The 144,179-nt window shown below is 39.6% G+C and overlaps 2 protein-coding genes across 2 annotated transcripts; both read left to right on the forward strand.

The window, feature by feature from the left end:
* Positions 1 to 7,397: 7,397 nt before the first annotated feature.
* On the forward strand, positions 7,398 to 23,099 carry FBXO30 (F-box protein 30). Its single transcript, XM_054393045.1, has 4 exons — positions 7,398 to 7,436; positions 11,979 to 12,083; positions 19,038 to 21,111; positions 21,959 to 23,099. Exons 3-4 carry the CDS (start codon positions 19,054 to 19,056, stop codon positions 22,160 to 22,162), a joined length of 2,262 nt encoding a protein of 753 aa, XP_054249020.1. The 5' UTR covers positions 7,398 to 7,436; positions 11,979 to 12,083; positions 19,038 to 19,053; the 3' UTR covers positions 22,163 to 23,099.
* A 17,888-nt stretch (positions 23,100 to 40,987) lies between these two features.
* EPM2A (EPM2A glucan phosphatase, laforin) lies at positions 40,988 to 70,741 on the forward strand. Its single transcript, XM_054399108.1, has 4 exons — positions 40,988 to 41,249; positions 50,422 to 50,596; positions 68,225 to 68,466; positions 70,461 to 70,741. Exons 1-4 carry the CDS (start codon positions 40,988 to 40,990, stop codon positions 70,739 to 70,741), a joined length of 960 nt encoding a protein of 319 aa, XP_054255083.1.
* Positions 70,742 to 144,179: the final 73,438 nt, after the last annotated feature.

Here is a 144,179-nt window from a genome sequence, read left to right on the forward strand (position 1 = left end):
AGCCCTAGTAACTTCCCCGCACAGCTGTGACTGGAAGGAATTATGGGCTGGGAGCCCAATCAGTGAAGCAAGCTTTTATTTTTGTCTCTGCAGCTGACCTGGATGTTTAGTTCTGGGTATGTTGCAAGGGTGTGAAAGGGGTAGAATTTCTGAATCCTGATCTGTTTTATTATGGATGATGAAAGTTCTTCCTTAATACTCAGTCTTGTTTTTGAAATTGACTCTTTTTGGAAAGCAGGACCAGGACAATGCTATGCGTATCAAGATGACTGAGCACTCTGGGATTTCTCTTCCCTGTTCCAATGAAGATGCTGAGTAATTCACTAGCATTGCTCAGTGGAGTTCCCCAACATCACTTGCTAGACCTTAATGACTACAAGGGCTTGGAGATAAGGAAGGCTTTGTCCTCAGAAAAGGGAGTGTGCAGGATGTGAGACTTGTCCTGTAATTGCAGGCAGAAGCAGTTAGTGTGAAGGAGGGGCCCTATCTTCCCTTTGCAGAGAGTCTTGGTTGAATTAGCCTGCTTGGAAAGAAAGAACGGAACCAGAGAAATTACAATAAAAGGCCAAATTTACAAATAGCTTAAAAATACACTGTCACGTACTCATTTTGCCCATTTCTAAATCTGAGCATTCATAGTAATGTTGCTCTTCTGGTTGCACCCTTTCTATCAGAATTGTTCTCTTCAGGATCACATTGACAGCCTGGTGTCTTTCATTGCCATCCCACAACTGCCTCTGTTTTACCTGCTTATGATATATCTATCAATTTGCCATGAAAAGCCAACAATGTACTATCCATTCTTCAAAATAGCCACAATAGTTGTCCTTGCATCTGCCAGTCATCAAAACTTAATCTGTAACTCAGAGTTTTTTAATGTGCAAATTTGCTCCATATGAGAGTAAGCTCTCAGAGTATTTCTGTATACTATATAGAAATTCTACATCATTCTATATATAATATTATATAAACAGAAATGTAAGTCAAAATAGATATAATTTTTCTTGTGATACCTGCAAATACTAGGGACCAAGAAAAAAAAAATCTTTCAAGGTCACAAAGTAAGAGGGTATGTTTCAAGCCTGAGCTCAATTGCTCCAATGTTTTCTAGGATAGCTTTAATCATCCTAATGTTTTGCATTATTATGTACAAATAAACTCTCTCATGTTGGATGTTGCTGGTAACAGCTCTGAGACAAGTACAGCTGGAGAAGTCAGTAAAATCCCCACATTGTAGGAAGTTCAAACCCCATTAACTTACTTTCATTGTTTTTGTCGCTGGCTGTATCCCCTATATAGCTAAAAGCACATGTGATGCAGAATTAATTCTCAAACTCCTAGTACCTACTTGTGAAAGATACTCCTTAAAAAGCCCACACCTTTTGTGAGAACTGTATTGAAATGCAGTGGCAGAAAGCGAACCCTGGCATAGCTATAGTTGTTCAAGCTGCCCTGTGCTGTCTATAGCTCCAGGTCTTTGTCTGCAGGTTCAGGCCACTCTTGACCTCAGATGACTTTGAACAAACTTGTCTACAAAAAAAGCTAGTGTTCCACTACAGGTCTGTTGAGTAGCAGATACTCCTACTTTGGCTACAGGATAAGCTGTGTCTGATGGTTTGAAACTGTCTTTTTAATTTTTCTTTGCAAAGTTCAAGCAGAAAAAGTGAAAGAGTGTAAATAAGTCACTATTGGGTGTAAGAAAGCAAAACAATGATTGTTCTAAACACTTCCATTGGATAGATAGAAATGTTTAAGAACTACTACTCAAAACAAAGTGAGGAGTCTGCAGTCGGGGCAGCTTGCTGGGCTGTCTGGCTGCTGTTTCTTCTTCTCTTCTGGCTGAAGATAGCACACTGACCTTGGAGAGCTAAGTTAACAATTTTTCTGCTTTAGCTAACACTGCTCGCTGCCAGGGGGGTCTGGGGGGGAGGCCCCTGGGAGAGAGGCCCCTTGAGAAAGGTCCCCTTTGGGGGGAAGCAAAGGGAGCTTGGTTGTGCTTTTCTGTTGATTTTATATATTTGTAAATGTTGTGAATTTTGTATATTTGTATATATTCATTGCATTTCATCATAGATTGTAGATTTGCTTGTAAATACAGCTTTCATTTGCTTCCAGACTGAGCTAGCCTGGTTATTGTCGGTGGGGGGGGGGGAATTTCAGCTCACACTGACACAGCTGTGTCTTGTGTCTCTAGAGTACATGATGTATTGGTTTGTATACATAGGTGTCAGAGCCCTCTCAAGAAAGAATATAGATTCTACGTGGGGCCTCACAGAGCTGGTCAACTTACTCCTTCCTCTGAGTCTGTCTCTAAGCAATCAGTTTTGGAAATGGATTAATTGACAATTTTTAGAGCAGCATATACAGGCCTGACAATTTGCCATTTCTTTTATCAGAACTATGCCTCCTATGGTGGAATGACCAGAAATAAACAGGACTCCATTACCTACTCAAGTGGTCTCTTATACAGTCCCATTAATCAAAAGGTAATGGGCAAAAGACAATGGGAAGCAACTCCAACTAAGTGATTCATAAAGTGGTTCATTAGAATCAAAGGTTTACATAGCCTGGTGCAAATCACTGCTATACTTTTACCATAAAAAATGTGACACTGCTTTACACTGAGGAGATTAAAAATGTAATACTGCAATACAAAAAAACCGTAAATGTACTCATGCATACATGTCGTGAAGGGGCTAAATTCACTTGCCAGCACACATTTTTGGATCAGCACATAGGAGCACTGCCCAAACAGATGTTCCTGGATAATTAATAAATACACTGCTTCTTGATCAGTCCCAATGACTGGCAGCTATTGTGATAAAAACTAGATAAAAGCTAGAAGTTTTGAGGCACATATAGTTGATAGTTTACTGCAGGACTAACTAGCTCTAATTGCATTCTGGTTAGTCCTGACTCTCCTTGCCCTTTGTCATGATGCTGCCAAAGTCAGAAATAAGCTATGGGGTTGCACAGCATGCGGTAATGTGTACATGATACTTTGACCCTTGCTTCCCCTTGCAGCCCTCCATGGCACTCCCAAGTTCAATCATCTGATGCAGTCCTATTACTTGACCTTCAGCTCCTTTCCCCCTCAGATAAAACACTGAGGTTGCATTTATCATATTACCAACTCAGTTTCATAAGGGAAAAATGAACAGAAAAGCACCAGTGGCTGACTGAATGTTGCTAAATCTTTTGAATCAATCACCTGAGTCACAACTAGGTAGGATTTTACTTTTAAAACACAATAGCTCTCAAAAAGCACCTTTATTTCTTAAAAAATGATGCAGCTTGAAATCACTGAAAACTGAAATGTCACAGTATGGCAAGGCTGCCTAATAAGAATTTCCCCAAATATATGGAATAAAATAAAAATATTGATAAAAATTGCTGAAGTGTAGCTATATACAAAGAACTTGATCCAGAAAGAACAAAACGAAATAAAGATGTTATATCATCATTTTTATTTTAATGTGCAACTTCATCTCAATCACTTTTGTGCTATTAAGCCCAAGAGCTACAATGATCCTCCAGAGTCCTGCAGCTTCCAAGCCAAACTTGCCATGAGATCAGATGCTGCCATGTAAAACCCAGGTATTCACACAGATCCTTGCAAATGTAGAGTCAGAGGGCCCTCACTATTCCAAATCAGATGCAGCACCATCAAATTCCCTATGATTACACTGCTATAAAACTTAGGCCATTTAAGGAAGAATTAATTTCTCAAAGGCCTTCAAGAAACCATTTTAGCACCAATTCACACTCTGTCCTATATTAACTGCTTCCTCCGAGTTTCAGGTGCAGAACCCCTTCTCCAGGTTGAATAAACTGGTACATATTGTTCACTGGTACACAGTTCTCACTTTTGTCTCAAAAAGGGGTGTTTTTGTGTGAAGCCAATGAATGACTTCTGGAAGTCCCAGGACAGCAATTCAAATCATTAACAGGATAAACTTTCAAAGATTATAATGATATATTGAAGAATTCATTCATATATGCATTCCTGAGATCTATGGACAAGTTTTCATGAAAAAGCACTTTTTTTTTCTTCCACTCTGAAAGAGAACACTAATCCTTACTATCTTGCTACTTCATAGGCGTATAACCAATCAAGGGAGTCCAGTTTGGCAGGATTAAAACTTTACTGACTTGAAGGCATTTATAGCCCAGTATCTGTGTCAGAGCACCAAGTAAACAAAAGAAGTCTGGCATCCAACCACCATGGCTTGCATGGCTTGTAAATAGGTAGGCAGGTAATTATGCTGGCATTGAGACATTGAACCTGATGTTAAGGTAGGTTTTCCTACCAAAAACTTCTTATCACATTAAAGATGCAATATGACAAACACCACCAAAACAGCAAATTTACATGAACTTCTCTAGCAGTTTATTTTCTAATCCATGATCCAGATGTTCTAAAAGATCAAATGTTGCTGTCAAAAAGCTTTATGAAAGACAATCTGATTACTATGCCACTTCAAGTCTCTATGTTATTTACAGGCTTTTTTAATGACAGAAGAGGTACCTTGTAACAGAGGAAAGGCCTTGCTTGGACGGGTCTAAGTGTAAAGGCTTTTAAGTATCAGATCTCTTGTTGGGCCTACACTGACAAAAAACCCAGGAGGTGGAAAAAACTCTTTTGAGGCCTCTGTTGCATGGAAACATCCTGCTCTCATAGCTGTATAGTGCAAATTGCATATGTAGCCTTGTGGAGAGATCTAGGCTCTTTTATTTTTTACACACAGTTAAATATGAATGCTCCACTTGCAAATGCATTTTGAAAGCATCTATAGTTTCTTCCCTCTATCTCCATGTAGAAAGAATTTCCAGACAAATACCTTCCAGTGAAAAACTAGTTTGAAACTAGGAATTACTTAATTCACATTTATTACAAAGTGACAGCAAACATGTTGCAAATTCTACAACCTTAGGATCAAATGTGGTTTATTTCACATATAGTTACTGCCTTACAGGAGACTGTCCACACATCTCAGTGACTGCCTTGGCATTTGATTCAGACAAGGGGAAAGACCCAAATTACACTGCCTCAAGAATCAACTTAGACTTCACTTCTGTTGACTTCAGGGACAGGGTCATGTGCAGAACAATACTGGAACAGACATGGATACTCATTTTCCATTTATGAGAAACCAGAATGAAGTTTCATTTATTTTGGATTTAAGCCAGCAGAAAATAGCCTCTCCAGTTGTTCACCCACTGAATCCTCAAAGACTGGCTTGTAGGTCAATGATGCTAAACCAAATTACATGATTACAACTTGTCTGATTATGTTAAATAGCAGTTTGTGAGAATGGTGATGACTGTGAGGTGGGGTAGAAGGGAACAGCTCAGGAACTGTGAGCAAATATATGCATCAGAGAAGCAGCAGACTCTTCCGTGAACAACCAAATGACCAGAGGAGTCTCATCTAAGGCATGTGAAAAGAAGTCCAAGCCACAGAAATTCATTCTCCTTATTTAAAAGAAGCAATTAAAATAAAAAGCCTCACCTCTGCCATAGCAGTCCAGTTAGAGCAGGCAGTCAGAAACAAAAGCACTGTTAACATTCTCTGTAATACCTTTGCAGCACATTGATCTCAGTCAGCCAGAGTGTATTCCACTCTTGTGAGAATAAGCAGAAGAAAAAAACCTTCACCTATCCAACAGAAGACATTGCCAATGAGAGACAGCTGCAAAACCCAGTAACTGTCTACATGGATTTCACCCAGCAATTTGTATAATTGCCTGCTGAGCAGATGAAATTATTTTATTTGCCTTCTCCGAGTCATGAAGTCAATCTCTGCCATCTTATGGAGCTAACTTGGCTAGATGAGTATGTCCTAATCCTATAATCAGCTCTATGAAGGACCAAGAATGATCAAAGCTAGTGTAAGGGTGGAGCAAACATGAGAGTGTTTATTACAGGAAGAGCTGGCAACAATGCCTCATATTAAGGTCATCTTATGCTTTGTCTTGCACACCTAACATGAAAATAATAGCTTACATCTTTCTTTCATGGTTTTATTTTCAGAGTAAGAAAAGTCAAGAACCTTCTAGAGATGCTAAACATCCAAACTTGCAACAATCATGTTTTTTGTTTCCCACCAAACTTGGGTTAAGAGCCAAGAGATTTAATTTCGCTTGCCCTTAAACATCTACAATCTCAAACAGGACTCTACACAAGTAGTAGGAAATTAAGGTCTTTGGGTGCAAAGTTTTCAACTAGAAGTTTAAAGAAAGAATACTGTTTCTTGTGAATTGTTAAACTCATCTGCCCATTCTGTATATTCTGTGGCAATAGAAGGTTTACATTCGTATGTTCCGTGAGTATAGTTTATTAAATAAAGTTGCTTTTCTCTCAGGACCACATCATCCCTTTAAGACTGTAAACACTGACAAATTCCTACTTAGCTACAGCCTCCTAAACAGCTAGCTTCCAGAGTCTGACCAGGACAACCTGCAAAGGCAGGCCCAACATCCTAGAACTCCAGGCGCAAGTTCAAGTTTCTGGGGAAAAAAAAAAAAACGCACGTTGTGCTCCGTGTTCTAGAGACCCTCAGGGAGACCATAAGCCGAACACGCCCAAAGAAAAGTTAGACAGGCACTGCCAGCAACACGAAAAGGTGTATTTTTGAAGTGCTGATGTGATAGCTGTAGCAAGGCCCAGTGTCCCGGTGTCTGTCAGTGCGCTAGATGAGCCAAAAGGGTTAGGATGCAAAGCAGTAGCAGTGCTCGCTAGCTCCTCCACTCAGGCCTTGCCCTGTACACTACACTGCACGCAGCGCCGGCCTACCCGGGCCCAGGAAAGCTTCACATAAGGTAACCCACTGCCAAGAGATGCCGGTTCCCAGCCAGTTGGGCAAGGTAGGACAGGGCAGAAAGGACGCAAGCCTCAGCGCCCCCAGACGGCACATCTCCCCATGGGGTGGGCTAAACCGAGCAGCAGGCTCCCTCGACCGACAGCAACTGTCCAGCCCAACAACCACCAGGTCAGGAGCGCGGGCGATAACGCGCACTGGCAGCCTCCTGCGTACGTACTCCTCCCCCACCACCGCGCATGCGCGGAAACAAAAGCGGGGCGAAGGAAACATCCGGGCACTCCGCCCGTCCCGGGGAAGAAGTGCCGCGCTATCCGCCTGCTGCCCGCCCCTTCGGTAGCGCTGGGAAGGCCGCGCCCGCCGCCCCGCCCCGCGCGCCCGCCGCCTTGGTGCGCGCGTCCGTTGGGGGCGCGGTTGGCGGCGGGGCCGCGCGGGAGCCCGGCGGGTGGCGAGGCGAGGCGAGGCGAGGGGAGGCGAGGCCAGGCCAGGCCAGGCCGGGAGAGGCGAGGCTGAGCGGGCGCCGCGGTGGCGAGAGCCCAGCGGGGGAAAGGGCGAGGCGCAGTGCAGTCTCCCGCACCTCCTCCGCGCCCTCCTGCCTGCCGAGCGACTGGGACGGGTGAGCCGCTGCTGTCTGCGACTGGCGGGGCGAGCTGAGGCCTGCGCGCCCGGTGGGACTGCGTCCCGCTCCTGGCCAGCGGTGGCTGCCTGGCAGCCGGGTGGTAAACAAACGGCGGCCCCGGCGGGGGCGAGCGCCTGGGGTTGTGGCGGGACGGGGGCGGCTAGGGCCCAGCGCCGGCTCAGTCGCGATCTGCCTGCCGGCTCTGACAGGTCCCGGCCGGGAGGTCGGGGCAGCACTAATCGCAGTCCCCGGAGGAGGCCGCGGGGGGTTTGGTGTGCGTGCTTCGCCGGTATCCCATTCTCCCTGTCTCTCCCCCCCCCCTCCTCCCCCGCTCCCGCCCCGACTCCCGCAGGGCACAAAGTGCTGAGTGTGTGCCGGTAGTAACGTGTAGTGTGTGGTAGCCGTCCTGCCCCCGCGCCTGGCCCCCCTGCAGGTCCGCGAGTGGCGGTGGCGGCGGAGCGAACGCAGCCGCTGCCGCTTCCCCTTACCCCACAGCGCTGCCAGCACGTGGGGAGGGGTAGGGCCCTGGGGTCTGGTTGTCGAGACTGCAGTCGGAGAGTCTCCTTTCTGCATGGAAGGAGAGGGAAAGGGAGCACGTAATCCAGAGGTATTGCTGCAATCCTTCTCTAATCCCTTGTGTTCGTGTATTTCGAGTAGCTGTGCTCAGATAGTGTAAGAGGTGGTGTTTTATCTCCTCTCAGTTCCTTATTTTGATGGCTATTACTGACGTTCAGTGAAACCTTTTTCTGCATTATGAAGGTAGAGAAGGTTTGCTAAACCGTCCCTCCTGTAACCCCATAGACTGGCCATGAGAAAGAAGCGTGTAGTGAGATGACAGCATCACGCTGAAGCAGTGCTGTGGCCTCACTTCCAAAAGTTCCAGCGCCACCGTTGTTTGCATCAGGTCTTCTGAATTCTCTGGGGAAAAAAAACCCATAGGGTGGAGAAACGGCTTTCTTTTGGCTGAGGAGCTTTTTTATAATCCGTGTTTCCCTTTGGCTGATTGTGTCGTTAATGTGCCAAAATAAGTGTGTTACCATACTTATCCAAAACAGGGCCTGTGCTGCTGTAGCAACAACATCACCTTGTTGCTAGCACTAGATCTCCTTCTGTTTTCTCTAGAACCGATGTGTAGTGTTTGATGGTTAAGTCCTTTCCCTGGACAGCTGCTGCCTTCTGCTGCTGCATGTTAATGTCATACACCTTAACTCGTGCTGTGATGTATAGGGTTAAGGTTCATATGTCATTTCTGATGGTGCCGTTAGTGATGCTTATTTATGATCTTTCCCTCTCCCAAAAGCACAAAAATACAATTATAAGAACTTTGGTTGTTAACCAAGTTAAATGTCTGGAAGACTAAAAAGACACTGTCATCTGTAATCCATCTTCTGCTCTATACTCATGTAAACATCTGTGAGTAATTTTTCCACAGTAGTCAGGTGTCATCCAGAGAAGAAATAGATTCAGAGGGTGAATTTGAGTTATATTGCAAGCTGAGACTTTTTTGCGGGGTCTGTGTCTTACTCTTTTCCAAGGTTAGAAGATGTTAAGAGATCAGGATAATCCATCAAAATGCGCAAAGGTTCTGCAAGGGCAGTGTTTTTATTTTAATTCTTGAATGTGTTTATTTTTGATGGTGGCAGTTTTGTTTTTTTTTTTTTTTCCACTAAATTCTTTTCCTCATTTAATGTCTTAATTTTGGTTTATATATCCCTTGCCTTCTACTTCAGTGGTAGAAGTATAATGAGCAAAATAAATGTTGAGTTTAACTAGTAATATCTGGTTGTAAACTTCCTGGACAAAATTTCAACACATTTTTGGACAATTACCTTTGGTGCTAAAGAGTGTCTTGTAGTACCTTTGTGAAGAAGAAGACATACGGCTATTAGTCTTCAAGTGGGCTCCTGTAGCTGCTGTGTATTTCAGCTTCATAACAAACCTATGCTTTGTATTCAGTCCAGGTGAACTAAAAATAACAGATTTTCCTTCATGTTGATAGATCTGTTTCTTTGCCTCAAATGCTGTTTGCCTCTGGCAATGAGACCCAATGGAATAGAGATAGGAGCAGAAAATCGTACTAGTGTCAGTTTGTTTTCAGTTTCCCTATCTGCAAAATAAGGATAAAGATAACGAGAGTATTTGTTGGTGAGATGGTTAGATTGTATAAGGAATAAGTATTCCTGAAGAGACACTGGATAAAGAAGTAGCTACATTATTGAGGGCTACAGAGAAATCCTGTGTAAGCTGACCTAAATGTCTGGGCACAATATCAAATGAAAGAAAAAGACTGAAAAATCTTGTATTGTATGCTGGTCTAGAACAGGCCAAGAGAGTTAATGCAGGGAAGTTCTAGATTCTGACTTCCTTTGCAAGCTACTTTTATCAGGTTACACTTTATGTCTTGTTTTAATTTTATTGTAATCTGTTGATGACAGTTGAAGCTACAATTCCCTGCAAACCCTTACAGTCTGTGGACTGTCTAATTCAGTAGACTGTGCTGTTGCTTACCAAAGGCTCTTCATGTGAAATCATGATGAAGACCTCATAAAAGTTTGAACTTAAGGCATGAGAACGAGGGGCACAGTGAAATAAAATTCCAGTGGGTGTAGTTAAAGCTCTTCATATAAAGCTTAAGGTAGTTTCAGGCTGGTTTTTGATTAGTGGTACCTGGTTCAGACATGATTACATAGATACTGGAAAATGTTGAAGTTTGTTGAAGTTTGAAAATTTGCAGTTGCCTATAGAGAAGCATCTCTAGTAGAAACTAGTTTTTCAAAGGTCCTGTGCAACAGAGAAATCTGTTGGAGTGACAGGTTAATTGCAAATAGGGTTTTTTTAGGGGTGTGCTTTATTGACATAGCTGTGATGCTCTTACTAAACTTTGTTTTAGCTGAGTCACTATTGTCATTGGCTATGGAATGTGTTTGGATGGGAATGTTCAGCTGGAGTCTTCGGGGAAAATGTTATAGCATTAAGCCCACTGACATTTGGAAAAAGCAGTCTAAATTATATTAGATATCAGAAATTGATGACTCATTGTACATCCTAAAACCCTGCACAAACTTGAAGCAGAATTCTTTGTGTTTTCCAGTTCTTCATTCAAGTCAAAAAAACATTGAAAGAACTGGTATAGAATGCTCATTATGAAACATATTCCCAGCTTTTTATCATGAACTATTTGAGATAGGAATGTTTTTACATAGAAAATAGGGGGTTTAACACTTGATATTTTTTGCTATTTCTATTGGTTGTAAAACCAAGCAGCTTGGGAGGGACAAAAAGCCTAATAGGTGCTGCAAAAAGTTACTTTGATTTGATAAGAAAGTGAAGTACCTAAAAATAGAATAAGTTGTTAATACTGTCTCTGTTCTTCTTCTCCTATTCTTTTTATTTTACTTCTAAGTTTTCAAAACATTTTAAGACACGCTCCGTCTTTGCTACTTTAGAATTATATGGTGCACTATGGGAAGAGGGGATCTGTTAACTTTTTGTGTGTACTATCTCCTTTTGCTGTGCAGTGGTCAGGTGATTGTCTACTAACGATGGCATGCTTTTAACAGAAAAGATAACCTTTTATGTACAGAGTAGATGTCACCCGCATTTCAATCTGAGATCTTAGAAAGAAATTGTGTTCACATTCCTCTTACTTTAAAGTTGTTTTCTTATTTTGCTATGGGAATTGGTTAAACTTGTGTAGTAAGACCTGAAAAAAGTATATTAACAAGACTTTTGGCCTGATATCTGTAAATATGCAGAGGTCAGGAATTCTGTGGCAACATGTGTGAATTAAAATATGTAGGGAAAATTACTTATTTTACATTTCTTTTGGGTGGCTAAAGCTATCTGCTGTATAGAGAAACCATCATTTTTTCCCAGTAGTTCTTTTTCTGATTTCTAAGAAATGGCTTATTTTATTTTCTGTTTTTCTGAAGGATTTGTGAGATGATATCTGGGATTAAGGTTATCATTATTCCTTTGGGTATATCTACTTCTGTTAAGTTTTAGTGATAATCCATGGATATGAACACATGGAAGAAGCAGCTTGTTAAAGAGCTTTTTAATACTAAGTAACTGCTTGTTGCTCAGTTCCCTTGTGTGAACGTATAGGCTAAACAAATGATAATGACTAAAATGCAGTTTGTGAAATAATAATATTTTTTTAAAATTTCTCCAACTGTTGCAATCTTTAATTCAAGTTTGGGTTGTTTTTTTTTTTCTTGAGTGCTTACTGGTAAGCCAAACCAAAGAATGAAGTGAAGTAGGTCAGAATAATAACTTTTAATAATCTCTTCTAGCCTTAACTATAAATAGGTAACCATCTAGTGTGACTAATAGCTAGCAATAAGCTATAATGACAGAACTTAGTTGCACTTGTAAAGTCTGTGAAGAACTTGTTTATTTTTTCCATAAAACCTGCAAAATATTTCAACATTCGTAATTCAGGTAGTGTAAGCAGATGACCTTTACAGAGGGTTGTACTTACGGAAAGCAATCTGTGCACCTGAAATGAAACCTTACTTCTGCTCTCATTTCTTGCAGAGCCTGCAGCATGCAAGGAGTTGTGCTGAGTTCAAGTGCAGAAGTGCTTTACACATGAAATCTACTGGCTCTCTAGCTGATTCTGCCCTGTCACCATCTCAACAGGTAGTGTGCTTTTCTGCCTGAGCCATGAATCAAGTGTAGCAGTTCCTGGTGTGGTTGTCCTGTGTCAGTGTGTGGCCAAAGGCACATTGAGGCCTTTGGGTTTCTTCTTTGGGGGATGTGTCACTGAGACAAGGGTGCATGGTATATCTGTCACAAAGGTACTCTAAGGAAAAACTTGGTGGTTTTGGTTTTGATTTTTAACACTCATAGAATTCAATAGTGATAGTAGAAAGTGTTCTATCATTCCATCAGAGCTTCTGTTCTGAAATGGAAGAAAGCCAGGTACATTGGCAGAGGGTCCACTTCAGTTAAAGCAATGTTTTGCTTTGGGTCGTTTTCCCCTAGAATTCTAATTTTATTTTTTGGTTGCAGTGAATTGAGAGGAAGTATCTCACTGAATTCTCTGAATGGGAGGAAGATAGTTTGCCACTAGGTAGAAAGATGCTCCTAAAGTGCTGCTGAAAAGAATGCGAAATACAGGTTCTCTTGTAATAGGATGTTTGAGGCAGGGAGTAGACATGGGAAAGCTTTTCTTTATAAGGTTGACATAAAAAAGTTGCGCTTCATTATAATTGTAATGCTCACCAGTTTTACTGTAGTTAGAAGTTTCTTTGTGCTTTGTTCTGGTTTGTTTTTGAGGTACATCGATAAATTTAATTTATGCTTCAATATACTCTTTCAGTTCTAGATCACTTCTAAAACTAGAATATTTCTAAAAGTATGTGTCACACCCTGAAGCTTTTTCTTGCAATAAGAAGCTGGATTTTGAGCCTGACCTTTTTCTGCCTCTTTTGTGTAATGCATATAAACTGCTGTAGACTAGTAACAGTGCTAGAAGTAGCATACTATTTATGTAGTAGTTTGGGCTTCAATAACTGAAGCTCCTTCTCTTGTGTTCAGTGATTAACAAAAAAACCCCCTAACAAACTAGGTTCATTCCAATATGTGCGGGCAGGGAAGATGTTCTCTTCTTTGTTGTGGTGAATATGTGCTTGAGAATGTAGTGAAAACTCATCTGAGTGTTTCAAATACAGTTTTAATTTCTCCAATCTGCCTAGTTATAAAAGAATCCAGGGTTGTCCTGATGAACTTGGGGATGAGGAGTGCTAATTTGTGTCTCACAGGGCTAAGATTTTAAATGTGGCATCTGAAAGCATTCTGCTTCCTAAAAGTATCTCTGATGTGAACTAGTTTGAAGTAATAGAAAGCTTCACAAAGTTCCTGTCAGGAGGTTCTCTTTCAAATCAGAAAAATCATATAGAAAAAGAATGGTTGCTTAGTATATAAAGATATTAAAATATGGCTACATGCACTACATTATTACCTGTGGAAACGAAGCATATGCTATTAGATTTGTCACCTCTTAGTCATGTTATTTTATGGTAATAATTAGCCATTTTTAATGTTGTTTGTTCTTTCGAATTTACCATTTTAAAGAGTAGTTGGAACATTAAATTAACTTTGCTGTGCGTCCTTGTTTCCTGAATTTGCAATGCTACAGAAAGACGCTTAGGCAGGATATGAAGTGCCTGGCTCCCTAATATTAGGATTCAGTTGCTTTCAAGAAGCTTCAGGATGGAGCTGTTTAACCTTAGACTTCAGAGTCTTGAGGAGGAGTAGAGTTAGAGCATCCTCAAACAGGGATGGCAGCTAGTGGTGGCATTGCTATTCTCCAGTTGAAATGGTGTCAAAGACATCTTGCTGAACCTCCAGTTCATGTTTTTCATTGGTTATTTGAAAACTGATGAATCAAAAAAGATCTCAGACCAACCAACCCAAACACTGCCACCCTCAACCTTAAAAAGGGAAGCATAACATGCGTAGCATAAGAAGTTAATGTGGCTGTGCTATTGTAGTAATAGACTGAGGTGCTGGGGTTTAGGTAGAAAATTGTTCTACTTTTTGTGCAGGATAGGGGTAACAAGACAAGCATTTAACGCATTTGATAATTAGACCTGTTAGTCAATGTGAATGATAGTTATTGACCTGTACATGGTAGGATATAGAAAAATAGCTTGTAATAGTAATTATCAGTAGTACTGCCAATTCTATTTTTGAAGAATATACTAAAGCCCTTTTAAAAAGTTATTTTTATAATGCTGCTTTCTAACTCTTGCCCTGTTTTTCCTTACTTTTTTTTTTAAACAATCTATCACTCAAATACCTCACTTGTCCATTTCTTCTGTGGAAGTTTCTGCGTCTTACCAGACGCCTGTTAGCTGCTCTTGTGGCCAAACCTGGGTAAAAGATGGACAATTCAGAAATATGGCAGTCTCTTCTACAATCCCTAAAACAAAAGGGAGTTTTTTAGAATGATTTACGTTTATTTGCCTGCTTGTGGGTGGATTTGGATGCTCCTGTGAGTTTAAACCTGTAGTGCTTCTTTGTGTCTCTATCCTTCTACTTCCTTGAACCAGTAATTTAAGAACTCGTTGGCCTATTTAGTCACATTTGATAGAAGAAAGAGTCTCGATTATGGCTGAGCTGTATAGTTTTGGTGAATAAAAGGTGGCTGACTAATGGAGGGTTCCAATAGCTGTAATAGTTGCTGTACTTTCCTGTCTTACTGGTACCAAAGAATTCATGGGAACAGTAAGCAGCCTTTGGGTTTGATAATACTAGGTACAGCTCCTTGTACTTTGTGATGTGAAAGAAAGTGTGAGCTGTTACTTGCAGCTGAAGTATTGTGTGGTGACTGAAACTCTTATTATTCTATTTTAATGTTTGTATTACAACAGCAACCGAAAATCATGTGGCTGTACCAGCTGGAATTTTAATCCTTTTAATTATGACAGATTTTCAAAGCATGTTCTGGCTGATTTGCTCAGCTGACTGCATAGTATGTACAATAACAGCAAGTGATTGCACAGATTCTGAGAGCAGTGGTCACCTCGCTGGAACGGGATGTATTTTTAGGTTTCTCTGCTAGTAACAGTCAAATGTGTGTACTTATGCATCTCGTATGAACTGAAGCTAGCTGCTGACACTACACTCTAAGGAAAAGACAGCTGTTCATTCTTGCTATAGTTATTGATCTGATGCTCTTCTCACTAAATTGTGGCAAGAAACGCAACCGGTTATAAACACTATAAATATTATTGGCATGTGCGTTAATGACAGGTCAGCAGTGATGCTCTTTGCTAGCCATTTCAGTTTTCTGTATCAGAGGAAATGAAAGCACTTTGATACAGTCAGCAATAATTGATTTTTTTTTTTTTTTTTTTTTAATCTCTCCTTTACTCAACAATGTTTTCTTTACAAGGCACTGTTTGGGAAGAGGATGGTTCTTGTTCCCTGTGTAATGCCAGTGATATATTGTTATGGTTCTTCAAAGGAAAATGATTCGTATGTGGATGCTCTTAATCAGTGAATCAGAGGTGCTAAGTTCTGTGGTTCACAAAGTTACCTTGCTAAATAGACTGAGCCATGACCATTTCTTTGATAACGAATGTGCTAATTCTTGCGGTCTTACCAATTTATTTCACCAGTTTCACCAGTCATTTGTTTTTTTGCCTTAGGATTTAATTTGCAATTTGATAGCTGAATTAAACTAGTTAAGGCTTTTGATAGAAGTAGTCCAGGAACTCATGACTTCCTGAAACAGCTGTTGAGCCCAGGTATTAAAAATGGAAAAAAGGGTATTTTTATATATATGTGTGTATGTATGTACATATACATAAATAAAAAGACTTTATAGTATACTATAAGCAAAATATGACATTCTGACTAAATTGAAGTTCTGTAGCAGGTACTGTGAAATCAAGGCTTGTAAGCAGGACACAGAATTTCAGTGACTGTCCTGCTGATGATCTGTTGATGTCCAAAGAGATTTTAAATTATATATTTAGTTGAGGAGATAAATTACTTGAATTTTTAAGAGAAATTGCAATTTATATCAATACATTTCTTACTTACAGAAACAGCAGTTTACTTAAGCTGTTTAAATGATTGTATAAAAACAGTTGCAAGCATCTGTTATAGACCTTAATTGTCATCTACCTCTTTGTAAAACATGGTATTTTCGTGTCTGCTTCGGTTTTCATATAATGTCTGCTAGTAATATTTGATGTTTTCACTGGGTTTCATCTCCTTACGCACTTTTTGTTTGTATGAAATCACTAACTTTTGATTAATACTAGCTTATGTGTGAAAGGTGTCCAGGAGCCTGAAAAAAACCCCAGTATCAATCATACCACTCTGGTTTCACAATCTGACTTGTAAAGACCAAGATAGCAGGCTAGGGAGCAGGACATTTTACTGTCTTAATAGAATGTTCTTCTGTGTAAGCTCAGATAGGCTGCTTAAAGGTAGTTTTTAATAATGGTTGACTAATTTAGGGTATGTCTACACAAATGGAGCAGGCAAACACAAGCTCAGTTTGACTGCAGTCTGAGCTGTCTGCATGTGGACCAGCTTTGGCCTAGAAGCAGCAGAACAGTGCTAGCTAACACAGCAGCATGTGCCAGCTCACACACCTGCCTTCTGCTCTAGAAGTGTCTCACTTCTGGCCATCTGAAAGTGAGCCAGGTACATAGCATTTTGCAAAGTAGGTAAATATTTTTTATATTATTTATTATTTTTTAATTTTAAAACATAATTGCAGGAAACTTATTTTAGCCTTACTGCTACCAGACTTCTTGTTTTATGGGTGCAGGATTGTGTTTAGATACATGAAGCAAGAGCTGGGCTCCGTGAAGGCCCTTGCATTATAAACTAGCAATTGCCTTTTCCAAGGCTGTTTCCATTTTGTGTTAAACGCTTTAAAATGCACACAACCTGAGAGCTTCCTTTTGATCTCTGTCCACCTGTTGACTTGAGGAAAACTAGAATTTGGTGTCAGTATTGGTGGAAAAACTCGGAAATTTTCATTGGTCTAGCAACAGGCAGGCTGCTGTATTTGACAGGAATTAGAGAGGAGTTTGCTGGAGGAGATAAAAATAGAGAAATCAAATAATTTTATTCTTTTTATTCTTCACTGAATATGTTTCAGCTCTAAGTCAGATAGCATCTACTACAAAATGTGCAAGCTGAAAGCAGGTTTTCTGCCAGAAAGGTCTGCTAAAATGTTTAGCAAGTCAGTCAGTCACTGAGTTCAATATTGGACTGATGCACTTGACAATTTATTCAAAACTTACTTGCTACTCAGTGTATAAATACTAAGGTATGGTGGGAAAAATTCAGCTGTGTTTTGCCTGTTAAGTGTAGTACATATGCTTCTTTGTTAGAAGTGTTCAGCAGAGTGGGTGGCTGAAATATTTGAGTTATCCAAATAACGACAGATGGGCGATTGAGGACTGATTGCTACTTAAAGTTGGCATGAATTTCAAAGCATTAAAAGATTGCAGTGAGTGAAGCATCCCATAGATTTCTATTTAAATGCTTTAAATTATTTAAAGTTGAGTGTCTAAATGGCAATTTTGTTTCCTTTTGCATTCGGTTTGAAAAAACTATGCTGTTTTATTTTTACTGTTCAGAGTATTTTTAATTTGAGAAATTTTGGTTCATTGAACCAGATGATCCTTGGGGTCCTTTCCAATCTGGCATTCTATGATCCTGTGAAAGTGTTTAGTCTGAAGACGATGCAGGAAGCATTTAGCTAGTAGAATAAGATAAGGAACCACTTCTATTATTCTCAAATTCTATAAGCATATTTATTTTTCATGAAAATTGCTGGAAGCCATGGAGTTTTTGACACAGTATTTTGAGATTTGGCTCTGTGCAAGTCATTCTCTTTTATCTCTGAGCTGCAAGGCCTAGTGGGCTCATTTCTGAGAGGGAGTTTGTTACAGTGTCGGGGAGAATATGGTCACTTGCCTGGGCCTGCAGTTCAGGTAGTGAGTAGTTCTAGAGTTTCTCAAAGTATGGTAGAGAGCTACAAAGTTTACTCTCTTCTTTTTTTTTTTTCCTCTTTTTTTTTTTCTTCTTTTTTTTTTTTCTTTTTTCTTTTTTTTCTTTTTTTTTTTCCCCTATACCACAAGAGAGAATTGTGGTTTTTTGTTTGTGTCAGTGTTTCATAATAGATTATGTGATTAATTTTATTTGGACTTCTATTGCTGTTTGACTTTGTTATGTGAAGTTGATGTGTTATGCTTACACTTGGAAATGTTAGTATTTTCATCAGGCAGGCCATATGATAGATTAAAAAAATTACCTTTTTTCAGTTGAACTGGAAGTGTAGATATGACCATGTTGGGTAGTAAAGTTTTCAATGAAATTAAAGGACTTACTTGTGTGTAGCAATTTAATTAAGTTGCTAACTTAGCTCAAAAACTTCTATGAAGGTAAGGGAGGAGCTATAGGCTAGAGGTGAAATAAAAAAGAAGAGTGACAAGCTATTGTAAAGGACTGCTGTTTGTCAGAAATATGGAGAGTGGGAGAATGGGACATGACAAGGGATAGAGACACTCTGATGGCTGCAGATTGCCGTAAGTGGAACTGCATGCGAAGGATGTCAGAAGCTTAGGTAGTAGTGAGCAGCCCAGGGAAAGAATTGACTTTGTTTAATTTAGAAAACTTGAGATGAACATGAATCTGGTTTCCTTTATTTCATCTCCCTGTTTTGTAGCGTTGTATGCTTAATGATAGGTAGCAGGCCACGGTCAATGATCATGCTTTCTTTTTCATTGAGTCACTGATTTGCAATTGGCAGAGGAAAAGAGCTGTTCCAGAGAGAAAGATTATACAACATTTTTAACCTAAGTTGCGTATGTTATACTTTGTGAATAAATGCATGGATGGACTTGAACTCTGATACAAATGTGTATCTTAACTTTTCAACTGAACTTTTAAACACCATTTCTTTGAGATAAAATGTCACATACTTGTTCTCTTAAAATGACTACTGATCAGTTCACAGTGTGTTAACATATGTCTCTCTGTATACATAAAAGATGAAAAAATGCAAGTAATAGTAAATATTAACAATATGCTTTTGTCTCCTTTCTCTTCATTCAGAATTGGATTTTCAGTCATGGAGGAACATCAACAACATTTACATTGTGTGAATTGTGTCAGCCGTCGTTGTATGACCAGACCAGAGCCTGGCATTTCCTGTGATTTGATTGGCTGCCCATTAGTTTGTGGAGCAGTTTTTCACTTGTGTAAAGCTGAGGAACATCGCATGTTATGTCCACTTGAAAGAGTGCCTTGTTTGAATAGTGGCTTTGGATGTCCCTTCATAGTAGCCCGAAATAAAATTGCTGATCACCTAGAAGTTTGTCCTGCAAGTGTGGTATGTTGTACCATGGAGTGGAATAGATGGCCAGTCAGTTATGCAGACCGAAAATCATATGAAAATCTGAGTAAAGATGTTGACGAAGTGGAGCAGCTAGATATGGCTTTAGCCCTTCAAGACCAGCGCATGTTATTAGAATCACTTAAAGTAGCAACTATGATATCAAAGGCAGGTGATCAAATACCAGAATCCAGAGAACAAACCTCTGTCAACTCAAGTGCCCCAGATACAGTGCATTCAAATGGTTTGATGCCTGTGGATGAAGAGTCCTATGGTGCACTTTATCAAGCTACTGTAGAAACAACACGAAGTTTGGCTGCTGCCCTGGATATCCTGAACTCTGCTACAAGGGACATTAATATGCTAAGTTCAACGCTTTGCATTTCACCACATGAAGTGAAAGAAGATACTGAGATTAAAGAACAAGTTTCTAATGGCATTATTCAGGATAACAAGTCTGACCATGAGTATCCAGATGAAGATAACAGGGGAGCAGCTGGGGGTATTAACTTTGACAGCCTGAATCAAAATTCACAAATGGAACAAAATGGTTCTAGTGATATTTGTCATGATGACTTAAATCTAAACCTTGGTAACTCCTCAACTTTGTGTAATGGCTTTCATGTTGAAAATGAAAGTTCAAAGGTGTTGGACCCGAATGAAGATCTTCCTGTAAGTAATTCAAAGCCGTCCAGTGTAGCAAATGGTGAATGTACAGCAACTCACAATGATGAGGCATTACAGTCTTGCAGCTCCTTCCCTGTAACAGCACAACTTAAAGAAGTGGTATCAGCTGATCACCTAGTTAATGGCAATGTTAACCATGTGCTACTTCCCCATAATGCTAATGAAGAGGAAATGTTAGAGAGACAAGTAGAGCAAGAAAGATTGAGAAACATAGCTGCGCTTTTACGATATCGATCATACAGATTCCTTGTTGATGACTATTGGTCTACACCAAAAGAAGACAAAGCTGTTGATACATCAGATCTGGAGATAACAGAAGATCCTATGGGTCTTCAGGGGATTGATTTAATCACTGCAGCTCTGTTGTTTTGCCTAGGAGACTCTCCGGGAGGTAGGGGTATATCGGAAAGTCGCGCTGTTGATGTGTATCACGTTGACATTGGGACCCAAACATTTTCTCTTCCATCTGCTATATTGGCCACAAATACAATGGTGGGGGAAATAGCTTCAGCATCTGCGTGTGATCATGCCAACCCCCAGCTCTCAAATCCAAGTCCATTCCAGACCCTTGGACTGGATTTGGTATTGGAATATGTGGCTAGATACCAAACAAAACAACGTTCAATGTTTACATTTGTTTGTGGACAGTTGTTTAGGAGAAACGAATTTTCATCACATTTTAAGAATGTGCATGGTGATATTCATGCTGGCCTTAATGGCTGGATGGAGCAGAGGTGTCCTTTAGCATATTATGGGTGCACATATTCTCAACGAAGATTTTGTCCTTCAACACAAGGGGCAAAAATTATTCATGACCGCCACTTACGGTCATTTGGAGTTCAGCCTTCTATATCCACAGTATTAGTAGAACCAGCAAAAAGCTGTTTAATTGGACTACACAATGACCATCTGAGTAGTCTGCCTTTTGAGGTTCTACAGCACATTGCTAGTTTCCTAGATGGCTTTAGTTTATGTCAGCTTTCAAGAGTGTCACGTTTAATGAGAGATGTGTGTGGAAGCTTGCTTCAAGCACGTGGAATGGTGATACTGCTTTGGGAGAAGAGAAGGTACTCAGATGGAAGTTCTTCTTGGCAGATAAAAGAAAAGGTAAGTTATTTTTTTGTTTTAAATGGGAAGGTACAAGTATTAAGCTGGACATGTCCCTGCTTTTTCCATTCAAGTTTTCCATGATCACTGTTGTTATTATTACTGCTTTTTGAGGCAATATCACTTCAAGAAACAAATTGCTCTGTAAAACAATTAGTGAAAACTGCTAGCAGGTCATCTCAGTCTTACCCACTGTTGAAGTAGAAATTGAAGTAGTTTTTGCTTAATGTAAATAAATTAATCTATGATTTTCCCATGATTTCAAGATACAAAATGATTACTTAACGATTTTCTTCAATATTGTGTGAAAACGCAAGTGGAAAAGTTGTCTTGAAATTTGCTTTTTTGGCCTTTATGTTGTTCACAGCAATTGTAATTTTTGCTAGCCTGTTGAAAGCCTATGTATTGCCATGATACTGAGTGCCTTTCAGGTGACCTTGGTATAATACGGTTTTCATCATTTCCCATGCATCCCAGAAATGCAGAGTATCTGCAGCAATGATTTGAAATTGCCAAAGTTGAGCATTGTAGAAATGGATTGTTGTGACTGGTCATGCAATACTTTATCATTTAACTTCTGATTGCATTTACTTTGTAGATGCAAAAAAATATTGCCCATTTTTCTTCCCAGACTTAAGAGTTGACTTGGAGTCTGAATCAGCCTGGGGCTGACTATAGAAAATTTATTACTGTATGTTTTTGTCAGGTTTATTTTTAGTATGATTTGTATCATATGGTATATGCAAAACATTGCCTTCAAGTATTGTAAACCAAACATTTAATATCCTGTTCTGAGCTCAGGTATCTCTTTAGAACATTTTGAGCCTAAGTGCAACTTGTTTTCCAGGTTTGGCGCTTCAGTACGGCCTTCTGTACTGTGAACGAGTGGAAGTTTGCTGACATCGTAAGCATGGCTGACCACTTGAAGAAATGTAGCTACAATGCTGTTGAGAGAAGAGAGGAGGCTGTTCCGCTGCCATGTATGTGTGTAACACGAGAACTCACTAAAGAAGGACGTTCACTGCGCTCTGTTTTGAAACCAGTTCTTTAAATATTGCAACCACTCCAATTGCACATACACTCAAGCACCTGATATAACCTTGGTAATATTACGTGACACTTTATTAATGTACTAAAGATACTTTCTAGCTAAATCTGCTCTGTCACTGTGTATATAAGGTTTGAAGTGACATTTATTTTTTATAATACTGTTTAGCTGGAAAGTAATGAAAGTTGCCTTAACGTTTGAAAAATTCAGAACTTGCTGGACAGGGTAGTTTTATCTAACTTATATAATTTAAGAACAAAATCCTAGGAGGTGTGTTTTTCTGATTCACTGGTGCCCATGTTGCTGTTGACTGATAACATTTAAAAAATGGTCTCTAAATGGTATGCCCATTTAGATAGGAAATGATGATAGCGAGATAAAATCCTGACCAAATGTACTTTCTGTCTTTTTCTCTTTTTTTTATTTTCACCAAATTATAACCCCAAGTATTTGAACAGTAAGGAAGAACTAGAAACTTTATAGTGGATGTCTCAAACACAGCTTTTAAGCACATCCTGTCTCATGAAATCAGTGTTCTAGTGCTGTTCCTAGTTAACAGATCATCTATGGTCAGCTTAGTTTTTTTCTTTTCCTTTATTTTAGGAATTATCTATGTGAACTTGAATTTACAGCAGCTAGTTTTAAGTACAGTTTCCTTTTGACATGTCAACAATGATTATTTTTCTTCTGAACTATTAAGTTATTTCACTTTTGGGAGCAAAAGTTTTAGAGCTAAAAACATGGAATGCTAGTTTTTACTCACACCTACAGTAACATCAATATAAAACTTCTAAAATGTTTTTCCTTGTCCCGCAGTTGGTTGAGGGTTAAATTGCTTGAGCAGTCAGAAATTCAAAGTATGTGATGAACAGTTGTGAATTTATAATGCAGCTAATGAAAGGGCTTTACTTGTTCTATGGTATTGTGAGATGTATTGTCTCCTGTTAACTTGTCTATAAAAATGCTACTTTTTTGAGGAGCATTTTAAATTACTGGTATGTAGAACAAATGTATCGTCTTCATAAGATGAGACATGATTTGTTAATTGCATAAGGCATATCAGAAATGTATGTTCAACCACATCTGTTTAAGAACAGCTCCAATTTGCTTCTAGTCTTCCATAACAAAAGATCATACAAAGCATTTGTGAACAGAGAACACATGCTATGAAAAATGGCCTGGTATATAAACTGTAATAACTTGAACTGACTTTCCAACTTGTTTGTATTAATGTTGGTGTCTCTAGCCTGTTGCACTTAGCAACTGTGCCACTAAGCTAAAACAGAAACAGACCAGACCTTGGAACAAAGAAATACAATACTTATTTCCTTTACGGGAAAAAAATAAGAGATTATTAGGAAGGAGATGTTTTCGAAAATGGCTAAATTTATTACTTGTAATTTCTGTACTGGACACTTGTTTATGGCTGCAGTTCACAGTTTTGGTGTCTGTGCATTTCCTGTTCTGGGTCCAGTCCAGCTAAACACTCACTGCCTTTTTCTGTCCAGATTGCTACAGGTGCCCAGAAAATAATTAAATCTAGTTCTTCAGTGCCATGAGTTGAAATTACAAGATCTTAAACAGAACTTTTGCCTGGATTTTCAAACTAGATATTCCCTTTCCACACTTTCTCTTTTGTTTTGTTTTGTTTTTGTTTTGAGAGAAGATATAAACCCTCAGCAAAAGTTAGCAATGTTTGCAGTAATTCTTAGCTGTTACTGCAGTTATCTGGAAAGGAGAATATGGATTCATGCACAATCTGACTGTACCAACTGGGTTTAGGGAGGTATTTTAACCCTTCCCAGCCTGTTCTCTGAAGGCATTGAAATGCTCATTACCCACAAGTTCTTCAGTACAAAGCAGGAGACAGACTTTCATCAGTTTTTGTCTTTTAGCTCTAATGGCTCCTTGCTGCTGCTGTCCAGTGTTTAAAAGTAGCTGTGTGATTGGAATGATCCTAAAAGCTGAGGAGGTTGTAGCGAAATCTACTTTAAAACATTTGTCTTGGGTTACTGGTATTTTCAAGACAGCAATGTGGTGGGTTTGGTACTCAGCATTCATTGTAAGATACCCAGAACCCTGATAAACATGGTAGGCAGGCATGTTTCTCAGTTGCCTAGGAGAAGAGGGTGCTCAGTTCGAGGAGCTGGTGTTGGTAGAATCTTGCTTCTAGCACAGTGCAGATCTACATCTAAAGTATCATTAGTTGTTGATCTATTAAAATGAACTTTTTTAAAACTCAGTGTTCTTTTTAAGAGATAACACTATTTCTCAAAACATGCACTTTTATGTTCAAATGTAGATACAGGCTTTTTTGTTAAATTAGTTTATTTTTTATGAAAATCCAGAGCTATTAAAATATCAATGTTGTTGTAAACAAAATCTCTGCCTTGTAAACTGCTCCAAATGCAGGAATACAAAATAGTTAGGGTAAAACTCTTTTTTTTTTTTTTTTTTTACACTGCTATGCAGTTTGTAAAACATCTATGGTGTATAGTCAGTCTGTCAAAGTGTGACTTGCTCACATTTGCCCTTGAATTTTGAAAACGTTGTATCCCATTCCCGGTACATTTTCCTTACAGCATATATAGACAGCTGTTCCAGTCTTTCTTTTACTTGATACCACATTGCTACTTTGTTTAACAAAATACTATGTTTTCAATCATTATGCAATATTTTTTTGCAATGTCTGTTGAAATCCTAATAAAACTTTGAGTTTCATTTTAGTATGAGTGTACTTTCTTTTTTAAGTTAATCACTAGCCTTCTAGTGTTCAAACATAGTGCTCAATGTATGCCTACACCCATTTCTATTGCTTTGATCTATTATACAGCATAGACTTCCTTCCACAATAAAAGATGTAACTGCGTAACGCTGAAGGTTCATATTGCACCTTGTAGGTTTGCTGTAATTGCTTTTTCTGAATAGTATACTGGAAAGATGATCTGATCAATATGATACATGCGCTACTGGTTTGCTAAAAACATTTTCAGTATGCTGTCTCATAAGTAAAGTTTCCTGTAGAAAGTTGTTGCTTAAAATGGTACTGAAGCAAAACTTTAGGGTAGTGTTTAGATAATGGTTGTAGTTCAGACTACTATGTGAGATGGCAAAATAGAAACCTCATAAAAACAGAAGACTGCCTAGAAATTCAGTTTTTGCCTTGGTATTTGCTAATATGCTAAGTCTTTAGAAATAAAAAGGTACCTATGCTACATAAATCCGATAATAAATTAAACTGTGTTGAGTAAGGTGGTGTGATTTATGGTTTAATTTCAGCCATGAGTAACTTGTGGCTATTTAACTTTTTAAATAGACTGCATTAACCTTTTGGTTTTGACTCTCCATAAATGGATTAGATACTCTGATGTGTAAGGAAGTATTTTTTGTCTCACTTTAAATTTCTTAATGCCTTAACTATTCTAGAGGATTTGTCTGTATTTTGTTTTAGTTTCTTTGAATACTGCTGTAAAACTTTCTTCATAGGCTCTTATCTGCTGAATGTACTTTGCTAAAATTAGATTTAAGTTTAGTGGAGAATTTGATGCTTGCTGTAATATCAGAAAGCTGATTTAAATTCAGTGAGACTGTGCAGGCATTTTTAATCATCTTCAGATATGCAAAATATAGTGGTTGTTTACTTCACAAATGAAAAAATAGCATTCAGATAGTGTTTATAAAAAGTTACAGCATGTAAAGCAGAAACAGTTTGAAGAATGAGATTCTCATGTAGTGAATATTGTAGTAGTAATCCAAACTGGAGAGGATAACTCAATGGAGAGGTAGGCTTAAAATAACAAAGGCTTCCAGTCCCAGCACAGAGACTCAGCAGAGGGACTGTGTACAGGGAGTTTCTGACTTGTGCATGCTGCAGCTGTGTTTTACTAATGATTTATCAGCCTTTATATGATACTAGGAGTTACCCTGCTGCTGCTTCACCTCTAATGTACTTTAATTGTAAACTGTCTCTGAGTGTTGCCTGCATTTCTGAATCAAGTATTGGTTAAGTTGAATGCAGTGTTTTCTGTTGAATGCAGGGTATGTGTTCGGTGTAGGTTCTACATGCTGATGGTGTCTGAGGCAGTATTTGGTAAGAATAATAGAAAAATAAGGTCCTTTAGATATGGAGAACTCACCTATTTGATCTCCATCAGTATTTGTCAGAAAAGGGGAACAAAAATGTGTAGGGAATGCAAGGAACAAAATAAGACTGATAGTGTTTATCATGGCTTGCTAATGGCCTTGTAGTTGACAAAGCATTATTAATGATCTTTAGGTACACTATGTGACAACAAAGTCCCCACCTTTGATGTTTTTGGCAAACCAAATTCTGCAACTTGTGCAGTAGTAGGTATGTAGATTGGTTATAGTCTCAGGAAGAAGCAAAATGCACATAAAATAAGCATGTATGATTTTAACAGCAAAATATAGGAAATAAAAGCTAGAATTTCATGAAGTGTGAATTCACGTAGAGCTAGATTAGTAGAACCAACCAGAAAAATGTGTTTAGTGTCATCCTAAACTCTGCCAACATTTATTTATTTAAAATAATAATTTGAGTGATCTACAGAAAATCGTTGGTAGGGAAAGTTGTAGTGACCTCAAAAATGTCATAATGTAGTATCAAACCGAGAACTTTACAATACAAAAAAATAGAATACAAGAAATAGATTGTAATACATGCTTTGCATTTGAGATTTGCTTTTGTTCCCCTAAGGGAAAGGTGTGTTTTCAAGCATGTAACAAAAGAGCTATCTTCAAGCTTATTGTAATTTAAATGCAGAGAATTCTGCTGGCAAGATGAAAGTTGGGTTGCATTAGTATTTTCATGTGAATGTGCCAATGAAGGGGTAGGCTGCAGAACTAAACTAATCTGATTATGTGACTGGTTGGCACATGAACAATCAGCAATCTGGCATGAATATATGTTGGACTTTGTTCAGTAGCGTTAATGTTTGATTGTTATGTGTTGTGTAATCTGAATATTGTGTACTCTTTAGTGTTGTGATTACATACTTGTGTTCCACATGCAATTCTGGAAGCCTTTGCAGCAAACAGGAAACGTGCCACCTAATGAGATTTGAACCTTGGTTAAGGTAAAATATAACTGTTATGAACTTTGGCAGCTGTTCATGAGCAACAGCTGTATGGAGTTTCATGTCATTGTGTGTTTCAAGAGTAAGGGATGAGTGGATGCCTTGTTGCATAAGCAAAGTGGCTTTACTTGTATGCAAGAAGAGTTTCATACGGAACATGTGCACGTGGTTTTTGATACGCAGATGAATAGGATGTTCTTGAATTAACAGTGTACTAAGACTGTTCTCAGCAGGTGCAACTGCACACAACACAAAATTGCTTTCATATTTTGTGGTGAAGCAGGTTTGATCTAAGTGACCCGTGACATGGACTTGGGTTAACTAGAGTTGCAACTTATATTTTTCAGTTGAAGCCATTCTGGATGAACACAAGCATTTATGTTAAAGTTCAAAAAGCAAAACAAATGAAAAAAAAAGCCCACACCACCAAACCAAACAAAACCAAACAAAAACTTCAACCAACCCAACGCAACCCCACCAAAAACCCCAACCCCATCAAAAAACCTCACCCCAATAACTAGAAAAAAAAATCTCAGTGATGGATTTCTGCCCTGTTTCTCTGTATAAATGGTGTTCATTAGTGTTTACTGCAAGTAAATAGAAAACTCAGTTTCTGTATTTCATTCAAATGACATCACACATGGATAGGAAATTGCATCGTTTTAATGAAAATCAAAACCAACCCAAAACACCTTTCCAAAAGCTGTGAGATTGACAGTGTCACCTTTTTACTGTCCTTTCCAATTGCAGTCTAAGTTATACCAAATTTGCTGATTTTATCATCCAGATTTTTTTTTTATTCTTTTTCACTAGTTCAAGTATGAAAGTAACAAAAAAACCCAACTTTTTTATAGGTGATTAACGGGCTGAGGCAGTTTAAAGTACAATATTCTATCATTGACCTTTGTCATGAAGGCAGGAGGTCTTTGTTAAGAGTCTGGTGATTATTGTATAACTCAGATGCAATGAGATGATCTTTTCAACCCTGTATTGAAGATCAGGGAGAAAGCAATTCTCATATATAGCTATGATCCTCCATGCCATCTTGAAACTCCTGCTTTGTAGGAGTCACACTGAACCTAAAAGAGTCTCACCTTATGTGAGTTCTTATTTGTTTGCACTTTTTTATTTCAAGCACTTTCCAGGTTTCACAGAAAAAACTGCTTTTATGCTTAACATGGAAGTTGACACAAAACCCAGAACACTTATTTGTCTCTATGCTTGAGTGTTCACATTTCAAGTAATTTGTAACATGCCAGATGGATATCACAGACTAATATTAATATTGAAATCATTATCTTGTCATCTGGCATATCTCTAGATTGTTAAATTTGTTTCTGATCATCTAATTACAATACCTGAAGAAAGTCTATTTCTTCCAAGTGGTAGGGTAAGAGGCATATTGTAACCAAAAGTATGGTCCTCATTCTGGGTGAATCAACAAAAACCTGCCTTGTTTTTAGAACTTCCTCAGGTCCTGCACCTAGATTTAATCTATGGGAAGTTCTTTGGATACTCCTTGTTAAACTTACTTCCTTTGGAAAGTAAGACATGGGAGGTGAATTCGTGCTCAAAGAATTAAGCATAGCAGCCCTCCAAAATAATGAAGTGGAGGCAAAAGACTAGCGACTTGGTCTACTTTGTGTAAGTTGAAACATTGTCCTTCAGTGCCTAGGTATGGCACAATCCCTGTGATCCTTGGTTACTGATTGTGAGAATGGGAAGCTCTCTGGAATTCAGTAAAAGTGCATTTAGTAGTCCTTTCCACATCAGTAAGGGGCATTCTGTATTTTTGCAGTCACGTCACAGATTTACTCAAAGACCTAGCGTGTTACTTCTGCTTGCAAACTGTTCGCTATCACCAGGTTAATCTGATCTTGTCTCTTTACAAAGATATTTTCTGAGCTTGTGACCACCTGTCTCCTGTTGAAACTAGCAGCCTTTTAGGGTGGCAGGGTGGCTATGGTTTCTGCTGAATGATTTTAGAAAATGCAGCCTTTATGGAGGATTCTATTTCTGCAAGGTACCTTCCTTCCCCCCCCAAGTAAATGTAACCCTGTCTGCATACTTCAGATTCTTCTCTGTGATGCTGTCCTGCTGCCAGTGACTTACCTGATTCACCCTAAGGTATCCATATGCAAGATTGAGTCCTTTCTCCTTGAATGTGTTGGCCATGCTTCATCTTGAACAAGACTGTGCTGGGTTTATGTGGCAAGGGGCTGAGAGGGGAGAACCTTTGTGCAATTGAGACTAGGAGCTGTCCCTGCAAGATCAAAGCCAAGGACAAAACCTACTTAGAAGGAGAGATTGTGCATGTGTGGAAAAAGGACTGTAGTGTAGTCACTGGAAGGTTACTTGAGATGCACAACCACGTATGCCTTTATGTCATTTCCAATAGGGCTTGGAAACTGTAAGGAACATGGAAGGGCTTGGGAGGCTGGGATGCAACACTCACTGTGTTGATTAGCACCATATGAGATGATGAACTTTAGTGATTCAGCAAGATAGGTGAGAGTGACCCCATCTACATATAAGATGGAAGGGTCTGACCATGAAGGTCCTAGGCTCAGACTAAAAAGTACTTGGTTTTAAATTATTGAATGCATGTGTACTTACAGTGTGAATTAGCAACAGGAACACCACTCAAAAGATTATGCTTTTTAATAGCTAACTTTCTTGTTTCCTCTTACTCAAGTGGTTGAACAGTTTTGACTCAGGGTTTTGATCCAGAGTAGGTTTTGAAGACTTAATTAGATTTCTCATCGAAGTTTCAGTGTTAATAATGGAGTGAAGGGGGTTGTGTGGTTTATGCCACTCAACAATATCATTCAGTAGCAAAGCGGTAATTCTGTTTTGCAGGAAAAAAAATAAAGCAGATTTTATCTGTGTTTTCCTTCTGCTTTGGAACGAGACACAAACTTTTTGATATGGTTTATGTCAAGAAAGCAAGCATGATACAGATGTTTCAAGTAACAGCTGAGTGGTTAAGGCATTTCATATGTGGATCATCTGGTGTGTCTTGTCTCCAACTCAAGCAGAGAAGGAACATTCAATAATAAGGTGCTGTTTCTCTCATTGTAATCACTATAAGAGCTGCTTCTGAGTTCTTTCTTGTTTCTACCTTTCTCTTCTCATAGCAGAATGAATGATATTAAATTATTCCATTACATTAAATGTCCCAGAATAACACAGAGAAGCCTGTATGAAATAGTTTGTATACAGGTGTGTTAAACAAGGTTGGATAGAACATCCATATGTGGAATAAAATGTCAGTAAGAAATCTTCAATAGGTTGGGAATGTGGGATAATTTATGCTTTGACGGTTAGTCAAGATAAATTGTAACTTGTCTTTAATTTTACTCTGACCACAGGTATGTTCTTAACAAAAGGGGATATGAAAAGCACTAAGACAGAGTTAGGGCAAAGCCTGCCTTTGGACTGTTCTGTTTGAACTTTAAGCCACTCTTAATAGACATAAGTTGGATGAACAATTTACTGTTAATTATGGTAGTTACTGAGAAAAAACAAAGTGGTTGAGTATTCCCTGGCAGTTGTGGCAACCTAACAAGCACAGGGAAAATTGAACAAGTGGCCAAATGAAGCATGCTATACTACTTTGGATCTTGAGCAAGTACCTGATAGTTACATGAGCATCACATGAGAATGTTTTCTTTGAAGTTAGATGCAATACATCAGGTTAGAGTGACCACTTACTCTTAATCTGCAGTCAGACTAGCCTAAATTACATGTTACAGACTATTATGTAATAGCTTTATAAATAGGAATTATTTTCATAAAGTCTAAAAGTTGAAATTTGCACCAATGATAAATACTCAAATATATGGCTTAAAAGCATGGAAAATGAAAAGTATATTGCCAGGGGGGCTTAATCATTTACATTTTGATAAAATCAATAAAGGATACTGGTTTTTCTGTTACCTCTAGTAATGAAAGTCTTAGTTTTAGGCTTCCAAATCAGAATGCTTTTGCTAGAGTCACTTTGAATCTTTCTACTATTAATTGAAGGTACTGTTTTTTATTTTATACTTTTTAAATATGAAGAAAGAGACATTTGCATTCCACGATTTAGTGTTTAAAAATGTCAGAGAACCTCATTTGGTAAGAGATGGGTTTAACTTTCCCTACAAAGACATGGATACCAGAATCATATGAATACTGATTTGTGCTATCCTTAAAAATATTGAAAGGAAAAAACATTAGAACATAAATCTAATTTAGTTTTTCCAACAAAATACACTACCTCATCTCATTATTTTTGGCAGGCAAACAATGGTGGGCTCAGCTTTTGCAGCATTAAACCTAGAAAGATGCAAGTCTCGTGCTTGTTCAGTATAGGATTTTTCTAGAGTAAAATAATACTGAAGTTGTTCTCCTTCAGATGCTTGCTGTGTTATGAATATGGATAGGTGTGCGATTGCCATTTCACCTGCAGTGCTTGGCTTTGAGCATGCTGTAGCCTGGATTATTCAATTGGGCACACATGGCAACAGGCTTGATTTTTTTTAAAGGTATTGATGTTGATGACTTTGCCAGACTTTACTTCCATCCCACAGCAGGATGGTACATACAGACAAACGAGTGTCTGTAATTACTGAGGGAACATGCAGATCAACTTGCAAATACTAAATGTGCCTTCCATGTGCATAATCACGTCTTAGAAATACAGCTGAAGGCAACCCTGTGAATTGTTTTAGCTTGCTTATTATTATATATTGAGGATCTATGTAGTTTGAAAGAAATTAGTGCACAGCTGAAAATGAGGCAATTCAGAAAACAAAGCTAAAACAAGTGGTCTGTTATACTTGAACTCCAGTGTCAGTACCTCACCTCAGTACTGTCACTAGTTCTTAACGGACTGTTGTTCCTGTTGAGGAGGAAGTGTGCAATGTCATATTCTCTAGGTCAAGACTAATAGTCTCAGCAGTTATGATGATGGAATTAACAGGTTAAGTTATCACACCTAGATATTTTTGAAATGCTGAAGGATATAGTTTATTTTGTGTGCCATTTAATGCACTCAGGGTAATGAATACTTAAGGTATCAGTATCATTGATCACTAAGTGATTTGAAATGTGGATACTTAGAAAGGAAATCGAGTAACTGTTCATCAGGTGCTTCACTGTATTGCCATGGTCAATCCAAACTAGGCATCATGCCAGTATAATAGCTCTATTCTTTTTGCCTCCTAAAAATACTAAATTATGTAATAAATTAAAACTATTCATACATGTATACAATGCAAAGAACTGCTTTTTAAACATGATTGAGCTACTTAGAACTTGGACTATGATGTGTTTATTATCAAGAACTACTACATGCTACAAAGAATAGTTGGTTGGCTGGCAGGAACTCAAAGAGGACATGAGTTCCAACAACTCACACATACATTTATTTTTTAAAACTACATTTCATTTCAGGATTGATTCTACAAGTTTCACAGACAAGGAATTTGCTATTAAGCAAAAAATAATCCTGATAATGTAAGAAAATAGTTGTGTTTACCTGGAATGTGAGGTTGTGAGTGATAGACTCAAGAACTACTCAATTCTGGACAAGTTAATGCCTGTTACTAATCTATGATTCTATGAACTTTTTATTTGTTTGTTTATCTCAGAATAATAGGAAAGGCTTTTGGCAACAGTATTTTCTATAGCACTAAGACTTCCATAATGAACTTGGCTTGAGAATATTGTGCCCATGTAAGTGTGCAGATCACTTAATGTATACCAATACACCAAGATGGAATCTGTAAGACAGATCTAGGTGCTGTTTTTCAGTAAATGTAAAAACACTTTGTGGGAAGAAAATGTAAGGTTCAGACAGCTTGTATAATTATATTTTCAAGCAGTAAAGAGCAAAAAGTAAGTTCTGAGAAAGAAACTGTCATTTGAAAATGGGAGTGTTTTCATAGATGTCCGAGACAATGCAGTATGTATGTGTAATACAAGTGTAACTCTACAAAGAGACTTTGAAGTACATGTTGTACTGCAGAGGCTATTGTAATATTTTTCATTAACATGACTGTTCAATTTTTGGCCTCCAAACTCCATTATTCCTTAAAAACAGATGAATTAAAAAACAAGAAGTGGTCAGCTGATGATTTACGAGCCAGGTACAGCTCTTGAGTAGCCAGCTGTAGTTTTTGTGTAATCAAGGGAGGGACTGGCTGTGCTAATGGGAAGGCATCTGTGGGAGAACTCAAGCTCAAGTGGAAACAGGTCACTATGGTACACAGCAACATACACACACCAAATTAAGCAGTAGGAGCCCCCTGTCTATGATCTAGTCTCCAAAGTATGTCATACACATCTTCGGTCTCTTGGCCACGAGCTGTTGCTATGACCTGTGGAAGGTTGCTAAATTGCATGCTGTTGACACGCTCATTTGAGACTGCAGTTCCTATTTTCAAGGGTTTCTTTATGGCTGCATGAAAGCAGTGTTTGTTCCCCAGCAATGATTATTTGTGTCAGGCAAGTGAATTCAGTGAAGCTTGCCAAACCAGCTGAAATAAAAGTTTCTTTTAAAATAGAAACAAATTCACAGTTGAAAATTTGGTAAATACATGAAACCAAGAAGATGAGGAAGTAGCAATGTATTTGATTGACAGAGTAATACTACAACATATTAATGCAAGGAAGGAAGAAAATGGAGTAGATACTGTGTACACTATTACATATTTGAGCATTAAATCTGCTTTCTGCTTTTTTGTTAGATTTAGCTGATGAGACAACCTCTTATTTTTTGTGTGTGGTGGTGTGACTGTCAGGTAGGAAGCAGAGTGGTTTCTGGATTTGGTGGTTGCTGCTACTTTTTAGACCTTAAATTTGTTGATCTAAAGAAAACTTCCAGTTTCAGCCTAAGAAAAAACGTCTTTGTTCTTATTTTTAAACATAATTGGAGAAATTGTCACCAGTAGGTTGGATTTCTTGTATTATAAGGAGCACATAATAACCACTGAGAATTGTCTATTTAAATGAACAATCCCTCTGCATTTCATCCTCTGTTCCCTTTTCTTTTGGATGAGCTATGAGTTGAGAGACAACATTCCTCAGTTTGTTTGCTTACTTTTTAAAAAAATAGTAAAGGGAACAAAGCTGTTTAATTATTCTACAATGAAAGCGTTCTATTTTTAACTGTCTTAAATTCTAGTCAGGTGACCTTTCTGCAAGACTGCCCTTTTAATTTTTTTTTTAATTGCTGTACATTAAAGTCCACTGGCTCTGGAGCTAGAAAGGTATTCCTTAAGAGCATATTGAAAAGAAACTTTTCTTAACTTTCTTTTCAATTGGTCATTTCACCAATTAACAAGTTAATTCTCTCACCTTTTACACAACAGCAACTGGATTTGTATCATTCTTGAATAACGTAGTAAGTTACATTCTGAGGAAAGGAAATTTTGCATAACTTATAATACTTAAATCGTGCTGGGATCTTAAAGACTGTGCCAAATGTATTTTGCCCTCTAATGCTGAGACTTTCTGAAATATATAAAATATATAAATATATAAAACACACAAAGCACAAGAAGAAAGTCTGCATAGTGAAAACTAAAGGAGGTTTTTCTTAAAATACTCACAAATATCTAACATACAGAAACTTTCTATGTGCCAATAACTTGTTGGGGGTCCTAACATCACTGAAACCATGCGCAGTTAGAGATGGTGCATTACTCGAGCACATTCTCTGTGCTTTTGACGTGGAAGAATTATGTAAAAGTCTCTTCAAAAAAGAAAACTTCTTAAAAATTCAAGTCACACATCAATTTGGGCTCAGACTGTACTCTCCTAACTAAAAGAATAAAGTTTTGGTATTCCACAGAGTCTAGTATTTGGTGTTCCAGTATGCCTTGTCTCAAAAGGGTTGAAACACTTTTTTTCCCAGAGGCAGGTATCTTAATGAAAAACCTGATAAACCCCTGGTGGTAAACGGTTGGTTTCAAAAAATGTACCTTGCAATGAGTTGGCATTGGAACGATTTACTGTTACATATTAATAGGTTTCCATTCAAGAAGCTCATGGTACGTTACAATCATCAAATCTTCACTCTGCTACAGGAGTTTATACAAACCCTCTGATTAAATCCTTGGCCTCTTTTCTGTCCCTTTGTGCCAGGCAGAAGAACCATGTTGCTCTGGGTCTACTTGGGGGCATATTACTCTAGATCTAGATGCTTCACAGATGTGCAGCTTACCTCAAGCATCCCTCCAAGAACTGTGTGGGCACTCTGAAGCAGGAAAGGAGATGTGTACTGGGCTTGTCTAGTATTTGTTGATACCTGGGCACTGATGAGGGTGATACAGCATACTGAAAGGACCCTCTGTTGAAATATGCTGGGACTTTCCCCAGCTCCCAAAACATTTGAGGCTGGGCAGAATGCAGAGATGGCTTTATATTTTTATTGGATTTTGAAAAAACAAACCTACCAGAACAGTTATTCCTGTATGTGTTCCTGTAACGTTACTGCATGTTTATGCTGCCTAGTTACTTCTAAAAATAACTATATTTTGAGGAAATAAGGTTTACAAAATCCTGTGCAAAAGAAAAAAAAAATCTCCTGTAGTGTTCTACCTATTATTACAATACAATTTTTCAACATAATTCCTAAAATGGTCAGTCATGGCAGAACTTCTGTAGCTTAGTCTGCATAAAAAGCTGCTACTAGCACCAGGTATCCAAAACAGTTCATAGAGTTATCACTGCTCTGACAGAGCACTGAAAACTAAAAACTAAGAATAGCAGTGTTTATCTGCTAAAAGATTCTTAAATTCATTAGTCTTCTTTCAGTCTTCAGACTACAAAACCAAAAATCTCAGCTTTTCTCAGCTGCTGTGCTGTCAGCTTAGAACAGAGAAAGCATTAGTTTGTAGTTCTATCAAAATTCTCACAAGGACAGGCAGACTTCAGGAAGGTTTGGATAGATCACTGATTAGTGTAGACAATCAGGAAAATCAACTTTCATTTAGGAGAGTGGTCTTACATTATTTGCATTAGCCTAGTTTAGTTCAATCCCTTTGAAGAAACATAGACTGTCTAAATTTTCCAGCAATGAACAATTCGTCTAAATCATCTTATCACATAAATGTTTTACTCTTTACAAACAAGGCTGTACAGTGTGCTGCCTTTCTCTTTGCTATAATTAGCACAAACATTTGGGAATTGCAATAACACTTTATCTGTATCTTTACAAGAAAGAAAATGACCTAAAAAGGGAAGAAAGGCTAGTCGAGGAAGGAGCACAGCTAATATAAACATCACCCACAAGTTACAATCAGGGACATCTCCCTCCTCCAACCAGATCCTTTCAGGATTTGTATTTTGTTTTTCAAACTCCGTCTTCACTACAGATTTCCCTATTTGGAAATGCTACCATTTGAGATCACTGTAGAGCAATAACAGATGAAGCTGTGCCAAGCAAAAAAACTATCCCATGGTGTAAAAGTTTGTAATCAGTAAAGAACACGCACACTACAGACACAAGCGACCCTATCATGGCAGTAGTAAATTAAATTAATCTGTAATTTTAGTAGTGTTCAGATAATTGTGTGCCAACTGTATACCTACTAGACATTTTTCAAATAAGAAAATTGTGAAGAAAAATAGAACTTTCATGTGAAAAGATGACTTTTGGACTGCTGTATACCATCAAACTTTTAAATTAATGTCTGCATTATAATTCTAGATGGTAATACTCGTTTCCTGACTGTAACAAATGGGTCAAAACTCTTGAGTTCATAAAGATACCAAAAAACCTTTCTGCTAGGAAGAGCCACTATACAAATTCAGAGGGACTTCTATAGCATAAGAAAACCACAAACATCTTTCCTGATAGGTTAATCATCCACAGCAATGGGATTTGTATCTCAGTAGGTCCCTATGCAGAAGGTTAGGTTTGTGATTCTGCAAAAGTTTAGTGCCCAACAAAAGAAAATGCCTTTAAGCATGTTTAATATGGACATAAATATAATCACAGATCTAATTTCTGCACATTCAAGTTTTCCCTTATAACCCTTTTAGCTGCAGCAGTTAATCAGAAACTGAAAACAAAACTAATGTTGATGTTAAATTGGTACACAGCCTTGATGACTCTTCCTGTGAAATCTCCACTACCTACACCCATTTTGCATAATAAATCAGACATAAAGGCTAATTTGCTGGGAAATAAATAAAGGTAAGGCCTATCAGTACAGTTTAAGAGAAATCCCACAAAGCAACTGATTCTTGCAGAGACTGCAATCTCTAGAGCCCCTTCTTGGGTATTAATGCTATGGAAACAATCTGTATTTTTCATACAATTCTTCCCATTTAGTCAGTTAGAAACACAGTGAGCACTGACGAACACCTGGGATGGTACCAGTGACAATAAATTGAAGGCTTTTAACCTAATTTGGCACTAAGCATCACTGTGTGGCTAGTTTACTTTTATGGCTGAGGTAAATGGAGGCTTCCACTCAGTAGATGTTAAATGTGTTTCTAGATTCTGAACGGCTGTTAAGGACACAAAGACACAGTTTTTATTATTACAGTTCACACAGACCACTAAGATGGTAGTTTGTTCCCACAGGAATGAACAGTTTACAATTGTTTCCATGTCAGTCAGAAGCAACTTTATTATTAGGCATTTGGCCACTTTATATAATTTTTTTAACAGGGATCTGTACAGTTTACCAGTTTGAAATAAATGGTCATGTTTCGTTTTGTGGCTGTAAATGATGACTGGATTATAGGAACAGTTTTCAAGTTTGAGAATAGCGTTGAGGACTGCAGGGGGAAAGCACTGGTTAAGCAGTATTAGGATAAGAGATCATTTTGGCAAGGGAAACTAGTTTATAGTTAATTCCTTAGGAGGCTTATGGTGACACCTAAATTACATTTAGGGTTATGGCAGTAGTCCAGCAGTGGAAGTACTTCAACTCCTGCAATCCCAAACAGTAACAGTAAATGTAATGTTCCCCTCACTGCCTTTACTCTAGATAAAATTCCAGTTTAGGAGATGACAAATCCATAGACTATGCAAATCAATCAATGACAAAATGACGTATTTGTCATTGCTTCTCAGCTCAAAGCCAAACCTTATGGTACCTATAGCTCACCAGTATCAGATCTAGCAATTTTATCCTGTCTACTGTCCTCACTCAGTCCACAATTTCATCAATAAAAACTTCTTTTCTATTGCCACTTCTGAGTCTCAAGCCAATCTTCAGTTCTAGTTTTTATCCTAGTCTTGCAGGATCCAGCAATAAATCAATTATTTCAGCCTTTCTTTTTTATCTCTCAAAGCCAACCCTAATCCAAACTAAGATTTTTAAGGAAAGAGCAGGAAGTCAAGCTTGTCCCTGTCATCTTTGACCTTAATCTAACACCCAATATTGACAGGAACAAAACAGATTAAGGCAGAACCTGGGGAAGAAATAGACTGAATTATTTTTAAAGCTAGTATTTGGCACATCAGAGCCAAACCTCAAGGTTTGTCTAAAGGTACATGTGTTGCTGGTTTCTCTTTGCATCAAGGCTTAGACAAAAGCCAGAAACTAAACTATCAGTCAGATGTATTGTTGGAATCTGCTGTTTTTTAGCTGTGACTGTAATGGAAAAGAACAGAATCTGTGATCTTACATAGATGTTGGGTGGTTTTAGGGCTACTGTCAAGCTTGAACTTTGAGATTCAACCCTGGGAAGGCTTAGGGCTGGGCTGGCCACTGAACAAGTAACAGAATCTGTTAACCCCTCTCTCTTCCCAAAGGGGAAGAGAAAGAGGATAAGGGAGAGATACTTATGGATTTGAAAACTAAAACAGCTTTAATTAATAACAACAGAATATATGCAAATATCTACAAACCAAATACATATAATATTGAACCAAATCCCTGTGATGGCAATTATGTCACTGCCACCACTGATGTCATGGGCCCATATTGGCCAAGTCCTAGACTGGACTCAGTGGCAGTGGGCACCAGATTCAGGACCTTGATTCTGGAACTGAATTCAGGAACACAGATCAGGATTGAAGGCAGAATCTACAGAGCCCTTCTTAGATGATGGTCATTGAAGAAGAGCACTTGATCCTTGTGATCCCTCAGCTTTATACTGAATATGACATGTATGGAATGGAATACTTTGCTGGTCAGTTTAGGGTCATCTGTCCTGTCTGCTCCTTCCTGCAGGTGCAGCCTTTTACTCCTATACCTTCAATGTGATACATGAGATTTAGCAGTGACCTTGGTCTGAATACCAATCCTTGGTAGTAACTAGAAACATGGAGCATTATTGCTGCTAGAAGCAGACAGTCTGCAAAACCATGCTGTTAACTTCAGAAAGGGCCCTACCTAAAAGAGACTGAGCTGAAAAGTGAAATCACTGAGTAGAATTATTTCTGTTCTAACTCAAACCAGAACAGACCCCAGAGTTCATTGCTACATTATGTATTGCTCGTAATACTAAAATGAAGGTGTATGGTAAAGGGGTAGACATTTGAAAAAGTTTGAGATAAGTTATAGGTAACTTCATTGCAAGGCTGAGCAAAACCAAAGATTAAAATGTAATGCTCTGTTCGTAATAGCAGCAATGGTACAGTGAGAACTGTGACAGTAGAAATGCATGGAAGACAGCCAAAATTCCCTTAGCTTTGGTTATATCAGGCAAAGTGGTGGCATGTCACTTATACAAGTTCAATCAGGATCAGTGAAAATCAGCTAAAGCACTCTTCAAAATAAATTTGGCAGTACATACACTTCAGTGTGTCATCACCCCTGAATGCAGGAAACAAGCAGACATCTTTTGAGGCAGGATTTCTTCTAACTCAGTGAAAGGCCATTCCCAGAACTTGACCTAAATAAAGCTACCACTTGGCTGTCCGTTTAAACGCTTCTGAAATGGGTGTATTCACACAAGGATAGCCTTATAAACGGTCAGAGTGTATCCTCTTTCTCGTTGTTGCCGTGAATATTGCTACATAGGAGCTGCTATATTACATCCAGAAAGGCAAAGCAGAATACATGCAGTGCTTAAAGAAGTTTTAGAAAGCTTTCTAACATCCCCAAATATTTCACATTTCTGGTCTCATGACTGGCTGGCTGTCAGCTGAGAAGGCATAAACATCACGGACACTAAAGTATTATTGGAGGTTAAACCTTGTATGTAATGCTGCACATATGGCAGTTACTTAATGATGTGTTTGCCACGCTAAATTAAGCCGTTACGCTCAGGAGGAATTGCAGTAGTTTCATTTAACAAAGTAGTAATACTCACTTGCTTAACTCAGTATACATAACGTGCAGCCTTTCGCAACCTGGGCACGAACTATTTACCTGCGGAGATAATTCTCCATACCAGTCCTAATTTTAGGAGGCTATCTGGGGTAGGTATTGTTTGAACTCCCAGCTGGTATTTTCGTAGGGATGTCCCCTCAGCTACATGCCTGCAGACAGGCAGGCAAGCACCGAAAACACTCACCGTGGGCAAAGCCCCGGTGGCACGAGGGGCGGAAGGAGTGGCTGCCCGGCCCCCAACAGGCCCTGTCGCTACCGCCGCGCAGCAGGCCCCTGGCGGTCGCGACGCGCCGGGCGGGGGCAGCTGCCCATGCATGGCGCCCTTCTCCCGGCCCCGGCCGGAAGTGCTGGCCAGGAGCGGACTCCTATCCGCGGTGCGACCCAGCGGGCAGGGCTCCCCTCGGAAGGAGGCCGGCTCCCGACGTGACCCCCTGCCGCTTTCCGCCATGCTCTTTCGTTTCGGCGTGGTGCTGCCGGCCCGGATGACGGAGGGCGGCGGCGAGCTACTGCTGGCCGGCTCGCGGCCGGAGCTGGGCCAGTGGGACCCGCAGCGCGCCGTGCCTATGAAGCCAGCGCGCCCGACAGCCCCGCTGCCATCCCAGGAGCCTGCGCTGTGGCTGGCAGAGGTGGTGCTGCCAGACGAGGATACCTCCAGCCCCTTCTGGTACAAATTTCTCCGGCGGCAGGGTGGCGACCTACTCTGGGAAGGTAACGGAGGCATGGACGCGGGACAGAGGCCCAACGCGCCCTGCGCGTCACTCCCGGGCTGCTCAGACGTACTCGCTCTGACCGGGCCAGGCCGCGCCGCTGGGCAGGGTCCTGCCTTTGCTCCGCCCTCCCTGCCTGGAAGGAGCGGCAGCCCGCGAGGGCTGTCGGGCGGTCGTGTCGGTCACTGTCGTCGCGCTGTGGGGCTATGGCTGTGCAGGCGGGAGGGCGCGGTGCCGGGCTGTGGGCTGCAGTGGGGTCGGCGGGCGCTCGGCCTGGAGGGGCGACTCTGCGGCAGCTGGGCAGAGGTGGGAGTTCTCCTCTTTGAGGGAATGCTTGCCTGGCTGGCTGCTACAACAGCTCCACCTCTTGCCCGGTACCGTGGAGCATCGTTCGGGGACCGAGAGGGGAGTCCACGTCAAAGGAGCCATACCCTGAACTTGATGCTGCCGGGCGTCGGCCGCCTTCTGTATAGGGAGCCTAAGTCATGTTTGCGGGTAGAGCCTCTTAGGCTGTCGTGACATGGCATCAGCACTCGCTAACAAAAATACTTTTTAACTGTCATGGAGGAGAGTGAATGCAGAAGGAAGCTGCACATCTAGGTTTCTGGATTGCTGAAAGTTCTTTGAAACAGTTCCACTGGGATTTTTTTGTGGCCTTACTTTTCCCATCCACTGTCCTGATGTCTTGTATTTATTTTCCCAGATGTAAATAACTCAGAATTTCCTAGTTATGCCTTAAAGTGTGATTTGTTGCTTTATTTCAGTCATGATGGAATGAAATGTCATGATGGTATTTTCAGGCTGGTAAATTTTACTAATTTTTGTTTAAAAAAAAATTGGGAAAAGGTCTATCACAGCTATTCGAGTGTTCTTGCTTCTTTCAGTAGTAATTGCACTGTAATTTTTTTCCATATCCTGTGCTAGCATATTTATCTTAAAGTGAACACTCATACAATTGTGTGCTGAGTCAAATAAAGCTCTAAATATACCTCTTGTCGCTGAGGAATGGATCAGACTTAGTGAAAGGATGACAGATGACTAGGTAATTTGTGGGTGTTTTTTTTTAACTTATAAAATAGTTTTATAATCCATGTACTGAAATAGCACATTGTAGAGCAGTTGCTCGTTATCCATTTTAAGAATACATATCACATTTTTAAACAGCCATTCTGTCATACAGACTAAAACACACGTGTCGTCATAACTGTTGCCCTTTGGTTTTTTTCTTTATACTAATAAAAGAGTACATGTTAATTGTACATTCACAGAAGTTTACATCATGAAGTGCTATTTACACCATGTAAATGTATTTTTTTTATTTGGAAGCTAGAACAAGTGCTATATTTTGCCTGTTTTGACTATGTTTTTATTTTGCAGAAATGCAGGGAATAAAAATCTTTGCAGCTGTCGAAGGAAGCAGAATTTGGGCTCTTGAAGGTGTCGAGCTGTACATAATATACCAGTGATATCAGTATATAAAGAAGTCCTCACCACACAGAACATAGAAATAATAACAGCATTTAGTCTATAGAGAATCTGCACTTGTAAGATGATGGTTACTGCCCAGTTTGCAAATAATGTCTCAAGGTGTTTGTCAGTACTGGGAGCGCAGATGTACTCTGAGCGATAAAGATTCTCAGTTTTGGCAGTAATGCTGCTGACACAGTTTTAGGATTAACTTGTGTGGGATTTTGTTCTTGTTGTTTTGAATGCTCAGCAGTTTGTACTTACTGCTTAGCTACAGTGATAGAAAGCAAAGGGGCGTATCACTAAATGGAGAGGGTTTTTTTAGTTAGTCATTCATATAAACAATTTTTTCTCAATTGTAATTTACAAGAAGGAGCTAAATTTGCTTAAGCCTTGAAATTTATTATTCCCTGTGTATTCCATGAAGGGAGCTTAAGAATTTTTTTCTATCCAATAATTAAGACATTATCTTGCAGTCCTTTTTAATGTCATTTGTTTTATTTTTTTTTTTTTGAGTTTGAGTTGAGGCATCTGTCACCCAAGAAACATCTGTCTAGGTATGGATATCAGATATTTACATATATTGGATATGAAGTGATGTGCCACATTTATGAAGATTTCTCCTGAATTTTTTTTTTTGGTCAGTGGACTTTGAGAATTTCACTAGTAATGCATATTATTTTTTTAATACTACAGTACATGTTACATCATGTGATTCAAGTGTGAATTTAGTTCACAGACTTTAGTTACAGCCATTCCAATGCAATCCAGAAATGGAAAGATAAAGTGAGGGTATTTGTTTCTGTAGGCTAGAAGAGTCAAACTTACAGACCAGTGTTCTTTGGCAGTTGGGTTCTGCCAGGTGATCTGGTAGGAAGCCTTCAGGCAAGGCTTCGTCTGTAGGAGGGTTCCTGTCTTGTTGCTTGTGTCTGGAGGGAAATAGTTCCCTTCTAGGAGAATGAGGTGGGAGAGTAGACTGTCTTGTGCTCCTGAAAGGTCAGATGCTGTCCCAGGATGATGATGCTGGCCTGCATACAGGACCTGTCACTTAAAGCTATTGGGCTTTTTTACCTTTTTTTTTTTTTTTTTTTTAAATAACTGCATCTTACGTGTGTCTCTGTGTAATTTGTTTTTGATGTAGATTCTTCAAAACTGGGATTATACCTCTCCTTAAGCTTGGAAAGTAAAACTATATTGTGCCTACTGTCAAAACTAAATAAATACATGATGAAGCTTATGCTTGAATTTGGGTGGGTTTTTTTTTTTTTTGTTTGATTTGGTTTGGGTTTTTTGTTTGTTTGTTTTTAGTTTATACTTGAACACATATCTGTGCCTTTATCCCCTTTATTCTAGTCTAAATAAACTAGACAAAATAGATATTAGACAAGAGAAATGTCTTGTAAAAGGACAGTGGAGTTACAAAGGGTATGCCCCAAATTGTGTCTTGAGAGGATAGGATTCAGACTGTTGACACCTTATGTTTTGAGAAGGAGGGAGCAGAAACAAAAAAACCAACCAATAAATAAGTAGTATAAGCTTACATTCTAAAATATTTATCCATTTTCACATAGCCATTAGTTTGATGTAGTCTGTGCTGGCTTGAAGCTTGACAGATACAATATTGCCAGTTAAAGCTGAAAAGTGCAATCAACCTATACTGTAGTAATTTGTGGAGGTCAGCAGAGCTGTATTCCTTCCAGAAAATCCATCCCTATTTTGTTTGAAGAGAGAAAAGAAGGTGTCTTCTTTGCACTTACCTGCTGCTGTTGTCCTCTGTAGTCTCTTGTGGGGCCAGTACAATAGTTTGATTTGGAAATGGTCAGGTTACATAGCCTGTGGCTTAGTATGTTGGCTGTCCAATATTTCCAGTTCATTCCACTGTAAGTTTGTTTGTTACAATATAAGCCATCTGATGGATGATGTACACGTCTGATGATAGTTCAAAAAGACTGGTACATTTACGGAGTAATAAGGGTTTTCATAATATTGTAATACAATGAGTGAAAATATCATATGTAAAATTTGCATGTAGCTTTAAGAAGCAGAGCACTTGATTGGCTGAACACCATGATAGTAAGACAATAAGTGGCAGTGTGTTGAAACCTTAAAAACTCATATCTTGGACTCAGTTCCATGAAACAAAACAGTTATTATCTCTTATTTTAAAAGAGGAGATTCTTTAAACTCTGTATGGGAAAGTAATACCTAGTCGCCATTTGTGTTGGAGAGACTGTAACAGAATGAAAAATATTTGGGGCTAAGCCATAGCGGGATAAAACAAAGTAAAAATTATTTCAGGCCATCCTGGAGAAGTACAGTTTTTTACAACAAGTAATTTTTCTGTACCTGCAATACATCTCTTTTTCTTTCTTTTCTAAAGCTATTCTAGAGATCTCCAAGTTAGTTAGCACTTCTATTATTAGAAAAGAAAAACCCCAATCCTAGAGAGGACATTTCTTCAAGTCCCTTCCAATGCAGTTTTATGTGGTATTGTTCCCACTGGGTGTCGCCGTTTTACCTGTGTATAACCCGCAGCTGCCTCGCTCCTTGCAGCTGGTTGCACGTTTCTTCAATATTTAGTGTAATCTGTTCTGCTTTTCAAAGTAATCCAGGGCTTTACTCGCTTCCCCCATCCTGGTTTTCTGAAACAGGTGATGGCTAGGAAGGAACTAGATATTGATAGATGAATAATGGTGCATAATATGCATTCTGTTCATGAAAAGCTGTTGCTTCCTGGACAGTGCCTTAACATCTTTCAGATCCTCTGAAAGAGGATAATTTTTAATTCTACTGCTCAATACCTCTTTGATGAATGGTGAGCAACTTTTGTTTACAAAGTGTGATAGCTCCTGGTGTTTTGTCCCTCAGTCTGCTCAAGAAATACACTTCACATGGGTTACAATATAAGTAATTGGTAGCAAGTTTTTCATTGCTTTCTGTGTGTTAGCACTAAACAATTTATGATACTGACTGTATGTGAGCGTACTGCTGGAGGTCAATAAAGCAATGGAGTGTTGCCATAAATCTGCAAAATGAGAAGAGTAAAACTGAGTATGTACACATGCATTCCTCTGAATTTAGCAGATTTGTATCTTCCTCTCCCCACCTCCCTGGTGATAATCAGGAACTGCCTCTGACTGCTGTGAGAACCTCATTAAAGTGTTTGTGGTTATATTGGTAAAGTTATAAAATATGAATTGTTTATGCCAATACTCTATATACTGTTTTTCTCATCTCCCACTTTATTCCCTGCTCTCACTTTAGCAGTGTGCAATATAGGACAATAATGTATTTTCAGTGGCAAGAAGCACTGAGAAGTGATAAGTAACTGGGATGCTAACTTTGATCAAGATTTTGCCATGGTTTACTATTCTGTTGTACCATGTTTCCTGCCTATAGTTCAGTAGTCTTCTGGTGTGGCAGAAAGTAACTACTAGTGATTTGCAGTACAATGCCACAGAGAGTTTTGAAGCAGTTAGGAAGATTGTATTACATTATACATTTTGTTGCTATCAGCTGTTACTCTATCATCTGCATCTCATTTATGGTTTTCACCATCTGTTTGAGAACTTTATTTTCACATGAGTTGAATTCCCTTTTAGTTGCTTTTCTCACATTTAATCTACATCATTAGACAGCGTATTTGATTAAAAACTCTTAGTATGGTAGCAGTTAACATTGAGAAACACCTGTGTAGAGAGAGAAATAAAACATATTTTTGAAAGTTGACTTTGAAAATTCTTTGCTTTCTCGTTTCTGATTAAGAAAACCCCAAAACACACAAACAAAAAAAATCATGCAAAACCCAGAACAAACCAACCAACTAACCAACAAAAACCCTATAAACAAACAAAACTGAGGAGGCTTTCTTGTAAACTGTTTAGTTCTAATTCTGGCATCATTACAAAAAAAATCCATAAACCAAATTTTCTTAGGAGTAGACTGGTGGTCCAAAAAACCCCCCAAACACAAACAAACAAACAAGCAAACAAAACCTCCAACTTGTATTTTAATAGACGTAAAACTTGACTCCCTAATTATATATATCAGCCCTACCAAATGAGAAGCTGAAGCAATCTGCTTTAAGTCTGGTAGACAATGAACGTACATGACAAAAATAATCTATTTATTATTTGACAGAGGTATTCAAACAAAGGGCAGGGGCTTTGCTGAGACTTCAGGAAGGGGAACTCTAGTCTAAGAGCCTGTTGCAGTCTCAAACTGTCAAAATACCTGACCTCACTCAGTTCCAGTAAAGGGAATTCAGCCTCTCCTACATCTGTTTTTTTAACAATCAACAGCAATTCAGCCTTGGTGGGATTAAGACAGATCCCAATTAAAGACATCAGAGACTGAATTCTGTTCAGACAGCCATCAGGGAGACTTTCATGACAGAATATGGTGTATAGAGTACGTGAATTTTAATATTGTAAGTGTAGCGAAGGAAGTTCAGTTAGAGTAACGTCTGGTAAGGGCACCATGCAGTAGCACTTTCAGATAACTGAGAGTTGGGTCCAAAACAGGACCTGAGGCTTTTCTTTGTTGTAATGTTGGTATGAAAGATAAGGAAGCTAGCAAATACTTCTAACTCCTTCATTTTGTATATTTATTTTTGTTTTCTATTTGTTTACTTTACTTCCTGTTGTTCCATTACTTTTTTTTCAATCAATGCCTCAAACCCTCCTCATTTCTTTGCCCCCAGAGTGTTGTTAGTCAGTACCATGTTATTAAAACTCATCCAGGGGAATTTCTAACCATTAACTCAAGATGTTAATTTACCTTGTTAAAGGACCTCATTTAATATTACAAATGTAATTACTAACAGTATTTAGACATCCTTAAAATTTTGACTTGACATTCAAAGCCTGCTGGCTCATGCAAAATTGATGACAAAGATTTACAGAGTACATCTTTGCTCTTACTGATTTGTAAGTAGGTGATCTGAAAATTGCCTGGCTGCTTGCTGTTTGTAGTTATTAGTTGTCATTGAAGCTTATGTACTTATATAAGGTCATCTAAGTACACCTGTGGTTTTTCAAGGATAGCAGTGAACTGGGAAACATGCTGACCTTACTGGGGTTTAGAGGCTTGGAAGTCTTATACCTGTGTAGGGTCTGACTATGTCAGGAATGAGATGCACAGCACCTCTACAGCTGCTGCTGTGCCCTGGAGTTTCTGCATACCTTCCCTCACACAGGAAAAGGTAGAACAATATGCAACAAGCAGCTGGGAGAGCTGTGGCTCAGCAGTACACTAAGCAGCTTTGCTGCAAGGAGCTCTGTGGGGACAGTGGAAGAGGCAATAATTTTTTTTCATTCATTCATGATTTTTTTGTTCACAATGTTTAATTGTGCTCAGAAATTTAATTGACTGAGATTTTGCTTGTTACCTTTTAAGATCAAGCTGATAATATCAGCAGTCAGGCACTCCCAGAACATTATGCAATCTGTGTGCAGTTGTCTTCTGCATTGAGATGAGTCTGTACTATTGGCAGATTGTTGGATTATACTTTTTTCATCCTTGCAGTAGAGTTGTAACAAAATAGTAAACAAAAATTTTTGTTTGCATCATTACTTTATGTGGCTTGATCAAATTTCAGAAGATCCTCTTCTGGTTGCCACTTATCTTCTTCCAGTCCTTGATCTTTGGACATCTTTTCCTTACTTACTATATCTTTGTCTGGTTTTGCTTTGTTTTGTTCTTGTTTCCATCTTTTACCAGTACCATTTATCATTTATGTGGAGATCTTTGAGTTTAATCATTTGTTTGGTGTTCCTTCATGTGCCACTTTGATGTCCTTCATACATTAAACCAAGAGCCATATATGCAGTCATGCAGATTTTGAAAGAGCTCTTCATGAAGCTTTATCTAAATGAAGCTACTGGTTGCTTTATTCTCCAGCAGTTCCCTGCCTGCATCAGTAGATTCCCCTCAGCAGCTATCTGCAGAAGAGAGAGCATCAGGTGGGGCATGGGTCACAAAAGCAATAAGAAACTTTATAATTTAATGCCTAGAAACTTGTTCTTAAATTTTTCTTTTAGGTAAGCATTTTTGCTGTGAAAACTCACAAAGGCAGAATTTAAACAGAATTGTTCTGGACCTTATTTGAGGGAAAAGGAGCACTACCTTATAGCTCGAAATAGGACCTGTATCATCTAGTAAACTCTTTCAAATTCCTTTTGTTCTTTAATTGGGAAAGTCCACATGGTCAATTAGCAGGAGGATCAGTACTGTTCAGATATTAAATTTACCCTTTTTTTGGGTTGAATTTTACATGTTTTCAAACAATTCTGTATGTGTTTCCTCAAAATAAAAAAAAATTAAACATGTTTTGCCACTTGGAACAATATGAATACTAACAAGATTAAGACAAATACTAATTTAGAAGTGGTTTGGGCTGGAAAAATGTGTTTCCTATTGTGTATTGCCCTTTTGCAAAGGGCAATTTGTGCTTCTATTCTGCAAAGACGAACAGGTGAGGACAAAACTGAAGTGATTTCCTTTGCTTTATTACTGGCTGTAGGAGCAGAAAAATTGAAATGTCTTAAAATGCCCCCACATCTCTGAGGGTGCTCAGTGTTTTCTTGAGTATACTTTTTTTTCTCCAAAAATTAAACTTTCACACAAATAATTGTTTATTTCTTATTACAAGTACCTGGAGGCCTACCCAATTGTTTCATGTTACGTGCAGCATGTGTGTTTCAAGACCAGTGCTCTTTGTTCTGTTGCAAACGCTGGAGAGGAAGCATGCAACTGCTGTGTCTGAGCAGAATGTTTTGATAGGAGTTGTGATACATTTCCACTGTGGAGACTAGTGGGGTTGTGGGGGTTTTCTTCAAAATATATCAAAGTCTTCATACAAGGTTTGGGGTCAGCCTGAGGGTCTAGCCAGTGTAAGAGAACAGATGTATTTACATTTTCCTAGGCAGGCTTTTCAGAGTTTGATGAAGTCATGTAACTCTACCATAGATTAGATGCAAGGAGGATGAGACTAAAGCATCTTTGCCTAGATGTACCTCATACCATGAGGTTGATGCACCTTGCTTTAGACGGGGGGAACTCATATGGAAAGGTTTAAAAATGGGTGGAAAACGAAGAACTGAGGATTATGCATCTAATGATTTCCGCTTGTCACCCAAGCTGTGCCCATTTTCCTAGCTGTATACATTCTGTAAATATATAAATGAACATGTAAGTGATGCTAATTGTTTTCTATTTAAAACATGTTTTATGAGCAGTTACCTTGAACAAAAGCTGGTTTGTGTTTTTGCCTTTCTGGACTTGCATGGCCGTACTTTTTGTTTTCTGCAGCATCTTTCATGTAACTTGTCATCTTCCTTAGAAATAAACAAGGTGACTCTGCTGTGCCATGTGAGAGCTAGACCTTAGGCCACAGAAAGCTGGACCCCTGAGAGGGAGGTCATAGAGCAGACACATTAAATGCTATAGTCACATATATGAAATTAATTATTCTGAATTGATTGTTTGGGAGTCTTCTATTTTCTTTAATAACTTGCAAAAAATTAGTGCTGAACATTTGCTTTGTGATAGCATTTCTTTTACAACTATTTCAGAGGACAATAATGTGTTAGGAGAAATGCAGTTTGAACAGGCAGCCTGGCCTTAAATGCTTAGTTCACATCTGCAAATCTTTCATAAGATTTTTCTGGATATGCAGTCTGCAGTTTTCCTTTCTTCTGTTCTAGGTAATGGGCCCCACCATGATCGAGGTTGTGTTTACAACCAGAGCAATGTAGTAGATGGAGTTTACTGCCTCCCAATAGCACACTGGATTGAAGTCTCTGGACATACTGATGAGATGAAACATACAACTGACTTCTACTTTAATATTGCAGGACATCAAGCTATCCATTACTCCAGGTAAAAGAAATGTGCAGGGCTTGGCTGGTGTCAAGTATTCCCACAGAAAATCTGTTTTGACATAATGTCAACAAACTTTGAATTTCAAGTGGTGAATGATAGTTTGTATATAACAGTAAAGTTTAACAAAGATTTGACACTTCTTTGCAATTAAATGTCACTTTTAGCAATAAAAAGGAGAGATTCTGAGTTCAAGGATGCCTGCTGCCTATATAGGTATGTTAAGTTGTATCACATCTGAAAATTACTAATGTTAATTTATGGATGAATTTATGAGGAACTGTTGTTTTCAAATGCTTGTCCAAATACACATGTAAATATGCCTGTATATGTTTGGTTTGTGATTATTTGCTGAAGAACATTTCCTGGGAAACAAAAAATATTATATTCCAGCACCAGAACTTCGGGGTAACATATTATCACTTAATGTGTGGCTGCAACTGCAATTAGTGACAGCTGTTAGAGGTGACTTCTGCTTTTGTGCATGTGCATTTAAAAAGAAACACTAAGACAAGTCATAAAATGTTTGTACTTTTGTACAAACTTGAGTCCACTGCTTCACCAGTGAAGCATTCTGGCCTGAATTAGGAGACAATAAAGCGCCTTTAGGACTCCAGATAAAGCAAAAACTGTATTTAGAACAGCGGCATTAGCACTGGTGGTTAACAAAGTTGCATTGAGGAATTTGGAACCATTTGTAACTTTTTCCCCATCTCCAGTCATGAATATGGCAACGAATTTGTTGATTATGCTTGCATCAATGTGGGCAGCCCTGATACACCATGCACAGCTGGTGTTGGTTAAAGAACAGTTAATGATCCCTAAGGGGTTTGTAATTTTTAAAGAAATCAAACCACCTCATACTTTCATCAGGTCTTAGCATTGCTTTATATTAGTTTCTCCAGACTATCTTTTCAGCTGCACCAACCTCACCATCTCATCTCCTCTTTCTACTTCTTTGTCTCCACCCTCCCACAGGGTAGAAGAATTGTCTTTTTCTCATTAGAGTTGCAGTGTATGAGGGAAAAATTTCCTTCTCTTGGTATCTTTTGGAATAGTATGGATTCATAAACACTGTTAGGTGTATACAGGTATTTGTGTGGCTGAGTACATTTTCCTTGAGACTTCCTTAACCTCTATAATATGCCTGGCCGACTCTACTGTTATCTGTATCTTAAGCATCCATTTCCAACACCCTATCAGAGAAGAGATCTTGTTTATTCCAAAGCACAGATTTGTCAGTCTCAAATAATCTTTGCTTGGCAGTGGAAGTTTCTGAGAAAGAACAACTGTCCAAAAGTGAATATCTAAGTACCAAAGGCTAACTTATCTTCCTTTCCAGAGACTGCAGTGATCCATTTAATGCTGCTTTATCTCCATAACTGTGTGTTTCCAAAATCAGGTAAAAAGCTAATGAATATTTGGAGAAAATTTTCTGAGTTGTGTAGTCTTTTCCAGGTGAGGCTCTCCTCTGTTCCCCTCACACACACATACTTTCATTGCGAGGCAACCTTATATGTACATCTTCAATAAGTAATTCTTATTTCTTTGAGCTATATTGAGTAAGCATACCCAGTAACAGTCCTGTCACATAATTATTTTTAGTACTTTGAAGATATGCAGCCTTAAATGACTTTTTAACTTTTAACAGTTGGGTGCAGAATCACCATTCTACTGGCTATAACAAAGCAACCTCAAACTACCGGCTAATTAAGATTGTTTTTTGAGGGGCAGAGTAGCTGAAGTGAGTAGAAAAAAAACACTCTTATTTTGTAATGAATTTATTGATTTAGAAGAGTACTATGGAAATTCATATCAACCCCCCCTCCCCAAAAATCCAACAAAAGCAACAACATAACCCAACCTGTCCAAAACAGAGGCAAAGAGCCAGTCCCTTTGCCTGTATGGCTGAAAACTCAGTGTATGATCAGATTGTAGCACTACCCAGCTGAGGTTACTTTTCCCTATGCTCTAACAGAGGCAGCAGTACTGCAAGGAGCTTTATGAGCACAAATTCTGAGTCCTGCCAGCTGCAGAATGTGTACAGAATGGTGGCAGCTGAAAAGAGGTGTTTTAGCAATGAAAATTTGAAAGTGAGCCTGTCCTCTACATTGCTCCACTTAATAGGATTGCCATGCACAAATTAGCTGGAGAGGAAAATTTATCTCTGTCAACCTGCCTCCTACATGAGCCCTGGACTGATTTTATTTGCCGTTTATCTAATCACTACAATTCAAAACAGCTGCTCTGAGGTTCACTCCCACCCTGCTTCTTCATGACACATGTGCTTCAACTTTAAATGGGCTGCAGCGGGATGAGATGAGCCTGCTACCTGCTGTGGCCAAAAATCATTCTGAATAATGTGGAGGCTGATGGCTTTGCTCTGAGGAATCAGATTTTTCTTATTTGATATAGATGTATTCACTCAGGAATCAGTGAATTTATGTTTAAACTTGTAGTTAGAGAACTCACTTTCTGTTGGTTGTTCAGATTGGAGAGTTTATGATGTGTTTTTCAAGCATAGCAGGATTTGGATTTTGTATTTTTCAGGTGTGAATTGGAGTTTGCCTGCAGCTACAGGGTCATGACTGATACCTCTGTGGTGTTAGTGTTCATGTTTTGGACATATAATAACATATATTACTGAATTCTGATCCAGGAAAAAAATAACAGTCTCTTTTTCTTTCATGTTAGATATTACTGCAGTAAGATGCTTTCAAATTACAGCAGAGTTCTTTTAGGACGCAGCAATTTTCCAAAGCAAAGTGGAATTATTATAGTCTTTTCTGGGAGAACATGACTTCAGAAAACTTGTAAATCAGGAGTGTGTTAGCCTCTAATTCTCAGAAGAAAGGCCTTGCGAAGGAGCAAGTGAGGGAGTGACACCTGAAATTACAAAATCCTTAAAGGATGCATTGAGGCAGTGATGCTTGATGGCAGAATTAGGTGCTATGGGAATGAATGTCACTGAGCAGAAAAGCCATCTAGTTACAGTTTTCCATTTTCATATAAATTTTAGGTTTCACAATGCTTCCCTGATAAGTAGTAGGCTCCCATAGTTTTTTTGCCTAGCCATTCAAATATGATGTCTGACGGCTCCCTCTTCATTTCAGGGCATACACTTTGCTGCCATCTATGGTGTCATCTTAACAATAATTTGTGCTTCGAAATTGCTGTCTTTATAGCTGTAATTTTATTCATTGTGTGTGCTTTCTGTGGGTTATGTCTCCTAAAACTGATGAATAAAAATATTTTTTACATGCTTTGCATGTGAAGTGCATCTAAACTGGATTCTGTAAGTGAATTCCTCAGACAGAGATAGCTAGCCTCTAACCAAAATATTGTTATGGCTGCTAAACATTTTAAAGAGGAATACACAATAAGCTTTAAATGTGGAAGACTGTAATGGGGGGTTCACTGCATGAGAGTAACTGTGGATTCTGACAATGATTTTTTTTCAGGTAGAGTATCACAGTATCACAGTACATTAGAGGTTGGAAAGGACCTCAAAAGATCATCATGTCCACCCCCCCTGCCAAAGCAGGATCAAAGCAGTAGCTTTTTTGCACTTAAATATTAATGCCATTAAATATTAATATGTTTTGTTTCTAGAGTGGGTGGGATGTTCCTGTAACTGGATATAATCCAAGAAATTGTGAAGTTGAAAAGAAGTGTTGTTGTCATCAGTGTTTATGTACCTAGGCAAAACAAAGCAAAACATGAAAACAAACCCTTATACTTGGATATACTATTTTTATTTGCTTCTTGCAAACATTGTAAAGCTTTGTAACTTGTTGGTAAGACAGTTTCCTTCAACGTTGCCATAGTAATGTAGGTTATAACTTCATTGTTAAGAAGGGATGATCAGGAGAGTCATATAAAATATGTGCTCCTGATTTGTGCTAAAGTATTTATCTAGATAGGTGCATGGATGAGAAATGACACAGGGCAAAATCTAGGTGCTTCTTGTTTACCTTCTGGAGGCGCTAAAGCAGAATTCTGCTGATGAGCACTGTAGTTTTGTCTGTAGTAATTTTCCTGTGAGGAAAATAAGCATTTACTCGATTGACATGCATCTTTACTTGAGGTAAAGAACAAGAAACTGGTTGAGCAAATTTTTGCATGAGAATCTCTGGAGAAGGGAAATAATGTAGCTCCTATTAACTTATTTGGGTTGTAGGAGGTGCAGTTATTCCTATTTGAGTGTTGGCACTCTGCTGGTATTGATGGATGTACCGTTATTCTTAAAGACATCCATGATGGGACTTAGTTTGAGATTAAGACAACTAAATTCGTATGTCCATATACAGCAGTTCAACTCACTGGTAGTCACCAGTGTTTACTTTAAAATGAATTGGAGAATTGAATTGGTTTCTAAACTTTATTGATAAGGCTGATGTGATCTCTATAGATTTATAATGAGATGTTAAATAGCCTATCTAGTTGCTTGAATGTTGATTTCTAGTGTCATTTGAAATCTTCTAGAGGTTACTGCCTGGCTTTGAACTGTTGCACTACAGGAACATGGCTTCCTATAGCTCATTAGCCATATCTGAGTCCCATCCAGGTGTTCCAGATGCTATAGGATGTCTCAGATGTCAGTGGGAAGCTGTCCTGAGATGATGCATTGAGGATTGCTATGCCTGAAGGAATTTGTATGTAGATAATGAAGGCCAGGTCTTCATCTTTATTTTGTACCCCATTTCTAGCTTATGGTAATGAATAATATCCATCTCAATTCAGTATAAATTCAGAATTACCATTGAATTGTGCAGCTGGAAAAAATATAATAGTGCTTTTGTTTAGCTTGACTGGTAACGGGAAATATTTGCTTACAATCATTTTGCTCTTTTCATAGGTGTGTTGCTGCACAAAATTATTTCCTTACTTCTTAAGAAAAACTTAACATTTCTGTGTCCTTGTGGGAGATAAAAACAAGGAAGATTGGGAATCCTCCATAAAAAAACTTGAGGAATAAATACACCTATTTTTCTGTTTTTCTCTGTAAGATATAGCAGGCAAATGTTGATAGTCTAGTAAGTATGAATTTTATATAGGGCACTGTTAGGGAGCAAAAACTATTGTTTCTCATCTCTTCTACTGTGCCTTTCTGTCCCTCATCTGTATTTCTTTTAAAGGTCTTGAGCCCGTTTTCCTGCCTCTTTGCTCTTTAACATTCAGGCTGTCAGCGAGGGACTAAAGTTTTGTCTCCACTGGAAAGCAATTTGCAGGTGTTACTGGCTGTGAGCGAAATTGACTGAGATTGTAAAATCCTGGGCAATTTAGCTCACAGCCAGGGTGACAGGGAAGGGGCAGCATTGCTCTATCACCAAAGATGATGTTTCAGTTGTCTCAGATACTTATTTCCTCATAGCTTTTTTCATGCAATTGTTAGGTGCCCTCTCATTACTGGCATTTCTTAACATAGTTTATCTGAACATAGAGGAAGCTTTTTTAAAAAGCAAAGATTGAGTACTCAGCCTTACTGCTTGTTTTGTTTACCAATAGGGAACAAAATGAGGTATTTGGTTGTTATTGGAAGAATTTCCCTAAGGGAATTCTGTGGTTTATAACTGCTGAAACCATCAAACCAGGGATTTGTGTTTGCAGTGTATCCTTTTGTCTACCCTTCCCATGTTTTTTCCAGGCACAGCTCCTGGGGTTTGTTAGCCCAGCCAGCTTGCAGATGATTCTTACAGAAAAAAAAAAAAAAAAAAAAAAAAAAAGCCTCAAAATGAAAGGGTTTTGAGTCCCCAAATGTGAAAGGTGACACCATCCGATAGTTTATTACCACTGGCTGGTAAGGAAAGTTGAATGTAGGTCTGATTTACTTACAGTTTGTCTCAAAACCAGAAGTATTTTATTTCCCAAGAGTAAATAGAGATTATCAGATCACTGGTATATTTTCCCATATATATTCTTCTGTGTGCAAGAAAAAAAAAAAAAAAAAAAAACAACAAACAAGCAGACAAAGCAAAGAAATTAATTCTGTCTTCCCAGGGATCATATGAAGAGGCTGAACTGAAAGTTTCTTGTTCCCTCCTTTAATGCTTGTACTTTGGGAAATTTAGTTTCAGAGAGTCATTGCCAATTTATAAGAGATATGGATTTCCTCCTGATTGCTTCAAGACACTAGGGTTTGTAAGTTTAAATGAAGCCTCTTTTTCCTTTGATACCAAAAACTTAATAATAGAAAATATTAAGCATATAAGAAGAGGGAAAAAGGGAAATACGCATTTCAGTTTTAATACAGAGTGAAGAAAATGTAAAATATAAATAAAATCAATAATGATGTAGAGGATTTCCTTTCCATTCTTTTCCCCCTTTCCCTTCTTTTTCATTTTCCCTCCTTTCCTTTTCCTTCTACCTGTTTACCTATAAAATAATGGAGTGAAGAGCCACAGGAATTGCATGCTGGCATTCACGCAAAAAATCCATTCACCCACCATGGGCCAGCAGCAAGACTCTCCATGGCTCTGTCTTTTAGTTCAGGGGCTGGATGCTAGATGCTACATATGCATGTGTGGGTGTTGGTGCACTTCTAGGACCTTTTTTATTTTAAAATCTAATAGTTTATCTAGCTTTGCCAGGGTTGCTTTTCAAAAGTGTTTGGAGCAGTTACATCCAGTGCCTTCACTTTCCCAAAGTGAAAATCTGTAAGGAGGATAAGCAGCTTCCCTGAAAAAATAATTACTGCAATCTTGCTGCCAGCTTGAAGGCTTGGCCATGTGAACACCATTCCTAAACACAGTGTTAACTTACTGCTTATGTTGCAGAGGACTGTTGCTCAGTCCATGTAATAGTGGGTTGCTTCCATATTCAGAAAAAAATCTGAAAGAGAATGGCAGTTTAAAAAATAGACAACCCCTGGTAATTCTTGTCAACCTTTGGGCTCTAATAAAACCTTCAGTATTGCTTGTTCATAAAATTTAAGTCAAATTATTTTTTTCCCTTTTGACATATAAGACTTGTTCAAGCGATCCTATTACACTTCGCAGTTTTGTCTTAAGAAGACTTACATAGGTCCTTCTGGGGCTTCTCAGTAGCTCTGTTACAGTCTAAGCCCCAACCATTGAGACTGGCAACTCATCCACCAGGTTTATGAACTTTATGTTTATAATCTAGTTACCAAGTATGTTAGCTAAAATAATACTGTCTGGTACTTTTATTATGATAGCACCATGCAGCTGTTGTCTCTTCGATTTGATTTTGTTGTGTGAACACATTTTTTTAGATATTTATGTGGCTGGCTGTGGTGATGCATTGATTCAGATTTTCTCAATGTTTCTAAGATGCTGTTGCCCAGCCTGTGGTACTCTAGAATGTGTCTATCCCTCTTTAAAATGAATGAACTGATGTGAGTTTAGAAATTCTAGATAAATATCTTAACTGGAATGAATATGGTCCTGTCAGGACTGTTGCATTTGGTTGGTACCACAAGGGATAAATGTGCTTTTTCTTTGATTGTTGCAGTTCTGAGGGAACTCCAGCATTTCGTACATGTGCATATGCTGCCATGTGGATCCAAAGCCACCTTTCAATAAACTATGTTTTGCATTTACATAATTTCAATGATTATGTGCTTGTTTCTGAAGCATTAGAAAGCAGCTGCTAAAAAAGTAAACTCTGTGAGAAGACTAAAGATATTTTCACCAACAATTCCTGAAACTTTTTGAGTGCCAACTTAAAGTTCATCTGTAGTGGTTTAAGTGAATTTAGTTAAGATACTTTATCTCAGAGATGTCAGCAGTGGCTTCATTCCCATTGCTGTATATTGATATTAGAAGTTCTCATTCCTAATGCCAAGAGATTCATGGCTCATTACAATCTGGCTTAGTTTAGCAGCCTGCTATTCTTGTGTTTCTGGGTATTTGTTCTAATTCAAAACAAATGGGAATGTTGGCAACCTATGGGAGACATGTAGGAAGTAACCATTGGCAACCATGGCTGCATGAGACAAGATTCTATAATAGGAGTGTTTAATCCTCACAAGCCAATGGAAGAGTCGTTTCCAGGTTGCTCAGTGCAAGCCTTGGAACCTGAACTTCATCTCAGCCTGTATTTTTGTAATTGGCACATTGTTTCCTTCAGATAATGTTTAGATGAATGAAAGTATAAGAAGAGTCATTCCCTACAAAGGCAAATTCCTGCTTTCTGCTGCATACATTGTGCTCCTTAGGCATCAGCAGAAGTCTTGTGTGCATGTTTGAAAATAAAGTGTGACTAAATCCTATAAGGCTTGCTCTGGACACCCTGTCCTACAAGGCACTGGTGTGCTTATGAATGATTATTTTCTTATCTTCACTGTAGAATTATGTAGTGAAATACGAAATAAGATATTTCATTTTTAATACAGGAAAGAAAGCACAATTCATTTTTGGTCATGTATATAAAGTATTGCCAGGTTATTTTAGTTAGCTGTTTTAGTTTGATATACCTAAAGTAGAGAAAAAGTAGTTTATAAAATTGTTTAAGATATAAATTAATCGGTGTTAAGCATTTTAATAGAATGAGATAAATGAGAGGAGAGAAGTGTGCTTTTTCCCTGTATAGATTCAAATGTACTGCAAGCTTTACAAGGGCAATTCAACTGAATTTATTGAAGTATGCACACTTATTCTAGAAACACTAGATAAGTTTGATCTATTATAGTGTCAAAAGAACAAAGATGATTTACAATCCCTTTTGCACTTCCATTTCCCAAGGCAGGACAAGTTTGGAACGTGTTCTAGTCCTGGCATTGAAGAGATCAGCTGTATCAGGGCGGTTTATCAGTAATTCCAGTGACAAGTGGCGTCCCTCGGGGGTCAGTACTGGGACCAGTACTGTTTAACATCTTTGTCAGTGATATGGACAGTGGGACTGAGTGCACCCTCAGCAAGTTTGCAGATGACACCAAGCTGTGCGGTCCAATTGACATGCTGGAGGGAAGGGATGCCATCCAGAGAGACTTGGACGGGCTGGAGATGGGGGCCCAAGTCAAGCTCATGAAGTTCAACAAGGCCAAGTGCAGGGTCTTACCTGGGTCAGGGTAATCCCAAGCACAAATATAGTCTGGGTGAGGAACAGCTCAAGAGAGCAGTCTCAAGGAGAAGGATTTGGGGGTGTCAGTTGATGAAAAACTCAACATGAGCTGGCAATGTGCACTTGCAGCCCAGAAGGCCAACCATATCCTGGGCAGAATCAAAAGATGTATGACCAACAGGATGAGGGAGGTGATTCTCCCCCTCTACATTGCTCTCGTGAAACCCCACCTAGAGTACTGCATACAGTTCTAGAGCCCTCAGCCTAAGAAGGACATGGAAGTGCTGGAGTGGGTCTAGTATAGGGCTGTAAAGATGATCAGAGGGCTGGAGAACCTCCCTTATGGGAGAAGTTAGGCTGAGAGTTGGGGCTGTTCAGCATGGAGAAAAGAAGGCTCTGGGGAGACCTTACAGCAGCCTTCCACAAGAAAGCCAGAAAGGGACTTTTTACAAGGGCTTGTAATGATAGGACAAGAGGATACAGCTTTACGCTTGGGGAAGGTAGATTTAGACTGGATATTAGGAAGAGATTCTTTACAGTGTGGGTGCTGAGACACTGGAACAGGTTGTTTGGGGAGGTTGTGAATGCTCCCTCCCTGGAGGTGTTCAAAGCCAGGCTGGATGAGGCCTTGTTTGATCTGGTCTAGTGGAAGGTGTCCCTGCCCACGGCATAGGGGCTGGAACTAGATGATCTATAATGTGCCTTCCAACCTAACCATTCTATGAATCTATGAATTCACCTTTGAAGTTATGGTGCAGTCCCTGTTAATGGGGATACACTGCTGCTTTTGTATTGCCTTCTTCACAGGAACTTCCAAAGTTTCTTGTCAGGAGATCTTTGCATCCTCTTTGCACAATGGAAGAATGGGAACAGCAAATTTGGTTTTGCAAAACCAATTCAAATACAAAATGGTGTAACACTCATTTTTCATTCCTGTGTCAGGGATTCCTTGACATAAAGCATGCCTTCATCACAAACCACAGTTCAAAACACAGGTACCTGAGCTAACTGGGAATGAATGAGGGCATTTTCTGCAGGCTGTGTAGCTTTTATGAACCTGAAGTTGGAGCAAAATGCTTGGTTTGAAAGGAACTCTGTGCTACCATAGCTTGACTGCTTCTGGTGTCTGATACAGACAGCAGTTAAATGAAGCCCGAAAAAGAGGATATATTACTATTTGTAAAAGTCATGCAGGAATTAGTACAAAGGAGGAAGAAAAATTCTTGAAATTGAACTTGCTCTAAGATCAAATGGATATTAATTGCTTCTGAATTAATTTAGAGGGTAAGTTAGAACAAGGTTTCTGACATCAAAGGAATGATGTCTGAATTCTGGCATAACCTTTCAAATAGTGCAGGGAGGACAAGGAACCTAAATTATTTCAAGAGTTTGATAAATTAATATAGGTAGTGATCCCAGAGATGGAAATGAAAGTTTATGATTATAGTATCATAGATCATAGGTTCAAAGAGACATCAAAAAGCATGCAGTCCATTTTCTTACTCTTAGTCTCAATTACATTTACATCATTCCAGGTTTATCCAGCCTGATCTTAAATATGCAGTAGACTTGGAGATAAAATTAGTATCCTGCCACTTTATAGCTCTCTTATATGCTTGAAAATGCCTATCCTTTTCCCCAGTATCAGAGAGTAGTTGAGGCTAGCACATCTCACTATTTTAATTTTGATATTAACCCTTGGTTCTTTCAGTCTTTTCTCTGAAACCTCATCCTCTAGATCTCTGATTGTGCTGGTATTCTCTGCTGGGCTCTCCAAATGTTTCAATTCCTTTTTTCCATTCTTCCTGATGACAGTCTTCTAGTACTGAATTGAGCAGAAGGATTTTTTTGTGACTTTTAGGCATAGTGCTGCTGCTTGTTTATCCAAGTATTACGGTAATTTTTGCAATGTGGGAAATGATCTACTTCCCAGTGAACTAGGTGTGTTCATCAAATACATTACCTTCTACGGCAGGATATAGGATGTTAAAAATGTCCTTGATCTCTGCATCTGTCCTTATAAGATGTTTTTGTGAGTTTCTTCTAATAAAGCTCTTATGCTCCTTGTAAGGGAATGTTTGGGGTTGTTTTGGAAGAGAAGATGGGTCATAAACAGAGAGTTTTGTGGATTCACCTAGACTAAACATCTGTTACTAAACATCTGTTACATGACTAACTTTACTTCTACTCACATGGATTCTTTTTATCCTGTGTCCCTGGTGCATTCAAAGCTAGGACAATCCATAAAGCAAACATAGCCTACAGGCCTCCCCAGAGTCAGAATCCACCAGAAGATTATGAATGAGGGGAGCTGTGCTGTGCTTAGGCTTTTCAACCCACCACACATGGTCACCCGTTGTCTTATAACCAGAAGAGTGCACCATATCACCTGCTGTAAACACAGACTGGTGGCTGAAAAGGGGTCATCTAAGCCCTTTTGTGCCATCAAGCTGATGCTACTATGCCTCCTCCTAAGACAGCAGAACCTGGGGGCACTGTACCACTGGAACTGCTTTGTAGCAGTAGGTAGTTTGATGCTACATTCATGCGTAAATTTGTGGACATAGAATAAATAGGATACTGCTAAGCCTAACACTCAGAATTCAAGGGCTTGAGAAACTTTGCATATTGCTAAACTGACAGTGTTGTTCTAAAGTGATAAACGCAGGTGTTTCTTTTTAGTTGCCAAGTCTGCTCCCATGTGAGAGGCTAGATAAGTAGTCCAAATTGCATCTAAGAAGAAAATTTGCCAGAGCTTAATTGCTTCTCATCACAGTGCCAAATAATAATAATAACCCCACCTTGGAAGTACATTGTAGTCTGTTTAATTCTCCTCATTTAAAGCCCTGAGGTAGAAGTCTTAACTTCACAATAAACTGCACTCTTTCAGCAGTAAAGCAGAAAAATTTGTAAGTGATGACTTCTGTTCCTTCTACCTTTGGCATTTAGGTTAAAGTAATTTTTGTGTTCAAAAATATAAGTAGTTTTTACAAGGTCTGCAGCTGTGTTGTCTCAGTAGGATGCTATTTTATCATTAATCACCACTTTTCTCTGATGACTTCTGCTAAGGTCATGGCCATTTAATCTACCTTTATTGATAAGCACGATCTTGTTAAACCTACCTGTTAGACCTTGGTGCTCTGTGAATTAGACCACAGTATCATCAGACCATGCTGTCCTGCTCTGGCCAGTAGCACTTTTCTGTGTGCTGGGCAATTGAGTGCACCAGACTGTGTTCAGTCAACCTTTCTTAAGTCAAGCACCTTATCACAAAGGGTCTGTCAGCTTGGCTTCAGCAAGGAGACTTTATTAGTAAGTCAGCAAGAGAAAGAATTAAGACCACAGCCATTTATCCACGTGCCCTGTACTATCTGCAATGAAACGTTAGTGTCATAACCCCTCAGTTCTACATTATTATTTCATTGATGAAGAGGTATTTTCCTGAGAGATCTCTTTGTCCTTTATTTAAAGATAATATAATGAAAGCAGGATCCTTGTACAAGACCAAACCAATGAGTCCTCTGTTTTGATATCTACCTATGTTGTCAGTATTTTGGAGGAAGATGTAAGAGTAAAAAAAAGGATTTTAAAAAATCTGCCATTTTCCTCATATCTTTGTAGGTAAAACTATATGGGAGTCAAGATTATTTACCTCTTTTATGTAGATAGGGCCAGTTGATTTATTCCTCCTATATATTTTACGTAGTCATTCAATTAACTCTGAAATATGCTACAACCTTATTCTGCCCTCATATGAGAAGTATTTTCACAAGAACTAGCTGATGTCTCCTGTATTTTTAACGTTTTCATTTTTCTGTAATATTTTTAAATAGTTAATATACAGGCACTATTGATTTTTTTTTAGAAGGTTACTATACATTTTCTATTATTTTTAGTTCATTTTAATGTACAGGCTAATATTACCACTTTGACCTCTCTGAAAAGCAATAACAAGCATCACTGCAAGCATATACTGTTTCCCTTTCTAATTGATTATGGTTAATTTATAATCCAGTGATGTATGTGAGTGCCTGAGATTATTTATTCTAAGATTATTTATTCTCTCCTTGGGTAGGCTCATCTCTTGTGAGAGATCTTAATTCACAAACAGAATTCCATGTTGAATATAGGTTGACAGCATCATGCTGTAAAAGGACAGACAGGGAACTATAAACAGGAATATAGTCTTTGAGGCATAAGAAGTAACTAATCTTCAATTCTGCTCAGAAATGGTTAGATCTCTTCCCAGTATTGCTCATAATATCTTAAGAAAGATGTTGACCAGCTGGAGAATTCAAAAGCAAATAAACATCATATGTTTTGAATATATGACAAGCATTTGTGTGTGTGTGTGAAGAATACAAGGCTTTGTGGGATATGATAGTAATTTTCATGTAGGTAAAGGGATTTTGCAGAATGGAAGGGAATAATCTGTTCTTTGTGTCCATTATGAACACAGGAAGATGCCATTGTGACCTGTGACTGAACTGTTCATATTGGACGTTAGGAGGACATATTCATATTGGACATTCAAATATTTTTGAAGGCAAGGATGGTTATGAGGATGGTGCTTTCTACATATCAAACAATATTTGAAAGCTTTTAGATCTTCCACTGGAGAGCAGAATTTGGTAATTTCAAACTATTTTCTGTTTGTAAATGCATTTCAGTGTATTAGATAGTAATAGACAGTAATGTTTCTAGATTGCTCCAACAAAGGTACAGGAACATCTCATTTCCAACAAGTGTGCATATTATTTGCACTGTCATGGGTTCAGAAGAAGAGAACAATGAAGGCCTAGAAGTCAGCTGTTGAATTTTTTGGTATTTCAGGAAACACATGAATGAACCTCCCATATGTTGTTAAAAGCATGCCAATGGCAAAAGAAGGAGGATGTACAGGATGATACCTCTGGGTCACCATAATCTGTTGTTATCACCTTTTAAAGTGATGTGCCTTGTCACAAGGCACAAGGTAGAGAAAAGATGAAAGAACATCTCAGCTATAGATGGTAGGATTTTTTAATCTCATTTTGATTATGCCCGAAGAAATACTTTAAAAAAATCTCGTGTCAAATGACAGGGAAAAAGAGAGGTAGGATTTTTTTGTTGCCATTCTTCATTCTCCTGTTATTTCACACCAGACATTTGGTCTTTGAAACAGTTTAAATTTGGTTAAAACTAGAAAGTTGCAATGCAAACTTTTGGTTCAGAGACATCATAATTTTACATTAAAAATTCACCTTATAAAAAAATTCTGAATCAGTTCCTACTCCACTACCATCAGGGGAGGAAATAGGATTGCACCGTAATTGGAAGCAGTCCCCAGTAGTTACAGTGCTGCAAAAGACATCTCTGGGTTGCACTTCAGGCCTACATTCCCCTTGGGCTTCTTGCTTGTAGTTAGTGTCAGGATAATTGCAATATATCAATACAAAATCCACTCCATATGCATACAAACATCACAAAATGCTGGGGGTTAATTGGATTATATATGTTCTTCTGGGAATGCAGAGTAAGTTTTGCTGCAAGTTACATGTAGCTGTAGTTGCATTCCACACCTTTAGGAAATGAAAGTCTTAAGGGAGAACACAGTGATTTAATCACTATTTTGTTTGTAGTTTCAGCTAAATTGCTCTATCTCACAGATGCTTAGTGGGACCCAAGGAAGAGTGGTGCAGACAACTGAAGTGAATTGCAAGTTTTGAATCAATCCGTCACTTTTCTTCTAAAATAATACACTGGATTTTGGTCAAAACAAATGACAGGGATGATGGATCACTCTGTTGCCCATAACCAAAGGGGGCAAAGTTCCCTTTATCCCTCCTGCCTATAGGATGTCAAGGATCTGTGTCTGTGGTCTCAGCCTGCTCTGTCTCTGTGGCGCATCAGAGGACTGGCGTGGTATGGTGTAGCGGCTTCTAGAGAGCATAAACCGAGTGTCCCCTCCCTCTTCCCTGAGCCAGCATCTCTCACAAGAGGGCAGATGAAGAGTGGGTGGCACTGCAGTGGGTGATTTAATCACCCCAAGAGCGCAGGGATCTTACATCCCAACAATGTTGGCAGAGGGAGGTACTGAGACACCTGTGTGTGTCACTGAAGTTTTCTCCAGGTAGGTCACACAAGCAGGAACAGCAATGATTGCAACTCAGCCTAAAGCTGTTTACAGAAGAACTATGTTGATCCTAGGAGATACTGCTTTAGGCAGAGGGGTTGGACTCAATGATCTCTGGAGGTCCTTTCCAAGCTCTAATATTCTGTGATAGTACCTAATAGATGTTATTATGAAGTGTGGTTCCCAAAGTCTTGAATCATAGCATTTTCTGTAAGAATTGTGACTCCTAAGAAAGACTGACTGATTTTAGAAGAGAGTGTAAGATGCCTTTCCTAGTACACCGATGATTGAACAAATCTGGATACAGCACCTGTATTGTCTGGGTTACCGATCAGTATTTAAGGGAAATTTGAATATGATGCCCTTTTGCCTTTAACCATTATCAGTAAAAGTAACCCAGGAGCTTAAGAAACAGCATAGACATCTGTGCCATGGAGGAGGAACTGAGTGCTTGATGCAGTAACTTGGTAAACTCTGATAGGTCACTTTCCCTGTGTATCAGATCCCTACAGTTACAGTTGCTGGGTGGTTTTCTACTCTCTGTGAAAGGTACAGTGCATCACGTTTTGGGAACATTTCTTCTAGCTTAAAGACTGCAATCTGTACCATTGAAAAAAGTATCAGAATGCTAATCTTTCATTGCCTCAGACTCATTTTGTCTTTAAGGAGACTATTTACATATGCATTGATTAAGCAGAATTCATTTGGTTTTCAGATGCATTCATAGCGAATTGTAGTAGTTTAATCTGGGCTGTGCAGGGTCCTGGGGGGAAGCAACCAAGTGCAATATATATCTGCTTCATTAAAAAACAAATTAAGTGTGATGACAGCTGGAAAATAACCATACAAGTGATTTCAGGGTATTCCATATTTATTCCCTCATAATGATAAATTGTTGTCAGTTTTCTCAGTTCATAAGTCTAAAGGCAGGTTCTTAACACATCAGCCTTCAGTTTGGGCAGTGTAAATCAAGTACTTAACAGACACCTGCCTAGTGTTTAGTTCTTGTTACCACAAATTCAGTCTTCATTTATTCGTTTAATCCCCTAAAGTCTCCTTAAAGTAGATAAACATTTTCTCCATAGTAGTGATGGAGAACTGAAGTGTAGGGCAGGCTGGAAGTAATGTTACAAAAAGTAACTTTAAGGAAAAGGCTTTTAGACATCCTGTGGGTCTTAATTTCACATGTTAACTACATATTTTTGCCCTTATCCTGTGTGTTTTCTTAATTGATAAACTGACTGAATCAGTAGTAACGTAGCACAGTTTAATCATTGTCAATGACAGATTTTAATTAAATGCTAGTAAGCACTTACTACTATGAAACTGGAATGGAAATTGCTATGCAATGATTTAAGGGTTGTTTATAGGCATAACTGCTCCTGAATAAATATAAAACTTTCCCTATTTGTCTCTAAGATTAAAATTAAAAAAAATCCTAAGAAATGCATAGCAGACATTTTACTTTTGAGGACCTTGCTTTGCTGTAGGTTGGCTTCAGTTTTTTTTTCAGTTAATAACATTTGCAACCTTAGAGATATTTTATGTAGTTTGTGGATTGCATGGTCAAAATAGAAATTTATACAAACAAAAAAATGTTAAGTAGATCACTAATAATTTGTGCATGTGAATAATTGTAGCAATCATCAGTTTAATTGCATGTGCAGATTAAAAATCCTTACTTGAAAATAATATTCAGTTATATATGTGTCAAAATCTTTTGAGACATGCTACAATAGTTTTATGATAATTCACAATGGGAAAACCACAGAAATCTTAAAGTTTGTTTTATATAACTACCAGAAATAGGAATGTTTATCCATCCCACATGTCTCTCAAGTTTTCTTGCAACATTTCTGGCTCTTCAGGCCTTGAGGGAAACCAGACATGTACTGTAATTTTGCATTTGGTTCCCACTAGACTCCACAAGAGAAGAAAAAAATGAGAGAAAAATCGCTCATCCGTTTTTGAGTTTCCTCACAGAAGAGTAATTTAAGTTGGGTGATATTTTTCTGTCTACTTTCCTCATTAAAGTGGCAGCTATAAAGCAATAGGAATTCTATGTTTTTAACATTACTAAAGTAGTTCAGATCTGGATCCCATGAATCTTTTAGGATTTTTTTTTTTTTTTGGTGCAAATTTCATGAATCTTCAGAGTTTTCTTATTCTAATCTGTGATGTTAGTAAGCTTCTGCTGCAAGCATAATGATTGATGCCTTGGAGACCTGTGCTAGTAATTATGCTTTGAATTTTTCCTCAGACTGTCTGGATCTTTGTGGTAGGTTAGGAACTTGGTCCCCAGCATCAAAGAGTACCAGCTCAACTGTAATGAAATAAGAAGCTGCTTACTGCATGACATGAAAAGGCTATGCTTAGCAGTGCTTGTGTGATGACCATAAGCAGGTTTAAAGCTGGAACACCACTGAACTAGGCAGTTTCCTTGTTAAGATATTTAAATCAATCCCACTGCAATGTTTTCTTGATGCTAGAATTCTGCCAAACCTCTGGCTGGGAAGTTGCCCTCGGCAGCTGGAGCACGTGACTGTTAAGCTGAAGCACGAGCTGGGTATTACAGCTGTGATGAACTTCCAGACTGAATGGGACATCGTTCAGAATTCCTGGGGCTGCAACCGCTACCCGGAACCCATGAGCCCTGAAATCCTCATGAAACTGTATAAAGAGGAAGGTATTGCCTATGTCTGGATGCCAACCCCAGACATGAGCACTGAAGGTAATGGTCAGGCTGCTCTTGCAGTAAATTAATAGTAACAACCCTTTGAGTTATTAATCTCTTATGTTCATGACTGGGTTTTTTTCTGTGTAAATTTTGTGTAAAAATATATCTAACACTCAGGGTATAATTGTGTGTTATCACTAACAAATTATTCATATTATCATATAGGCAGAGTACTTTGTGTCTGGCAGTGTATGTGTATTTGATCTAACATTGATAACTGTTTGACCATTTTTTAGCTTTCAGCTTGAGTTCAGCCTACTATACACAATATAGTATATACAGTGTAGGTGGAAGACTGCAAGCTTGTACAATAGGATAGGTTGCCATTCACGCTGGCTAAACATGGAGAGAGTGCTATTTGTCTTTCTCTGCAAATAGGTTTTCTTTGACTATCATATCCCAGTCTGATTAATCTCCATAGAGTCATTTATGTAATTATTTGTAATTAATTTAGAATACCCATAGCACCTGATCTGGTAACAGAAATTATTATTATTATTTTTAATTCCTCCATTTGAAAACTCAGTTCAGAACCTTGTTTCCAACCAGCAGGTTGGAACGTGTGCATATTTTCAAGTGAGTAGCCTACCAGCAGAAGAGAATGCTTTCAACAGAGGGAAATACTGCTGCCACAGGTAGAGAACTGTCATGTCAGTAACAGGACATCCGGGAGGACAGGTGACCTTAAAACAGGGATTTGAAAGGGCTTAATGTCAGTGTTCAATCCTGCTGTGAGAAAACGTTAGGTTTTGGTGTTTGCAGCTTCAGTTCCCAGGGTTACAGGGAGAAAGGTGTCAGGAAATACAGTATATTCATCCCCTTGAAAGTGAGATAGGCTATTCTGTGGTGTTTAGCCATACGCTTAGTACCTGATTGTTGTTAAGTTGTACAGGAAAATACTCTTCCAGTTTCCATCCATCCATTATTATTATTACTGATGTAACAGCCTTCATGACAATGTTTTTGAATGGCAGCACTATGTAGCTTCACAAACTTCTGGTACTAAAGCATTTAATTTTTGTCTTGCTAAATTTAATGTTAAGTAAGGTGGACTATTTGATGTAATTTGATGTCTTGTCTTAGTCTCTGTGAAAAAAAGAATATACCACGTACATCCAGTGTGAGTGGCTTACACTGGATGTGATGTTCCAAGTCATCCAGGGATGACTTGGAACGTGTTACAGACATTGAATGGTCTGAATCTATGCTGGAACTAGAAACAAAGTTAGGGTACAGGATAATTAGGGGTGGATGGGGGGGAGGGGCGAAGAAGGAAAAAGAAAGAAAGAAAAAAGTCCTAAGTATGTCAGGTTTGCCATTAAGATTCCCGTAGTCCTAGTTTTGATCCATGAGCTGCCCAGGGCAAAAGCACAGAAGAGAGATTTTACCCCTTCCCAAGGAGTAAAATAAAAATGCTCCACACTGGATTGGAAGTTTAAATGGAAATTCTATTTACAAATATATACAAAAGGTATTCAGTTAAAAGGAATACATTCACAAATTAGGCTCAGTTCTTCACCTGTGCCTACCAGGCCAAAATCTTCCAGAGTCTTCCAAAATCCTCCACCCCAGTCAGCCTCAGCAGGCCCAAGAGCAGCCAAACTGCCCCCCACCCCACCCTCCCCCCACCCACTAGACCCAAGCCTACCGCTAGCTTCAACAGGCTGGAAATTCACTGCCAGCCAAGGCCAGGAGAAAGTCTCTCCCCCAGAAACCATAGAGATAATGGCGCACACATGTCCTGAGCTGGAGAGAAGAGAGAGCATTGGCTGTATGCTCCCTTAAATAGAGGGATACAGGAAAACTGAATAGAATAACAGATTACAATATCCTGGGACAAGCTGCCTGGCCCCCTGGGACTCTGTATCCTCTGGAGGACTTTTCTTAAACTCTTAGTTTCCTTTAACCTACAACAGGTGTACAGATAATCTCAACCAGCAACTTATCTTTCTCAAATGCAAATGAAGGATCATTGTTTTTACCCTTAGGAAGAATACAGATGTTGCCACAAGCTGTCTGCCTCTTGCATGGGCTTCTGGAGAACGGACACACTGTCTACGTTCATTGCAATGCTGGTGTTGGCAGGTCTACAGCTGCCGTCAGTGGCTGGTTGAAGTACGTGATGGGATGGAGCCTGCGCAAAGTGCAGTACTTTTTGGCTTCCAGGAGACCAGCTGTCTACATAGATGAAGAAGCACTGAATCGTGCAGAAGATGATTTCTACCAGAAATTTGGGCATCTTCGTTCCTCATACAAAATACAAGAGTAGAAAAGTAGAAGAAGAAAAGGACGGTGAAGAGGAATCCTTGTATTTGAACACCAAAGAGTTAGAAATCATGAGCCAGACACCTGCCTCTCTTCAGATTATAAGCTTGTCATAGAAATAATGAGAATTTTGTTTAAAAAATGTTTTTGAGTGTTTTTATTTGCTTTCTTTAAACTGATATGATTCATTATTTCAAGCCTTTCCTGCAATTATGAGACCTAGAAACTGTGAAATGGGAAACTAGTATTTTCTTCTAGTTGCCTACAGGAAGTGAGGTTTTAGGGTAGGCAGTAAGACCTGAGGTTGGCAGTATTTCAGTGATGAGAAAGAGAAGGCATTGTCAGAAAAGCAGATGCCAAGGCTGACTGGATTAAGGTTCAGGATAGGATGGAGCTGATCATTGTCAAAACTGCTCAGTTATTTTAGATGGAGTGTACATTATTGAAGTGTTTTCTAGTAATTTTATGAACAAATGGTATTAATGAGAAAGACCAGAAAGCAAATGATTTTTCATCTTGGTTTCTTAAATAAAATCTAATGTCTAATGCAGTGAACTAAAATTTAGTCTGCCTATACAATTAATACTGAATGCTGTGATTTACATCTGTGTACTTTTATGACACTGGGGTTATGCTGTGATGGCTTGAAGAGAAGAAACAGCTCCACTTACTGCAGTCTTACTCAAGTATTTATTGCATTATCCTAGGCTGAGAGATCTCTAAGTCAAAGATACATTTTGCTCTTCTGGTCCACACAGTGCTGTACAGTGGGCTTCCTAGGTGCCAGATCAGTCTGAGCAATAACCACTGGGCTAAAACAGGAACTGTGTGGTAAGCCTCTGCACATGATTGACACCACAGCCTCTGTGTTGTTGTTGACCTAGATTAAATTCTTCACTCTAGCAAAAGTCTGTCCTTGTGCAAGCAGTGTCTGGATGTACACAGACACTAGATTTAGCCAACTGAAACTAATACCAGTCTGTTTCTAGGCTAATGAACTGAATGCATTCCTCTATAGCAGCAAAGAGCAACTCTGAGGAGGATTTCTCAGGAGCTGAGACTCAGTAGGCTATTGTTGGCTTTATGGATGATCCCTAATGCTTTCCAGTGTTACTTACTCCTTTTGCTAAAATAAGCAGTGAAACCAGCAGCTTCTGGCCTTTCTCAGGTAAAACAAATTTGCTCTAGGTTAAGTTCAAGAAAGCATTACCTAAAGTACAAAGGGTTGAGGATGCAAAACCATTAAGAAATCTTATTTCTTATTCTTTAGAGAAATCTCATTTTTCCAGTCAGTTTGTTCCTCTAAAGACCCAATCAGTGCCATATTGGTTTATCTGGTGTATATTGATTATCTGAATACTTACTGGAGAAACTGTTAGATATGAACTGTTTATGGAGAGTGTCCAGAATAATGGAATACGGTTTTTTTATCCTATGCTTCAATCATCTTCAAAAGGAAAAATATTTAAATTATTCTATATATGTGGTTTTCATCATTAGTTTGCTTCAGATTCTTTGAACTAACATTGTCTGTTTAGAAAATGGATGAGAAAGTTCTCTGTTAAATAAACATAATGACAGTTCCAGCAGTCCATTTTATATGTGTTTGGCTCCAAATTTCATGAGCAGCAAAAAGAGTCATGACTGCTATGTTTATATAGGTGTATATATACACCTATATATATAGGTGTAGGACCAGCTATTTTAATGGTAACAACCCATTTCTTGTCTGCTACCCTGTGCCAGTTTTGGTGGGCTCTTGAGGGTGAAATCTCAAAAAAACAGCACAGCAAAGATGTGGGAATGGTATGGCACCTTTAGTACCTCCAAAGACAAAAAAAAGAATTTTTCTCCTAGCCTGATGTAGAGAGCAGTGGAAGTGTGTGTCATAGTTATGGTTATTAATTCTTTATGAAATAGTAATAATATTAATTATTATTTATTAATATAAAATTATTTATAACCTTTTAACAGCACATGTGTGCAGATTCTAATGTATGAATGTGGATATAGTCCCATAAACTGGTACAGTTTAACAATTTTGAACCAAATCAGAAAATGCACAATAGCTCTTCCCAGGTAGCAAGAGCAATAGAGCAAGAGCTTAATAGCGAAAGAGCAAGAGCAAAAGAGCAAGTTGTTTACAAGTTGGGTAATATTTATAATTTGCTCGAGGCTTTGATTTAGCCAATAGTCAAACTTGGTCAACACATGATTAGCCAATAGCAAGTGTGCTGCTTTGAGCTCTGACTGGAGTTTAGGAGCTCAAATGATAACAGATTGAGATTCCTCCCCCATCCCTTTTTCCTGGCAAGGTAGAGAGGGAGGAAAGGAAAAAAAGAAGGGGTAGGGGAGACGAGAGGTAAATTCACAGAAGAAATAGTCTGGAATTGGTTTGTAAGTAGGAGAGGTGAATTTTTAACAACAATAACAAAAAAATATATATAGTAGTAACAGGGAGGGTTCACAAAGGTAAGGGATGAGGGTAAATGGGAAAATATACAAAACCAAGCCTGGATGGCCTTGTATTCCTCTGGATGCAAGTGGATTCAGTTGGAAGAATCCTGCAGATTCAAGGAAGCCCTAACAAGAGGTTCTTAATTCACTGTTGTAATTTCATCACTTTGCAGCAGGGGGTTGCTGATTCGTGGCTTACTGACATTTCAGTTTCCTTGTCTGCTGAACTACTGAGAGACTATATCACAGACAGATTGCGTTAACAGATTAATTGCATGAAAACAACTTGCCAACATCATGCTAACAAAGAACACAAAGAGATCCCGTGGCTTGCAGTCCCTCTGTGCCTATTTGTGGCACGCTTTTTTTCTCTAATTGCCATGTTCCTCATTGAAGGCCACCCTGTTGAGTAACATTCATTCAAAACATTTTCTGTTGAATGCAACTAGGAGTTTAATGCTAAAGAGGTCATTGCAAGAGTCTACAGGAACAGGAAAAGCAATCATACAAAAATATTCCATCTCCAACTGTATAATTACATGATAAATCAGCACCTAGAGATTTATCGGAATTCCAATTTGTAATATGTTCTTATACTGATTGGATCATTAACTCTTTCCACAGACTAGCCTTTTGGTGCAATTTGTATGAAAGGATGAAGGAAGTCTATTTATATATTTTTATATTTCCTTATTACTTTAGCCATAGAAGTGCTACAAAATCTAGAGAACAACTCCTATAGAAAGAATTAGAAACAAACACTAATGGTTATTTTAAAGTGGGCTCAAGAAACCAAACTCATATACAAACAATAATGGGAAACAAACAGAACTATTTTGATGACTTGTCACTGAAGAACATCAGTTGGGGAAAATGATTTTCAGCTAGTATGAGCATCAATATTATCTGCCCTGTTACATCCAGGTTTTCTTCTCTTAAATTAAAGAAGAAAGTAGAATTTGCTGCATGAAATGGGAACATTCATGGGAACCAGATACTTAAGAATATCTCAGTGTCATTATTAGGCCAAGGAGCAGTATATATTCTTTCCCAGAGCTACGTACGTGAAGGAGCTAAAGCAATCCTTGACCGTACAAGGAGTTTTGTTACAAATACAGCCCCTTGAGGGCTGGGTTGGGCTTTGAGTGACATAGTTTTGTGAATATTTTTCATTTTGATGTCAAAAAAGTACTATGAGAATCTTATGTATGACATTTTTAGGTAGGCATTGCAGCCTGGTGAAGGGAGATTGAGCCGATTTGCACAACTGTTGAATATCTTCCTTTTTCCCTTACTCGTGTTATTTCACACTTTGAACTTTGGTCCTTTTGACACTTACCTGCTCTAGTTGCTTAGGTTGTAAGTTTATGGTCTTCCCTCTGTCTGTACAGCACCAAGTACTGTGAAGCTCTTGATGTGGACAGGACTGCAGGTTTTATACCAGGTTGTACTCTGACACAGCTGGAAAGACTCACATATGGCAACAGAGTTGTATGTGCTGCACAAAAATGTGCAAAACAGTGTCTCTCCTCTGGGGTGGGGCAAAGATAATGGGAAAAGGCTGTAGGTTTCACTACAGTGTAGGAGCAGGTAATAAAATCATTATTTAAAACAAGAATACAGAAAGTCAGACTTACTCCATTAGCTGCTATGATGGCCTTCTTGAGTTCTAATATTTAAAAGTCACTGACTTTACTGCTCTGTAATTGAGAAAAAGAAATTTGATTCAAAGTGGGCAAAGACACTTGCCATGACTGTATTACCCAGTTGCTTATTTTATTCTTCAGCATTAAATTGCAGTACTAGGTTTTAAACCAATGATAAAATTTAAAAAAGAAAAGAGATGATTCTTTAAAAAATACTCTGGGACTGTGCAATGGTAAACTATGAAGCAATATTGAGAAGCACAATAACTACCGCAAGAGTGTATCTTTGACAAGCAAACCCTAACTTCTTGAAGGATAATGAACATCAGACTGCCCTCAGCTGAAATGAAATTGGATTAATGTAGCAGAGGACAGGATGCAGATGACTGTCTCCAACACTAACTGTTTGCATTCTCAGTGGTAAAGCAACGCCTCTGCAGTTATTTTTTTTAAATATTCTGTTAGAAACAGTCATGGTTCATTTTCCACATGTATATAGCTTAAAGCAAAAGGGGCTGGTCTGGGGGAGCAGACTTTGGAACGGTGGAAGTATAAAACCATTAATCATTTTTCTGTTGCTCAGCAGCACAGAATCACAGAATGTTAGGTGTTGAAAGGGACCTCAAAAGATCCTCTAGTCCAACCCCCATGCCAGAGCAGGATCACCTAGAATATATCACATAAGAACACATCCAGGAGGGTTTTGAATGTCTCCAGAGAAGGAGATTCCAAAACCTCTCTGGGCAGCCTGTTCCAGTGTTCTGTTACCTTCACACTGAAAAAGCATTACCTTATGCTTACATGGGACCTCCTATGCTTCAGCTTGCACCTGTTACCACTTGCTCTATCACTGGACATTGCTGAGAAGAGCCTGGCCCCATCCTCCTGACACTTCTCCTTCACATATTTATAAACATTTATAAACATTAATGAGGTCATCCCTCAGTCTCCTCCAAGCTGAAGAGACCAGCTCCCTCAGATTTTCCTCATAAGGGAGGTGCTCTGCTTAATCATCTTTGTGGCTGTGTGCTGGACTCTTTCAAACATTCCCTGTCCTTCTTGAACTGAAGAGCCCAGAAATGGACACAATATTCCAGATTTGGCCTCACCAGGGCAGATTAGAGGGGGAGGACAACCTCTCTTGATCTACTATCCACTCCCCTTCTAATACACCCCAGGATGCCATTGACTTCTTGGCCACAAGGGTACACTGCCAGCTCACAATGACTTTCCTGTCCACCAGGACCCCTAGGTCCCTTTCCCTTAGGTTGCTCTCCAACAGGGCTGTCCCCAGCCTATACTGGTACATGGGATTGTTCTTTCCTAGATGCAAGACTCTGCACTTGTCCTTGTTGTATTTCATTGAAAACACATCACATTCATTCTTAATTGGGCATATTTTCATTTTGCTCTGCCTTTTCACCTCAAGATACTTCATTCCAGTCTTTACTGGTTTTGAAATAGTTTTGTGGCTAAAAACTTCCATATTTGTAAAGATGAGTAGTAAGTATATTATTAAACCTTTCTAACATACCTTGTCTGTAAACCAAGGACGGTGACACTATGAACCTTAGCCCTGTATAATTAAACCTTTTTGTGCTTAAACATGTCCTATTTGGGAGACTGAATTTATAAAGAATAGAGGGTAATGACTGTGATTTGATAATTACTTCAGTGCTGATGTTGTTATATTTACATAGAGGAAAATAAAAAGTCTGTTTATGCATGAGCTTGTAAAATATTAAAGGATACCTCATTCTTGATTTAGGTGATGTAAGAAAGAAGGATAAAACAGCTGCCAAGGAAAAATTTCTAATGCTGGTCTTTACTTAATGTCATTATAATAGAATTTGGTTTGTGGTAATGCAGTTTCAGCAGGGAAATAATTAAGTGAGGCCATCATCCAAGGGTAGCAGCCATGGTTAAATTTGGCAGTCATCCCAAAGTCACAAGAACAAATCAAATACTGAAAATGAATCCAATCTTTAAAAAAATCAATCAAATACATAAGCAGAAAGGTTAATAAATGAATATAAAGACTGTATTTGGAGAAAGGCAAAAATATATTAAGTACAATCCTAGCTAATGTCAAAGCGAAAAAATTTTGTAGTGGGCTAGCAAACACCACAACTCACTTTAAGACATAATCAATATATTAGATTGAAATATAGTTGGTATTTAAAGCTCACTAACCAGTTAAAGGGGTATTACCAAAATATTTAGGCATAAAATCCAGTTACAATATATATCTGTGTAAAAAAAAAAAACTGTGGAAGAGTAAACTTTGAAGAACATCAACCAGCTGGGTATCTTCTCTCAGGCAACTAAGTCATGCAGCATAATTAAGTTGGAGAAGCTTAATGAACACAAAAATGGTTGCTGATGGACTGTGGTTCATCAGTCACATAAATCCCTTGCATAGACCTGTGTTGTTCTGAAATATCACAGATCACAGGATATTAGAGGCTGGAAGGGACCTCGAAAGATCATCCAGTCCAACCCCTCTGCCAGACTAGGATCACCTATACCAGATCACACAGGAACGCATCCAGGCAGGATTTGATTATTGAGAGGGAGACTCCACAACCCCCCTGGGCAGCCTGTTCCAGCGTTCTGTCACCCTCACGTGAAAAAATTGTTCCACATGTTCACATGGAACTTCCTATGCCTCAACTTCCACCCACTGCCCCTCTTCCTGTCATTGGGCATCACTGAGAAGAGTCTGACTCCATCCTCTTGGCACTCTCACCCTTTATGTATTTATAAACGTGAATGAGGTCACCTCTCAGTCTCCTCTTCTCCAAGCTAAAGAGACCCAGCTCCCTCAGCCTCACCTCGTAAGGAAGATGTTCCACTCCTCTAATCATCTTTGTGGCTCTGCACTGGACTCTCTCTAGTAGCTCCCTGTGACTCTTGAACTGAGGAGTCCAGAACTGGACACAATATTCCAGGTGAGACCTCACCAGGGTGGAGAAGAGGGGGAGGAGAACCTCTCTCGACTTACTAGCCACCCTCCTTGCAGTACACCTGAGAATGGCATTGACCTTCTTGGCTACAAGGGCACACTGCTGGCTCATGGTCAACTCTCCATCTGCTAGGACCCCCAGGTCCTTTTCCCCTTCACTGCTCTCCAACAGTTTGGTCCCCAACCTGTACTGATACATGATTGATATGGCTATGCTTTAGAAGAACTAAGGGGAAGGGCAGCTCTTAAAATATGCTCAAGTGATTGCTCCAGATGGAAGCCTAAACAATCATGCCTTGATAGGGTCTTTCTCTTCACATGTGTCTCACTGAAATAGTAAAGCCTCTTAGAGTTTTTTTTTTCCCCACAACACCTGTGCTTATAGTTAGAGCACCAGAATGGAAAGTCATAAGGGTGGGTAGCAGTGACCCTGACATCAGTTAGACTCTGCAGGTGAAATGGATTATTTAATCTCTTAACCTGACTTACTCTGTTTAACATGACACAAAAGATGCTTAACCTCAGTCTCCTACCAGTAACTAGGTGGGACAGCTGCTGTTCTCAGTGCCTCTGCCCACAGTGGCTCTGTGGGTACCTGTAAGCACTTGATCAGGCACTATTGCAAGTACTTTGCAACTCCATTTTAATATAGTCTAAATGAATGGCGTAATTTTCATTGGGAGTTACTTGTCCATGTCCCAAATGTACTTCCATGGCACCTGTGTGATTATTCCAGTTTGATGACACTCACAGGGGATATACAGTCTAAGAATAAGAACCAGGGCTCTGATCTAACCTTCCCAAATAAGATACCTTACTCACCTGGAAAGAGCAGTCAAAATTATTGTAGTTTTCTATTGGCACTTTCCATCCAAGTGCAGTGGTGACTTAGGGTTTGGGATGTTTTTTTGTTTGCTTGGTGGGGGGTTGTTTATTTGGGTTTTGTTTGTTTATTTGTTGGTTTGGGGTTTGGTTGTTTGGTTTTGCTTTGTTTTGTTTTGTTTTGTTTTAAATTTGACTTACTAAAGATACCCAACCATGGACAACTAGAAGAGAAATGCTGCTCTGAGTTTTTTTGCATCTTCCACTCTTCCTAAATGTATTATTCTGGGGTAGTTTCCATGCAAAGGACTACACAATATTCCATAAGTCATTAACTAGATATACTAGACTACCAGAGAAAGATTTAGAAGCAGGAGTAGGAAGCCTCTGAGATGAGGCAGAGCAAGTGGCCAAGTGACCTTCCTTATATGGAAAGAAGCAGAGGAGGAAGTGAGGGCTAAAAACACTGGCTGAAGACAGAAAGGGGAAGCAGTCCAGGCAGAGCTGTGTTAACGAGGAGTGGTTGGGAAACTGAGGCAAAAACCCTAGGGAGCAGGACTCACTCTTATTTCAGTGCACTTGGAAATATTGTGCAAGTAGCAGACACAAGAATAGTGACTGAGGAAATGTGACAATGAGACAGAAGTACCTCTCAGCACCCAGCAATCACCAAAAGCACAAAATATCCACAGGAACAGCAAATCCCAGCAAGCTAATTAGCAAAATCTGCCAAGATCATTATTTTTGAGAGGAAAAAAATTTGATTAGGTGTCACTTGATTGCTGGGAACTTGGCTTGAGTACACTTTGGCAAATGCTGAGCTCTGCCATTTGTGCATTTCTGCTTATGGAACTGAAATCAATAACTTATTTTTGGCTGTAAACTTGGTTTTATACTGCTTTCCTGAATAGCAGTAATTTCAAGGTGTCTTTCAGTGGCACGCTGATTTAAAAACAAAACAAAATCAAACCCCAAAGCCTCAAAGGATCATAGCAGAAATTAATATAATTGATATATGTCTAGGGTAATTTCTGTGCTTTTCATGATGATCGTCTTGGTTTATTGGGGTATTGCTGAGCTTAGAATGTGCAGCTGTCTTCTTTTGACTCAACTACTGTTCTATATTCCAGACTGAAATATATGCTTGGGTAGTGCAGAAAATATAAAGAATAGTTAGGTTTGAAACTTCCAGATATGCTTATGGTTTTGTGTTGCTGTGAAGATCCAGGGTTCACTGTGTTAAGAATTCTGTTAAACCCCCCCCAACCTGTAAAACAAACAGCAGTGAAAAATGCAGTAGTTACCAGAATGCTTATCCTTCTATTACCTTCTTTTAATTTGACAAAACACGAGAGAAAATGATTTGCAAAAAGCTGTTAAAGTCAAACAGAAGACATCCTTTCACACGTCAATATAACTTTCCTCCCTCTTTTCAGCAGTGGGTTTGACAGGCCAATTCTCCTCCCTCTCTCTGAAAAGCTCTGCTCAGGGGCCTTCTCCTTTAGATAGAAACTGATCTAACAAAGCACTTACATCTTGTGGAAATTTAAGTGTGAGAGTAGTCCTGAGGATTTCAAGCTGAAAACTACACTTGTTGCCTAAGTGCTTTGCTTCGTTTTCCACCCTGATTTTTAGTAAGACAAAATCTCAGTTGGTGCTTTGCTGCAACCAAAATGCACCCAGGAAATCCCACAAGCTGTGAGCCCTTAGAAAAGGATAAGGAACACTTGCTGTTACATGACTCTCTGATTCAAACAAACTGTGTAAGATGGTAAAGTGAAATCACTTTCTTTTTCGAGGGAATGAGTGATAATAGATGTCTGAACTTCGTTACAAACACATATCTGACAACTGTGTTACACATGCCTGCAGAGTTGTCTAAGCATCTGTGTCCACATGCCATACACTTGCCTGGAAAAGAAACAAAATGAAGGGCAAGCCTACCAAAGATCAGTTTTGAAGAATGAAAACTAGAAGAATGAATGAATGTGTAAGTGTCACATATGTAATGACTGGAAATGGAAATGAGCTCTGCAGTGTCTTGGGGAGACCCTGCAGTTTTAGCAATATTTCTGTTGTGGTATTTCTGTGAGTGTGATCTTCTCTAGCCTGTACACATTTCTCTAGTCTCTACAAATTTATTCTTGTACTTTTCTGCTTGCTTTTTAGCCCTACTTCTCTGCCCATTTGAAACAGAATCAAATACTAAAGAAATTTATAGGAAAATTCTTTGACTTGTGAAATTATTCTCTGTGGTGTTCCTTATGCCACCTTGGTAACTCCTTTTTCCAGATTTGCCAAACACCAGAGGAATACTGTACCTACTCAGCCCATTCTTTTCATCTGTTACTTCACAGTTCTTGAACCCAGCTGAGAGAAGGACAAAAATGTGTAATGCTTCTGCATGGTTCTGCATTGCCTCCAAGAGGATAGCTAGCTAGCTAGATCGATCTGCGTCTGAGATCTCAGCCCTGGCTTTGCTCTGGACACCAAGAGAGGACCGGTGCAGCATGCACAATGGCATGTCCTCCTTCCCTGAGCCTGTTTCTCTCACGTGAAAGGCAGGTGAAGCATGGGTGGAGACACTGCAGCAGTGGGGGATTTAAACACCAGCAATTTGAAACTGGGAGAGCTGTGTCTGAGATCTGAGCCTCAGCTTTGCTCTGGTCACTGAGACAGGACTGGCACAGTGTACAGTGCTGTACATCCCTCCTCCCCTGAGCCTGCTTCTCTCCTGTGAGAGGCAGGTGAAGCATGGGTGGAGACCCCGCTGCAGCCGGTGTTTTTATCATCCCAACAAAGTCAGCCAAGGGAGGTGCTGACTCACACAGGTTTGTTGCTGAAGTTTTCTGTAAGCAAGTCACAGGGCAGGAACAGCAATGGTTGCAACTCAGCTAAAGCTGTTTACAAAAGAACTGTGTTGACCCAGACAGAGGTCTGACATAAATATGCTGATGTCCAGTCTCCTGGCTGTGGGGAGTGCTGGAGTTTCTCACTGCAGACTGCAGGGACTAAACCTCTGTTTGCCATGAGCAGGTGAATGACCTGCTAAGTCTAGTGGCTGAGCTCAAAGAGGAAATTCAAAGGTTGCAGTCTATTAGGGAGTATGAGAGGGAGTCGGACTGGTGGGATCAGACTCTACTGTTCCTCAAACAGTCCCAACAGCCATGCAGAAGTCAGGACACTGAGGGCTCCCTACCCTCTTGCCAGCTTCTCAAACAGGACGACTCAGAAACTGGAGAACAGTGGAGACACATTCCTCCTAAGTGTGGCATGCGTGGCACCCCAAAAGCCACTGAACCCCTTAAGTGCCACCGAAGAATAGATCTGATGTTCTTAATGAGCCTGTTTTCACCAGTAGCAATGCTCTGCAAGTGGAACCAACCAACCGCAGCTATGAAAGCTTGTCTAGGGCATTCAGAGAGATTAAGAGGGTATGGCAATGCATTCAAACCCACCCTCACCCCCCATGGAATTGGGATGGAGGTGAAGATTAGAAAATGTGGGAAGAAGGGTAAGGAGGAAGGTATCTCCCTGCTTTCAAGGCTGCGTCAGCTGACACCTGGGCACCTTCCTCCAAGTCACGTCAGGGGCAGACCCCTGGGCCAGCACAAACCTGGACAATGCAGAACCTGATGCTGATCAGTTTCTTGCCATTTTTTGGCATGTGGAATATGATCCGTGGCATTTGCAACACAGGACATGAGCTGACATAAAATGGGTCTGCGAGAGAGCACTAGAGGCTCTTCCTGGGATTTTCTCCCCTGCATGTGTGGACCACAGATCGCAGTCCAGAAGGATTCCTCGAGAAACAGAGACACTAAGAGGACTACTCACAACTGGAACCAGCATTTAGAACCTGCCTAAATCTCCAGGGAATACCTTGTCTTATTAGTAGGGGCAATATACTGCTCTTGGGTTCAATCGCTTTCCAAATACTGATCTTTAACCATTTGTACCTGTTCCTGTACTCTGGGAGATATTGTGCAACCGAGCAATGAACCAGTAAATAATATTTTTCTAAATTTGTAAGTTACACGGTGGTGGGATTTCTAAATTAATAAAAAAATTTCTATTTTTATTAATTCCCCACCTGCACCCCTATGTTTGTAAGAGAAGCAGCAGGCCTACTATCAAAATATCCGTGCTTGTCATCAGGGACTCACTGAACTGGAGGGAAGAGGACACTCCGCTGGTCAGTCAGGACTGGGTTAGAGATCACTAGAACCAACTGAAAACACACAAATCCATGGGCCCGATGGGGTGCATCCATGTGTGCTGAGAGAGCTGCTGATGCTGTTGCTGAGCCTCTCTCCATCATTTCTGAAAAGTCATCAAGAGCAGGAGAGGTGCCTGACGACTGGAAGATAGCCAATGTCACTCCAGTCTTCAAAAGAGGCAAGAAGGAAGACCCAGGTAACTACAGACCAGTCAGCCTCACCTCCATCCCTGGAAAGAAGATGGAACAGCTCATTCTGGAAGTTATCTCAAACCACATGGAAGAAAAGAGAGTTATCAGGAGTAGCCAACATGGATCTACCAAGGGGAGGTCCTGCTTGACTAATCTGATAGCCTTCTATGAAACCATGACCAGATGGGTAAATGAAGGGAGAGCAGTGGAAGTCATATACCATGACTTCAGTAAGGCTTTTGATACTGTCTCCCATAACATCCTCATAGAAAAGCTCAGGAAATGTGGCACAGACGATTGGTCTATGAGGTAGATTGCAAACTGGCTTCACAATAGAGTTCAGAGTGTTGTGATCAGTGGCACAGAGTCAACTTGGAGGCCTGTGGCCAGTGGTGTTCCCCAAGGATCAGTACTGGGTCCAGTTTTGTTCTATATCTTTATCAACAACCTGGATGAGGGCATTGAGAGTACCCTCAGCAAGTTCACTGATGATGCAAAACTGGGGGGGTTGGCTGACACCCCCTCAGGCTGTGCAGCCATCCAACGTGACCTGGACAGGCTGGAGAGCTGGGTGCAGGCAAACCTCATGAAGTTCAATAAGAGCAAGTGGAGGGTCCTGCATCTGGGGAGGAATAACAGCAGGCACCAGTACAGTTTAGGGGTTGACCTGCTGGAAAGCAGCTGCACAGAGAAAGACCTTGGAGTGCTGGTGGACAGCAAGTTCTCCATGGGACAACAATGTGCCCTTGTGGCCAAGAGGGCTGCACATGATTTTTTCATCGGTCTCTCACAACATAAGCTGAAGTAATATGTTGGCCTTTTTTCCCCCACAACTTGCTAGTGAGGTAGCAAGCATCTTTCAGTGAAATGAGAGAGAAGAAGAACATTTGGCAATTTACAATGGTTATATGTGATCTTTTGGTCTCTTGAGCACACAAATACTACCAAATTCTGATGTATACCTCGGACAAAGCCCCTTAGAGCTGCATACTGGATACCAGGGCTACAGCAGGTTCCTTTGTATGGATCTCTGCTTATTTCTATATTTTTCTGTATCTAGTCCTTTCTTTGGCCATGTTTTTACACAGGTGTATTGAAGCTGCTTACTGATTACCATGAACTGTTAGTCCCCTCTGCTCGTGGAGTGTAGTAGAATTCCATCAGCTGCTGTTCATGGCTGTTGCCAGCAGCAGTTCAGTGATCAGCAGAGTGCCTTGGCTGCATAGAGGCAAATTCCCCTAACTGCTGACTAGGGATGTTACCGAGTGCCTGATCCTGACAGAATTAACCTCAATGCTATTCTGCTATTGAATTTCATAAAAGATTGACTCACATTTTTAACAGTAAACCCAACACAAATGCTAAGACAAGCAGTCCTCTTTACTAGCAGTGTGTTGGTATGTTATAACCTAAAGACTTTTGAGAGGCATTTCAAAGTGCCACAAGATAAGTGGGCTGTGTTGAGTTTGCACAGAGCAGTTCACTTACAGAGTGGCTGCAGCAGGTTACACTGAGGGCTCATCCAGCCCAACATCCTGACTTGGAAGACGACTGCAAGCAGAAGCCAAGGGCAGACTTAGACAAGGACAAACAGAGGGTACTGTGCTGTCCCCAGGCTCTGACCATTTGTAGCTCAAGGGTTTCCAGAGCTGTTGTAATTTCTCTGTTTAGTAATTCATCTGTCTATTCAAGTGCCCGTGTTGTCTTCTATAGGCATAAGTTTCAAGCTTTTACAGTGCCCTCTACCCAAAAACTCCACAGATTTGCTACACAATAGAGAAGTAACCTCATTCTTTAATTTGCTTTGGGGTGGATTTCATGTCCCCTAGTTTTTGCAATGGAATAGTCAAAATGTAATTAACATCTTCTCTACCTTCTCCATCAGAGAAGCATGTGCTCTGTCAAGAACACAGAACAGAATAATAAGCACTTGATGAAGATCAATGGAAATAAACAAAACCTTAGCACAAGCCTAAACACAAGCTCATCAGCAAATGCTTTGCTGAGTGTGAGGGCTCCAACAGCATTTCTAAGGAGCTAAAGTTAGTCTGGTTTAAAGTGAAACTCCCTGCTCTGTGCTTTTGTTTAGGTGTATACATTTAAAAGGTCGCTTCTAAACCCCTGCTTTCCTTGACACAAATTTTTCCCTCTATCCCTGTTTGTTATCTTCTGTCTTAAAAACTTTCTTGTTATTTAAGGTACTAAATAAATTGGGGGTGACATTCCTACATAGCCTTCATTCTTTCAACTCTTGCTTACCTATAATTTCCATTTTTCACTGCTCCTGGTCAGAGATCACCAGCATGAAGAAGGAAGTGAGCACCTACACTCATCTAGCCATCTTGAGGAGCCTGAAGATGCAAAACTACTGCAGGCACCAAACAGTACTCAGAGCAATTAAACCAAGAGGTAATACCAATGTAATGACATTAGCACTGCTGTATGGCTCCTCTGGCGCTGACACTACTGTAATTCTGGGGAATTATTTTATTTATAAAATCCCTGGTGCATACATGCATAAAGAAAAGACCTAGAAGTTATGGAAGATAACTTAAAGGAATGAGAATCCTCATGAATGTGCCCAACCATGTTTCTGGTTAATGCCTCTTAAAGTTCTTGTCCCGGCCCCCATTCCTTTCCCCAGAGCTTTATTTCTGGATATGTGACCTGCAAAAGCTGTAATATCCCAACTACAGAGCAGGCAGCAAGAAGTTTCTTAATAAGCTTTTTTTTTTTTTTTTTGGTTGTTCGGTTGGTTTGGTTTGGGGTTTTTTTTGTTTTGTTTTGGTTTTTTTTTATATTATTATTATTATCATCTCCTAAAATCTGAATCAAATCACATAAGATTTAGGGGTCACATGAAGCTATATTTTTGGATGACTTAGCTCCTATATACCATCTGCATGCTGACTGAGTCACCTGAAGACACCTAACAGAAAATTAGAGGACAGAAGAAAATCTGACACCTGCTCTTGGGAGAACTTCAGGTAAGCACCTCTGCCTGCCTGGGACATGGGGTATAGCATTATGACTGGAAGAGATACCTCTCCTTTGCAATGAAATTGCTGACACCCTTGTCTTTCAGGATGGTGGAAAGGAGTAATGACTATAGTGGTAGTCATGATTATTCAGAGATTAAAATATTGGCCTAGAAAATGAAATCCTAGGCTTAACTCATTCCTCTGCCCAAAATGTTTCAAGACCATGTCTCCCATTATTGTGGCCCTAGACATCATCAAGCTTCTTGTCAGCCATGAATATTTTGGTCTCCAGATCCTACCATCAACATCCCTGTTGTGTTTTCCCTCTCTCTGACCCAATGAAATTTCCAATCTGTGTGCTCTGGCATGATGCTGGGGATGAGGGTGAGTGGGATCTCACTGTACTGCAGCCTAGCCTAGAGCTTATTGATGAAACAACTTGCAGTTTTTATGCTTATTTCCAAAGCAAGTGTTCTTATGAGTAGGTTATGCCAAAGATACAACAGTATCTCTTTTATTTCAAAAGAAATGAGAGAAGTGGTGACATATACTCACATCAGCATTTAAGAGAGCCACAGCCTGTAAGTGATTATTTGTGCTCTGAAGCCTAAACTTTCTAAAGCATCTACAAGTGTTTTAAGTCCTGTCCCTGGTGGCTGATGTATACAAGATGCAGAAGCACTCTGTGCTAGCATCACTGGTGTCCCAGAACCTAAGGGTATTTTTGGATCTCAGCTCCTTCTGAGGCTGTCATCTATTGTGAGAGAGAAAAATGTGTATATGTGCAATACCTGCTTTATTCAATAGAAAGGAAAAAAAAAAAAAAGGGAAGAGGGAAAGTTAGTGTAACAGTGTGATACCAAATCAGAAATGTTTCCTTTCTTCCCATTCCTAATCAATATATGATTCTCATTATTCTGAATTATAGTTCAGAATTAAAAAAAAAAACCTTAGGTTTATAATGTAAAGAATTTGATTTATCTGTTGTCTTTTTCTTCTTTTCCCCAAATTTAAAGGGTGAACGCTGTATCTTCAGTTGTAGAGCAGTCATAGGAAACACCAACTTAATGTTGGTTTTCAAAAATCATTTTCTACTGAGAAAAGAAGAAAAGGAAAGAGAAAGAGCACATGCTTTTGCAGCACACTTCATCTGCTACCCTCAAACAGCTTGTGCCACGGTGGGGGAATTTTGAACTAGCCTGAAAAACCCTTAGGAAATACATTAATGAAAACAGGTTATAAAGATCATGACCTGAAAATGGATGTCAAGGTGAAGGATGCTTTTTTGGTTGCTGTGGGAGTTCATTCCAATCTGGGAGAGCTCTGCTGTGCACAGACAGGTGCCCTCCTGTTGGGAAGTGCCTGTGTGCCAGAGGAGCAAATTTGAGGGCAGCCTCACAGCAGAGGCCAGTCTTTACCTCAGAGCTATAAAAGATCTTTAAATACCCTCAGCCCAAGCAGGTGAGTGCCCACTGCAGCAGAGTTGTGGGTGCTGGTAGCCGAGACTCCTCACCTAGAGTACCTCTTCCCCTTGGGGAGAGAAACAGAGAAAAGCCAATGTAGGGAGTCCATTGCTTACCGGAACATGCCCCTGCATTTTTCCACAGTGATTAGTGCTAGACAGGGTTTATAGAAATGTCAGTTGTTGCAGCCTGGCGCAAAACCAAAGACAGACTAATGCTTAAAAAGCCCACATGAGCCTTCTTATATGAGCAAGCTTTTGAGAGTCGTCACGAAATGTGTTGGGGATATTGTGATGAAATCCTGTTCAGCCTCTTGCCAGTGCATTTCAGAGGACAGCAGAGAAACCCAGCCTCCTGCTGCCTGTCAAGCCAGCCCACCAGAGACTTGGAAAGGAAGGCAAAGCACACCAAAAGAAACTATACAAACAGCGATGTGTCTGTATGGTTTGGCAATGATATCAAAATGTTCCCAGCATCCTCAAGAAAGGGGAAAAGGCTCTGGCTCTGGTGTTTGTGGCATTATAATAAAAAAGACTGTCATCCTCACACTCATCCTCATATAAATCTGCTACACATATGTGCCTCCAAGCAGGAAATGTTGTTTCTTGCTTTTTAAATTTGTTCTGTGTCTTCCTAACTGAAAAATGTACATGACATAGGAGAAATATAGAAACCCACAGAAGATCCTTCTTTCAATACTACCTTCTGCACCTGTTAACAGTTCACCTCTGTCCTGGGCTTGTTCTTCTCTACTGTATCATAATGCTTTTGCACTTGGCAAAACCCAACCACTTACCCTGCAAATACCCATATTATAACTCCCAAATTTCCTTAAATTCAGATATGATCTCTCCAACTTCCCCTGAGATATTCCTGAGAGAATAATGCATTCTCATATTGCAGCATTTCATGTTATAACATTCGTAAGTTACTGCAAAAGGGAGGAGGGATGAACTTCCCCTATAGTTTACCTAATTTCTCACAGAATTTCTGTGATTAACTCTCCAATAGGGAGATCTTGACAAGACAGCCCACGAGTCTCTGATAATATTTTGCAGGGAAAACACTTTGCTGTGGGAAGGGCAAATTCACAGGAGACTGACTTAAAAGAGTCTTCCTCTTGATCTCACTTGACAGAGAAGACTGTGCCAAGGATACATGTCCCCGAGGCACCATGTGGTTTGGAAGCAGGCTTCCTCCATCCTTGCTAACTCTCTCTCCCTGTAGATTTCTGGTCACTGACCTCAGCAACAGAGGGTTTACTTACTTTGTTCCTTTTACCTCTTTGAAATTGAGTAAAAAATTGTACCTGTAGAAACTCAGATTTCCTTGTTTTGGGCAAGGACAATTCTTTCAAGTCTTTGTCTACAGAGCAGGCAGTGCAATGAGCTCCTATAGCTGGATGGACTGTTTGTAAAGCAGGTGTGGATTGTGGGATATGGACACTGAGTATGTATCAGTTGCTTATGGAAATGTCCAAGCAAGCTCCTCACAATCTGAAATAGTGTTTCAGTCAATATTTGCCAAACTTGAATTCAGCATTCCTGGGCATACTGCCCTTTATTTGTATCAATTTATAGTCAGTTGACAGACGAATGTCAAGCTGTCTGAATGAAGATCTTTGCTGATATATGAGCACAAAGGGCAGATCTGTAAACCTGACAGGGGAGCAGATCATCATACAATTTATTGTTTCTGGCTTGGCTACATCTGGTGATGTGAAGAGTTGTTCACTGCTGTGATCAGGGGATTCACACCCTGCCACAAGTGGATCACAAAGATTAACACATGAAAAAATAATGATCTCCTGCTTTGCGGTCCAGGTGAAAAAGTTTCATTGATCTCGCAGGACTTAGCACTGCTTTGGCTGTAGAGCATCTGGTCTGTAAGGACTAAAACACATTCATGTGAAACAGATAGAGTGTAAAAAGCAAGAAAGACAATGCTAATAACACTGCTTTGCCGAAAGTACTATGGATTTCAATGTTGATCTGTGCATCAGCACCTTCTTTCCTTACTGACTTAAGCACAGGACTGGCAGTCCCAGAAGTTCTGTCCTAACAGCATCTGTATTCTTTTCTTAAAGCATCCTCCAAGTTAACTTCATCCCTGTCTCCCCTTTCTCCTTCACTTCTCAAGTGTTCCCTTGCTGTGTGTTTACTGAATTTTTAAGTCACTGCAGTTCCTATTGGCCTTTGAGAAAAAAAAAAATGCCTCATCCACACATGAGTTTGAACAGCTGGAGTCATAAGGGCTTCATTTTTAAAGGATGTGGCAGTTTTAAAGAGTTTTATTTTTGGGGCTGTTGAAGATTTTTTTTTTCCTTCAATTTCATGAGACTGTTGCTGTTTTCATGTTTTCAAAATGAATTTTCATTTTCATTTCTATTGCTTGGGGAAAATAAAACTGAGCACCCGGGAAGGTGACTTTCCTCATTCAGATTAGATTGGTAAAGTTTCTTGTAAAAAAAAAAAAAAAAAAGGAAAAAAAAAGAAAAAAAAGAATAAAAAAGGGTAAAAAAGATGAAGTACTTGACAGTGCACCCATATCAATCTTCCCAGATTTTAACTTCTGGGAGGACGAGGAGTTTCTCAGTGTCTTTTATAGGACTGTCAGGACATTATTTTCCCTTATAAAGTATAGGTTCTGCTTGCATTTCTATGGCATCTTCGATCCTAAAAAACTGACAGCACTTCACCTTCTCTCCATCTGGTCTGTCTTCATCCTCTATAGAAGTACAGCTGCCACAGTCTCAGGAGCACAAATTGGAAATGTGTTTAATTGTGTATAACATCACTGTCCCACAGTGAAGGACAGAAGCAAAGTAGAAGCCAGCAGAATCAGCAGAAGACCTTCAGATAAAATTGTAGCTAAAAATGAATATTCAACTAATATAATTTTATGAAAATAAATCTCACTTCATCTCATCCCTTACCCATTTTAAGCTTATTTGTATTGCAGGTTATCATGTGGAAGGTATCTAGTCTAACCCGTCGCAGCCTATAGCTGGTATTTTTACAACAAACAACTGATTTCTAGTTGCTTCTGAATTTGCTTAGGTAGCATGTGCTTTCTGAGTCTCAAAGGTGCTCATGCCTTTGAAGAAAATCAGTGGGTACTGATGGAGCCCAGGTCATGTACTTATCCCACCCAAGCACAGGCTTCCTAGAAAATTGTGAATGTCAAATGAATGCTTGTTGCAGAAAATTTTGATCATAACTGCAGTACCCTGCTAACACACAAAGGACACTCAGAAAAACAGGTAGGATCAGACCAGCCAGTTCTAGCTAGTAATGGAGTTCAGGACTTGAAATCTATTTGTCTACATGAACCTGGAGCAGGTCCAGAGGAAGGCCACAAAAAAGTAGACTGTTGAGCCCAGAGAAAAGAGGGCTCCACGGAGACCTTACTGCAGCCTTTTGAGATTTAGAGGGAGCCTGTAAGAAAGGTGGGGACAATCTCTTTGACAGGGCCTGTTGCAACAGGACAAAGAGTAATGGTTTTAAACTAAAAGAGGGTAGATTCATACTAGCTCTAAGGAATACATTTTGTACAATGAGGGTGGTGAAACAGAGGAACAGGCTTCCCAGAGAGGTGGTAGATGCTTCATCCTTGAAACATTTAAGGTCATGCTGAACCAGTAACTTGAGTAACTTGATCTAATTGATGTTCCTGCTCAGTGCAGGGAGAGTTGAACTAGATGACCTTTAAAGGTTCTTTCCAACCCAAACCCCATTCTATGATTCTATGGTAACCACAGGCATTCAGAGTTTACAGGTGCTATAAACGATGGCACTTGTAATGGCATAATAGCAACAGTATTCTGGGATTTCAACAACTGGATGCTCAGTGAGAGAATTTTATCTAGCTTCTGCATTGCTGTCTGCAAGAAAACAGGGCATACTTTTGGTGTGTTCAGTTTTCTTGGGTTGAGGCTATTGTCATGGTGAAGGGAAGAAAACAGAGCAGTGGTGTGCTGAGGAGCACAGGCAGGGCTTCTTGGCAAACAACCCTCAGAGTAAATGGCTTGTTAGGTGGAGAGGTTTCAGCTTCAATTAGCTGAAATTGTAGGGAATAATGGTTAGCTAGTAAAAAAGAGTTCAAACGCCAGAAATCTGAAGTCATTGAAATGTTGTTTGTTTAAGGTAAACGAGAGCAGTAAGGTCATTGCTGTAAATAGCTTTTCACCCAGGTTATGCTGATTTAATAACATGCCACATATCCATGCTGAGGCCATGCGTGTGGCAGTGTGTGCTCTAGAGTCATCTTTAGCACTGACCATTTTTCTGATCATTTCTGAACATGATTTGTAGGTGAGTGGGTCTGATGAGAAGGTTTAGTATTCATGGTAGCACTTTTCTTCCTTACCTTCTAGTCATCTTAAAGGACTCATTTGGTGATGTCTATCACATACAGTTATGTTGGAAACCCATTAATTAATTAATATTAGTTGCTAGTGGTTATGCATTTAATTGCATTTGGAAGAATATAAATGTGAGTAAATAACTTCAAAGTGTTGAGTCTTATTTGGCAAGCTAATACAGCTCATCCTGCCCAATTACACTGATAAGATTTTAAAGTAATTGAGCTCACACTGTGCCTCTCCATTACCTGACATTCAGCAGTATACAAAGATTAAAGGGATTCAGGGGATGGTGTGCTTGTAAAACCAGGAAGAGTAACCCCTGGTTCTCATTTAGGCATAAATACATAATAATTCACAACTGAACAATACTTTATAGAGAGGTTGCCATAGAGATGAGCATTTTGAGAAGTTTGGGATTTTTTTGTTGGCATTTCAGGTTAAAAATAATGACTTAGATTATTCAGGACCTCATTACACAAAGGCAGGAGCATATACTTCAATCCAACTGGGTGCTCACCATGGCACCATAGGAGCAGAGGGCTCACCATACTGGATTAAATAATTTGTTCATTCTAACATGACATTTTGCCTTTTGCACTCATATTCTTGAAGAATGTGGAAGGCTTCCATAATGCCTATTACCTATTCAATTATGCTGTGTGGTGTGCAGGGAAGAAACATCCTTCCAGAGCCCTGCAGGCAATTAGCTTACACCCAGAAGCATGATATTCAATTATGATTATTATTTCAGCACTCCAAGCAGCAAGAGATGGCTAATGATTGCAGGAAATTATCCATCTTTTTTAAAAAAATCGACTCAAAGTTACCAGGACCTTAGATCACATGCCACCAAAACCCATAGGAGGTCCACTAGCAGCAGTAAAACTGAGGGAAGGTAAAAAGTGACAGATTCACTTGCAAGGCAAAATCTCTTTGCGCTTCTTGTTTATATTGATGGAATCAGTCCTGAGGGACATTTTACAGGATGACAATGTTCACCCAGAAGAAAAACTATTACTTTCCTCTATTGAAGCTCTTGGCTTTTTGTTTGCTGCACAGAAATGGTTGTTTTTCAGGGAAGGTTTTTGGCTGCTGGAACTCTCTGCTTCTGTTGCAGCACTTTGAATTCAGAAGTTGCTGGTGACCATATCCATCGTGTGGTGACATCTTCTGGCAGTGACCAGACTCCCAGAAAATGTCCCAATGATAATGCGGAGGAACTGATAAAATTCTTAAATGATGTGAAGAATTGGTTTTGGAGGATTAATTATTTTTCACTGAATAAGAATGGGCTGATGAACTAATTACAGATTAACTCCTTGAAGAAGGAAACAAAAGTTCCTGAGTCAGAACAAATTAGACACTGAAAACTGACTTATCTTTCAAAAATGCACCTCGAGTACTGTGTCCAGCTCTGGGTCCCTCAAATTAAGAAAGATATTGAGATACTTGAAGTGTCCAGAGAAGGGCAACGAGGCTGGTGAGAGGCCTCGAACACAAGCTCTATGAGGAGAGGCTGAGGGAGCTGGGGTTGTTTAGCCTGGAGAAGAGAAGGCTCAGGGGAGACCTCATTGCTGTCTACAACTACCTGAAGGGAGGCTGTAGCCAGGAGGGGGTTGGTTTCTTCTCCCAGGCAATCAGCACCAGAAGAAGAGGACATAGTCCCAAGGTGTGCCAGGGGAGGTTTAGGCTCGAGATGAGGAGAAAGTTCTTCACAGAGAGAGTTGTTACCCCTTGGAATGTGCTGCCCAGGGAGGTGGTGGAGTCACCATCCCTGGAGGTGTTCAAGAGGGGATTGGACGTGGCACTTGGTGACGTGGTTTAGTAGTCATGAGGTCTTGGGTGACAGGTTGAACTTGATGATCCTTGAAGTCTTTTCCAACCTTATTGATTCTGGGATTCTGTGGTTCTGTGATTCTGTGAAAGTGTCTTCTAAAAAACTTTGCAGTAGAGTTTGCACTTGAACAGCTGTTTCCATTGTCATGGAAAACTGGAGACATGTATCTCAAGCTCTATGTAAATTCTATAGGAATACAGTATAAAAACATTCTCATTGATCAATAGTGACTGGGTACCATATCAGATTACACAAGAAATGAGGTAATAAACAATGAGTATAAATCATAGAATCATAGAATCAGTCAGGGTTGGAAGGGACCACAAGGATCATCTAGTTCCAACCTCCCTGCCATGGGCAGGGACACCTCACACTAGATCAGGCTGCCCAGAGCCTCATCCAGCCTGGCCTTAAACACCTCCAGGGATGGGGCCTCAACCACCTCCCTGGACAACCCATTCCAGGCTCTCACCACTCTCATGTCCAGTCTGAATCTTCCCACTTCCAGCTTTGTTCCATTCCCTCTAGTCCTGTCACTACCTGATATCCTAAAAAGTCCCTCCCCAGCTTTCTTGTAGGCCCCCTTCAGATACTGGAAGGCCACAAGAAGGTCACCTCAGAGCCTTCTCTTCTCCAGACTGAACAGCCCCAACTCTCTCAGTCTGTCCTCATAGGAGAGGTGCTCCAGCCCTCTGATCATCCTGGTGGCCCTTCTCTGGACATGTTCCAGCATGTCCATATCCCTCTTGTAATAGGGGCTCCAGAACTGGACGCAGTACTCCAGGTGGGGTCTCACCAGAACTGAGTAGAGGGGAAGAATCACCTCCCTTGACCTGCTGGCCACACTTCTCTTGATGCAGCCCAGGATCTGGTTGGCTTTCTGGGCTGCAAGTGCACACTGACAGCTCATGTTGAGCTTCACGTCCACCAGCACCCCCAAGTCCCTCTCCTCAGGGCTGCTTTCCAGACAGTCACTGCCCAGCCTGGATTTGTGCTTGGGATTGCCTTGACCCAGATGCAGGACCCTGCACTTGGTCTTGTTGAACCTCATGAGGTTGGCTTGTGCCCACCTCTCCAGCCTGTCAAGGTCCCTCTAGATGCCATCCCTTCCCTCCAGCGTGTCTGCTGCACCACACAGCTTGGTGTCATCAGCAAACTTGCTGAGGGTGCACTCAATGCCACTGTCCATGTCACCAACAAAGATGTTGAACAAGACTGGTCCCAGGACTGATCCCTGAGGGACTCCACTTGTCACTGGCCTCCACTGGGACATGGACCCATGGACAGCTGCTCTTTGGGTGTGGCCATCAAGCCAATTCTTTATCCATCTCGTGGTCCACCCATCAAACCCATGTGTCACCAGTTTGGAGACCAGGATGTGGTGTGGGACAGTGTCAAAGGCTTTGCTCAGGTCCAGGTAAATGACTTGCTTGCCCCTCATCTATTAATGTTGTGACCTGTTCATAGAAGGCCACCAGGTTTGTCAGGCAGGATTTGCCCTTGGTGAAGCCTTGCTGACTGTTCCAAATCATCTCTTCACTATTCTTCTGTCTCAGCAGTGTGAGAAATTATATGTGGGACACCTATTTAAACCAGACAGATATCTGGGCTGAAAACTTTATGCCCTTCAGAGAAAGTATAACGGAGATGATGACAAAATGAGTCTGCATTTGTGATGGTACCAAACAGGTGCTGAACTTTGTCAAACTGACATTACAAATGGGCTGCAGGAGAAATTTCACAAAGCCTTCGGTCTCTGAAGGACATATACTCTGATTAAGATGTATTGAGTCATTACTTATTCAGTAAGAATAAGTTAAGTTCTTCCTGCTAGAAATTCAAGCAAAAAGCTTTATCTTTAAGGCTTAAAGAAATTAACTTCCTTTTGAGTGTAAAACTGTCTACTAAAACTAAAGATGGAGGGATGGTGTCTCTTATGACTGCAGATTGTCCAAGCTGAAAGTTTGTCAGTTAAAATGCAGTTTCATAATTTTCACCAGTATTGATTGAATCAAATTGATATTCTGTAAATACATATCTCTCCTCTGATGTCCATGGCACTGCCTCTTTATTTCAGCCTGTTTCACATTTCCTAACAAATAATTTAATTTTATAGCCTTTATAGAAAAAAAGACTATTTAAATACATGGACTTTAAAAATGGACTAATTAGAGAGCATGAATTTTAGTCTCTAAAGTGGGCAATGGTGTTTTGGGCACAGTCTTGGGATGCTGTAATTCGTGTTCTTCAGTGATGGACCTAAAGCCATCTGCCTCCTCATGGTTCTCAGTGAGAACATAAAGGCAAAATATCATTTTGCCAAACACATTTTATTGTTATAAAAATCTTTTTCCTTAATACCTCTACTTTCCTGGAGCAATGATAGGAAAAAGTGAGACTAATCAAGTAAAACTGCTTGAGGATTAACACATCAAGGTGCGTTATCAATTCAAATATTCTTGAATACCTACAACTGTAACTGTGTAAACTACAACAATGGGTGGGTTTACTTCTCTCATTAATCAGAGGAATAAATTGCATTATCATGTTGATGTTTTCCTGGAACAGAAAACAAATGATTCTATGAAAGACATATAGGAAAATAACACTGAGCTCCTTCAAGTCTTCTGGCAACTGCTGTCAAGAGCCACAAACATCAGAGGTAAATGAATAATCACCAGCAGAGCAGAACAGCCATTAGACATAATGATAGAAAACTCCCTTTCACCCTCACAGACATCAACCTTGCTGTGCAATTACAAGTTGGCAGAAGAAAACAATTGGCTTTAAAACAAGATAAAGAGCTATGAAAATAACCTAGGTTTTAGCTTCAAGTAAGTGGACTGTGAGTGAATTCATCTGCTATGATTGGAAAAGGGAACAAATGAGAGCATATGCTTTTTAACACTTCAAAGAAAATTCAATGTAAGGAAAAAATAAAACTATTTTTAATTCCTGCTTCTTAATAAATCAGTCAAGAACTACCCACAATGTCCAGCTCTTCTGCAAGTCTTTCAAAGCAGAGCTATCAAGACCTCTTGAGAGAGGTTTTAGATTATGTCTCGAGAGGAATGTGGGAATTCAGGGGTGAGGTGTGTGTATGTGTGACTAGCTGATGAAGAGCATGTACAAGATAAGGGGAAATACTAAATCTGTGTCTTTTTCCATGGTATATAAATTGCTTTGTTGGAGTGTTATTGACTTCTTACACACCACTCATACCAGAGAAGTAGTTTCCTGTCCTCTGTGTGGCCCAAAATACTTTAAGCACTGTTTAGCTTAGTATTTCACAATGAGCTGTTTTTATTTTGTGAAGGAAGTTCCCAAAAGAGATGGAGGATGTTATCTGGGAGGCAGGTAGTGAGAGCTAGTATAATATGCATGATTTAAATGTTCATTTGGCCCTGCCAATTGGCTGGACCATGCTCTCACCCTGGGCACCAGTGCCTGCAAAAGCTGATAGTTTGTTCCCAATCTCTGAACAGCCCTAAGGTTATATTTAAGATCTTTTCTGAAAACCATGGTGTGTTGGTTCTTTTGAAGGTCAGTTTTCCTGAGAATGCACATTACATACATAATACAAAATCTCTGTGAAGCAATGGAAGTAGAGTTGCATATTTTGCCCAGAGGTGTACACGAAATTAAAGAACAATGTCAAAATAATTAAGACACACTGAGGGGATATATGTGTAAAGCTGTATTTCTGATGATCTACTTTTGTAATCTCCAACTCTGTTTTCCAAAGGAAAGCTCTTAATCAGTATGTTCCCTCTTTCCTGCATCCTACTTGAGCCCTGGATGAAAAGCAGTTTGATCATTTTCCTTATGAATTTCTTGGGTTGCTCATCTTAGGATTTGAATGCATCATATGGTCATAACAACTGGGTAAAATTGACTGCTGCTGTCATCCTCCATTTGCAACCTGGATACCGAAGTAAAAGGCAGTTAAAGTCAAACTTACCAGGACAGCTAGCAACCATGTAAGGCCTGAGCAATAAGGGGCCCTGAAGACAACTGGGGACAAGTTTTCAAGAGTCTTTATCACTCCCTGTTTGCTACTCCTCTTGCTGCTGTACAGCAGCATCACTTCGTCCTGTCATCTTTCACATATCGCTTTGTTTCCTGGCAGCTGCAAGAATTTCCTTCCTAAATTTAAACTGGTTGCAAAGGATGCAGTTTGATAACTTCACATAAATTAGTGCTTCTTAATCCAGGCAATTCTACTGACTTCAGTAATACTATTGGACTTCATATTTTAATAAACAGGAGAAATAATAAATAAAGGAATCAGAAATGTATTTTGTACTGCAGCTTGGCTGTGAAGCAACTCTGCATTTTCTAGTAGTCAATTCATATTATACTGACTATTAAAACAAATATATCAGATGAAAAGACCTGCACACAGACTCATATTTGCAGGCAATAAATCCAAGCAGGGACTGAAGAAATGCATCACTATGCATTGTGTTTCAAGAAAACACAACGATCGTGCAACCTCAATGTTTGCTGTTGCATTAAACCCACAAATTTTGTAAAATTAAGGAATTTCTTGGTTCCAGAATTATTCTTTTGGGCTTGTTATTTATTTGCATATTTTATGTGCTGAGCTGGGCAGACAACAAGGGAATGATGAACCAGGAAGGATTTGCAAACAGGAGTCTTCTGGAGCTCAGTTGCTCTACCATTTGGATGTGATGCCTCAAGAGCATAAAACTTTGCTGTCTTGTTTGACTGGCTATATCCTAAATGAAGGACTGGGTACAAACTCTGCAACAGAGACTTGAAATAGGTGGAAGGGGAAGGTCCATGTCTTATTTGACCTATTTCTTATAAATTCTCCCTAAGCATTTTTTATTTCTCACTGCTAGAGTTGTGGTAATTCACTAAGTGGACTCTTCATCATATAATGTATTAGGAAAGAGGTGAGGTCCATGTCTTATTTTTAGCTCATCCTACACTCAAAAGCTACTTCAATCTTTTTATAGCTAAATTAAAAATATTAAAGCAAAAGTTAAAGTTTCCGTATGCCTTATAGCCAAAGTTTTAAATATTTTTTACCAAAACTACTTGAGTCCAATGTTAGACCTTTTGACAAGTGTGAAAAGGCATTCCCAAGGTAATGGCAGAACTGTGTGCTGCAACATCCTTAAACAACAAAAGGGATTTTGCTTCCCTCCATACTTGCATGATTGAGTTAAAATTTAATAGAAAATATCTGTCTCATGCTTCAAGACACAGATTTTTCATGGCCAATTACAGCTAATGACTGCAGTGATCAAGACAGAATTCTGTACTGAATACCCATCTATTCTGATGTTCTGCACTGCAGGAAAGGGAAAATTTCTCCTTTTAAACTTTTCGGTAACGTGTCAATGTCTTGGGTATCTCAGTGCTGGGTGAAAATGTTTTGCTGTTGTCGCTTTCTAGTGAGGTAGCCCTATAAGAAACTTGGTTTGGCTGCATTTTAAGAGCTTTGATCAGGTAGGGATCCTAACTTTTTATTTCCACAACTGCAACTCCAAAAAGACCTACTGTTTTAATTTTTAATGACCAGTGCTGTATGCAATGAAAGCCTATGAATTTACACCCAGTTCAAATAGAACTATTCTCCTTTTTAAAAACAAGCTGTAGGTAAGTAAACAGTTCAACATTCAAATGAGAGAAAAGTATCTATTGCTTCCAAGAAAAAAAGATAATGATTAACAGGAGGAAATGAGAAAAGGAGGAGGAGAAGGTGAAGAAAAGTTTGTTATATGAAATGGCACTACCGGAAGAGAACATATAGCAGAATTACTAAGGCTTTATAGGCCTTAGTAGTTTATCATTAAACTGTTCAGGGTTTAAGTCTAAGTATTTGTGTAGTGTGCCTCCTGCCGTAACTACCTTGGCATGTATTTATGCTCCAGATGGAAGCCTTGGTACTCTCTCTCAGAATCCTTCTGCTGGATGCCAAACAAGATAGCTTTTGTTTCTCTTTGCAGGCCAAGATTAGCCATCTAAAGTCAACATCAGCCTCTGGCATGCAGTAATGCATCATTACCAGGGTTGTTAAACTGCCCATGGAGCTGGCAGCAAGATAGTCATATCTCCTGACATTATTCACAGCTATAGCAATATTTTTTCACTCTAGGAATAAACCATCTGGCTATACACTTCCCTCTCAAATACGTGGAATCCTAGATGAGCTTTGGTGGAAGCTACTTTAGAGGAGATGTGGATGAACTTGGCATCTTTGCAATCTTGGGTATTTTCAGATAACATTTGATCTTGGCACTTCATAAAATTAATTTTTCTGGGAAACTTCACAGGAGTGCAGGGTTAGACTTCTATCTTGCTTTTCTAAGGTCACATAGACCACTAACATCACACATTAAAACATTTTTACATCTCTGGTTAAGAAAAAAACACCTTGGATAATTGCTTATTTCCAGATATAATACATAGTAATATATACAATATAATATATACAGTATAATATTATATTGTAATATAGTATTATATACAATATAATAAATACAATATAATATATACAACATAATATTAACTGCTGCATCTATTTATATTTGGAAGATGATGACAGCAACAGGAAGGTCTAGAACTAAAAGAAAAATGATAAAGGAAAATCATACTAAAAATTGTAAATCTCATTCCTTCAGGAAAAAGCTTAGCTTGTTAATGTAGATACTGTATAAACTGATGCAAATATTTACCATTTAAATGTGTTATTCTTATAATCTACACCACCCCAATCTTAACTCAAAATCACCTCAAATTCTGATAAAAATAATGCCAAATTAAATATGTAATAAATATTTTGGAGAGTATGGTTAAGGAGGTTTTCAATAGCATCCATCACTTACTAAAAAGTCCTGTTACACCACAGAAATGCATCATATTCCGAGTTGCATAAGCTCGGTATGGAATAAAAAATAACAGTGAATACCAATGAGTCTGCTGAAGGAAGCCTGTGCATGAACAGTTCTCATTGGGGGTCACATTTTGATAGCACAAACAAGATGGTCAGGAAGAAAAGGTTGCCTTAAAGACAGCCATGAGAAGCACTATGATTTTATTAAAGTTAGAAATCTATGTCTTTTTTTTCCTCTTAATCATTCAATTTTTAGTTCAGTCATTTAGTGGCTTGTTCAAACCTGTCCTCAGTTATTAAAGGATCTCTGTCTGAAGATGTTTTAACAGCCCAAGGGCTTGCCTTAAATACGTACTTAATACTAAATAAAATTGAAACAGTATCTGCAATCCGTCATTTTCATACTTAACGTGTACAAAGCACCACTTAAGTAAAAAGAAGCAAAGGGCTGAAGGGTGCTAATGGGTCCTTTTGCTGCCATTGCACTCTGTTTTACACCTGTACTGACAGCATTACGCTTGCTTGCTTGCTTGCTCTGCAATATGCCAGAAAGCCATTTCAAAAAGCTTGGAGAAAGCATATTTTTGCTATAAAAATTAGGACAGGAAGCTGGTGATTGCAGAAGCTTAAGAGGGATGCAGAAAGCAGCATTTCTGTGTTCGTGTTCTAAATGCGAGCACTTGCTTGTGCAGTTGGCAGACTGTGGTGCTGTAGAAAGAAAATGATGCATTTTGGTGCCTTCTATTACGGTTCTCTCCAAGAGCTATGTTAAGTAAAGCTTTCTACTGTTTCATGCCTCTTATTTAGCAGCAAATCCACAGCCATCTTCAAAATGATAGCTGATATACAAAGTGAGGATAGTACACACCAAAACTGGTGTGCTCGAATGTGTCCCAGATCAGCAGATGGGGAAAACTTTGGACCCTTTGGACCAGTTAAAAGATGTCACATAGAAAGCCATCGACTGGGCTGGGAAGAGCACACAAACGATTTATTGAGCTTTCATCCCTTGAAGCACTGTCCCCTTTGTTCAAATTAAAGACAGCTTTTCAGGACACAATAGAGAGAGATTCGTACCTTTTCTGTTTTGCACCTAGATAAGACTTCATGCCATTGTCTTAAATGCTGTAGTTTTCGAACCATGGAACAAGCACTGAGAGAAAATGGGCCCATTATGCCTTTGTTCACAGATGCACCTGAAAAATGCCCAGCCTGACTGGTGTGAGGCTTCAGACATCGTTACTGCTAATGTGGAGTATGGAGAGCTGACCTGGTGAAGAGCTTTGAAAGTACAGTTTAAGTTCAGCCCTACTCATGGTGTACTGTACCAGTTTGGCACTAGTGTTGCATAGCCTTCGTGGGTTAACCCCTCCTCCACACGGATCACTTTAGGCTCTTCCTCACAAAACACCTCTTGCACTTTTTTTCCATTCTAGAATTTTTTTGAGAGTTTCTGATATCCACAGTTTTATACTCCAAGCTAAACTACTTTATGATGAGAGCCACTACTTACCATAGCCTGTTGGATGCCTCTGTTAAAATTAAAAGCTCCACTTCTGTGGCTAAGCCATTTAAAATCTTTGCCAGAGAAGATCTAATTCCAGCAGCCACCATAGTCCTGACTCTCCTTCCCCAACCCCTCACTCCTTGTGCTCACATTGCAGCCAGTACAATCAACAGAGGTTTTTCTTTGCAACTCACATACAGCCACACATCCTATTTTTCTGGGGTGGACATCTGAGATATGGAGTGGACAACTTCAATATGTAGAAGCTGCAGAAGGGTGCACTGGACTCCTAGCATGGGCCCATAACTAGAGCTGCATTTAGCAGAAGTGTGGATAATGCTGCTTGTAGACACTCAGAGGCTCACTTGTCAGTGTGTGTGCATCACACAGGTCTGCTGTGCAAAATCTTGTTTGTGCCCAGCTGGCAATTTCCCCCCACCAAACTCTGCTGCTGGTGGCTACTGGGATTTTCCCTCCTTGCACTGAGTGTTTCTGGACTGTGGTCAGTTTTTCTCTCAGGATTTAAGTGGTGTCTCAGGGCTCACTGCTGCACTTGCTTGGCAAAACAGAAGAATACTTTGTTGCCATTGGGGCCAACAAATATGTAAAATGTAGGAATGCAGAAACATAAGAAAAATTAAGTTATTTTCTTCAGAGTTCTATAGAAAAATGAATTAAACTAGGTCCTGTAAGGGCTATGAACTGAAAGTTCATTACAAACTCAGGGTTTCTCTGTGGGTAATAGGAGTACAAAGGTACGATGCAAACTGCAGTCATAGCAAATTCAGTTTTTATATTTGGCATATCTGTGGGATATCACTGAAGCAGTGACATCACTCAGCCCTGCAGTGGGGCAGTGCTGTGCCTGGAAGAAACATTCTCTGTGTTCCGCATTCTTGACATCGAGTCCATGTTCAACAGTGACTTGATTTCTTCATGCTTTAGCAGGTGAACATTAAAGTTTGTCCAAGTTCTTATTGTTTCACAATCTTATCTTTGGTTCTTGATATCTTTTGCCTTTTCTTTCCCTGCCTTGTATATCTTACTTTCCTTTTCATAGTTCTCTTCATAGCTTCTATCCATCTAAAGCTCCTGCCACAAGGTTTTTTGGTACCACTTTGTGAGTACAATAACTAAGGGGAAAAATACACTTTCTGGTCATTTTAAGGTGTTTGGGGTTTGGCTGTTTGCCTTTTTTCCTGAATCACTTTAACAATGGAAACCAGTGTGACAATGTTATGTACTTCTATTGAACTACGGGAGGAAGATATTATTTTGTCTAAGTTCTGTCCAGTGGCTCTTTTTCATAAGTAACTGTGGTCTCTCACTACACAGCATCTCTGATAACACTTGCATATCTCAGTGTGACAGTCCATCTGTCACAGGAGTGCTGTAGCCAGGACAGTGTAAAGACATAAGTAAGAAGAGTTATACAATAAGTTCTTGAGAGGGAGGGCAGCTGAAATAATTGGATAAAGCAGACAAACTTTCAAGAACAGACATAGTTCTTCACAAAGGCTGATATACCCAAAACATGATTGATTTCTTTTTCATTTGGCACCAGTTATTATACTGAAAGTCACTACCTCACTCCTCAATCTTTTTCTAGTTGAAGCAATCTCTGCAGAAATCAGACTTCAGGGGTATTTTGAGAAAACTATCCTGTTGCTGTAACAATCCTACCTTTATGTTTCACCCAGTCTGGATATTCACAGAATAAAATGGAGTGCTATTTCCAACTGTTTCCTCTCCCAGAACTGTGTTTGCAATGTGGCCTCAAGTGAAACTCATAACTTACCTAGCTATTCTGGACTGGCTTAAACAGGTTTCCACCATGCCAGCCAGCAGTATAGCAGCAGTATGATAGCAGCCTAGGAGGCAAAAATGAACAGAAATGGCAAAAGGTGAAAACCCTATTTGTCAGTTCTAGTCCTTTGACCCAGCTTGTAGAAATGCCACACTCTAGACTCTAGGTAGCAGATATCAAAAATTGTACTCAGTTTGCTTTCTCCCAAGGTCAATAAGCACTTTCTGCTCTGCACTGAAATCTCAGTTCAGTTTTGAAGGTTTACTAACCTATATGATCCCATGTGATACCATGTTTTGGGTGATGGTGGTTTGGTGTAAAAACAAAGAACTTCTCTTGCTGCCTGCTCCCTTCACTTACATCTTCCTTCACCTCTCAGCTGTATGCTGTTGAAAAGGCTGAGAGAAATAATTGAGTTTCAGGAACGAGGTGATATCTTTTTACTCTGGAGAGACAAATAAATCTTAGGATTTTATTTCCTAATGTAACCTTCCAGTTATTTGGAAGAGCCTGCCACGGTATGTGAATAATCCCTTTCATAAACCAGCATCATCTCAGAAAGCATGCTTTCCTAAAGCTATGAAATATTTTTTATGTTCCTAATTCTGAAAAAAAAAAAAAACCCACCCCCTAAAGGGAGTATTTCTATGTTAAGGTAAGCTTGTAAATTTAAAAAGCAAATAAGGATTGGGTTTGGAATGTAATTGCCAAATGTCCTCTCTAAATCTGATAACTTGACACGATCAGGGGCTCTAGGAAGGGAATGATAGTGCGTAGCTGACAATGTTTTAAAATTTATTGTGAGTGCAACTGCAGTTTGCACAGAGGTGTATTCACCATCTCTGCATGTGTACGCATAATCTGCCTTTCACAACAAGGGGTCAAGGTTCCACCTACCTTTAATAATTAAAGATCTGATGGTAGTTTCTACAATCTTAGTTTTAGCCTTTGTGTTCTGGCTGGGCTCCACTTCAGCTAATCCAACCTGACCAATAGTTTCAGCCACTTCCCCAGGCCTCTGGCTCTATGGTATAGCGAGACTGCCCATGGCATTGCTCTGCCCTCCAACACCAACCCCAGGATCAGGGTGCTTTATTGTCTGGTAGGAAGGTGTGGGGGTATACAAACAGACAGAAAGGTACTTCTATCTCAGTTTCTTTTTGTTCATCAAGAAACAACTTCTGTCTGTGATAATAACCATGTTATAGTTAGTGAGGAGGACAGAGGGCAGAGGACATATAGATACTAACTGGCTTCTGATTAATGATGTGATAAATAGGAACAGTAATCTGTGGAAATCAGTGGGGTGAAACTACCCTATTGCTGTCAAGAAGTGAGTGACTCTTATCCCAAAGGTGTCATCGCTAACATAGGCATTGTGAGCAGTGCAGAGATACTGACTGGGAAAAAAATGTTCTCTGTGTTTGGTCTTATCTATTATTACTTTGTGATTTTTGTTTGTGCCACTGAGTCCCAGACAAACATCATGGTATTGGGACACTACATGCAAAGAATATATTTTTTGCAGTTTAATCAGTGGAGGTGGGGGTGAGCTCCGGGCTGTTGGCATGGTTCCAACACAATTCATTTTTTACCCAATGTTTTTTTGTTAAGCAGCTTGCATGCTTTCAGACTTCTCAACGGCTGCCGCCAGTCACAGCTGACACTACTACCCCAAAGGCTGCAGGTGTTGCCTTGACTAGGTCAATAAGAGGTCCCACTGCATAAAGGAACCTAGAGACTTCAAGAGATCCTGGAGTGGCAAGAAAACCACTTGGAGACACTCTTATCTAGTAGGTAGTTCCTATTAGCAAACCACTTTGTGTTTATCTCCATGTATTTTGTTCTCCTTTCTTTCCAAAGCTGTTTTAAAACCGTATACTGCAGTCAAATAATGACATTTGTTTGGATTATTTCTTTGAGGAGTTTTCTGATCTTGTGTCCCACTTCCCTTGTCCTTGTAAGCAGTTATCATTTATAAAGTACCTATTTGATTTGGGCAATTTACCCATAATAGCTCACAAATACACCTACATCATGTACCAGACCTTATTGCTGGTGTGAAGCCTGCCCCCACTTCCTACCTTCTCATACTCATTTGCAGTCTTCTTCAAGTTTTACTCTCTTCTGCAGGGAACTAGCTTTAATTTCCATATCCTCATTCTCATTCTATATGTATTGCTTTTGCCATCAGTGCATCCATCTTTATTGAAAATCTGGGTAAATCATTCCTCTATTTTTGGGATCACATCTAAATGATCTTTAATCACCAGGACTAGCAGGCAAACTTTATTTCTTATTTTCTCCTGCTGTATACTTCCAAATGGCATTTTGTTGTTTGTTATTTTTATCCCTTGCAGAACCTAGCTCAGATCAATTTTTGACAGTTCCTATTTATTTGCCCTTGTATTTCTTAACCTGTGAAATTCTGGCTTTATTTACTGATCTGTCCTTTTGCCTTGTTAGCTCTTGTAAACTTTTCATTTATATCCTTTTTTAATATAAATTTTTGAAGGTTATATATATTCTTTTCAATATCCTTTTAAGGGTGGATATTTATTTGCATAAATAAGGAACTCATTTCCATTATTATTTTTTATTCTTTTTCAGGGTAAAGATTTCGGTTACTTTCATCTCTTCAGACATTAGAAAATTTCTTTCTCCTTCCAGAGGTCAAGATGCTGTATCATCTCAGTCCAACCAAATTTACTAATCTCTTTCCTTAACTTGTCTAAATTTCCTTTTCTGAAATCCAAATCCTTATCTAAAGGCTTTTATTTATTTTTTGATTGTATACATAAACCAAATCAATTTGTGATCAGTCTGGAACTGCTTTCTATTATTCTGTTCCATTAACCATTTCTCTTTTAATGTTCTTTTCACTTAGCAAAATCTTACAATGTACCATGTAACTGTAAGTGTGATGAAGAAATATGTTGACTAATATACCCATGAATACATTGTCGTTACTGATTTTGATAGCATTTGCTCTTCAGACAGCATTTTAGAAACCCAGCCTTCTCACAACACTCCATGTGCTTGTAGTATTCCTCTCTGCAATGGAATTAGAGCCCCCAGTCAGACCAAGCTGAAAGTGCAACCTCTCCAATTATATGAAAATTCAACCAAAGCCTTGACTGCTGAAACACTGTATCTCCAGAAATACTTGTTTCTTACCTACACATCATCCTGTAGTACTGAATGTACAACTTGACTGTGCCTGTTATTAAAGCTATAAAACATTACTTCCTTGAAAACCTGCAGAATGTTTTCTTCCAAGAAGATATCTCATCGGTATCAGATAATTTCATTTGTAATTTCATTTATAGCAGACGCAAAGTGTTCAGTTGATAGAAAACAAACAACGCTCTGCCTGGCAGGAGGAGAGTTGCATCAGCAATATCAGGGTCTGGTAGCCTTTGTTAGTATCATGTGTGAGTGATTTTTGCAACATGTTACAATTAAAGAAACATGTGCTGTTTTTAGACACTGTGAAAATTCACACTGTTCAACAGACAGCATCATAATTCAATTTGTGATTCTGGCAGTGCTACTATCCATCATTGGCTTAAACATACAAGGCTGGTTAATAACCTTTTAAATGGACAAATCCTAGTGGAACTATCTAGATCTGTCTCTGTGAGCTCTGCAGAGAGTTGTTTGGGAGGAGGAGTTCATGTAGATCTCAGGCCTGGGCTAAACCATGACCTTGGTCATCAGTGGTGGGGAATTGCTCTGGGTATGTGTGGCCACACATTCAAGCTAGATACATTGCTCTTGCCTTGATTGGTTTAACTTTCCCATGGGTATTTAACTGTAGAACTGAAGATTGGATAGGCAATTTACAGCAAGACAAAATGAGTTAATTGAGTCAGTGTTTTGAAAACATGACTACAAAAAAAGGGCACAGAAAGAGATTACTTGAAAGGTTGATTAATGCATATACATTTAAGATAATTCTGACTGGATGTTTTTCAGGATTGTAATAAATTTTAAAGAAACCTGAAGTATTTTAAGAAACCCTTTCAGCATAGTTGTCAAAGTTCCTGTTGTTTGGTTTTCTTCAAGGTTGCAAATTATAATCCCACAAATTAGAAAACCCAGACAACTAATTTTAGGCTTGTGAAGACTGCAAAATCTTCCTATGTAAAAGATAGATTTTGAAACAAACTTAATTCATTTTAGTGTAGGAGAAGCTAAATAAGCTGCAAAACTTCAGAGCAGGATGATAGAAACCCAGCAAAAGCTCTATCTTTGTGGCCCTGAGGAGAATTTTGTCATTTTGTTCAATAAAAAAAGCTTGATTAAGCAAATCCAAAATAAGGACACCATTTTACAGTTACCAAGATGTCTCCAAAAATGTGCCATCTTCATGTGGGAAAAAGATTAGAACCCTTTGTGGCCAGGAGAATGAGACAGTCCTATTCTTTTTGTGCAGCCATGATGTGGTTAACATAATCTGTTACAGGCATTTTTCAGCATCTAACCTGTGATCTTAAAAGCTTAAAATGACATTTCTTATGGTGTAAGTCCTGTCTATCTTTGCTGTAATCACTTTACTCATAGCTGTAATTCCTTTCTGGTGTTTGACACTCTCCAGGAAGACCTGGAGAGTGCTAGCAAGAGACTTATGAAGTTCAACAGGGACAAGTGTAGGATCTTGCACCTGGGAATACATAACCCAGGAGTGCATCTCAGACTGGGATCCATCTGCCTGGAGAGCACCCCTGTGGAAATGGACCTGGGAGTCTTGGTGAATAACAAGCTCAGCATGAGTGAACAGTGGGCTGCAGCAGCAAAGACCAACAGGATGCTGGGTTGCATCAGCAAGGGAGTCAGCAGCAGAGATAAAGAAGTCATTGTTCCAATCTGCTCAGTGCTTGTCAGAGCATACCTGGAGTGTTGCATGCAGTTTTGTCCCCAATAGACAAAAAAGATGTGGACAGGCTGGAAAGTGTCCAGCGAAGGGCCACAAGAATGATCAGAGAACTGGAAGACCTGTCATATGAAGAAAGACTGAGAGAACCTGGGTTGGTTCAATGTGGAGAAGAGAAGCCTTAGGAGAGACCTTGCTACCGTGTTCCAGTACATAAAGGGTGGCTACCTTATTTACAAGGAGTCACAGGCAAAAGACAAGTGCTAATGGGTGTAAGTTACTTCTGGGGGGATTCTGATTGGACTCCAGGAAAAAAATTTTCACCATGAGAATAGCTAGATAGTGGAATAACCTCCCAAGAGAAGAAGTGGATCTCCTACATTGGTCAGTTTTAAGATTAAGCTGACAGGGTGCTGGGCCATCTTGTTTAAACTTTACTATTTCTTAGAAAGGCTGGACTCATGAGGTCCTTTCCTGCCTGTCATTCTATGTTTCTATGATTCTTTATTTCCTTGTAATTTTTACACTAAGAATGTATTTTCCAAGAAAGAAAATGTATCTGAGACTACAGAATCAAGTAAGCATCATACGACAATGTTATTGTTAAAATGCAATAACTTGAGATATATTTCCATGAGAGGTAGAAAGGAAGTATGGGTTCATCAGGGCTTGCATTAGTCTTTTTCCTCTGGCTCTTACTGTGGACAAATGATGCTGGCTGCCCTGTTCACAAATTCTAACGAGGCTTCTCAGCTGCAGTCCTGAAACTAACCTGTGTTGTTATAGCCTGTCTCAAGAGCACTCTGATGCCTCAGGGAAAACTTCCACCTCTCCTAATCTCTTATATCTCCGAAACATCTGCAAGAGCTTTCAATGACAAGAAAAGTTAAAGGAGTTACTGTGTTGTGACCTTTCTCTTTGTTCAAGTTTAACATCCTTTGAAGATGATGTGGGGTAAATGACATTTGATTCTTTTAAGGTTCAATTTCAGATAGACATTGAAGAGCAATTTGAAAGCTGAAAGTAATTACTGAGAGCAGCTCACATTTACTTCTGGACACCTGCTTGAAGCCCTTAGTGATTACTTCAAATGGGTCAAACCTTTCCCAGAGGCCAGTGAGATGATTGAAGATTGGATTTTTATTTTTTTAATGAGAAAATGAGCAAAAAAAATGCAGGTGTAATGCAGGGAAATTAATTAAAACACATATTGAAAATAGTTGTAACAGCAGAGAAAAGACTGCTCTCTCATCAGCATTTTCATGTTGGTTTATAATATTAAAACAAAAATCAAACCACAGTTTCACTGCAAATTATGACTTTTCATTAGGTTATAGGATGGTTTACTGTGTCACTTATTTTATCATTGTCCTGGCTTTAGCATAAATACTGCAAATTTAATACTCACAGACAGTTTTCAAGCTTTACCTGACTCTACACTTGCTTCTTTCTTCTCCTTTCCTATCACAGTCATAGAACCAGTACAGTACTACTAATGAGAGGAGCAATGATTGTGATGTGGACAGGATGCTTGTGTTCAAATGAGTGCCTTGTGTAGTCCTTTCTACGTAAACATTCATGATCACAGGAGAAGAAATTTGCAGGAAAACCTTGCATCAAAATAAGGATCTCTAGTGGAAAGTTCCTGTAACTTAGTTGTCTATAGATCCACTCTACTGTTCCCATGCTTGCACATTTTGAAACTTCTTTTTTTGGGGGGGAGGGAAGAGAGGGAGTAATTTTACATTCTGAAGAAGTCTTATCTTATGTATTCAGCACAACAAAAGAGACAAGTAGGATACTAAATAATGACTCCGTAGCAGAAAAGGGGGAATGTGTATGAGAACTACCAAATTAAGCTACTTAGCACCAGAGAGCTGTAGTGACATCTTGTGTTAAGGGACATACCATAGACAATTGGGTTTTACTATTTACTGCTGAGTGATTCCTGTTGGAATTCAAAGTTGTCAAAGCCATTATCTAGTGCCTGTCACACTCCACACCTCCTACATGCCCCCCTGTGCCCATAGAAGCATACTGCTAGCCTGTCTTTTGAAATCATTATAGGATGACCAACAGAACAAAACAGGAGAAAACGCCTCACTTAAAACGTGTCATTGTGTTACAGTTAAGGTTCATAAGGATGCAGCACAATGGAAAATATTACACTATCATTCCTTTAAAATAAGCAATTTTATTAACTATAACAGCTAACACATTAATGATGTGGCTATACTTACATACATGCCATCAACCCCAATAGTTGTGGTGGCAGGCAGTGGAGCATAATCCAGACTCTGAGATGGCAAGGCACCAACTCTTAGTAGGCAGCATCCTTGTGACGACAGCAGTGGTCGAATGGTTGCTGCACTGCATCGCAGCTCCAGACCTGTTATGTACTGAGATGCATCCTGCCACGTAGGGCCAGTACATGTCAGGAGGCAGGCAAAACATGCCCCTTGGTTATACACTTTAAAAGCACCACCACTGCACTTGCACTATAACAGAAGGGTGGTCATTTTCATAGAATCATAGAATCAGCCAGGTTGGAAGAGACCTCCAAGATCATCCAGTCCAACTGATCACCCAGCCCTAAGCAATCAACTAGACCATGGCACTAAGTGCCTCATCCAGTCTCCTCTTGAACATTTCCAGTGATGGCGACTCCACCACCTCCCTGGGCAGCCCATTCCAATGTGCAATCACCCTCTCTGTGAAGAACTTCCTCCTAATATCCAGCCTATACCTCCCCTGGCACAACTTGAGATTGTGTTCTCTTGTTCTGCTGCTGGTTGCCTGGGAGAAGAGACCAACCCCCACCTGCCTACAACCTCCCAGGTAGTTGTAGACAGCAATGAGGTCACCCTTGAGCCTCTTCTTCACCAGGCTAAAAAACCCCAGCTCTCTCAGCCTCTACTCACAGGATTTGCATTCCAGGCCCCTCACCAACTTTGTTGGCCTTTTGTACCCTTTCATCCTCCCTCCTCTTCATCACCTACACAGTGACCTTCCCCCCACTCTCCAAGGTCCAGTGGCACACAGCCCAGTTTCCCAGTGTGGGTGGAAATCTGGTTTGCTACTTGCTTCCTCTATAATCTCTTTCCTTTAACATGCAGTTATCACACCACATATAATCACACAATAATAAAGCCTTGTCCAGCTCTCATGTCACCAGATCAAAGATAGTTACAAAACAGATAGTTGCAAAACAACAGGGCCCTGTCCATCAGTTACATCGATGGATCAAAAATAGTTTTCCCATTACTAACACACATTGCCAAAATGTGTCATTGGCATACAGGTGTGGAAATGCCAAAGCCCCTGAATATAATGCCATGGAAAGACACACAGTGTTCATTCATGGAAGAGATGAGTCTTTTATAAGCAGCTTCATCACTTGACACTTGATTAGCACAAGTACTCTGCTGCATGAGGAAGTCATAGGTGCTAAACAGCTAGCAAGTGCAAAACTGAACATTGAGCTACTAATCCACACAAGAAGGAAAATGTTTTTGGAACTGAAGGCCCCAGACCAGCAAATTCATTTAGCAAAACAAGACATCAAGTAACAGGGAACACACTTCCTCTGCACACTTTCATAGTTACAATCAAAATCCAAAATACACAGTAAAAGTATTTGCTTGCACTCCTAAGGAGCCCTTCACCCAAATATTCCAAAGCATGTCAGTGCTTTGTACTGCCTTTTCATCTGCAAGTCCACCTTCCAATGGGCTACTGCTTGCATTTCCCTGGCAAAAGAGTGATATCAAAAGTGGTATGATGCAAAGGCAATATAGAGAGAGATTAGGGATGATCTGTATCATCACCTAGGTCTTCTCCATTTCAAGTATCAATACAATACATTTTATAAGTGGGTGTCCTGGTTTTTGCTAGGACAAAATCCTAGGCCAGACATGGTGTGCAGGCTGTTAGCATTTTTGAGTCTGCCAGGTCAGATGACCTGAGTTAGCTCACAGGTGTATCCCATACCGTGAACCTCACACTCTGTGTAAAGAAAGAAGTTTGCTGAATATGATGGAATGGGCTGGTCTCTTCATTTGGGCTTTGTCTCCTCTTCTGTGGACTCCTCTTCCGTGGACTCCTCTTCCTTCTGCTCTCGGGGACTGTGTTCATGTTTATTGTGATTGCAAGTGCATATTCTGGGCTGACTATAAATGTGTTTCCTTTTTATTGTCATTGACACAAGTTTGTCTGTTTCATTAAATCCATTTTAATTTCAATCCATGAGTCTCCTCTTTTTCTTGCTTCTCCTTCTGTGCTGAGTGAGGTCATCGGCTGATAGAACAACAGCTATACTTTAGCCCCAGATATGGGCTAAATGTAGACAGCGGTGCACTGGGGCACTAAGAATCTTGATGCTGCCTTTCACAAATAATGACCACCCAGTATCAAGTGACTACTGCTTAAGGCAAATGCTAAAAAACAATTAAAAAGTCCAGTCTGGATGATGTTTTCTATAGTTTATGTCAGTTCAACTAACTCAAATATGGGTAGAAAGAAGCAGGCTGATCTGTGTGTCAATGAGGTTATCAGCTTTTCAGTGACATACTTAGCCAGTTTCAGAGGCTTTCCTTTTCTTCCCGTTAGTCTCTGCCAAATTTCTGTAGACTTTCCAATCTTAGGTAAAGCTCAGAGAATCACAGAACTGTTAGGGTTGGAAGGGACCTCAAGGATCATCTTGTTCCAACCCGCCTGCCATGGGCAGGGACATCTCATACTAGATCAGGTTGCCCAGAGCCACATCCAGCCTGGCCTTAAAAACCTCCAGGGATGGGGCTTCTACCACTTACCTGAGCAACCTGTTCCAGTGCCTCACCACCCTCATGGTGAAGAACTTCTTCCTAAGATCCAATCTGAATCTGTCCATTTCTAGTTTTGTTCCATTCCCCCTAGTCCTAGCATTACCTGATATCCTAAAAAGTCCCTCACCATAATATACTGGAAAGCCACAATGAGGTCTCCTCTGAGCTTTCTCTTCTCCAGACTGAATAACCCCAACTGTCTCAGTCTGTCTTCATAGGAGAGGTGCTCCAGCCCTCTAATCATCCTCTTGGCCCTTCTCTGGACACGCTCCAGCATGTCCAGAGAGCATTAATTGACAAAAAACCTGAGTATCGATAAACTCATTCTTGCAGCTGATCATCCAGATGCTGTCATTCAACTTTTCAATAAATATGAACCTGAGGTTTTCCTTTTCTGGCATTTCACCTTTCCCAAGTTTAGCAGCTTCTTCATGGTGTTCTTTGTTACTTCAGAGATTCAGTTCTCTGCAAAAACAATACTTAAGAGAATAATATTTTCTCAGGAAGGAAAAAAATACCATCTAGTATTCAGAGGGCAATCTATGCTTTTTAACACAAGGTCACTTTCATAAGGGACCAGTTCTGACCAGTGCATATTCCAGAAATGTATTTTCCTCTGCAGCAGTGTCTGGGCCCTGAAAAGCTCATGGTTCTGTTGGTTGCTACATTAGGCAGAGGCAGCAGGAGAAATGTTTGCATTCCCACATGAAGAAAACACACAGGGAGTCCTCTGACATTGTCAACAAGCCAGTCAGGGAAGAGGAATGATGTAAAAAACACACCCTTTTAAAATGTATTATTATTGGTTCCTTTCAAAATTCCCTTTTGCTCCCAATAATGTCTGCATATTTTTCCTCTACGTCCTTAAATCCATTGAAGATGATTAGAATTGTTAGTTCAGTGATGTTGCTGGGGTGTTCTGGCACAGGAACAGCCTTGTTTGAAACATCAGGCAGTTCCTGGATAAACTCAGCTACAGGATTTGTTTACACCGTATCACATGCTACATTAATCTGGACCACAAATCTTCTACTGTTTTTATGTGAGGCCTATTTCAACACATAGTAGTTTCTTGCTGCTCTCTATACAACCACTTTCATTTCTGTAAATATTCAGGCAGCTGTTGTCACAACACTGGAGCGCTTCAAAACCTTCTTCCAAAAATGACAACTGCCTTTTCAAACAGGACCTCATCTAGCATGTGATTTCTCACTGGGAGTGTTAAAATTTTTTGTATCTTGTGGCTGAAAGAAACCCTATTTCTATTCAGAAAAACAAGCCTCATAGGCATCTGAACCTCTTAAGGACTGTGAATTTTTGAACTTTTCTGACTTGGGAGTCTGGCTGAAGGGCATGTCTCACTAATGACATGTCAGTTTTAATAACTTGGCCATATGAACAGCTTCCAGTTTTATCTGAAAACTCCCTGTTGCTCTTTTTTCACATTTCTGTATTTGTAAAGTTTCCTTTGATGTTGGGGGTCTATCTGGATTTCCCCTGAAAATGTATTTTAAATGGTAGAAATGGCCACTGAGTTTGAAATCTTGACTAGGACACTTACAGTTTGAAGACTGGAATGTTTGTTGTTCATGAGCAGAAAAGGTGTGAAGGCATTCAGTCAATGGTGGTAGGTGAATATAATGTAAGAGCCAGTCACAAATTGCTTAAGGTCTGTATTTTTCAGGGAAAAGAAAAAAAACGAGGCAAACAAGTCTTAACCTTTCTCCAGTCATGCCTTTCTGTGGAGCTTATTCATGTCATATTTTGTCACAGCACTACATCTATGTTTCCAGTAATTCCTGGAAGGAAATTTACAATACAGAAAACACAGGAGTGATTCAATGTAATTAAAACCAAAAGTTTCCATTGGTGATTGATTGCTCATTGTGATAATTTGAGACATCATACTTAAAATGAGAAGAGTGAGTCTGACCAAAATTTTTCTGCCTCCAGGATTTTTCACATGCAAAATAAACCAGAAGAGCGTTGCATGTTTTTATGGGCAGTGTGGAATGCCCTCTCTTTCTTGTGTGAGATACTCCAACTAAGCAGGTGAAGGAAAAAATACTAAGGTCATTATAAGAAACTCAAACAGGCTTGCAGCCCTGATAAAATGAAGATGCTAATCTTGGACAGGCAAGTGTCAATTCCCTGGTTTGCATAGCTGACACCTATGTTGGACCTGCAATTTTTCAGTCTTTCTCAGCAGCATAATAATTGGAAGGGGTTTTTTGAAAGTTCTGAAAATGTTTAAAAATTACCAAAACCATTCCAGCCAGGACATACACTTGTGTGGGATTTTCACAAGAACCAAGTTATCTAGAAGCATAACTCTAGCATAAAGCCAGTAGAACAGATGTTCCTAATCACCTCAACAATTTGTGAAGTTCCAGGCTGGAGCTTGGGCAAGGGCTTTTAGCATTGTTCATGCAGCAGTTAGCATGAAACAGCAATACTTGGTGGAATTTTAGGAACATAATATTTGTCACTGCTTTAGCTGCTTTGCCACTTAGTTAAAATGAAGTGTGTTAAGGTACTTTTGCTTGTATCAGAGTTTATAAAATCTGTATATCCTTTGAAATGGCCGGGAGCCCAAGGTTGTGATATTAGTGCTCTGTCTTACAGGCTTTTTAAAAAATAGAACCTGTCATCAATTTTTCACCAAGGGTTTTAGTGACATGAGAGTAAATAGGTATCTGTCGCTTCCAGTTTTGGAAGCACTGATGCTTAACCTTCTTACAAGGAATTATTCTGTGCTGTTGCAAAGATGTAAAGCTCTCAGCTAAGGTGTGTACCTTCAAAGACAGAGAGCTATTATTATCTTTATCCAATCAGGGTTGTTGTGTAGACAGAGACACACATAAAAACTGAGTAGGTCCTTGTTAATGCTGTTTGCATATTCCTTCAAAATACATCCCTTCAAAACCACTGAACTTGTCACCAGCTGCCAATTTACATCAAGAAAAGCCTCTCATCATGTTCACTGCAAGCATTTCTGAGCTGTGCTCACAGAATTGGCTTTGAGCTCCTCAGTCTCTAGCTGGATCAAACCCTGATCTGAGGCTGTCTGTCCTGTTACGACTGCCATTGCTTTCCCATTGCTTCAGGGCTTCTGCAGGTCACCTGTAGGGAGTGAGAAGGAGTGCTTTGATGCATAGCTTGTTTTTAGAGATGATTTCCAATTACTCGCTCTCCTAGAAGCTTCTGATCTATTCTTATGAATCCAACATTTGATGACATTTGTCTCGGTGCCTAGGGTGATAAATGTGGGACAGGGATGCTGTGTATCTTTGTAAGATGGAAATCTGTTGTGCAGTTCCTGGAATGATAAAGATTTGATCTTATGTTCTCAATGCCTCTCTTTGCACAGATAGTCTGCTAGTCAAAGCTATGCTGTTATAGCCATGGTTTTACTGACATCCAGTAACATGAAAGATGGCTCTCTGAAAAAATTACTTTTCTTTTTCCTGACACAAAAGATGTTGTTTTTCAACTTTTAAGTAGCTTGCTAATAACATAGAACTCTAAAAAAACTTAGGATGAAAGTAGTTTGTTTGCAGAAAACCTTGATTTTCACCAGCTCTGTTAAGTGATCAGTCTGCTTGTCAATGCTCCAGGCTGAGGGGCTCTCCAGCTGTGTTTGAGAGTGGCTGGAGCTAATAAGTGAGGATGGGGAGTTTCATCCATAGCAAGCCAGATCTGCAGCATGGGACTCTTTTTCGATGGATAAAGAGAGGATATGGAAGAACAACTCTCAAACAGCTCTGCACTCCTCTGCTGGGTTCCTTCACCACGTGTGCAACAGAGGCAAGTTCTCACTTGATTTCACAATAGCAGGTTATAAAGGCCACAGTCACTCCCTAATCACACGTGAAAGGGAAATCACCCTCAGGATTAATATATAATACTGAGTTGTGACCTGCAATTAATTGTGTGCACATAAATAATAAGTATGACTTATTAATGATATTTCCAAACAATATTAAGTAATAAATTAAATAGAATATTTGATTGCATTACGTGCAGAAAAAATATGAATACAATCTATGGAAATCTATTTCACCAAAGTTCTGAGAAAAAACAAAACAAAACAAAAATAAAAGAACCAACCAACCAAAAAACCTCAAAACAAAACCCCCAAGATTTTAAAAGGTTTTACAATGCAAAGAGCTATTCAAATCTGTCCTTTTATTTGGTATGTGTTACAACCACAAAAACAAAACCCCCAAGATTTTAAGAGGTTTTACAATGCAAAGAGCTATTCAAATCTGTCCTTTTATTTGGTATATGTTACAACTAAAATAGTTCTACTGGTTTATCAGTTTTCAGCTTGCAATCCCAGCCCCTGGGTCCAGCTGTGCAGAGTTGAGGGCACTCTTTTTTGCTTTATGGTGAATCAGAACTTGTATGGAAGAAAGGAAAGGATCATGATGTTTTCTTCTCTTGCAAAGCAGAGAAAAATCTGTCAAAAGTATAGAAACATTAACAAAGATTAAAATAGCTGTTCCACTCTTACTGCAATATTCTTTCTTTCACTCAATTCACCATTTTTTAAAATGAATTTTAAAATACCATGTTCTCAGTGATAACAGCCATGGATGATTTTTTGGTTTAGAAAAGACCATTATCATCATCTAGCCTGACCTTCCAGATGCCACAAGCCATGAAAGTTCACCTCTGAATTCCACTGCCTAATTATCTGTCAGAAAAGATAAATCTTGGGTAGAGCTTATTTCTGTATGGATTGGCAAATTTCTCCTGCTCCAACAGAGAAATTTCCAAAGACCCTGGCCTGCCACTTAAGCAAATGCTGATAAAAATAGATCAGTCTGTCCAAAGGAGTTATTTTCTTTCATTCTGAAGCACTGGGTGACATTTTGCTTTTATTCATTTATATGCTGAAACAAATACCAGTCATATCCTTATTTCAGTGCACTTTGTTGCTCAGGGAGCGTGGCAACTGAATTCCTATGATACCACAGCCCACCGGTGTAGCTGCCCAGAGTCATTTCCTTTAACATGCACAAAGCTGACAAAGGAGCCAAAGGTTCAAACCCTGGGCTTATCTCTGCAGAGACATTGACAAGAGATGTTAAGGTCACTTTCCCCCTGGCATAAACTACACCCTGCTGACTCTGAAAAATTAATTGGGCAAAGACTCAGGATGTGCAATGTATCAGGTAGTATCTGTTCTTCTAGGAATTTGAATTCTGCTGAGGTTTGGTTTTTGTGTGGGCCTACTACTCTAAGACAAATAGAAAATTGGCTGATGGCCCTTACATATGTGCAGAAGGGTGTCTTGAAGGCTGTGGTGGGCTGAAATTCCCCCCCAAATAAAATTGCCAGACCAGCTCAGCTGAAAGCAAATGAAGCTATATTTACAAGCAAAACTACAATCTAAAACATGGAATGCAATGAATATGCACAAAAGATACAATATTTACATATATTTACAATTTATAAACAGCACAAGAACCCTCCTGGGCAAACCAGGGGGTTACCAACAGTTTCCCTCTCCCTGCCCCCTTCTCTCCCTCCCTGTACACAGGACAAGAGAAAGAAGAGCAAAGAGTAGTTTGTTAGTACTTAACCACAACAAAGGAACACAGCCAAGGTCAGCAAGCCAGCAGAAGTACCAGTTAGTATCTGTCAGAGCAAAAGAACCAAAAAGAGAGTGAGTTAGTGTACACAACTAACTCTATGTTAGATATCAGACCAATGGGATCATTTAGACCTTATCATTATTTTCCTTTTTATACCCAATGGTTATTTTTTTTATATTCTTTCATGTTTTGCTCAAGATCTGTGGAAAATTTTCTAGGCACAGCCAAAACTACCACAAAGGCAAGGGAATATTCAACAGAATATTGAATATTGCATTTTATGTATGCCATGGGTTCCTGCCAGACTTTGGAAACTCCTGCTCACTTAAAATCCAGAAGGATGTCTTTGGTACTCCAAGAACATTCGCTGTTTATCTTTGTTCAATAATCAAAAAGTAGCACTTAAGAGGTATACTGAGAGTCCCTGAATCAGACAGGTATATGGATTTTAGCTGTAATCAAAGAAAATGGATCTTGATGCACTGAGATGACAAAGCAGCTCTTCACAGTTCTTCTCTCGAACAATTCTCTTGGATGCAGCTACTTCACTGTGAGATTATTATAATGAAGGTTTTCCTGTAGCTATCTGGCTAGCATTTCCCTTTCTGATGTCTTATCTGTTGTTTGGATTTGGGGGATTTTTCAACCCCTTTGGAATCACTAAAAGGTAGGGCACAGTTCTGAAACCTATAGCGGAATGGAGCCAAGGAATATTTGATAAATGTATACTCTAATCAGTAGCTATTTGGACACTTTAGCAAGATGCTAATTCCTTTCCTGCCTAGAGAATGATTCCCCTTTACATTTTCCCACTCACTTCCTGTTATTCTATATCCTGTGATTGCTGACTGTTAAATATATTCAGATTTCTTAAAATTTAGAAAGTCCAGAAATTATAAACTCTGAATATGAACAGGATTTTCTTTTAAACATCTGAATTCAAAGTTTACTGCTCTTGGAGAATTGTATCTGGAGAAAGACCCAGCCAGTGGGACTGTTGGGTTCTGGATGAGGACTGTGCACTCATTCAATTTCTTCAGTCAGCTCTGGAGCTGGCCCATTCTACCAGCTAGCACCACTGAGAAAATGCAGTCAAGTTTTCAATCAACTTTTTTTCATGCAGGTTTGATTTTCCATCAGAGAAAGAGAGGCTTTAATGCTCTGACAGAAAAGTGCTACAGACCCTATGGGACAGTTAGGCTGACTAAAATGGGGATCTACCAAGCTGCTCACGTCAGTGGGAGTGGGCTGCCCTGCTAACCCTTATTTTGCTAATATATATATTGCTTATTTTGCCCACAAGGCGCTCAGGCTGAGGGTCAGAAATGTAGCTTAACTTTTAGGGAAGACTGACAGATGCTCTTTACTTTCCTCAGTGAGGAGGACATTGTTTGCTTTCGGGAAACATTCTTCACCTAATCGGTTCTCTGTTCTTCATGACTCTTCTGGCATCGACTTGGTCTCTGGGGTATTCTGCCTGCAACATGCAGTTTAATCTCTTCAAAAGATGTAAGCATCTGACATTCTTTAGTTTTTCTAAAGCCTTTGGATTAAATAGAAGATATTATCATGAAGCTTAATGGCCTGTGAGGTTTCAGAAGCCCAACTAGATGGCTTTAAGCATTGAAATTCTTGAATCCTACTTTGCTGATGACTGCATCATATAAAATGCAATTAGAATAAAAATAACCTGTTAGTTTTGCATAAGTTTTCCTTTGTTTTGTTTTTTAATGGCAGAAAATTATTTCACTGCAGTAAAATCACAGAAAAAGGAGTTTTACTGATACATTTTTGATTTGGTGGAGTGTTCCTCAACCCAGAACCTTATCTTTTACAAAGGAACAGAGCCATTTCTCTGTGCTGGATCAAGACTTCAGACCTGAATCACCAATGATATGTGGAATGCCCTTATCAATAACAAAACAGCAGAGCTCATTTGCTCAAGAAGAAAAACAAAACAAGGCATCTGTGTCGGTGTGAGCTGAAATTCCCCCCCCCACTGACAATAACCAGGCTAGCTCAGTCTGGAAGCAAATGAAGGCTGTATTTACAAGCAGAGTCTAAAATCTACGATGAAATGCAATGAATATGTACAAATATACAAAATTCACAACATTTACAAATATATACAATCAACAGAAAAGCACAACCGATCTCCCTTTGCTTCCCCCCAAGGGGACCCTCCCAAAGGGGCCTCTCTCTCTCCCAGGAGCTTCCCCCCAGACCCCCCTGGACAGAGAAGCAGAGTTTGTTAAGCAGAAAGTTGTTAACTTAGCTGCCAAGGTCAGTACGTGTTATCTTCAGCCAGAAGAGAAGAAGAAAAAACAGCAGCCAGACAGCCCAGCAACTGCCCCCACTGCAGAACGCAGAATGTGCAGAATGCCTACTTTGTTTTGGGTAATAGTTCTTAAACATTTCTATCTATCCAATGGAAGTGTTTAGAACAATCGTTATTTTGCTTTCTTACACCCAATAGTGACTTATTTACACTCTTTCACTTTCTCTGTTCTGAACTTTGCAAGGAAAAATTAAAAAGACAGTTTCAAACCATCACAGCATCAAATGCAATTTCCTTGCCAAAAAAAGTTCAAAGATTGTGTGATATGAAAATTTCAGGGAGGAGAGCCATGATCAAATGAAACATTTGAAATAATGACAACAACAATAAAAATGTTGCTTTAAAATGTATTAGAAAAGACAGCTGAACTAGGAGTCATAGCATCCAAGCTCAGAATAGTATATCAGGCAGGCGAGCCTGAAATGAGATGTTGGTGTACTTCAAGCATTTAGATTCAAGTTTGTGACCAAGCTTATTTAAACCTGTCCCCAGCACGGCAACAGCTCTGTACAAGGGACAGCAGGGGGTTGGCCTTGCTTCTGCCAAAACTGCTGTGGGAGTAGCACCAGGGTATAGGAGTCCCTTATGGGGTGTAACTCATGGGGTGGCTGAAAATGTGTCCCTGAACGGGACCAGCTCCTGCAGGATTCGCAGCTAGTGATTAATTTCCCTTGCCCATCACGCAGTTTATCCTGCAAGAGGAGCAATCAGTCATCAATACTTCCTCCCACCACCACCTCATTTTCCAGCCAGCAATGGGGGGCCTTGGATCTTAAATCCAAATGAGACCCAAGAGTCCATAAAATGTCCACTTCACCACAATCAGCATACTATCTGTGCTAAGATACAGTGGCAAGTAGAGGCCTCTGCAGCAAGTGCCTTGGAGAGGGGTGGGAACTCAGCGTGGGCATATTCCTGCAAGCCCATTTTGAGGGGAGTTTATAGTAAAAAAATGTTAGACCATTGAGAAGAAAGGACTGTAGTCTAGCCTATATGCTGCCATTTTTTTCTCTCTGTATAGGACACTGCTTCAGGGAGGATTTCCCCTTCCCTGCCTTGAATGAAACCAGTAGGTATTAACAAATAGTGCCCTTTCAGGTGCTCCCTCCCTTTGATAAACAGCTGTATGAGGCATGGATGCATGAAATCAATTCTTTGTGAGTTACATTGGTTATTTAGTTTAATTTGTACTTTGACTTCTTCCCTCTTCCATTTGGGAAAGAGCAGAAAATCAAGCTTGAGGGGAAATGAAGACTTCTTTGCCTTTTGTTACTTTTAGATTTGTGTCTCAGTCCTTGCAAAAAGTTATACAATATATTTTGCCTACCATGAGCTTCATGATATCGTGGTGCTTGATAAAGAGGCTTTGTAATGTAGGTGTGCACACTACTTTGCAGCTTAAATACCATCCTGCTCATTTTCCTGCTGAGCCATGACACTCAGAGGATGATTTTTTTTTTTTTTGGTGTTGATTAAAATACATTTCTGTGGAAACTAGTATGAAATGTTCAACTGGTATTAGAAAGAATTTGGAGAGGAGTATGCACCATTTGAGTATTCTTGGCTCACAGCATTGATGCAGTTCGTCTTAAACATTGACTTGGTGCCAAAGTAACTTCCATAGACTTTCCTAAGCAGTGTGATTCCAGACTTCCCATTTCCTAGCTTTACTTAGTTAGAACACACAGTATACAACAGTGAAAACCTTCCAGGATGTCTTCCTGGCAATTAGTTGAACATACTTCACAAAACACACTTGTAATTATTTATGATGTCTCACATGCAAGAACATGTTGAGAAATATTTCTGTCACTTATGCCTCTTAAGAAGCATTTAGAGACCAGGGAATTACCTCCATGAGCAGGACTCAGAGTTTTCAACTCACTGAAAGAACAAGAACTGCCTACAATGAATATTTCAGTAGAAAAAGAATAAACCCACTTTATCCAGCTCTATCTCATTTCATTAAAAGTCTACCCCTCAGCTTTAATTCACTTGAGTCAATTCTTCTGATCTCTTTAAAAATTCTATGGTCCACAACATATGATCTTGAGATTCTTTTTATAGAAAAGGTAATTATGGCAGTTTTCCAAATGATCACAGTACCACCATGCCCTCAATTCCCAAGGGCTCTCTCAAAGAATTTCTTTTAATTTAGAACAGGATTACAAACGTGACATAATCTTTCTGACTGAAACAGAATATGTAAATTTGTCTGAGAAATTGCAGACCTCCAGCAACTCCCTCTCTGAGCCTTGGTCCAATAAGTTCCAGTAGGTGAGAAAAAAACGTTCATTTTGGTCACACCAAGTAAATTAGCCCAGTTACACACCTAGTGTAACCTGGCTCAGCACTCGTGGGAGCAATGCTGACTTAACTCAGGCTAAGGAGAGTATTATATTAATTTTGCTTATCTGTAAAGCCCTTTTCTGAAATAGCATGTGCTGATTGTCTCTACAAGGTAAAATAATGCCAGGAATTGTAAATTAGCCATATGTAGTGCATTTGAGGTAGCACTTGGGCTTACTGCCTCTTGGCAAGCTATTTTTTATTGAAGCATATTTTCTTTGAGTATCAATATTATCTGCATGCTTTTACCTAATGTGTTTCACTTCTTTAGAGCATTTCAGTTAAGAGTTTTAAAGTAGGTTACAAACACTAATGGATAGAGCTTTGTGGTACTCCAGTGAGTAAGGTAAGCAGTACCATTGCAGGTCAGGATACTGAGGAATGGCTTTCTGAACACAGTACAATGAAATTCTGGTCATGGTTCCTGTCTTTTTGCTGGTATCTTAAGCTCTTTCCCCCTTTCTCCCTAGCAGTGGCATTGAAAAGGAAGTCAGCTTGTCCATGGCTACTGGCTCCATCCCCAGAAGCAGTGGGGCCCCAAACATACCCAGGAAGGAGTTAAGACCCTCATCTGTCATCCCAAGCACGCTTTTGTCAGGGTCCTTCCAGTTCTATGGCTTTTGGCTTCAGTTCTCCCAGCTCTACTGTGGTCCCTGTAACACCTGCACATGGATTCTCTCTCACACCCTGGCATGCATCCTTTTACACTAAATAATTGTAGGTGTAATACAGAATTAAAGCAAATCACCTCTGAGTGGCAGATCTTTTCAAACCTCTTTTTCAAGACATATTACATCAGAAAAAGACCCTACTGAGACCTTCAAGGTAATACACCTTAAGCATGAGGGTTCTGGTGTTGATGGAAATGTTTGTCCTTTACCATATGTTCTGCCTGTGGGAACCCATAGGAGTTAATGCAGATACTTAACAGCATCTTCTCTCTTCCTTGCAGTTTCTTCTCTTGAAGCAAGATTAAATACATCCCCTTATTTCAGATAAAGAGAAGCAACAAACAAAGATGGAACTGTCTTCTGAAAGAAACTTTGCCAACTGCCATACTACATAGCAACAATGCAGAGAGGAGACTTTCAGAGGTTTAATAGGGTGGTACACAGGATGCTAGCTCATTACAAGTTTCCATGGTTACACTGGGCAAACTTTGCCACTCCATAAAAATGTTCCTTTCACCTCAGTACAGAAGAATTGTTGCACTAAAAGGGACAGCACAGATCAGCTCTGTCTGTACTCTCAATGTTTTAGCAGATTAAGTATTTCGATACCCTGTTACGATGAACACTGACAGATAAGGAAGAAGACAAGCTCAGTGGAAAAAGTTTTATGAAGTAAACAACCACATTAGGGTTGTGAAAAACAAAAGGAAGAATTTAAATTTGAAACAGTGTACCATAAGTAGTACATAGAAAATGAAGCCTGTTAAAAAGAAAAGCAGACAGAGTGAGAATGAATGAAGTTTGGTTTGTTTTATTTTGTTTTTTGAAGTATGGGTTGATACTTCCTAACAATACCTTTCACATTGTACCACATGCTGGCTCTTCTGTGCCTCTTGTTCTTTGTCTGCACATTTCCATGGTGATTTGAACTGGTAGAATTTAAAAGAAAGTGCCTTATGCCAGCAACTGATTTTTGAAAGCTTAAATGTGTGCACCAGAACAACGTAAGAGCAGTCAAACTAGTTCTTCATATAGTTTGTGAAGAAATGGAAAGCATCCAAAGAATAACAAGTATTTGAAGTCATATATGTGCTGACACTAAGGTTCAGGCAATCCCTGAGCTGTTTTCCCATCTATCAAGAAAGACACAACTTCCTCCAGTGGCCCGCTTCAGATTTTGAACATGCATAGAATGAAGCCTAGACTATAGTGAATACTGAATCCTTTTCTGTCCATGACGTTTTGAGATGTGGCCATGGGACTTTCGTTCTCAACAATAGTGTAGCAAGAACAAATTGTTTGGCATCCAGTCAGTCTTGGGGATTAGATTCCTTTTGATAATTAAAGCATGTAGAGACTCAAGTGGTTTCATCCCAAATTCCAGATCCTGAAAGCAGCAGTGTGTCTGTGAGCTAATCCATGGAACTGCAATGGATATGAACTATATCCTTCATCAACAAATGTTGAAACAGCTTCTACAGTTATATATTACATTAGTTCTTTACCTTTGTTTACTCTCTGGTAAGAGACTCTCTTTACAAAGTCAATAAAATGTTGATCAATTCAGTGGTGGTATCCTTAGGAGCCTTGGAGGTGACAGTGAAAACTCCATTCCCAAACAAATTTATGATTCTCTGTGGTTGATTTCAGACAGGAAGGATTATCCAGTTGTGTCACAACTACAAATGACCACGGAATAGGTAGCTGCCTAGTCCAGATGAGTCCACAGGATATTGAGCTATATTTACTCACAGAAATCCAGTCAGTACTTTTTGCACTTTACTGTAAAGCTCAACTCAGCCATACAAAGCTTCTGTGTCGCACAGAGGAAGAGCAGCATAGTTCAAAAGCATGGTGGCAATTTCCTATGTCCCTTCAATACCAAGGAAATGTTTTAGGTGGAAATGTTCCAAAAGATTCTAAAAAATTGACAGCACCTCCCACTGCAGAAAAAGGCTAATGCTTTCCTACCATTGGCACCAGTCTGAAATACAAATACACATTTTGTCCACTTAAGACTTTAGTCTTTTGCTACCTTAGAAGTAATTAATGAGGCAGTTTCTGACAAGTGATTTGCTCTGAATATGATATTCCTGAATATTTTTTTTCCTTTTGTGGAAATATTAACATCTGTTTTCATTGTGATGATGTAGTTTGCAGCTTCAGTTCTGTGGTTTGACAGATTAATAATTTCTCTTCCTTCCACAACATCCCTGCAGTCATTTGCAAACTCTGTTTTTTTTTAATCTTTTCTTCAGACTGAATATATTCAGGTCTTTGCAACATCCTCATAAGCATTCACAGTCTGAAATGTTCATTATTTCTCTTGCCTGCTCTGATTTATTTTCACCTGATTGCTGGTGTGTGAGCATTTGGGATTTCCAGGGTAACACTTGCCACATGCTGAATACCTGCTTAATGGGATGTTGGGGGGGAAATAACGAGAGGTAAAGAAAGAATTGTAAAGTAAGTAAGACTGAAAAGAGTTGAGGAGAGACAAAGCAGAGGGGGAAAAAAAGACAAAATAATTTATTTTTCTTGTGTAGGTATGCATTTTCTTAATACATTGAGAGTCTACGTGGAAAGAAACATAAGGGTCCTTCTTGGGGTGGGTGTCTGAGGGCACTGAGAAATAATGATGTGTGCTCTGGGAGGAAGCTAGTGCTAGAATGCTCTTGCTCAGCTGAAGCATCTGTTAGCCTTGCCTACCTTGGTGTGCATGTGACAGTTTCTCACACGTGGGGTCCAGGGAATGTTGTGACAGAAAAGACTGCAGCAAGTCACAGAGGTTTGACCAATGCCCCAGGTTGCCACAAACATTGGCAAAGGAGCGCAGGCAGCATCTAAGTCTTTGTTCTTTTACAGAATCCTTCTCCAAACCTTCAGTTTTCTTACATGACATTGTTTTGGGGTTTTTTTGTTTGTTTGTTTTTCTGTAAGGGACGATTTATGCAGCTTTTTCCATACTGGATGTACTTCATGTCAATAACTCCTGTTTGTTATGAACCTGGCACTAAGAAACATATCCTGTTGAGACTACATGACACAACTCTTCAAACATATTTTTCTGCATTATAATGTACACACACATTATATTGTTCATTATCAGATACAAAATTTTAACAACTTCTTTCAACTCTTTCAAACTGAGGAAGTTATAGCAATATCTTGTAATCTACTATTTCACCTAACCAGCTGTGATACTCAAAAGCCACCTGTCTCTTGCCAGATTTCTTTTGCCCCTGTTGATCCTCAGGCTCCTTGCCCACCCCCTCCACATCTCTGGCCTCTGAGATGGGAGTTTTTGGTAAAGACTTTGCAGCAAGTTTGTGTCTTGAAAGTCACAACTGCAAACATCTTCTGAGCCTAACAGCTGATCAGTGCAGGAGCCAGGAGTGAATCACACTCCGGAGATGTCAACAAACTTTGTGCTGTAAGTTTCTTTGAACTTCCTGAATGAGTATATGAGAGGAGAGGTATTGCTAACCAGAAAGTATTCTATCTTCAAAGCTTTACCACTACTTGTCACTAGTTATGTTAATTCAAAAGGATAAAAAAAACTTGTGACTGATGAAAATACTTTGATATTGTGGTAGTTTGAGCTCTGAGTTTAGGAGCTCAAATGATAATAGATATAAATTACTCCCCCTGCCCCTCTCCCTTTTTCTCGGCAGGGTGGAGAGAGAGAAGAAAGGGAAAAAAAAGGGGGTAGGGGAAAGAAAAAAAATCGTGAAAGAAATATTCTGAAGTCGGTTTGGAAGTAGGAGGAGTAAATTTTTCTCTTTTTTTTTCACAAAAGGGAAAGGAAAAAAATAATTTTTTACATATATATATCAGTAACGGGGGAGGGGGAGGGGGGGGGGGTCACAGAGGTGAGGGATGAGGGTAAGTGGAAAAAAAAAATATACAAAACCAAGCCTGGATGGCCTTGTGTTCCCCTGGATGTCGGTGGATTCAGTTGGGAGAGAGAAAGGGCCCCAGCCACGTGGTCCGGTGCAGGAGACAGAGACAGTGACAGTGACAGCCAACAGCAGCAGGAAGTCCTCTCGAGCAGACGAGGCAGGAAAAAGGGAAGAGCAGCAAGATATCCACCCTTTTTATAGGCTTGCTGGACAGGAAGGGGAAGTGGAATAGACCACCTCTGAGTCAGGGGACCACCTTCTCCCAGCAGGGGAGGGGCCAAAGCCCTCCCCAGATTAAATTTCTTTTGTCCACCTGGGGCTGGGTTCTTCTTAGCCCCATGCAGGATGGGTGTGCCCCAGCACAGATATATAGTCAAAACTTTTCCTGGAGTATTAAAAAGGTATTATAAGAGATCCCTCTTTGAACAGCAAATTAAACAAGCGGATCCAGCCCCACCTGCAATAAGCCAAGCGCCCTCCATACATAAAGATCCAAAAGCTTTTGTGAAAAATTAAGCTATTTAAAATATGAAGTACTAAATAGGAAAAAAAACCCTCAATGTGAGCTTTCTTCATAATAGATTTTGTTGATAGTTATAAAAATTAAAGTCCAAGAATGTGCTGCAAATCTCACACAAAGGCCCTTGAAGGAGGGGAAAGCTTAAGGAAATAAAACCCTTGTTGCCTTGGCATCGCTGGCTGGCTGCACTCTGCAGAATCAAATGCAGACGGTTGTTATATTTATTACAGGCATTGCATTGGCTCTGTAGAAAGAAGCACAGACTACTCTGGAAGGCTTTTATCCCACAGAGACTGAGATCTTGAAGGGGAAAGGAGTCTAAGCAAAAATTGCAGGCACAATGGTTTATATATTTGATTTTGTTGTTTGTTTTGTTGGGGTTTCTTTTGCTTGTTTTGTGAGTTTTTTTTTTAATTTCTGTTTTTTAATATTTTTTTTCCTGACATTAATGTTGTGTAACATGTCCACATTTTTAAATGTAAATCCTTATTTGGACCAATGATTTATCTCCTGCCCTCTGTATAAAATTGTGCCGCTCCACTGCAGACATCAGAAATGAATGGTTAAATGTTAGATAAAAATCAGCCCAGAATTTGGACAACATCACTTTCAGCTGCTGTAAGTTTAACCTAGAACCTCACAGGTTTTTTCACAGCAGTAGGATAGAAAATGGCAGTAGAAATGTTAGTCTTATTTATTGTATGAGTTCTCTATCTGAACTCATAGAACTTCACTATGGAAATCTCTATTAAGAATCAACACTTGTATGGAAAAAAAAAAAAGAAAAATCTGTTAACATATTTTAATAATATGCCATCAATAATAGTATTAGATTTACCAAGGAAAGGAACACTATGTAATGCTTATTTTTCCTTGTACAAAAGGACTGAGCAGAGAATAATGTACTACTGATCAATAAGTAGAATGACAAATGCCTCCAGATTTTTTATGTCACATTATACTGACAAACATTGAGAGGTGGACTTCCAATGACAGTTATAATTTTTTAAACATAGGTGACAGCTATGTGAATTGAGTACCCAGAATTGTCAAGACCCCTTCATGTTGAAATCACCTAAAATCAGAACAATGGGAAATTGTTATACTGAGCAGGTCTTTACTGCAGAAAAAGGCATTCTGAAGCAAGTGGAAAGAGATTAAATCCCCTGGCAAAACTTATCTAAAGTGCAAGCTGTAAACTCCACAAACTCTTCCTGTTATGTCCACTCATACTGAGGCAACTATTGGCTTCTTGTCAGGAAGGAAACATTTCACAATCTTGCACAGAAAGAGGAGGGTTGTGATGTGAATAGAGCTGTGATTGAGGTTACTTAAGAAGAGTCCAAAGTCTCTTATTTAACTCCTGAGAAAACAGAGATAACTGGTTGTGTGCAGGTGATTGAGAAGTGACACATATCAGCCCAGCAGGATCCTATTTAATTTCGCACCTGGAGGAACTGGAAGGGAGTAGAGCAGCACAGATGCATGACTGCACAAGGATGGAGGACTTTAAGTGAGAGTGGTTTTAATGAACAAGTGTTATGTCTGCATAATCACATAATGCCAGCTTGGAAGGGACCCCAAGGATCATCTGGTCCAACCTTTCTAGGTAACAGTCTGGTTGAAATGAGATGGCCTAGCACCCTGTGCTTATATGAAACTATATGAAAGAGAACAGTTTATATGGCATAACAATACTGATTTTACATCACAATTCTTTAGATTGTGATACTTTCAAGGCAGAGTTCTTCCTCAAACTGTCATTTTTCTACTTTTTTTTTGCCCATAGCCCATCTAAGTGGTGTGGTATATGTGGAATGAGTTCAACAATAAACATTGGTAATACACCTGAGTAACTAGACAGAATTAAAACAGTTGCTGGACATAGGTTACTGTCCTCAGTGCAAAAGAACAAGCACTTGTACCAAAAAGTGACCCCTAACGATGATACAGATGTGGTGAACCCTGTCCCTGCTTGTTCTGTACCAGAAGATATAAGGAGAAACTCCTAGAAGTCATTTAAATCTAGCTGGAGAACTTTTTTTTTTCATAAAGCAGAAATAAATCAACTGTAATGGCACCAATGAATTCACATATCACAAATCCATGTTTTTGGATTTGTATCAATATAGCATAACGTCAGAGGGAAGCATCACAGATTCTAGCTCACTTAAGGTTATGTATACCATTGGGGCTACCCAGTTTTGTGTATTTCTAGTGGGACTGAGCAGGTCTCTCAGATTTCTGCTACTAATAGTCCCAACCAGTTCTGCCCTATGCTTCATTTTGCGTAAAAGCCTGAACTAGGCTAAACATTTCTGTTTATGTCCTAGCAAGTATAACAAAGAAGCACATTGAAAAGTGAGGGAAAGGATTGTCTGAATCTTCCAGTTAGAGCCAGAAAATTACTTGCCAGACCTTCCTTTCTTATGCATTTAGCATCTAGGAGCATGTCATGTGGAGGAAGGATAGTTTACAGTAGAGTGGCTGTCATTTGGAAGTTATTTAAGATGAGGAATATTATAAAGTAATAGTTCTGCTAGAGTTCCCTGTCAAAAACTTTGGCTTGTCATTCTCATTACCCACTTGCAATTCACATTGTATTTTCCCAAGTTTCTTTAAATTCCAGTTATTTCTTGTCAATATCCTGTATCTCCTGCCACCTCCTGGAATAAATTCCTCCCTGTGAGCACTTGGAGTAAAATTCAGATAAAAACTGTGCTGGATGCCCCAAGGGGTGCATTTTTAACAGCCTGGGACAGATGGTTGTGCAGTTATCCAAATCCCAATTTTCCCCCTGCTCTCTATAGTTCCAGAATAGTCTTTTTTTTCCAGAATATCTTGCTGAGCACTGCCTTCCAAACCTTTCTGACTACAGATTTTGCAATAATTGAAAAGCAATGTACAGCTTATCTGGTAGGCAAAACTGCAGGTGGCGCTTCTGAAACCCTCATTTACAGAGTCAGGGATGTGAATTTCCATAAGGATATCTTTGCAAGTTCACCTTTTCCTTTTCTAATTAACCCCTGCTTGCATTATACATTACATGGGGATTCATTACCTGTTTTACTTATAAGCCTTTATAAGCTTCTTATGTTGATTAGAAATAAAAGGTGATGGCAGTCAAGGGAAGTTTCAAAGTGTCAATGTTTTTGCTTTGTGAATTTCTATTTTGAAAGCCGTGTAGGCAGTACTTGGGCTTAGTAAAGGTAGAAGCTATAAACCATCATTGCTCCTTCTAACATGTAATAAAATGACTTCTTGTACTACTGTGCTTTTGTAAGAAATAATATTCTTGACATAAATGGAAAACAGAGGGGACTCTAAAATTTAGAGCATCTTTACCTATTTTCAGGATCAGAATGATTCTTAGGTGCATTCCCGTAGAATAATTAAAGCATAATCTGCATTGGGAAAACTCTTTGGAGGTCTTTCTGTCCAGCCCCTGCTCAAAGCAGGGCTGACTTCAATGTCAGGGCAGGTTGCACAGAGCTTACAGTCAAGCTTTGAAAACCTCCAAGGATGGAGATATCTAGACTCTCTGAGCAATCTGTTTCTGCATTGAACCACTCTCACTGTGGCTTTTTTCCCTTGCATCCTATTGAAATTTCCCTGCCACTTTTAACTGTCACCTCTTGCCTTTCCATTGTGCACTTCTGAGAGGAGTCTGATTCTCCATAACTGCTTTCTTTAAGGAGCTGTGGATAGCAGCTCTATCTTGCTTAGCCTTCTCTTCTTCATGATAAGCAAACCCACCTGTCCCAGTCTTTCATCCTGCATCATGTGTTGCAATTGCCAGTCCTCTTGGTCTTCACAACTATGTCAAAATTGATGCAACAAATAAGTAATTCAAAGTAAATTTTTTTGCAAGTGTCCTCACAGTAATGTGAAGAAGAATTTCCTTATTCTAGTTGGATTAAAATAAAGAGGCAATTATTTCTGCAGGTTTTTTTGTGAAAACATGAATAGAAAGTAATGCAAATAACAGAACTGGGCATGGAAATATAAGGACAGGAGCAATCATGAGTGTCACTGTGTCCCACTAGCTTTTACATCCTGTTCCCCTGCACTATCCCTGAGTAGATATGAAAATAATGAATCTGCACTGCAGATTCATTGCAACTTGCTTTATTGAAATGTCCCCAGACACAGCTGGAGAGCAATGGAGGATGTGGAGCACTGATTCTAGCTGCTTGGGGAAAGATTCTGCAACATGATGCCAGTGGGATTCAGTACCTCATTAAGGCAACATCCACCTCCATTGGAGGCTGCAGGTTAGGCTGTCCTGAAACTAGTGGAAATCACTCACTGGACTTACCCAGAGTGAGATATGCACAAGTTGCTTGCAGTTCCCAGGAATGGTGCTTGATTTAAAACACTGGGCCTGGTTGATCAGTCTGGAGATTTAATAGAGTGCTGAATCTAATTCATCATTTTCAAAAACTTGGAAGTATTGGTAGAACTTCTCTCAATTAATAAGCTCTAATATCGATTTCATATGTTTTAGGATAAGAATAACACTAAATAATCATAATGAAGGGGATAATAACAAAATTTTCATTCTGCTATTCAATAATTTTCTGGAAATGTTGTATAGCAAGAAAAACTGTAACATTACTGATTTGCAGCCTTTGACTGGAGATTAAGATAGTCTGATACTTTTTGCCATGTTTAAGTGGGGAGGAAGTTGAAAAATATGACTTCAAGGCTTGAATTTCTGGAATATTTCATTTCTGGAGGTTTGTTTGTGGTTTTTTGTTTGTTGGTTTTGTTTTGTTTTGGTTTGGTTTGTTTTTTTGACTGCTTGGTGTAATATTCAAAACTCCATGCTCTTTTTTCATTCACATCCTCTTATTTTTCTTTTTCTCACTTTCTTCATCTCTTTTATCTTCTCCCATCCAACTTGGAAGTAGAAAGGGGAGAGAGGAGGGGGAAAACCCAGTATATCTACTTTAATTATATATACATGTATAAAAATATTCAGCAACCATTTTTAATTTCTTTATCCAAAACTCTTCAGCCAGGTCTAGCTGTTTATCTGGAAATTATCTAAGGTAATTCTATCTTGAACAGGAAGATAGATGTCCTCATATCATTCATGTTTCCCTAGGTATGAAACCTGGCAAATAAAAGAAAAATTGTGGCAGATGAAAGTGCCATATTCTTTCCCAATTCTTGCAGTCATTTATTAGCTGGAACAGAACTTCTTGAGTGGTTTTCATTCTCTCTCTCGCTGATGTTTGGTTTCTGATTTTGTTTTGTTTTGTTTTTTTCCCTTATCTTTCCCTCTTATTTAAAAGGAATAAAACCAACTGGGCTGGAAACTCTCTCACAGTCTCATAAAATGCCTCTGCACTAAACTGCACATTTTCTTCTGTATTCTGTCAGTTGTTGTGCAATATTTCATATAGGAAAGCTTTGGGGAATGTAAGCCATGATTGCACTCTACCTCTTGAGGGGCAATGTATTTAAACAAGACTCACACCAATTCCTGAGACCTACTTCTAATCCTGTCAATGTCTCATTTTATGACCTTGGGCAAAACTTCTCTCTGTCCTTCAGGCTACTCATCTGTTACGTAAGAACAGAAAACTGAAATACTCTAAGAGTGTTATGAAGGTTAATCAATATCTATAGACTCCTCTAACATTCTCTAACATGACCAGAATGGACAATTTCTCCCAGTGTACATAGACCCCACCAGCAAAACCTTTCTGTAAGCCTTATCCTGGGGGAAGGAGTAGAGATTATAAGATAGGCATTTATTTTCATTTACTATCCTCTGCCTATTGCTGACTGCATGCATGAATAGGCCTTTTTTTCCTGTTCATGTACTTTTGTAAGCAAAGGCAAATGGTGAAGAAATCATGGGCTGATACTGACCCTCAGAATTCCGCTAGGCTACCCACTTTGCCAAAGCTGGGATTTGCTGGTTGTTTGCAGAGCTCTGTCAACCCAGTATAGCGATTCGTCTTCTCTCTTATTGGTGTGTCCAAGACAGCCCTGTGAGGGAGAAGATACTTCAAACTAGGATGCTCTCATCATGGGTGAGAGTCCACTGGAAATGCAAGGTATAAAGGAGAGAAGAAGATGCAGGATAAAGCCATCCATCTGAAGGATTCTTTATGCCATGAGTATTTTAGTCAGTAGCTAGTCCAGTAGGGTGACCAAAGATTATTTAATCTTTCTACTTTGCTAAACTTCTCCATACCCATATGCATGCAGTAGTTTTTAGGTGCTCATCACTAATGGAATTTTTAAACATGACCTTCCATTGTTACTGGTATTGAACATACATTAAAAGGATTTATTTTTTTTATTGTTAAACTTCATATGACAATGGTGTTATTTGAAGAAATAAGTGTATTCAGTGCCACACACAGAGATGCTTGCATCTATGTTTATATTTCTGTTTCTTGACATCTTGGGCATTAAATTTACCAATGTGCTAACACTGGTCAGAAGTAAATAAAGTCCGATTGGATAAAATGGTTAGATAACAGTTTATCTTGAAGGGCATTTTCCAGATGTAGAATGCTAATAATTCACCACTATTAACTGGAAAGCCTGTGATTTTGGGGGAATTTTGAGTAGGTTTGCAGCATTTATGAAACCCAGCCATTCCCTACCTCAAGGACTTCATCTCTTTCTCTAATTAAGTCAACACAACAAAACAGCTTACTAAACCATATAGAATATGTACATATTGATCAACAGGTATTAATCTCCTGGCAGAAGTTTGTATTTACATGATTAGACCCTGTGCTAGATGCCAGATATAGACACAACCTCATTTACTGCGAATGCTCCAAAGTTGACTAAACTAAATGTACAAGTGCTAAACCCTACAAACTACTGCCACCTACTGCTGTATTTCTTCAGGAAATGTTACTGGAATATAGTTCACAACATGCCAACATTTGGCAAGAAAGGTAGCTGAGAGGTGGAGATCCCCTTTTGATGTAGGTAAAATTTCCATCCTCTTTATCAAATATGTCTGCTTGCAAATATGAGTGGTACTAAGAGAGATGATTGCTGATTCTTTTTGCAGGGGGTCTCTCAGACCATACCTGTGCTGTTTTACAGTCTGCTTCCTTTGAAATTCCTGTTTTTGCATCTTCAGGCCACAAAGAACCATTCCAGTTATTCACACTGTCACCCTCCATTCTCCTCCAAACATGGAGAGTGCACTTTTTCCTGCTTTCTAGCTATGTGCCCATATAAGATTGTTAAATTCTTTTCCTTGGGATTAACTCTCCTCAACGAGCTCTCTAGATTGTCAGTTATCCTTTGTCTGTCTGACCTTTTTCAGCATTGGTCAAATGCACTTGCCTCATACCTTTTCCTTGTTGCCACTTGTCCCTGCAGTTGCTGATGAGGTTGATCCAAGTGATGCAGATTCTCCAGATAAAGCAGTGTACAGAGGGAAATCCTTTTTCGAAGAACAGAAGTGCAAGGGGAGAAAAAATCCCCTGAAAACCTAAGTTGCCCCCCACATGTAAAGACTATAATTTAAATCAAGGAAAGCAAACTGAATTATGACAAAATTTTAGTTTAGATAGTCAAGCTATGATGCCGCGGGCCATACAGGCGAGCGGGAAGAACGACACATCAATGTGATGCAAGTTCAAATCCAACTTTATTGAACCATCGGTAGTTGCTTATATAGACCAAACTTTTCCGCTCCGCCTTCATGCCGCGAGCATGCGTCCTTCTATTGGCTATGCCGTCTTGTCCACGCGTACTACACGCACCCCTTCCAGGAAGCCAATTGGTTAACATAGCCACACTGTTTGCACATGCTTCCCCATCTACGTCGTACAATGTTGCGAATGCCCCAACACCTCCCCCCTTTTTCTTAAATAACAAATTCACACTCTTCGTTACACTACTTAGCATGCATTGGATTAAACATGGCAACAGTAAGCATATAATTAGCAAAGCAAAAATTGTAGGTATCAGCATTTCAAGGACACCAGCAACCCAGCCTGGTAGACCCCAATTTGAAAACAAATTATTAAACCAATTGTCTAATGAACCACTTTGCTGCTTAACCTTTTTTTTGTATTTTCCTTGAGCATCCAAATATCTTTTTGAATAGATACGCTGTGGGCTGAAAGATTAAAACAACACATTCCCTTGATTTCTTGACAACCATGTCCTTGGGCCAAGAGCAGAGACTTCATTTTCAATCTTTCGTATTGTCGTCCGAGTCTGTTTGACCTGGATCAGATGCGGGCCGTATCCACGGTCGAACCCACTTGGCTGGAATCCACCTTGTTAACTCTCCTGTAGACACACAAGCATAACCCCTTCCCCAAGTCAGTAAGCGGACTGGTCCATTCCATTACTGGGCCAAAGGTTCAAAGATTTGTACTAATACCTCATGCTGAGAAAAGTCATTTTTGTTAAGCAGGTGAGAGAACATAGGAACTAAATTTTGTTCTGTCCGTGGATTTAACCAATTTAACACATAGCATGCCTTTGCTATAGTGAGGTACGGACTCCTTTCCCCCTCTTTTTTTTATATATTGTCAAAAGCCGTTTTAGATCCTGGTGCGCTCGTTCAACAATGGCTTGCCCTCCTGAATTATAGGGTATACCTGTCAAGTGTGTAATTTTCCAATTCTGAAAAAACTCATGAACTTTGTTACTCAAGTAAGCTGGAGCATTGTTGGTCTTAATAGTGTCTGGTCGCCCTAACACTGCAATGGCTGTTGTCCAATGCTGAATACAAGCCGAACTGTTGGTTGACTTATGTGAAGTTGCCCAAATTGCTTTAGAACATGTATCTATTGTGACATGGATGTATTTAAAGGCACCGAACGGAGGAAATTCGGTGACATCCGTTTGCGAGACCTGGCGAGGCTCTAGGCCCCGCGGATTAGTCCCTTCAGCCGAAATGGGAGTTAATCGGGCACAATCAGGGCAACTGGCAATTATTGAACGAGCATCTGTTTTAGAAATCCCAAAGGACTTCATCAATGACCGTGCCGATTGATGAAAAAATTTATGTGACTGAAGTGCTTGTGCCAAAACATCTTCTGTGGATACTTTGCTTACTACTTTGCTGTCTATGAATGAATTCCCTTCAGCTAGTAACCCTGGCAAATTAGAATGGCTTCTGATATGCATGACCCACCGTGGATGTTGATGTGCAATAATTTCAGACTGTAGCTCCAAGATACACATCTCAAGGACTGGATTAGTTATACCGCCTAAGATTGCATTATTTAAACGCTTTACTACTTCAACCACATATTTTGAGTCAATTATAATATTCAAGGGTGTCCTCCGGAAATCCTGAAATACCATAAGAACTGCTTTTAATTCCAAAATCTGAACTGCCCCTTTTGTCTTTTCTACCCGGGTATTCCATAGCCCGTTGATTTGATGAGCATATCCATATTTCCCTGTCATACTACTGGCATCCGTAAAAATAGTGATCCCCTCTGAAAGGGGAGATTCTACTTGCAAGGAGTCCTGTTCTATTATCAAATTTGTTTTAAACAAAGGGTGTTTTGGGTAATGATTATCCAGTCTAATTCCATGGACGGCTGTCGCAAAAGCATCAGATTGTTCCATCCATGAATCTGCAAGATTGATATTTTTCAATGGCAAAATAATTTGAGCTGGGTCCGTCGCCGCAATTGTCCTTAATCTATTTCTTGCTTTTAACAGTAAATTTCCGACTGCCTCTGGCCTTGTAGTTATAGTGGCCTTCAACGTACTGCTATGGAATACCCATTCCAGAATTAACACTGAATCATCTTTAGAAATCTGAATAATAAAAGCAGCCACTTCCTTGTCTGGATATAACAAATGATAGTGAAAGGAACACCAGGTACAATTCGATCTGCCATATTGTTCCGTATTTTTTCTCCTATTACTTGTAAAGCCTGGTATGCTGTGGGAGTCAATGCTCGAGGGTCAGAAGGGGATTTCCCACCTTTTAAAAGATCAATTAGTGGCTTTAAATCAGAATTGGTGATCCCACAATATATTCTTAACCGTTGTAAATCACCGACCAGTCTTTGCACATCATTCAAATTTTCAATCTTTGTATTAAGATTCAATTTTTGAGGTCTCAAACGTGTTTCTAGAATCTGCATGCCTAAATACACCCATGGTGCACGACGCTGAATTTTCTCTTGTGCAATTACTAAACCATATTTTGCTAATGCTTGAGTCACTTCTTGCTCTTTTTGTAATGGAAGTGGTGTTGGGGAGGCAATTAACAAATCATCCATGTATCGGTAAGTAATCAAGTCAGGGTTATTTTTTCTCCACGGAGCTAATGCCTGATCTACAAACCATTGACAAATTGTTGGCGAATTTTTCATACCTTGGGGCAGGACCACCCATTGAAACCGTTTAGAGGGTGCAGATCTATTAACAGACGGAACTGTGAAAGCAAATTTATCACTGTCTTCCTCATGCAGTGGTATTGTGAAAAAGCAGTCTTTCAGATCCAAAATTAGTAGATTCCAATGTTGGGGCAACATAACCGGAGATGGTAATCCTGGTTGTAATGCCCCCATTTCTACCATTCTATTATTGACTGCTCTTAAATCATGCAACAGTCTCCAATTCCCCGATTTTTTCTGTATAGTAAAAATCGGCGTGTTCCAAGGACTGACGGATGGTTTTATATGTCCCAATTCAAGTTGTTCCTGAACTAAACTTTCAACAATTTGCAGCCTCTCTTGAGTTAACGGCCACTGATCCACCCATAGCAGTGGATCAACTTTAGAGTAGGGCGGGAGCTGCTATCAGTGGCCACAACTAAAAATTTGTCTGGATCTTAACTCCCCATTGACTCAGTATATCTCTGCCCAAGAGGAGAAGATTTGTCTGTAGGACATAGGGCTTTGCCCAAGCTTGCTGTCCCTCCTCATTGGTGAATAAAACAAATTCCTTACTAATTTTGGTTGAACTGCTCCCTCCGATTCCCACTAAATCAGATCCAGGATCCTCCAAAGGCCACGCTGCAGGCCAGAGATCAAGGGGTAAAACAGATACATCCGCCCCTGTGTCCAACATCATCTGCAAGCCCTCTAAAATAATACCACCAGGACCCAAAATTGTTACAGACATCAAAGGTCTTTCTAAACCAAGCGTTTTACAGAACAATACCTGCGGTTCGCCAGTAGATCCAAAACCTCCCGTACCCCATTCCTTGTTTTCTGTATTAGGAACTTGTGATTTAAATGGTACCAACTGCGCTATCGTGCTTCCTTTTGGAATATGGACAGGGGGCGCAAAACATCGAACCATAATACAAATTACACCCTGACAGTCGGCATCAACAACTCCTGGAAGCACAAATATCCCTTTTTTTGTTGCTGATGATCTCCCTGTTAATAATGCCGACTACCCAAACCCTAATGGCCCTGACTCAGTTGAAGATACTACATGTATTTGGGTATCAAATATGTCTGCTGGTTCGGCCACTGCCAAGTCGACCCCAGCACTTCCTGTTGTGGCTGCTCGCATTTGGCTGAGACAGCCATTGCCATTTTCTGAGGGGAGGGATACTTGTTGGCCGCGTCCTGCCCCCTGCGGCTGACTCTGTTTCCCTGATTTTGATTCCATGTTAATGGCATCCCATTCTTATTGAATTTGGATCGGCAATCTGCTGCCCGGTGACCATATTTACCACATCTTACGCAATTGTCATTTAGACTATTTCTGCTACCATTTTGATTGGGACACTGCTTCTTAAAATGACCACATTGACCGCATTGATAACAGCATGAAGATCCCCTGTCTCCTTTGCCTAAATTTTGTTGCATTTTAAGTGCGGCCGCCAATGCATGAGCATGTATTTTTGCCTTTTCTTGTTCATCAATCAAAGGAGCTCTGGCACACAGTTCTATTATTTGAGTAATAGAAGCTGTTGGTGGCAGAGTTGCTATTAATTGCTTGCATGCTGCATTTGCATTTTGCACCGCAATTTCTTTGGTGAGAAGTCCCTTTAGTTCAGGTTCGACATTGGGGGCATTTTCTAAGGTTTCCCTTATATAATCTACATACCCAAAGAATGATTCATTAGGTCCTTGAGTGATTTTTGTGTACGGTAAAGGAGTACCAATTTGAGGTAGAGACAAAAAGGCTTGCAGACCAGCATTCTTTGACTGGCTCAATATACGCGGATGCACTGCCGCTTGCACTGAGGGGTCCTTAAACTGACCGCTGCCCATTAACTGATCCAGAGTAGCCGTACGCAAAGGATCAGTACCAGGGAGATTCAAGTTCTCTACCTGTTTTATCTCTAACAAATCTTGCCATTTGGTTACCCATAACATGAAAGCTGTGGGGGTTAAAACGAGCTCCATCACTGCCCTGAGATCAGCAGGAACTAAATCTTGATATTTTATGAGAGCCGTGATTTGATTTTTAACCAGCTTGTTTTGATACCCAAATTGCATTATTGTCTTTTGTATAGATTGAACAAGCTTCCAATCCAAGTGCTCCCAAGTCTGTCCCCCACCACGCCGTACTACAGGCGCAGCAATGGGTTCAAACTAAAATCTCCTTGCAAGATACAATTCTGAGCAAGACCCCTATACCTTTTATCCGCATTAAATGAAGGATCTCTAGGCAATAAAACCATTGGTATATCAGTATCAACATTTCCCCCACCGCACATATTTGCTTTCTCAAAAGTTCTGGCCTTTTTATCTATTTCTTCTGATTGCTTTTCGACATTTCTCAACCCAGTAACTATAGAACTATGTGCTGCCTTATAAGCATCTTTGATGTCCCGTTTTTTCAAATCACGATCAAGTCTCCTCATTTGCTCCAGAAGTTCTGTCATAGCCTCTCTCTGCTGTCGCAGTTCTTTTCTTAGTTCTTGATATGGACTGTTTGCAGCTGCGGCACTACCGTGATCCCTCCCCGAGGTTGCTGAAGAGGAAAAAACAGTCTGCAATTGATCCCAAAAAGCAGTGCAATCTATTTCCATGCTTCCACTTTCTCCGGAAAAAGGGGCAGTCGCCTCAGTATTTGCAGCGCCCTGTGCCGTCATGTTAATCATAACAGAGTCACTTTGATTCTGACCAGTTGCATAAGGTGGCAAAGATTTATTTGGGTCACAATCGGCGTTATAGGGAGGCAAATCATCCCCGTCCAGACCCCAGGCAATCTTCTCTGCCCTGGTCATATTTGATGTTGTTACAGGGCAAGCAACAGGAGAGTCTTGACAGTCTATAGAACTATAGATAGGCAGCCAATTGTCAGGCAATTCTGATTTTGTTCCCTTTGCGGTGACGTCTTGGATTGTCTGTTTCCAAGCGGCTGCAGCGGTCGCCTCCCCATGAACTTGATCAAGCAACAAACGCACTGTTTGGTATGTTTTAGCCAAGTGTTTTGCCTCCTTAGATTCTGTCTGCACGCTCTCCCAGAGCTCCTGTCCTATCTTCTGCCAAACTTCCCGACTATAAGCATCTCACGTAGAGTTCAAATAACCCCTTCTTTATGCCCAAGCAAGCAGTTCCATTAACGCGGGCTTTGGCAAATTAGTTTCCCTTTTTTCAGCCAGCCTTAACAGGCTATCTACTACGGCTTCTTCTATGGCTGATACAGTCGACCCCATCCTGCCCTGTTTTCTCCCTGACTCACCGGTCAGCCGTGCACGAATCCGCCTTTCTTCGGGCGCCCAGCTTCCTCTCCGCTGGCAGCAGGATCCTCACCGCTCCGCAGCTCTGATGTCTCCGTCCCCAATCAGTATCACGTCGGGGTCACCAAATGCCGCGGGCCATACAGGTGAGCAGGAAGAATGACACATCAATGTGATGCAAGTTCAAATTCAACTTTATTGAACCATCGGTAGTTGCTTATATAGACCAAACTTTTCCGCTCCGCCTTCATGCCGCGAGCATGCGTCCTTCTATTGGCTACGCTGTCTTGTCCATGCGTACTACACACGCCCCTTCCAGGAAGCTGATTGGTTAATATAGCCACACTGTTTACACATGCTTCCCCATCTACATCGTACAATGTCGCGAATGCCCCAACACTATGAGCTGAAGAAATCTGAAGTATGGCAGCCTGAAATTTGCACTTTCCTCTGCCTTTTTTCAAACCAAGCTGACAGATTATTTCAATTCTAAAATATTTCATTGCAACAATGTAAGAATTTATGCAATGACCTCATTGCTGTCTACAACTACCTGAAGGGAGGTTGTAGCCAGGTGGGGGTTGGTCTCTTCTACCAGACAACCAGCAGCAGAACAAGGGGACACAGTCTCAAGCTGTGCCAGGGGAGGTATAGGCTGGATATTAGGAGGAAGTTCTTCACAGAGAGAGTGATTGCCCATTGGAATGGGCTACCCAGGGAGGTGGTGGAGTCGCCATCACTGGAGATGTTCAAGAGAAGACTGGATGAGGCACTTAGTGCCATGGTCTAGTTGATTGCTTAGGGCTGGGTGATCGGTTGGATTGGATGATCTTGGAGGTCTCTTCCAACCTGGTTGATTCTATGATTCTATGAATATGCCCCCATACTGCTTCATCTTTTTTGACAGTCCTCCTCCAGGCTGAGATGTGGGTCAAAATATGATTCTAAGTGTTCAAATAAATTACATCAATAGTGTCATGTACACAGCTTTTAGATGAATGCTGATTTCAGCTGCTAGTCTGATGATCACATGCATTTTACTGCTTTCAGTAATCCAGGTGATATTTGGTTGGATTTGTAATGGTCTTCATTTAGATGCTTTAGTAACCCAACAGACCTGAAGCCAGAACTCAAATGGGAAGCATTTGGAAAGATGGAGGACCTAGGGTTTTATCTAAGGGAAATATCAGTTGCTGTGCACAAATTTTTTTCTATCAAAGATTTCAAGACAATTTAAGCCTTCAGCTGTTCTCACAGCACAACCACTGCTGCTCTCTTCTTTAAATGAAAAACTACTTCCTTCCCTTTCTTTCTGAGGGTCACATCTATGTAAATCACATATTTCCTTCATTTCTGCATCCTCTGCTGAATCACGGTGAGTGGAAAGGAGGGAAGGAAATAAGAAAGCAGGGAGGTTTCTGGCACAGATGCATGCAAATGAACAAGAAAGTCTATGAATGAGGAAAGAGAAGAAAAAGGAGTAGATGAGAGGGGCCAATAGACTAAATAACCAGATTTGTGGTACCTAGCAAGTTGCTAGCAAGGTGTCAGTGTTGTCTTTTATAATCAGGGTCTTTGTTGTGGGATATGTGAAACCAGAAGCTCCTGT

The sequence above is a fragment of the Indicator indicator genome, chromosome 2 (assembly GCF_027791375.1).
Source record: "Indicator indicator isolate 239-I01 chromosome 2, UM_Iind_1.1, whole genome shotgun sequence".
In the NCBI taxonomy this organism is placed as follows: Eukaryota; Metazoa; Chordata; class Aves; order Piciformes; family Indicatoridae; genus Indicator; species Indicator indicator.

Bases quoted from the DNA above. Each gene is read 5' to 3' on its own strand.
- FBXO30 (XM_054393045.1), top strand. From the start codon at position 19,054: ATGGAGGAACATCAACAACATTTACATTGTGTGAATTGTGTCAGCCGT. The intron at 21,112-21,958 runs GTAAGTTATTTT...CTTGTTTTCCAG, and splicing joins CTTGGCAGATAAAAGAAAAG to GTTTGGCGCTTCAGTACGGC.
- EPM2A (XM_054399108.1), top strand. From the start codon at position 40,988: ATGCTCTTTCGTTTCGGCGTGGTGCTGCCGGCCCGGATGACGGAGGGC. The intron at 50,597-68,224 runs GTAAAAGAAATG...TCTTGATGCTAG, and splicing joins CAAGCTATCCATTACTCCAG to AATTCTGCCAAACCTCTGGC. The intron at 68,467-70,460 runs GTAATGGTCAGG...TTTTACCCTTAG, and splicing joins CCCAGACATGAGCACTGAAG to GAAGAATACAGATGTTGCCA.